The following is a 144,179-nucleotide window of genomic DNA, read 5'->3' as shown; positions in this document are numbered from 1 at the left end:
TTCATAAAAATGCTTTGATTACTGTATTATTTAATCCAGATTCTGTAACCTTTAGTCATCTTGAATCTATGATTCTATGAACTTACACGGTATCAATTCAATAAATAGGCTCATTATTCTCCTTCTGCCAACTTGCTTTCCATCTCCTTGGTTCTGGCTTTTCTTCTCTTATCACCCAAACCAGCTGCTTTGCCTCCTACACTCTGCCTGGCTGCCCATTTCTTAAGACATGGTGAGACAAGTTCCTGCTTTCAATATCAGGGCCAGGCTTTACAACATTGGTAAATGAGAGCATTTGTTAACATCTGCCTCACACGGTGAGTCAGGTTTTGCCCAAAATGCTTGGCTGGGGGATGCTCTGAGAGCTGCAGTGCTGCCACAGCAGTTCTGGGGACACTCTGTGCTCAGGTGCTCTGTGGGCAGGAGGCAGGGCACCACCCTGCCAAAAGGGGTTTGATTCTTCTTTAGAGGCCAAGTCACTAGGCATGGAAAAATGCACTTTTCAAAAGCATTTAGGATGGGCATATCTGGAAGATATTCCCATGATGATCATTGCTTCTTTGGTCCTCCCTGCACACACTTTTTCCTGGCTCTAACAAATTTCAGTTTCCTTCTCCAGACCAGGGAATGGGAGACCAAACCCAAAAAAATATTAAGATTTTTTAGCACATTCAAAACAATGCATATTCCCTACTCCTGGAATTTTACCTGATTTTTTTTTTCTTAAGGATTTACATGTTTTCCCAAAGAATCACTCTCATGTTGCTTGTCTCTAGCTTCCCATCTAATAAAGTTAGTTCCAACTAAAAATAAAAGAGAAGTCTTGGCCATAGTTAAGATTTTACTAGTTCTATTTAAAAAAAGTAAGGAGAGATAGTCTAAATTACTGTCTCCAACGAGGAAGGATAGACAGAAGGTAATTCTGCCACAGGCTGTGGGTCATTCAGCACAGCCACACTTCCCTGCATGGCTCTGAGAAAAGCTGGGCTGCCTCACATGCTTAGGCAATACACCAGGCTCCCCAGCTGCTGTGGATTTTTATCCAACCAGCTTGGGTGTTATCAAGAAAAAACCCAAGAACTTTTAATATCAATAAATAAGAAAGGAACAAAGTATTAATATCTAGTGTAAGGAATAGAAAATTAGTAGCAATTTTGAGGGGAAAAATGTCAAGTTGGAGAAGTAGGAACACTTTAGCTGTAGATATTTATTTTCTCTGTGTATATGCCCTTTTTCAAACAATTGTTTTTAAAAGACTGTTATTCTTGTTTTTAAGTATGCATGACTCTTGCCAATGTCTTTTAGCTGCCCTAAAATTTTCAATCTGTTCACAGCTACTAGAAACCAACAATGCCAAAACCTGGTCAGACATAGCAAGAGTAATAGATATATAGAGAGAAATAGAAGTAATAAAGACCTGAATTATAAAAAAATATGTATTTTCAATGGAGGTAACACTTTCCTGGGTGGATGATCATGAGGAAAAAATGTACAAAAATTATGCAGGAGAGTGCAGATTTATGAGGATAACATATATATAGGTGAACTTCAAATACAATTTTCCTGGAGACCATGTGATATCTAAATAACACAATGATCACTAATTGGGAAAAAGCTCATGAATAATTTAGATCAGACTATCACCACCAATCTGAGAGAATGTTGTTCTATTCAGGCCTATGTGTATGCCATGAGTCACCCCTGCTGTCACTGCCCATCACATGCATGGAGTGGATGTCCAGAAGGCTCCAAAAATTCACAATTTCTATACCTATTCCCTCAAACATGTTACATCCAGAAAATTCTTCCTAATTTTAACAGTGAATTGACCCTGAAAGGGCCACAGCCACAAAACCACAGTGTGGCATGGGAGGAGAGGCACAGACATCAAGGATGTCACCATTGCCCAGACAGCTGCAACAACAGGAAAATTGTTAGGTGGAGATGAGCAGAAAAACCTCAAGGAGAGAACCCTTTTCAAACTGCACAGCAAGGCAAAACCCCAATAACCTGCCTGACAGTCTGACCCACCTGGAAACTCCTGTTGCTGAAAGGTTAACTGGTTTGGAAAGGACCACTGAGCACGACTCCCTGCCCAGTCAATGAAGTATAAAATTTCCAGAACCAGTGTGAAAATCATTGTCAAGCAGTGTTTTGTCTATATTCTGACTACTCTGTTCCCTTTTTTTTTGTTTATTTCTTCTGTTTCTCTCAGATGTGGTTATCTACATTATTTCTGCAGGAAACACTGTCTTCTTGTGCCTTGTTTACAATTGCTGAAGCACACAGCTAAACTATTGACCCAATGTTTCCTCTACTATATGCTTTTATCTATAATGCTGAATTGAATGAGTACATTTTAGGAATTCTACCTGGAAAAGATATCAGAACAATGTGCTTTACTGAGGTATCTCAAGTCCACTGATTTCTTGTACAATTCAGTTTTATGTGTGCTAACTCTGTCAATGACTTCAGGAGTTTTGATGGTTTTAATCCCAACCTAGGGTCCATTGCTATGAGAAGCTAAACGCCAACATTTGAAAGTTTTACAAAAAAATTTGAGAGGTTCCTTTTAGTTAAAGAGATACGGTAGGAATGTGATCACAATGAGGACACAGCTTCAGAGCTGAAATACAAGGATTATTAAACAGTGTTGAGGAAAAAACCATGGTAAAAAGCAAAAAAAGGTAACTGTACTAAACACACATAAAATCCAGCAGAAATTAGCATATCAAACAGATACAGAAACTCCTGAAAATGGGAATCACACAGCCTCTGATTATAGGTCATGAATATAGATAACCAAAGAACAAACATTTCACAAGCATAAATTAATATTTCAACATCTGTTTCCATTTTTAGAGGTTTTAAAGTAAATGAATCTTGAAAGTAAATGTTATTATTTGTGATTTTATTTTTAATGAGAGGGTGGAGAGAAGAGAACTTCACCTGTAGTGTTGTTCAGGTCAGATCAATAAAATATGAGATTCAACACTAAATTAAATCAGGCAAAAGAGAAGTCTGAATATCTATCTCCCTTTTTATCTGAGACCTCAGTCCCAGCAGAGCAGGGAGAGGATGATCTTTCTACCTTGGGAAGCTAAAGATAGAAAACCTTGGGGACGTTCTTGTTTGAAAATCTTATCAAAACAGATACAATCCTGCCAACAATTTTGCTCTAGTGTATTGATACTTTCCACTGGTCACAGAGTCACAAACTCACAGAATGGCTGAGGTGGGAAGTGACCTCTGCTCAAACAGGGTCAGGTAGAGCCAGTTGCCCAGGACCATGTCCAGATGGCATTTGATGCTCTCCAAAGCTGAGAACTCCACAACCTCCCTGGGAAACCTATGCCAGTGTTGGCAATGCCACAATTAAACACATATTCATGATATTCAGAGGGACTCTCCTGTGTTTAGTTTGTGCATATTACCTCTTTTCTTGGTGTCACTGAGCACCACTTGAAAGGTCCTGGATCAATTTTCCTTGCACCCTCCCTTCAGGTATTTATGTGCATTGAGAAGGTTCCCTAAGCCACCTTCTCCTCAGGCTGAACAGTCCCAGGTCTCTCAGACTTTCCCCACAGGAAAGGTGCTGCAGTAACATCTCTGTGTCACTTTGTTGGACTCTCTCTGGACTGTGCATGTCTCTCCTGCAGTGGGAGCCCAAACTGGACACAGCATTTCAGGTGTGCCCTCACCAGGGCTGACTACAGGGCAGGGAATTTTGTTGCATGAAGCTCAGGATAAAATGTTCCCCCTTTGCAGCAAGAGCAGGTTTTTGGCTTATGATCAACACTGGTTTCATTAGGACCCACACATCTGCACCTGAATCTTTAAGAACCTTTATCTTCTCTCCTCACCAAGACACTGTGAAGCAGAGTGTTGGTTAGCATTCCTGCCAAAACCTCTTTCTACTGCTCTGGGAGGTTAAAGAGATAAAAAGTGATTACTTGTGCCTTCATTTCAAGACCAACCTATTCATGCTGCCCGTGTGGTGCAAAGGGAACTTGGTGAAATTGTAAGTGAAGTCCATTACTTTAATTGCATGCTGATAATGAACCACTGCATGGAGGTCGTTATAGTAATCTTAAGAGCCAGAGTGGTTTAAAAGTTGCTCTTGCTAAACTATCTTCCTTTTAATCTCCTCCTGCATGAACAGGAGTGGTACACAGCCAAACAGCTGTGCCCTGCCAGAGCTCTGACCTTAAATGCACTCAGGTATCAGGGGATTATTTCATTGCTTTTACCCCATTTTAACCCATGCTGTTCAAAATTACCTGGGAAGCATATTCCCTACTGACATAGTACTCCTGTGGGATTGCTTCATCTTCCCTGCAGGGACCACTGAAGTCACAACAGTCTTTTCTAGTACTATTAATGAGAGATAAAAGCACCTTTGGTGGGATTTTTTTCCCAAAACACGGACCCTAGGGGTTATTACCTGTTTGCACAAAAGAAGGGAAAAAAAATCCACCAGGAATAGTTACCTTTCTCCCTGTGAGGATATGAAACATTATTACAGGTTGAAATCATTCCAGGATCCACTGGATAGTCCATTTTCTTCTTCTAGCATAGCTGGGAAGGAACTGAGTAGGGAAAGACTAGGAAGGATAACTTGCTCTGAAAATGTAGTTTCTTTTTAATGCAGGATTATTTTTTTCCCAAGTCACAACAGGACACAAATGGAAACTGAGTCCCTAATGCCTTTGTAAATCAAAGTGAAACTGTGAGTGAAAGTTAATGGGTTCCATGCTCAAATATGCATGTCTCTGAAAATTTCCCTCACCAGCCATTCTAATATAAATGTGTGAAGGGAAAACTGAGGATGTGGCATATTTAGAGTTCAGTAAAACATTTGGCAGTGTGTTTCATGAAATCTTACTGCTGAATTAATTCAGATTGGCTTGGATAGCAGCATTCTCATGTGGGCTGGAAACTGCCTGGCAAATTGTAAACATGTGGCAGTGATAAAGAGTCTTCCTTCCACAGCATTGAAGATATGAGTCTGGTGGCACATACTGTAGGAACTGCAACTAACCCCATCTCATTATATTGTAAGTATAAACATCTTCAATATAACTGGAAAGAGAGACCCATATCTGGAAAAACTGAAGTATATATATGGCTCTTCAGAGGCTGATTAATAGTTTTGAAGTGTAGAGATCTGAAGTCCCAAACCCATTATAAATATAGGGCTAAGAGATTAGAAACAAGATTAATTTGGACAGGAAAAAAACTAAACAAAGGAAAACAAAATAACAAAAACCCACCCAAGGAACCTAAAAATAATTTAAAAAATGCAGTGAGGGAAAAAGACTAGAAAGGTGTAAAGATTTATTGACAATAATCAAGAAGTGCATTATACAAAAAGTTGCAATATGATACAATAAAAAATAAACCAGTGGCTTCAGAATGTGTATACAAAGTCATGATGTAATGGACTATTTTTTTTCTGATATTAGCTACTAACTGTGCTGATCAGAATTATTTCACTACTACTGCTTGAAATCCCCTTCTTTCTACTGTGGAACAATGGAAAAATCAAATGGCTCTTCTGTTGTGTGGTGATGGAAGAGCAGTTTGGACAGTGAAGCTCTGAGCCAGCTCTTGCCCTTGCAGAGATACAGAGAGTAACAGAGATGCCTTTTCTTTGTAGCTCCTTGTGACTACATCCTTCCTAAGCACTGCAGTGCTCAAATTACGCGAAACACATCCAAAGAAATTCAGAGAAGTAAAACAAACAAACTGAACTATGCTTGACTGATGAAACAGTCAAACCTGCAGAATTTTCTAAAAAATAAGAAGTACTAGACAATATTGAAAATATTTAGGGCCATTTGATTCCATTACAGGCTCACTGAATTACAATGAAAAACCTAAGAGTAAAAAGAAACTTTTTTTATAACCTTTATATTTTATAAATAAATATATTTTAACGTTTCCTTAGAATTCAAAATATGTATTTTGCAAACAAAAGCACAATCCCTGGACTAAGGAGCATCTTAATTCAGAGTCATTCTACTATCATTTCACTGTAGTTTTATTCTGACACAGCCTTATGATATGTTAATTTTTCATAAGAGATTCCCAAATGTTAAATCTTCAGCTTGTGGTAAATCTGATTTTCTCTTCAATGAAAGGGGAGTTACAAAATATTGCATAAATAGTTGGGTTCTACTGATAACTGGTAACTGTGTAGCATGACATAAGAAAAGACATTCTATGTATTTGCACTCTCATTAATCTTATTTCACCATGAATAAAAACTTGTTACATCTGCATCTTAGGAGTTCTATAGTAACTACAAAGGTTGCAGACTTTTACCATCAAAAATTGTGCTAAATCTGGGGAATGTTGCAAGGTAAACTTTTACTGGTAGGTGTTGGAGTTGCTTCTGCTTCCCATTTAAGAGAGAAGAAATGGAGGTGCAATCTGAGGGGAGCATTTCTGCAAATGCTCTGTTCCTATCGTGGTGAAAAGAAGGGACCAAGTGGGCTCTAAACTAAATTAATGAGAAATGCTATAGCCAGCTAGGTGTCTTGATCAGTTATGGCCTTATTTGTTAAATTCTGACTGTTTGTTGCCCCATCCTCCACCCAAATCTCCACTATCTGGTGACAGAGTGCAGCCTTTGTCAGTTGGTATGTGGAAATTCATGTACAGTTTTATAACAAATGAACCTCTAATGTACTCAGCTTGACCAAATGGTTGGGAAGCAGTTTTGGAACTGAAATTTAATCTGAAAAAAAAGCAAGAAACAGAGTGCCTAGGTTGGTCTACTAATTAATGCAACACACATTTATATAGCAACGCCAGTAATGCTACTTGTTTTTTCAGATATGTGGACAACAAACACACGCATTGGCCAAATTATCAATTTGCTTTTAGCCTGGACTGGCAAGGCATAGAGGTTTTTTTTTTTTGTTAATCATCATCCATTAATGCTTAGCCAGCTGAAAAGGACTCTGAGCAGGACACCCCTTGCTTTGCAGCACTAATGCTATAAATTGAGTGTAATTAAAGGCAATCAATGGTGAAAGAACTATATGCTGGGATGCTGCAGTTTATTCACAGTGTGCCCCAATATGTACATTCTCAGGGGAAAAAAATACTTTAAATCCAGATTTTTTTTTTTTTTTTGTTATTTATTTTTCTATACTTGTACCATCCAAGGACATAGGAAAGTGTTAGCAAAAAAAAAAAAAAAAGGATAAATAAAATTGCAGAAAGATAAAAAAGAGTGCAAATAAGCAAATAAACCAGCAAAACCCTCAAACTGGACCTCTTAGACATTATTTTTCCCAGTTAACATAGATTCTTCTTCCACATTTAACGTTTTGGGTTTAAACATCTTTTCATCACTTTGTTTTCATGCGGTTGTTTTTGGTTTTGCCTTTAAAACAAAGGTACACACTATCTGTTTAACCAGAAATGATGGTTTGCTCTTTTCTGAGGAGAACTGCTTGGAAAAGTGAGGTGCCTGCTTAGTCACTCCAGTTTAATCTTCCTGAGTGCCTTTGGGAAGCAGGAATCCGAGGCTTCAGCAGAGCTGCTGGGCTGAGCTCTGCCAGGACTGCACAGCCAGCGGAGCCGGGAGGGAGGACAGGGAATGGCCACAGAAAGGGAATGATCACCGGGCTGGGAGAGAGGGAAACACTGCCCTCGGCTCTGCACAGGGCTCTGCTGCTGCCTGCAATCCTCAGGAGTTCAGTCAGATCCCAACAAACAAAACTGGGCTTACCCCAAGCTCAAGAAGGGATGGGAATGGATCCTCAGATTCCTGGTGCCTCCATCCTCCCCTAAGAGTACACTGGTCTTATATAAAACAGGGCACACTGGGTTTTTGAGCTGCAGCTCTTGTTTGTGGCACAGGATTGCTCCTCGTACCCTGCAGAAACATTCTACTCGTCACTTATATTCAAAAATACAATTTAGGGAATCTGAATGTAGAAATGGCCAGATTTCAATCATTACTGTAATAAAAGTTTTGTTTGTTGTTTGGAGGTTTTTTCCAACAGCATAATCAGATTGTCAGTTTTTATTTGTGAGCTAGTTATTATAGAAGTCCATTTACATAAAAGGCAATTTTAAATTGAGAAATACCATCAAATTATTATGTTTCTTAGAGAATACCATGGAAAATTTGGTTTGGTCTGTAATATTTAATACTTTGATCAGAGACTTGGGAGATAACATAAGATCACTGACAAAAGCTTCATCTCAAAAAGAAAATAGAGACAAGTAACAATGAAGAGGAGTGGGCTATGGCTTACAGTGGTGCAGATCAGTCAGCTAAACGAAAAGAACTGTGGAGTGCACGCTTTAAAACAGCCAGTGTAAAATCATACCTGTAGAATCATTTCATTTACCTTATGTTGTAAAGAAGGACCCCTCTGAACTCAGGGAGAAAGAGCTGCAACATGAATTTCCAGGTAACTTTGAAATCAGCTGTATCAGATGCCACAGAGGCAAACAAATGCTGTTTAATATAAAGCTTCAGTTTATGGCAGATTATTTTGCTGTATAATCAGTGTGGTGGATATTTACCTGTGAGTGCATCTGGAAGACTGTGCTTGATTGTGATTTCCCCTGTTAAAGACATACTGAACTGGAGAGGGTTCAAATTAAGTGCTGGAAATTGGTGGACTTAATCTGTCTGCTTACAGTAACAGAATTGTGATTACTGGCTCTTTAATCTAGTGGAGAAATGTATAAGCAATCCCCTAGCTGAAGTTAATTCTGAACACATGCAGCCCAAATATAAGTTATATCTTTGTTAGCAGTGAGAGAAATTAGCCAGGACAAATGTGATAGGTTCTCTGCAACAGATTCCCTGCATAATTCCCTTTTATTGTCATGCAGTTTGAATTTTTACTCATGCTGTAGTACAAACAAGATAATTGCATACCTATTCCTGAAAAAATGTCAAAAGAAATTATCACAGCTCTTCCCTTTATTTGGTTTGATGATCTATAAATTCTCTTAATATACCTTGATTATTGATTTTTAACATCTTCTAATTAAAAACAAAACCACACAACTTTCAAGGCTATGTATAAGCCCATTTAAAGTTAGCAGACATCTTGCTTTTGAATACAATTATACAATATAATTGGAAAGGAATAGCACATACATAATTTCAAAGAACATATAGAATTTTTTACAAAATTAACATAATGGCTGCTCTTGGGACCTTTTTACTAGATACATCCCTTCATAAATATTGAGAAATGCTGGCTTTAATGAGCATATTTGAGGAACTCTACCTTAAATGATATCAGAACAATCTGTTTTACTGAGAGTCCACTGACTTCTCATGAAATTCAGTTTCATATATACTAACTCTGTTGATGACTTTGGGGGTTCTGTTGGTTTTAATCCAAACCTTGTGTCTATTCCTGTAAGAAGCTAAAGCCCAGCACTTGAAAGTTTCTCAAAAAAAAATTGTGGAGTGCTTTTTAGCTTGAGGAATACAGTAAGAAATGTGATAAAAATGAGGACACAGTTCCAGAGAGAAAAAATATAGTGCTGAAATACAAGGATTATTAAATAGAGTGGAAAAAAAAATCCATGGAAATGTGCAGTGAAACACTGCTCTACTGAACAAATATGAACTCTAGCAGCAATTAACATATCAAACACATAAGGATCAGATACATTAAAACAAGGCAGAATTTTTTACCCTGAATTAGTACGACAGATTTAGGAATTAAACCCAAAATTTTCCTATCTTAAACTTGCAACCTAATTAGCTCTAATAGCAAGGGAGCTTTTCCAACTCCTGGAACATTTTTTTGGAAATAACAGGTATTTTTCAGATTATTTTTTACCTTTTTCTGAAACTGCTGTGTCAAAAATACCAGGAGCTGAGTGTGCATTGGAGTGGCAGCTCTGCACACCAGCTCCCCAGGCAGCTCTGTGTATAACACAGATGAGAACAGCATATTTTTTTACTTTCTTAACTCATTGCATGAAGCTGGATGATGGGTACAAAGCTCTGCTTAGCTGTTTCCAAGACTACTGCTATCTTAATGAAAACAATTATCCATGAAAGAGACAAAAATTCTAAATGACCTTAAGAGGTACAAAAACAAATCGAATTTAAAAAAAAAATTCAGAATTTAGAATAAGTTATTAATTTGTAACACATCTCCAAAGAAACTGCAGAGGTTACAAAACTCGAGGGACCTCATCAGCAGAAGGAGGAAAAAATGTTGTTTTGAGAGTAATTGATCTGCACTGGGTAAGAGCTGGGGTACTTGTGAGGTACAACAGAGAGCTTCAAGTGGTAATCTCCCAGAGCCCTGGTGTGGGAAGGATCTCATGGCATTTCTTCTCCCCCAGTGTGTGAAAGACCTTCATTCCCATCTTCCTCCATGGGACCAGGGTGTGAGGAAGCAGAATGCCAAACCCCTGCATGGCAAACAAGCACAGGTCCAGCCCGAGGGTCACTCAGTCTCTGCCACCACGGACACAGGTCAGGGCAAGGTTACTCCATCACCTTGTCTGGGGAAGGAGACCCTTCCTGCAGTCTGCCCCACAGGCGGGCAAAGGTGCTCGTAGGAGGTGCAGGAGCAGTGGATTTGGAGAGCCATTATTTGCACTTGTGCTTTGGTTCCCCATTCCTGTGAATTTGTGAAGATCCTACTGACTTTGACAGCATTTGTTTGTGGAGGGGTTCTCTGCAGGACTGGGGAATAACTTGTCCTGTGTTCTCCAGATAAAGCTCACCCCAGGTAAGGATGAGAGTGAGACTCAAGGAAGGGTGTAAATATTTCCCTTCTATGTTTCTGGAGGGGGACTAGGCCTCTCGTGCATATTTGGAGGGGATGACTGGGGACTACATGTTATTATTGTTCCTAAGCAACTCACTTGCTGTGGGAACCCCTGCTATGCCAGTGCACAGAGTTTGCATTATACAGTGTCAATTTTGTCCTGGCAGTTTCTTGATTTTCTTTCTTTACCCTACTGAAAGAGGGGCTTTTTGGTGGTTTTTTTTTATTTTTTTATTTTTAAAATACACTCAGTGAAACACACAGTAAAAGGTGCGTGATAATAGAGGCTCCAAGATAGCTGTGCACTCATAATAACCTGTGTTCACATTTAAAAGCCTTAGCCCCTGAGTGTTTCTATGAAAGCAGCATAGTGCAGGCCTATTTATTACCTGCCAATTCCATTTCTTAGAGTGGAGTTGCCTCTGAGCCAGAGTATTTTCTGCACAAACATGTTCCTGTGGATGGATGTGGGGGTGGCTGGATGAGTGGGCAGGCAGAGTAAAAGGATGGGTGTGAAGGGAGGACAGTGCCTACTAGATATTGCTGCAGAAAATATCTTGGCTATTTATTCCTCAAGGCAGATGGTGCCTGTGCATTACCTTCACCAACAGAAGCTGTACCTGTTAGTGAGGGTGGCAAGAAAAGTCTCTTCAGGGAAGGGCTGAGGAAAGGCAAACTAAGGTATTTGAGCAAGGTCCTGATGCGGAAAGATTAATGTGTGAAGGTTAAAGGGCTGGGGCAGGGTGAACAACACAGAGCTGTTACCCTGAATTATGGGCACTGCTCTGCTGCATGCCCACAAGAAGATAAGGTATGCTATCCTGTAGGAGAGGATTTTCTGAGCTCAGAGGCACAGTGCCATAACGCCAGAGAATATTGTCCTGCTCCAGCCACTCTGGCCATGTGTGAGATCAAACCAAGGTGAATTGTCCAACCCAGTGTTTTTTGTTCTTTTGGGGTTTTTTTTGCCTCTGTCCCTGAGCAGCTCAGCACAGATCCCTGGCAGATCAGCCCTTCCACTGCACAAGGTGGGGTTAATTTCTTCTTGATGTGCTTGCTTAGAGTGCTCTTCATAATAAATAACTATAATCAAAATGGCCTCATCCTAAAAGCTTCATACTGTTTTACAGTCTTATGTTTGATTGCTTTCATTTTCACTGCATTGGTTTCCCAGTGGCTTTAAGAGACTTACCTTGGATTTGCACTGACTCAGAGAAAACAGAATCAAACCATCTTTGTAAGATGTGGGGGAGATTTTGAACAAGGCAGGAAAAGGAGAATTCAATAGTACAGCAAAAGAACACATGCTGGTTTTTTCATGTGTTGGCTCCTGGAACTTCACTGCAACACTAAATAAATTGCCTCAGCAGTTTCTGAAAATGCCATTTAATGTTTGCTGGCCCCTGGAAGTGCTAAACATTGTCACATTTGTTGAAAATGCCAGTAAAAGGCTCCCAGGAATTTCATCCCCATGCCTGCAGCTTTGATAAGTTTTATAAAAATCTGATGTAGTACAGCATTTTTAGTAAGAGCTACTGTGTTTGTGAGGCTCTGAAAAATAGCAAAAAAAAGTGCACTTTAATCTTTATTCCCATCAGGTTAAAAATATATTGATATACCAAATCCTTAAAAAGAGAGAAAACAGATGAAAATGAAAAGACACCATATGTACTCTTACATTGAGTTAGATTGCACTCACCATTTCATTTTTTCTGGACACTGCGGAAGAATTGTACCTTCACAAAATATAAAGTTCTGGTTATAGCCCAAGTCCTGAACATTGAATTAAATAAGGAGTAACCCTGTTGTAGAACCAGTCTGGGGAAAGAGCAGACATAGTTTGGATGTCTTGAAGAACTTGTCCCTGAGTTGTGAAAGGCAGAGATTCAAGTACCTCTGCCACTTGCTTGAGGCAACAGTACTCATCCATTAATATTTCAGACTTGCATTATAGTTGTAAAGCTTCTGGGTGTAAAAGCTGGTTAGAGTTTGTTTACCTCCCGACACAAATTTCACTGAAATCAATATATATTGCTGCTCAGTAGAATAGCACATTTTTACCTTCACACTTTTGCATTGCACTCTAGGAAAAAAACCCCAAACAAATAAACAAACCAGTCAGCTTTATTCCAAAGCCAAATTTTGCAATCCAGAATTCTGGTTCTACCTACTGCCTCATGTTGTGGAAGAGGAAAAAGGCAAAATGAACTGGTGGGAGAAAGAGGAAGCATTGACACAGATCCATACATAGCTATTTTTAGAATGGTATGTCAGCTGAACCTGGCTGAGTTTCTGTGAATGTTTTTGTTTTCCTGTCTTCTTCCAGTATTTATTCATTTCCATTTCCATTAAGAATATTAAGAATAGAATCATAAAATCAGTCAGGTTGGAAACGACCCTAAAGATCATCGAGTACAGCTGTTAACCCAGGACTGCCAAGTCCCCACTAAACCACATCCCTCAGTGTCACACCTACATTTAAAAGATATTTAGAGGTCTTTTAAATACCACCAGGGATGATGTGTCAACCCCTTCCCTGGGCAGCCCATTTCAATGCTTGACAACCTTTTTTGTGAGGAAATTATTCCTACTGTCCAATCTAAACCTCACCCGACATGACTTGAGGCCATTTCCTTTCTTCCTGTCACTTGTTACCTGGGAGAAGTGATTGACCCCCACCTGCCTACAATTTCTTTCCAGGTAGTTGTAGAGAGTGACAAAGTTCTCCATGTGTCTCATTTTCCCAGGCTAAACAACTCCAGCTTCCTCAGCCACCCATAAGATTTGTGCTCCAGGCCCTTCACCAGCTCTGTTGCCCTCCATCTTTCAAAATAAAATATTGTCTTCTGGAATAATTTTGAGATCAATTTTTGCAGGCTGCAGGAATATGTCTAGTTTGCATAAACAGAAATATGACTCCAAGGATTTTTACAAGTGTAGACTTTCGATAAAATTGCAAGATTATCCACTGAACTTTGAGATCCTTCATTATAGTACTTAGGCAATTTTGAAGCAATTTCAGTCTGCAGAACTGTGGCATGGTTGAGCTTCATATTTCTGCTTCAAATTTTTCATACTGAAAAAGTAGAGGCCTAGTGAAGGAATGTGTGGGCTTTGCACATGTGGAGTTTTTCTTTGTTCCATTTTAGGAAGAGCTTTAAGATAAAGTTATTCCACGGGTGGTAAATGTGCCTACTGCAATTCTGCCACAGGAACAGCCAGAATTGTATTAGACTGATGAGTCAAGCTTCACATCTTTAGAGACTAACAGGATGTCACTTGTCACAATACTACTATCTGCTCACTTATTTGTCTTATTGTTCCAGAAAGAATAAAATCTATATTTGTGTAGTAGCCCTGCTTGCTCAAAGACTCTATAGTTCAAATGCTAATAAAATAGGCCTCTGAAAAGAAAGAGGGAAAAAAAGAACAAAAGACTAATAATAAAAAAACCCAGTTGCTGAGATTTGAAGGACATCGACTTCACTAAAGCTTCATTACCTAAATGTAATGTGAAAACAACAAGACACCTGCAGTCACTGTGGAAGCGAGAAGATATTTCTCTGTGCTTGTCAGGATCTATCAGTAACAGATCTATTTACAGGACATATTGAAAAATCTCATGAGTATTAACCAGTCTTAGTCACTTTTGAAATGGTCACTTTTTAGCAAGTGCCCTAGAAGCGAAAAGCTTTTTTCGTAACATCAGTTCTGTGAGTCATTCCATTTCCTCCATATTGGTTAATATAATTTAATTTCCCTCTCTTCACCTGTCATAAGAGAATCAGGGAAAAGGGTTGCTTTTCTCTGTACTTGCAAATTAATTGATATAATTTGTTTGAGGTTTCCTTCTTTCACTGTGCTTTCTCAAAATTAGAACCAAATTAAATGTGTTCCTAGCCATTGCACAATACATTGATTAGAGTTGAATTATGTGCAGTTGTGATCTACAGTGAAATTTGCATGGCATATCTTTCCTGGAGTGAAACTAAAAGAGGAATTTGAGTCTTACCCTATTCTTTTCCAACAAATACACCATTAAACCAAATAAACTGTGGTCAATATTTAGAACAGATAAATGTATAGATTTAATGAATGATGCAGACATTAGAATAAAAGTCTCAAGTACTGACCTAATCTCTGTTAACTAAACAGTCTATGTTTATTAAGGGATAATTATTGGCAAGAACACCTTTATTTTTCCTTTTCTTAATCATATTGCAGCTGTCTCTACAGCCCTCAGTTTCCACCAAGACAGCATCCTTGATAAATACAGTAAGATCTTGATTGGGAAAATATGTGTTTAATATGACTGCTGTGAGCATTTGAAATTATATAAGCATATGTCTGCTTATATGTGAAAAGGTAGCAGGAGTACGTGTGTTTCCAGGGGCTAAGGAGGCACTGCCCACATTTGCAAGCCCACCACAGCAGGTCTGAGCCCTCTGGTCTCAAGCAGGTGACTGTTTCCAGCCTCACAAGCTGCAAGTAAGGCTGGAAGGTGTCTGGTGTGGAGTGTTACAGGGTTGCTGCCTGTCCTTCCTGCACAGGAAGTTATGTGCATGATTAACTTGTCACGTTAACCAAGTTCCACTGAAAGCAAAAGGAAAAATCCAACAAAGTCATCTCTCCTGGGTTCTTTGAGCCTGGAATATTGTTGCAGGGTACTATAGAACTCACTGAGCATGTGAAAAAAATCAGAACAATTTTTCTCCCATATTTTTGCCATGTCTCTTATTTCTTGTCATATTTCAATGCATTCTTTCTGCATCAGTTTTGAGAAGCAATTCATTCTTTACTTGAAAAGGCCTTATGAGAGAAATTATGTATGTATGTGTGTGTAGAAGAGAGAGATAGAAAGAGAGACAGAAGTCCTCTGTCTGGATCCAAGAGGAAACAGCTTCTCAGGTAGCTATCCCAGTAAGGGAACAGCACAGCTAGGTTGTCTCTGTGATGATATAAAATAAAATCTCCTCCACCTGACACCACTACACAGACAGCCTCTATTCCCAGATGGCTAACAGAAAAGCCCCGTAGCCTTGTGACACTATTAAATAAAAGGTAGGTCATCTATGGGTTCTGAGTAGTAGGAACTGTAAGGATTGCTGCTGTGAGAGAGGGAGTAATGGCAGAACCTTTGCTCTGTAAGGATACAGCCAGCTTCTCCCACGATGGTTCATTTCTTCCCAACCCTTCCCACACAGTGCTGGCTCTCTGATGATAGAAATGCAATAATTGAACGCTGAGAAGACTGGTATTGTCATGCTTTTATAGATTTCTTTTTCCTCAAATGCTTACACAGATATATATTGGATTTTTGTTCGTCAAGCATAAGCCCTGTCAAACGTATCTGCACTTCTTTAACTTCCGAAATGACAGCTTTCTGATCAAAGAAAACATTCATTTCCTTTCCATCCTGAGGAGTAGTACTGTACTGGTTCACTTCCAAATAACACATCTCATGTCTTGTTGCTTTGCTCTTTCTTTAAGACATATAATTTACCATGGCAAGCTTTTCAATTAGGGCCTGATCCAAAACTTTAACTACTCTTGGGGGAAAAAAGCCCAACAAAACCTTCATTGCCTTCAGGCTCTTTCAAGCAGTTTTATGTGCAGTTATTGACACAGTGGTCACACTTGCGTGACAAGGTTACACTGTAGGGACAATGCATACAATACAGCATTTCCTTAGGATATTAAACAGTAATTTTGGATAGCAGCAAAGCTACCTTTTCTTCTCTTTTTTCTTCGTGTCAGTTCTGGCGATCAACTGTAAAATGTGACAGTGATTAGATGTGACAGCTTTTTTCTGTACCAGTATTTTGATGCACCCAAACTTACTCTCTTGTCACTTTTTTTTTTTTTTTTTTTTTTTTTTTTTTTTTTTTTTTTTTTTTTTTTTTTTTTTCCCCTAAAACAAAGATTCAGGGCATCCTTGGGAATTAGTCACATGATCCACATTTCTGTCAGCTGCAGAGGGGGAATTTCTCTTCTCTTTTGTGTCTGTCTTTTCAGCTTTTGCCAGGATGTGATAACAGAAGAAACCTTTCTGACCACTACACTGTCGTGTTGTCGGTGTGTCTCGAAAATGGTAAAGAGAGAGACTTTAGTTTTCCACAGAGTGTGCCAGCATCCCCCTAATGTGGGTACTTGCTCAGCCAGCTGGTGAGTCCAAGCACTCAAAGTGGAGTCTCTAACCGAGAAACATCCCTCACTGCTGGCCAGCGGGGTGCTGGTGTGAGTACCCAGAGGGCAATCACAGCAAGCATTGTAGGGAGACCCTCTAATGGGAGGGGGAAAGCCTGCCAAGAGGCACAGACACCAGATTTTGAACGGGTTTCAGGAGCCCCAGGTACAGCTGGTGCGCTCAGGGTGTGCCTGAGCACAGCGCAGGGATCAAACCAGCAGCAGCTCATCTCCCGGTCCGATCCTTCCTGAGCTGCACACTGGCGGAAAGTTGGGCTCCCTGCTGCTCTCGCCCGCAGGATCAGCAGTGATCAGCCCGACGCCGCGATCCCCGGCTGAGCCTGTGCCTCGCAGCCGCCCGTCTGCGCATGAGTGGCTGCGGGAGGCTCCGCGGCTGGAGTATTTGAGGGGCTGGGCTCCGCGGAGATGCTCAGAGCCTGCGGAGGCCGTGCGCCCGGCGGAGCGCGGCCGCGGCGGGGCGCGGCGGGGGCCGGCCCGGGGCGCTGCGGGGGCCGCGCTTGAGGGCAGCGCGGGGCGGCCGTCGGGGCTCGCCCGCTTCAGCACCGCGGCCAGCGCCGGCCGGCTCCGCGCCTCGGCCCCGCTGCCCCGGCTCCCCCGGCTCCCCCGGCTCCCCCGGCTCCCCCGGCTCCCCCGGCTCCCCCGGCTCCCCCGGCTCCCCCGGCTCCCCCGGCTCCGGTCTCCGGGCGCCTCGGGCCGCCTTCCAGCTCCGATTCTCGGCTAGCCCCATCTCCCTCCTACTGCCGATCCGATCGCTGCGTGCCCCGGAGCCCCTACCCCCGGCTCTGGCCACGCTCCTCCCTCTGCCTGACTCTGCTGTCAGAGAGCCCCGGCCGCGCTGTCGCTGTCCTCCCTCTGCCCCGTCCAGCCGCCCATTCCCGCTCCCCTCTCCCCTTTCTCAGCACCTCCGACCCCGCTCCCCGCCCTGCCCTTCCGCTGCCCCGGCGCTGCCCCGGCCCCTGCCCGCCGCCGGCACCATGCGCAGGCGGCCGCGCCGGGCGGCAGGCGAGGCTGCGGTGCCGGCGCGGGTGCCCCCTTCCTCCTGCCCTCGCCCGCTCCGGGCGACCCGCTGAGAGATGGACTTGGCAGGCGTGCTGCTGGCGCTGCTCCTCGTGCTGGTGCTGGTTGTCTCTCTGCTCTCCAACCTCCTGGTGCTGCTATGCTTCGTCTACAGTACGGAGATCCGCAAGCAGGTCGCCGGGGTTTTCCTGGTGAACTTATCCTTCTGCAACCTGCTTCTCACCGTTCTGAACATGCCTTTTACCCTGCTGGGCATCCTGAGGAACCAGCAACCCCTCGGGGGCTGCGTCTGCAAGGCGGTGGGTTTCCTGGAAACTTTCCTGACTTCCAACACGATGCTGAGCATGGCAGCGCTCAGCATCGACAAATGGATTGCCGTGGTGTTCCCCCTGAGCTACACCAGCAAGATGCGGTATAAGGACGCCGTGATACTGATGGGCTACTCGTGGCTCCACTCCCTCACGTTCCCCTTGGTATCCTTGTTTTACTCGTGGGTAGATTACAACAGCGTTTATGCCTCTTGCACCTTGCACCTGAAGGAGGAGACAGAGCGGAGAAGGTTTACAGTGTTCACCATTGTCTTTCACTCCACCAGTTTCATGCTGTCTCTGGTGATCTTGTGTTTCACCTATTTAAAGGTGTTGAAAGTTGCCCGGTTCCACTGCAAGCGGATAGACATTATTACCATGCAGACTCTGGTTTTGCTGGTGGATATCCATCCCAGGTAATGCGTGCGCGTTCGGATGCTCAGCCCCGGTCACTCGCGCTAGTTACCCCGGGCCGAAACGATATCCCGCCTCTCCAGCACCCTTTCCTGCCTGCCCCGGCCGCATGGGGCGGTTTCAGGCTCTGTTTACAGTGCCAGGAACGGTGGCTTGTGCATTTGTAGCCTTCTCTGTTTAAATGCTGATCGGGCTCTCCGCGTTATCCCTCTTGCCTGAGCTCCCTTCAAGCGGGAGTCGCTGCTTTGTGGAGTGCGATCGTCCCGAGGCTCGGCGGGGCTGGGGCTATCCTCCTTCCCTCCGGGCTGCCCTCCTCTTCCCGAGGGGATTGCCTTCCTCTCCCGGGAGGCTGCCCTCCTCACCCAGGGCTGCCCTTCCCCCGGCCCGGGCTGCCGTCCTCCCCCGGGGCTGCCTTCCTCTCCCCTTCCCTTCCCGGGCGCAGGGGCTGCGGGGCGTGGAGAGGGGCTCACGTCTCACCTCCTCCCTTCTTGCCTTATCACCCTTACTGCTCTTTTCCCTCCGTAGTGTGAAGCAGCGCTGTCTGAACGAGCAGAAAAGGAGGAGGCAGAGGGCTACCAAGAAAATCAGTATTTTTATAGGGTCGTTCGTGATCTGTTTTGGTCCTTACATTATCACCAGGTTAGTATCCCCTGTCGGGGTGGGGACCTTGCGGGATCAGGATGTCCTGTGATGTGCAGGTGCCCGGGGGCCCTACAGCTAATTTTGTGGGGCCAGAGCCAAACGGACCCCCGGGACCAGTCTTAAGGGGCAGAGCACACAATCACACACAGACACACCCTGACACGCCGCTCCTATCCACACACCCAGTCCCAGGGGGCAGCCCCGGCAGGACCTGGCTCTCCTTCTCTCATTGCAGCCAGGTCTGGACACCTCTGCCAAAAGTGAGTGGCTTTTAGGACAAATACCGGGAATTAATTGCATGCCAGCAGGAGATAAAAGCAGTTTAAAAGACTTGCCACCCTTCCTTATTAGCACAACCCTAGCAGTAGAGAGGAAAACAGACAGACTTTCCTCATTAGCTTAGGTTTTTTGTTTTTTGGGGTTTTTTTTAGGCATAAGGCCAAGCTTGCTGCTCTTGGAAGCTGAGTTGATACAATTTAAATTTGTCCAGGCTGATAATTTGTCAGATAAGATTTCAGTCTGGAAACGTTAATGCCTGGAAATTATTATTAATGGTGCTAATGATAAGGTGTAAAAGTTATCTCCCAGGAAAAGCAGTAGTTATGCTTCTTAAATGTATAGGAAGCACCATGTTCCTCAACTGAACAGAATTACAGGCATCCATCCTTGTGGTTTGCACCTTTTGAAGTGTCCATGCATCACCGTTATTATCTACTTTTGTAATCTTCACACAATAGATGATTATTATTATTTTTAAATCCTGTATAAACCAGTGAGCTGGAAGTCAGTGTAACTACACTGAATTACAGCATCCCAGCATTTAGCCTTTCATCTCTAAACTGAAATGGGCTACGTCTTTCACAAGGGATTTTTAAAAATATTTCCCACTTTCACACAGTGTTCAAGACAGCCTTGAAGAGTGCTGACTTGTGTTGAGGGAGGTGCACTAGTGTGCAAAACCCCCTGGTGAGGACTTCAAGGTTGTTACCAAGCTGCCAGTGTCTGCAGCCACAGCAGCTCACAGGAACTGGCCAGCTTTAGTGCTCTGATCTCACACACTCACACACATACAGGCCATTTATGGCCAGTGCCACTGCCCTTTTCTGAGAGGAGTAAGAGACAGGTTAAGGCCAGTGCACTAAAGAGACAATATTTTCAAAAATTTTAAGGTGACTATTATTTCAGTTCCCATTTACATGTTGAAGGGGATTCCTTCCTGATTGCCTGGATACCTACTCTTTTTTTTTTTTTGCAGTTGAAAGGATTATTACAAATATTAACATTAAATCACATAGTTAAAAGGTTAATTTATCATTGTTCAGTACATTTTGAGTCATGTTCTATTCACTTTTGCCATAATCAGGATGTAATTATGTTGAGCAAAGTGGATTTTGCCATCTTCTTTCCATCTGAACATTACCAAGCTCAGCAAATTCCAAACATGGCCACATTTTTCAGAGTAGGGGTATTTCTCATAAACTTCTAAAATAGAAGTTACTTCCTTCTTTAGACCTTGCATTTGGCAAATGTGAGCTGGTGCCTTTTCTACGTGTGACAAACTGGTACCCACTGAATCACTAGAGAGGAGGCTGAGGGCTGGTTTATGGAAATGTGTGTCAAGGTAAAGCTTCTGTCTGTCACAGAGGCTGAGCTGGCTCAGGGTCAGCAGAATGGGAAGTGTTTGGGGAGGACATCAAAAGGCTCCTTGTCTCAAAGACAAGACAGTGCCAAGACAGCACCTCATGAAAGGTGGTGATGGAGGTGAGATTGGAGGACCTGCTGCTGTGCCTGTTCCCTGTTCTTCCCTCATTCTGGTTTTTAGGGGGAGGCACTGAAGCAGTCTCTGGGGAGGCAGTGTAAAAGCCATCCTCCCTGTTGTCTTGCTCTTGGCCTGCTGAATCAGGTTGCATTGTGAGCTCAGTATTTGCTCCTCACTTCAGAAATTTGAACGAGATTAGGCTCATTAGCAATGTATTCGTCTGTTCACTAAGAGACGACAGATGAATTTAATCTCTTTTGTAACAGCACTGAAAACAAGAAAATCATACTAAGATGCATTCAGATGGGTATTTCTATGTCTGACTTGTTTTGGTCAAACCCTTTATCTTATTAAAATCTCTGTAATTTTTCTTCTGTTGGCTTCAGTGCAATTAAGTTTGGAACCATAATGCATTAATGGGAACATAGCAATACATCTATTTTCAAGACTGAAAGATATTTTACTCTTCTTATTTAGTGTCTTTATAAAAACATCCATTATATATTTATTGTATTAGGATGATATGGAGGATGGGATAAACCTAAGCCATCACATAGCAAATGTCATTTATTGTACATTTATTTCTCATATTTTGTATTTTCCTGTTTTACCTATTTTGAATTCACTGGAAATTTTTCTGAGAAGCTTCAAACAGAAGTCATTTTTTTTTGAATGCACTTGTCAAAGGAATGATTTAACTTTTAGCCATATAAATAAGAAAATTTCCTGTCACTTGTAGAAGTGTGCAGTCCAAATGATGTTAAGACAGCTTTTCTATGAGGAGGGACTAGAACTAGCTTCAAAAGTCAACACCCTGTAAGTCAGGAGCCCTGCATTTTGGAAAGAGGACAGAAGGTTCTTCAAGACTTGAGAAAGCTTCTGATCTGACATCTTCAAACAGTGATGTCTTAGAGTATAGAAAAGGGCCATTTTATCTCCCAGAACATTTTCTCTACTTCTGGGATGAATAGAGCAAAGTAGCATACTCTTTCCCCTGCAAAAGGTTTTACAGAAGATATACACAAAATAAAAATTCCTCACCCTGTTTTTTCCACCTTCCTGGAGGATTTGCCCACTGCAGATGAGCTGGGTGAGCCATTTGCCAGAACAGTCTAAAGGATTGCCCTCACTTCTGTGGAAAAATTGTTTAACTTAGTTGTGGTTTCTGCCCCCATGATTAATACATCCCTCTCAGCTGAGGTGTTGAGGCCACTAATCATCCCTGAAGCACAGACCAGGAGACACTGGCCTGGATGTAGCTGACTGGTGATATAATGATGATAAAAGTGTTCTCTCCTTGTTTTCTTTGGCCAGTCTAGGAGTCAGCTAAATGCACACAAAAACTTCCATGGCTAAGTTGTTGTAGGTGTGCTGCTAAGCATACTGTGGGATTGCAGATGTCAGTCAGAGCTCCCTGAGATACTGCCAGGCTGTTCTTCATACTACAATGGCCTACATGGATCTGCTTTGCACCTCTGTTAATTCACCACAGCGGTGTAATGAAGGTTTGCTGTGTCTGAGGGGATGGATTCAGTGACCTAGACCCCGTTTCTGGTGTCATTTGAGCTGCTGCATGGTATCCAAGTCCTTTACCTAGGCTGGCAGATATGCACAGGACCTAAAGCAGATCCTCCAGGAGCAGCAGCCTGATGCCAATGAGCTTGTGTCCAAATGTCTCAAGTGTCACTAGACAGCTCTACTCAGGAAACTGAGGTCCGTGAGTCTGGGTGCCCTGAGCCACACGTATCTGTCTCAAGCTTGCTGTGGGAGAGAGGTAGTCAATTGTGTCATCACAATTTTGACCACTTAGCAGCACAGCTCAGTAAATTCAGAAAGTGAGCAGTAAACTGCAGCACTCTTATCTCCTCTGCACAGAAGCATTACCACTGGAAACAGTTTTTCCCTCTTTCCGTAGTAGGAATTGATTTTGTCTCCCAGTGGCCTTGCTAGGAAGGTTCTCTTTGCCCTTATTGAATGTGAGCAGTAAATACACTGCCCTTCTCCTGCAGGGACTGTGTACTGTAAGGAAATAAATGTTACTTGAATGTTTCATGAAGCATGAGTTGAGCACCGGGCTCAGTGTGAGTATAACACTCAAGTGTTTCCGTTTCTCTTTAATGTTTAACAGGTTGATAGAGCTCATTCCTTTTGTTACCATAAATTACTACTGGGGAATTATAAGCAAGTGCCTCACCTACAGTAAGGCTGCATCAGATCCGTTTGTTTACTCACTTTTACGTCAACAGTACAAAAAAGTTCTGATCAACATCGTCAACAGGATACTTAAGAGGGACCTGTACCCGTCATCGGGGTACAACAGCTCTCTCGACACCGAAAACGATTACTGCCTGCACAGAACAAACTGACAACATGAAAGCAGCCCCATTCCAGGGAGACAAGTGCTTGCTGCTGCTGGAAAACTGCCTCTCTCCTCTCATGCTGACAGCGGTGACAGCGTCTCCAGGGTGTGAAGGCTGCATTAACGAGACACATTTCATCGTGGACTTTGGAAAAAGGCTCCTCCCTGGTCTGCAGCCAAGCACAGCTCCTGGCAAAGCCTTGTCCCCCAGAGAGCAGAGTTGGCTGGAGGGGTTTTAAGAGAGCCTTTCGAGGCTTTAGAGGAGCTTAGATAGCTCTCAATGTTTCATGTGTGAAGACTTGGGATGTCTCGGAGCGTTCCATATCACACATGATATTCCAGTGTCTTCTGGGAGCACAGGAATTCCCACACTGGAGGGACAGAAGGGTCAGAGTCCTCCGTGCTGCCCGTGTAACATGGCAGCCCAGGATCTGCTGTTTGTTTTGAACACTAAAAAATAGATCTTTTAATTGATTGATTTATTGTATTGGTGCCTCAAGTGAGTCAGCACTTTGAATCTGAGATTGTTATTATTATTATTATTATTAATTTATTTATTACTAGGCATCATGATTGTAACATAGCCTTTAGGAAGTGGTACATATATTTGATATGCCAGTATTCTATCAAGCATAACCAAAGTCCACATATCTGAGTTACTAATATTTAGCACTTCAGTGGTATGTGATTACAATAACTGCAGCAACGGTAATGAAGACATGTAGGGAATTTAGTTAAATAGCACTAAATGTAGTTCCATCACTGAGCTAGCAGTCCTATTCAAGCAAGCTTTTTATTCAGGAAAAAAAATCAGTAGAAGTGACAGATACCATTGTGTTTAAGATATATTACTTCAGAAGCTATCTCTTTTCAAAGGAAAGGCTAAAATATATTAATTCTTTTTAAGAGATATATAATGTGTAAAATATTTGATGCATTGGCTATATATGGTGGATTGTCATAATACTGTACAATCTTTTCTTTAATAATGATCAATTAATCTGGTGGTTTTAACTGATTATAACAGACCTGCTGCCAAATGTCCAGAAATAAAGAGCTGCTTTGTTATTATATGTATTTTTCTCTTTTATTTCTTTTTAAATTTAAACAGGTTTTAGAAAATGTGGGAATTATTTTTGAACAATAGTCCTTTGATTATATAAGACATTTATTAAAATTGAAGAATTCTATGGCATTCAATATACCACTATTTTCTAATTGAGTACATAAGAGGAAAAGTAAGCAATTCTAAAGTATATTTTAAGAAAAATAAAAAGAAAGATGACAGTAAAGTACTCTTATTTTTTATGTAACAATGCACTTGACCCTATAAAGCATTAAGAAGGCTATTTCTGGTCAAACTAAGCATATAAGCATGTGATTAGGCACAAATATAATTTTCTTTGAAGCTAACGGTTCTATTTCCATGCTGAAAATTAAGTACACACTCAACTGTTTTACAAAATCAGTGTGGAGCTGTCAGCACATTGAGAGGGTTTTTCCCACCATCCACAGTGAGGAATGAGAGTGTCTTGTTCAGTCCCACTGAAGTCAAGGAAAGATGATGCTGCCTAACAAATAAAGTGTTCTCTTACCTCCTGCTTTTAATCTCTGGGGCCTTTATGATGCTTTTTTTTTTCTCTTTTCCCCCATGCAAGTACCTTAGGCCTCTGTGCTTTGCATCTATAGCTCTGCCTGTGTTTAAATTGAATGTACTATAATGGTTTTGTCTTCTTAGTAAAGTATTTGTACTCTCTTCAATTTTGTGTAAATACAGTATTTCAGAAAAAAAAAAAAAAAAATGTTGTCTATGGAATCTTTTCAGTTTAACTGTCTTCCTGTCTCCCCATGCCTCCCCCTCTTCCATGCTGCTAGAAAAACCTGATGTTCCAGTCTCTCATTTCAGCTGCAACATAAGGACCCGATAACTCTGTGGGGAGTGGGAGGGATGCTAAATTTTCAGTAATTTTTTAGTCAGTTTTGTGCCAGAAAGTTTTAATAGCCTACAGTAGCTGTCCATGAATAAACATGAGCTTAATGATACCTACAGTTGTTAGCTTACCCTTGGTTTCCTAAACAAAATGGTCCTCACTTTGGGAAAGGAATATGTTACATACAGTTAAGTGTATTAAATTGTCACCTTCAAGACATACAAATGAAATAAAGTGTTATTATTAGAGAAAATGGTAGAGGAGAAAAAAAAATAATAAACTTCAAAGCTATTACAGTAATAAACTTCTAAAGCTAAGAAGCTATAAGATACATTTTAAAGGTATAAAACAGAATCTAGTTAAAGTGGGACCTCTGCTATTAGGTTAATTAACAACACATATGCCAGTTGAGGGTGTGCACTTTACACTGCCACTCAACCTCTCTAAGCATTGAATATTTCTGGAGGTGCTCAGGGCTAGATAGAAAAAAAGAAATATTTGATCCTGCACCAGGTGTTGCAGAACATCTTTTAGATTTCATTTCCACGTGGAAATAGGAAACCAATTTTACAGTGCTACAGACCAGAAACTAAGGAAGGGCAAGGAGAGCTGAAGTGCTCTCAGTCCTGATTTGCAATGAAGTTTGACAGCCTTGTTTAGCATTGCCAAAAGGCATCTCCCCTTGCTCAGCACACAGGTAAATTTTTCCTTTCTCTCCTTCTCACCACCCACTCCTCACCAGAGAAGGTCTTGCTCCACTTTTTTAACAAAGCAGGAAGCATTCAGTGAGAAGTCTCGCTGTCATTCCCTTGCCTTCCTGACATAGGCAGAACTCATTAGGTTTGTGCTCCATTCACCGTGCTGTGGATTATTCAGAGACAGGAGGAGCTGGGGGAAACCACACCCTGCCCCATTGTTGTGGAATGCCCCAAAAAGTACCCAGGGAGTTAGTGCTACGTGTATCTGTAATGATGGGAACATTCACCAGAGGTTGTGGATTCCCTCTTACTGGCACATTAACATTTCAGATAAAACAGGGCGTGCACAGTCCTGACAGCAGGGTTTAGTTTGGATCAGATTTCAGGAAAGTTGAAGTTGATATCCAAGGATATTCAAAATGCGCTCTTGTCCTTGATACACTCTTGCCAACTCAAAGGTAGTGCTCTAGGAAACTTCATCTAGATTTCCTGCCCAGGGGCCTTGGGTGTCTTTTCTAAGAGAGAAAAGACTGGCGAATCCTCAGCAGGTGTGTTGTGGAGGTGGCAATGCCTCAGGGGTCGGCAGGGACTGCCTGGAACTGTGATTTCCTTAGCAGGAGGGGCTGGCACCCACCTGTGGCTGCTGAGGGGAGAGCGTGGCAAGTGTGCACGAGAAATTTTCTCAGAGCAGTAGGGACCCCAAAAAGTTCCTAGGCTGTGGCTTTTCAGCTCCTGGTTGCAATTCAAATTCACAAAGTCCTTTCCTCTTCTGCAAACTTGTATTTTTTCTGCAGAGCCTGATGTTGAGAACTGCACCTCCCCGAAATGACATCCTCCACCTAATTGCAGTCAGGGTACAAACTCTGCAGCACAACAAACCTTTCATTAGTCCATGCAACTGAGGAGACATTAAGCACTAATTCTTAGCACACATTCACCAAAATATTTCCAAACCTGACAATTTGGATATTTTAAGATGAGATCCAGGATGATATTTTGAATCTGCTTTTTCAGAGGAAGAAATTAATTGAGTCTGTGTGCCTCATTTTATAGGTGAGTGCTCTGATATTCATTTATGAAAAAGAAGGTCACCTCTTCAAAAAGAAAAGAAAGTTTTTTGGTTTTTTTTTCAAGTAAGCTCTGAGAATGACAGACTGATTTTCTGAGGCAATAAAGTCAAAGCATTGCTTAGACTTCAGATTCCCAAAAGGTTTAGCTATGAGCGTGTTCCTAGCCTGCTAAATCCTGACAAGAAGGATGTGCTTCACTACAAAACTTGTTTTCTTGGATGAGAACTTTGGTGTCTCTGAGCTTAGATGGCAGCTGAGCATTGAGGACCTCGAATTCTGTGAATTTTTTCTCCACAAATTCCCCAGCCTCACTGAAAAGCAGACATGTTATTCATCTGGGTAAATCAGCATCTAATAAACTCTGCAAATAATCTGTGCAGCTCAGTGATTACTGAACACATATTTACCTTGTCTTAGTGTGAGTAATGCTGGTATTCAACTTAAATTTCAGAACTAATTGCAATGTTAGGCCTGTTACATGGTTAAATATGATTACAGCTGGAGTCTATGACCTCAAAAGTAATTTCCAAGTTAAATGGTTCAATGATTTTAAGTAACAATCCAAGTTTCTTAATGCAAGTGCTTGGATATGGCCAGAGACTGATCATGCTCTTTACAACTGGGGGTAAAAATTTGAGCTCTTTGATAAATTTAGCAGCATTAAGCCTTATTGGAAAAAAAATACCTATACAAGATATTCAAGCTCCTCTATGTGAAATGCTAAAAAAAATCAAATACAAAATACAAACTGAAGCGAATTATCTAGAATGGGAAGGTTTGACTACATCACCTAGAGGGCGTATTTTCTGTTGTATTTGAGGTGCTTTTTTCCCCCCAAATAATTATGTACACATGGAATGAACAAGCAACTGTGTGTCTGTCTCAGAAGCACACAGCATATTTCAGTATTGTGAAGAGCAAGTGGCTTGTTCAGTCTGGTTCAGGAGGACACCTGGTTTGTGGGAGGTGTTAATTACACAAGTAAATTAGAGGTTCTGCTCTTTATTTTTGGAAAGTAGTCCAATTAATATTTAATGTCTCAGCTGGAGACACAGCAGAGATGACCTTAAGAAAGGTTGTAAATATATGAATATCTTTCAGTACCAGAAGCCCAGGGGAGCAAAATGTCACCTGGCACAATATATGCAGTCACCTCCTTCTCTGAGCTGGAGCTGCTTTCCCCTGTGGCTCATGAATGGGAAACAGGCCAAAACTGGTCCCATTTCTGCATATCCCTGATTCTTCTCCCTTTCATGTCAGATTTTCCTTGCCAGGACAGGAGGGTGCATGATGCAAACTTGGTTCTTCTGCTCTTTTCTGTAAGTGAGCAATGCATGAACCATGAGCTGCTCCCAGCCAGGCTTCTCATACATTCTCTATGCAAATGAAACATATTGCAAAGCAGGTATGCTGGATGCCATAGGGTCCATATGGTTTTAAAGGTAGTTTTGAGAGTGTTGAGTGTTGAGAACTATAGATCATTCCAGTCACTTTTTGACCAGATGCCCTAAAGTTTTATAAACCGTACATGAAGCACCTTCATTTCAGTATCCAATCCATTATCACCAGAGTGGAAATTGAGTTGAGCAGTTCACTGTGGACTGTAAAGATGCCAAAAAAACCCCTGGGACATAACCTAAGTTTTGCATGATTCATCAATCTCACTGCATCCTGCTGTGTCATGTACAGGTTTGTATCCAGCAAATTTGGAGCAAACTATCCAGCTATTTGGAGCAACATATCTTTAAATTTCCAAGTTTCTTTTACCAAATGGATTGAAATCTTCAAACACTTTCCAAGAAAAATCCTCATGCCTAGCACTAGAGTAGTTTTACTTAACCCACTTTCCCAATTTGATTTCTTTTTCCCACCAAGGTGTAGCACTCAAATTGTACTTCAATGAAGCCTGACTGTAAGTGGCAGTCTCATTACCACCTTCTTTTCACTTTTGTAATTCCTGTCCTTACATATCCAACCACTCTGTCCTCTTTGCTTGCAGCTGTCAACCCTGATGCACACTTTCAGAATGCTTTCTGAAACCAAATAAATTGCTCAGTGCCCTTGTTCCATGGCGTGGGACTGGAGATTGGGTCTGTGTGGTTTGTGTGTGTGCCTGCATGGAAATATTTAAACGTGTTTTAGGCCTTATGTTTCATATTTGTCTTTTATCATGGGAAAACAAAATGTTGATTGGTGACCTCTGTGTTACAAAAGGCTGCTGATCACTCCTTGCAGTTCTTAGCTCAGACTGGCTTTCAATTTGGCTTTTCAGCTAATCAGACCCTTATTGTTACCATTGTTCATGAAGCCTGCTTTAGGCATTTAAAATATCTCTTGAGCTTCTCACACAGTAGTCTGAATACTTCATTATCCTTTTATTCTTAATACCTTGCTGGAAGCCAGATAAGTACTAGGACTGCTATTCTCAGGACACCTGAGGCACAGACAGATGAAAGACCACACAGCCAGGAAAGGATCAAATTGCATGAAATGTGGTTCAGAAGATACCTAGCAATGGAAGACAAATAAGGTCATCCTGAATCTGTCTATTGATCTTTTGCTCAAAGACTCTCAGGCATTTAAAAATGTGCTTCTCTTGATGGTTAAGCACACCTCAGAGTTGACAGCAGACCTGAATTTTTTGGAGAAAGTATTTAGGATACAAGAATAGGATGCTCCTCCTTCTCTCATCCTGAGGAGCTTGCTGTGCCAGCACCATGAAAAAAAAAGGAGTGGCAGACGGCCCTTACTCATAAAACACAACTGCATGTGGAAGTTACAGCTCTCTTTTGAGCTCTTCTAGACCGAGCTTCAGTGTTCTTCTCTGTGTGACAGCTCAGGCTGGGATCTCTCTTCTTGGAGAACACCACCTTGGCCAGGTTGGAATTTTGGTAAGAATTTGAGATGCTGTGTATGAGAGAGAGCAGACTCCATGTACAGGATGGTGAAGTTCATTGGGTCCTTTTATCACAAAGGAGGGATAATGCCTCTGCCTCTCTTCTGAGGGCTGCTTATATCCCATCTGTGTCTTACATCTCACTCATTTTGTTAGTGGGCAGAAAATAAGTCTCCTGAATCAGAAAATAAATTCAGGGAAAGATCCTGACTTTACTGACTTCCAGTGGAGGTAAGCCAAGATTTTACTTGAAGGTTTTCATCAGTATACTCCAAGTCTAAATTTGCAGAAATCTTTTGAGAAGGTCGTGTAAGACCACCTCAGTTATGAAGTCTGCTCACTGAATGAATCACATTAAAGAAAAAAAATTTTGATCCTTGTATACCCTAGGAAACCACCTTAACAACACTGAATGGAAATGTAATATATGGTGTATGTTTTTCTAAAAGTGGCAAAACAGATGTCAATCAGACTGAAAACTCAGATGGTGTGGCTACTGAGGAGCCTGCTCTCCAGTGCTCTGACAGTCATCCACACCTCTGAGCCCTTTTCTCCCTGACTTTCTCAGGCTGCTGTGACACTTCCTGCTGCCTCTCTCTGCTGGGTACCTGGGGCTTGCTGAGCATCTGCAATCACTCCAGCCAACCAAATGTGGCATTGTAGGCTCCTTTCTTCCAGGCCCAGAGGAAGACAGTGACAGTGGTTCTGAAAAGCCATTCAAACCCGCGGTATGTCCCTTCCTCCTAAAATCATCTGTTTATTCTTCTTATTCATAAATTACCTGCCACTCAATTATTTTAATCTCTGGCCTTAGAGCTGAGCAGAGACATGAACAGCCTTTGCTCTTTGCATCTCTGCCAACCTGTCTTCCCTTATCTACTGCTGGAAGCTCAGTCAATTCCCATGCTTCCTCCACCTTTGTCAGCATGTAAAGCTTCTACCTGCCCTCTGCTTTCTCATGTCAGCTGAAAGGCATGTTATTCAGACCCTTCTTTCCTTGATGCATTCCCTTGGGCTATTGTGATGGTACTCTCACTTTTCTTTCTTTTTTTTTTTTTTTTCCCTTGTGGTTTTGGTTTCCTGTGAGGTTTCTTTGTTGTCTTTAATCAGTTTTCCACTGACAGCCTTTTCAGTTTTTAATTTTGTGCAGCTGAGCAGGATTGCAAAATGCAAATTAAACAAACTAGGAAGAAAGCTGTGCCCCTCACTTTTTTGTGCTCAAGAAAGCAAGCTGATACAGGAATAAACCCAAGAATCTTACTGAAACTACTTTTTCCCTTGGGATTACAGACTACCAATTGCTGCAGTCAGTGGTACATAGAGAGTAATAATATGACTACTGTCACATTCTCACTTTCAGATAAAATTACCCTTTATGGCTGAATCAAGGTGCTCAGCATGAATTCTTCATAAACATAAAATTCATAGTGTTAGAGCTTCCATAAATCTCCCCACCTACTGTCCTAATAAGCATAATGAAGGGAAGATTGGATGGAAATGCATGGAAATGCAACCTACCCCATGTGGATGCATTGTGGGTTTCTCCAGGTTGTTCTTGCAATGTCTGTAATGGCCCTGGCACTTCAGAGTCTCCATGTCACAAGCTGATGCTCTCAGGTTCAGCCCTTGAGTGTCAGCCACCTTTTGATCTTCAGCTGATTTTCATATCATGGTATGAACAGGCAAAAAAACAGATAAATGGATCCCAGGACCTTCAGCTTTGTAATTTCCCCCATTGCCATGACATTGATTTGATGAGGCCTGAGGGTGGCTCTTGTTTGGCAACTGGAGGCAGAAGAGGATCAACATAAGGTGTAGTATGTAAATAGTTTACTCTCACGCCCTGGTGAGAGTAAACCTCCTCACAGAGGTTGGACTTGCCTTCTGGTACCGTGCAGTTTACTCCAGGGGGAAAGAAGGTGTGATTTGAGCTCAGTCTAGCACAATAATCTGCAAGGATATGGAAAAACTCAGGAATTTCTCTGGATATCTGCTACCCAAATTTGTCTTGCTTAGCAATGCTTTAAAGGAAGGTCCTGACTAATAAAAATTTTGACCAGTAAATTTAATCTTTTTTTTATGAGACAGTAGTTCTTTTTTGTTCCCTAGTGATAGTAAAAGATAACTCAGTGACATGAACAGTTGAGGGAAATTAGAAAAATGCAAATTCTGAGTTTTCATAGGGACCTCAGTGTCGCAGTAACTCAAGTTGTAAATGGTATGACTAAAATGACCAACAGCCCTGGAGCTGCTAAAGGTCTTGTCCTGAAGCCTTGTAGGCTGAAGAAATCTCTTCCGTAGAGTTCAGTTTGATATGTGGATGAAAAGGCATTTCTCACACCTTTTCCAAATGCAGCCGTTCTGGATCAGCTCTTTAACCAGTGAAACATGATGATATCAGTAGCACTAGATTATGTCACCCTGGTTTTGAAGACTTTTCTAAGCCTTCTGAATTGTTCTTCATATTGGAGTCAGAATTTTTACTTTATCACACTTTGTACTATAAACAATAGCCGTGTTTTGTTGTCTTTCATTGTTTACATATTTTAGGTAGGAGGAGAAACTTGATTGACAGTTGGCTTGACCAATGTGGTTTGAGAGGTGGAATTTCATCCTCCAATCCACAGGCACCATAGGAAATGTATAAAATTGAGTTTTGTAAATAAACTCACCCTTTTTCCTGCTTTGCTCACCATCGTGTCCTTGTGCAGTTCCTTTCATGTTGTCTGTGACAAGATTACTTTACACTGGCAGAGGTTTTATTCCAGAGTGCTGGGTTTTTAGAAAAGCAGAGAGGAGTATTTGGCGAACTGATGGAGCTGTTCCCAGAGTTTAGCCCATGACTGGTATTGTTCTCAAGGTTTAGTCTGTGGCTAGAGATTAAGGCCTTACAGCTGTTCTTTTGCTCTCCCTACTGCCCTGTGCTGATTCTCTTGACCCCTCAGAACTCTGTCTTCGCCTGCTCTATTCAAGTTGTTTTTTCAGACCCTTGACTATCAAATTAGTCATTATTTGGCCAAGAAAAAAACCAAATTCAACAGCTCAAATTATTTCTCATGATGAGTCAATGCTTAAGCCCCCATCCAATTTGTTACCTCTCTGCAAATCCTTTCCAATTTGTTAATGCTTTTCCTGAAATGGAAACACTCATGCTTCTCCTGTCATTAAATGCACAATAGCCTGGCTGAAGGATGGCACATAGCAGAGCTTACAGGACTCTGCAGCTCTCTAGTGGACCCTGGGACAAGCCAAGAGGCAGCTCTGAAAGCAGCACCACCCTGCCCTCCCCACACAGGACTCTGCAACCTACATTTGCAATAGAAATGTAGAAACTGATGAGTTTCTTACAAATAATATGGGGAGCCAGGATGAGGCGTGTGGGTCTGGCATGAGTTATGCCCATGGAGATGCTGATGAAGCTGGGAGAACAACACTGGGGTCAGCAGGCTGTTTGTGGTGGCTCTGTGGGGCTGGGAATCCCAGCAGCAGGGATCCTGCATGACCTCAAGGACAGCCCCCAACCTGGTCCCTGCCCCTTTGCTGTCTCTATCCAGGAGCTTTGGTGCCTGTGGGCAATTCAGCACATCTTTAATCTGAACATGATGAGTGGAGCATGCCTGAACATTACAGGCTAGAAATATTGTCTTCCAAGGATTGTCTGTGGAAAAAAAAAAAAAAAAAAAAAAAAAAAAAAAAAAAAAAAAAAAAAAAAAAAAAAGGTTTTATATTTAGTCTGAAGTTTCCACTGGTAGATGTTTTGATACACTGATAAATGTAAATTCTTTTAATAAATGCAGAAAATAAAATTTGAACTAAAACCCCTTATCTTTTAAGATTCTCTGCTTATTTTTTTATAGGCTGTGTCACTCCAAAGAGTTGGAACTTTGATATAAAAAATAATATTAAGACACTTACATATTATCATAGCACAGATATTTAGTGATATATAGATAGTGTGGTATAGCTTCTCAGTACACTGATATGTAATTTTAAAGTGTTTAAATATGTTTTTAACATTTTATTTTGACTAATTTGACACCATTTTTTCTCCTGATGTTAAGTCACACTTGTGTCTCAGAAGAGTATTTCTGAAAGTGAAGTTGAAATCCTCAGAGCTGTCGTGCCAGTATCAGCTGAAATGGCTATTGGTTCATCTGTCTGAGATGAGCTCCCAGTTTTCTGGGGAGTGCCAGCCTTGGAGGGCCTCATTTTTCTTTGGAAAGTGCCAAGGATCTGCTGTAAAAGCATCAGGGTCTCTTAAGTATTTCTCCCATCAGGTATCTACAGCACTCCAAATCGCTTTTTCAAAAATGCTTCCCAGCACCTCTGTGAATGTGAAAAGCAAGCCCCAGAGATCTTCTTTTGAATGTTTTGGCATTAATGTTCTGTGAGACAGGGAGAAGAGATGAAGTGAAATGAGTCTCAAAATAGGACTGTCAAGTTCTTTTCTGGTAGAACTTACATTAATTTTTAATACTCCATCTGTGATCAGAAGAAAAGAAAGATCTTTAGTTCTCAGCACAGATCTTTTTTGAGCACACATTTTTCCTTGTAGCTGTTATATATTCAGTACTATGATTCACTAACATATTTGTATTATTTTTCTGGCTTTATGGGAGTCAGGCAGAGTCACCTTTGGGCCTCATCTTGAACAAAAACAGCCAAATGCATCACCAGTAACCCCTCAGCAGTAATCCTGATTTGCTACTTTACATGTGGGAGTAATAAGAGGCAGCCTTTGAGAGGATAACAAGGTCCTTATGTCAGCTCTATCTTTTTAATGATTAAATTTAAATAATATTGTGTGCTTATAGCAGGATTTGGTGATCAGTGCATGTTATTATGCACATGTTCTCCTGGATATAGAATCATATTTATTACTGTTGTCCCTTTGTGGTCTCATTCTACCATCTGGTGCCAGGTTCCCTTCCAGTCTTTTGTATCATTTGTGCCTTTGATCAAGCCTGAATTTTAACTAGATATCATTTTCCCCTGTCATCAAAAGAAACTCTCTGAGTGGCTTCGTTTCTTACTGATTGACTCAAACAAGCACAGAGACCACATGAAGGGCAGGCTAAAAGAAAGGCATGTATCCAGTTGAATCTTTTGGGGATGGTAGGGCCTTCTCCAGTTTTAATTGTGTTCTTCTGCATTATGATAGGATCGGTTCAGTGAATCACCTGGAAGTGCTGTAAGTAACTAATTTTATGGGTCAGTGACTTAGTTAATCTCTGACAAGTCAGAAGATTAAAACAGAATTTAATTATTACTGACAGTACTTGTATTGAATTTAAATAATTTAAATATTTTTCAAGAGCTGCGCTTTTTTTTTTTTTTAACACGTATTATATTTAATCAGGAAGGAAAGATGTATCTATGACTGCAATATTAAGTGAGAGAACTAAACCTACCCACTCATTGCTTGCTTTTTTTTCCTGCTTGTGAGAAAGTCTTGGGGAAATAAATTGGCAAAACATGTCAAAATTAAAAAAAATAAAAATAAAATGAAAACAAATTTTGAAGCCATTACAGGAAATTTAATTTTTTGAGTCTGTGAAACTGGTTCACGCTGAGGAGGTTTACTGGAGCATTATTCTTTCTCCCTTAGGGAGCAGGTACAAATATGCACTTGATCAATAATGATGAAAAATAACTGGTAGAGGCTACAGGGAATTTTGAAGTATTTGAGACATGTAGGCAGTTGTAGTCCATGATATATTCTAGGTTAAAATTTTAGAGTGCAGTGTGTAGGAAAACAGGAAAGCTTGTTCTTGTGGTCTTTTTCTTTACTGTCTCTCAATCAAATTTCCAGCACTCAGTGTTTATGAGTGGCAGTTTCTAAAGTGAGCTTAATCCTGTGGGTCATAAGGGGAACAAATTGAAAGTTGAGATAAAAGACACCACTGAAAAAACACTCAGTGAGAAAGTTAAAAGCTCCTCAAGTGTAATGTAGATGGTCCCAGAAGGCACAGAGAAATATCCCAAAATATCTGTTTAAGTGCAGAGCTCAGAATAGCCTGTGTATCTTTAGAGCAAATTAGCCGTCTCTCTTATCTACATGCATGTTAATTTGAATTAGAAACATTTGTTTGGGGAACAAATCTGTTTTCCTTTTTTGACTTAGCAGCTAGAAGCTGAAAGAGAGGCCCTTGTGGGCCTTTTTTAGTTCTCTGTTGTTCTGTGAAGCTCAATCCCTTCGTAGAGAGATAAGGTCTTGCAAAGACAGGTAGAATATGGTTGGATTTTTTAAAATATTGCTATTGTTTTGTAGGAAGTTGCTGATTTACTCACTGTCTGTCCTGAGAGCAGTCCCTCTTCTCTGCCCTGTTTTGCAGAAACTGAAAGAGGGAGGAAAAAACTAAAAATAAACAAAACGAACAGAATGTAATTGGTTGCTTCCATGCAAATGAAAATATCTCCTGGATTATTTTAAACTACTGTAAAGTCCTAAAACCACAGCTGCTGACTTTGTGCTGGGGCAGATGTGATGTGCTGCCAAACACTTTGTGCCAGCTTCACTAGCACCCAGTAGGGGAGAGAAGAGCAAGCCATGAAACAACATTTTCATCTGGTCTCTGTCTGTTTGTCCTTCAGAAAAGTTATCTAGACAGCACTGCTTCTGTTTAATGTTCAACCTCCCCTCCCCAGAGTCAAAATAAAAAAGAACCAGGTAATTAAACCCTGTATAAATCTAAGCTGTTCATCTGCTAAATTTCTCTTATGATAGTAAGAATCATGAGAATGCAAGTAAGTTCAATGTACTGTGTTTAATCCCACTTTGAGTACCTGCCAAGGACATAAACCATTTTTGGTATTTAGTCCAGTCTGAGGATTTCTGGATTGCTGCTGTACTGTGGACTGTAGACTAAGAGAAAGGTCAGATCAGGGAAAACATGCACAGTAATAGCAGCTAGTGAAATTATCTACCTTTATTGCAGTGATTCAAATGCAAATGATGGAGCCCAGGTGATTAACCACTGGTTCATTTTTAAGATTCTTTTAGAATTGGGGTGAAAATACTATATTTTACCCTAAGGCAGAACTTGTTGTCAACTTCCTGAGAAGAGTAGAAGATTATTAAACCCCAGAAAGGAAAATAAAGAGATTGAGAAATCCCTCTATTCCCAACTATCCCTTCCCTAGCTGCTTTTAATGATTTTAGGTTTGGTCATGCAGTTGTGCAATTCCTGCTAGTCCCATTTGGTATAGTTAGTGTTAACACACAACAAAAATATTAGAGGGGTAACTGATCTACACAAATTGCTTATAATGGGCTGAAAACAACCAGTAAAGTTAGAGATGCTGGCTGGCTGGAAATATTGTATAAGTGGTAAGAGCAGTATTTGAACTGCTGTTCCCCTCAGAAAGGTGCAGGCCTACAGGGGAACCCAGGGGTGACAAACGTGCCAGAGCTTCACAGACAAACACACTTCAAAGCCTGGGATCAAATCCCTTGGAAAGGAAGAAAAGAACAGGCAATCTAAGCTAAAAGTGAAGTAGCCCTTCCAGACCTTCTGTTTCCTGTACCTTAGGGCGTGCAAGCATGGAAATATTTATAGATGGTGGTGACAAACTGATAAACTTATCTTTGTTTTTAATTACCCAAATGTCATTCTTAGGCCCCCATCTATCCTACTTCTGCTGTAAAGTTTTTATCCTGGTGTCAAATAGACATCCTGATTGAATGTATAAAGTCTGTGAAAGCTGAGGAACAAAGAAGCTTGGTGCCTGTCAGCTACTGGCAGCTTTATTTAGATGATGCAGTGGAGCTTGTGAAGGATGGGATGTCTGTGGTGTCATCCAGGCAATGAGGACATGGGCAAGTTTGGACAGAAATGAAGGTGAGCCCCACTGTGGCAAGCACACACACATGATTCCAGACAAGCTGCTTTGCCACCAGCACTCACACAAGTGCACAGAGCCCAGTCCTGCTGTCCCTCTGTGTTCAGGCTGGAGGCTCACTGGTGAAAACACACATGCTCCCACTCTGGGTTCACAGGTATTCTCACACTCACAGACTCCTCAAACATCAGCACAAGCTCTCAGGTCATGTCTGCATCCTGGGCCCTTCACCCAGCCACTGATCCACACCTCGAGTCTTTTCAGATAAGTCCTCTCCTACTTGTCTGCTAATCCAGACTGAATTTTGCTAGCAAACTACCCCTGCACACACATGGACACAGGATTGTGTTCACCTGGGAAATACAAACACACCCAGGTCTCTCCAGAGGCTGCCACCTAGACTCTGCAGCTTACACCTCTGTCTCTCAGGCCTCTGGCATTTTGACTGTTCATCTCACACACCTAGAGAGGGAGATTGCATAGTAGGAGAAAAAAAAAAAAAAGAATTGAATGTGAAAATAGGCTGGATTTCAGTAATCAGGCACAGGACATGGTCAGATGAGTGTACAGCCTGGCAGCCTACCTGCATGAAGCCATTCCTTTTAATCTCCTCCTCTGATTTTCCTGCTCTTGGCCTCCCTGATCTGCACTGGTTCTTCACTTTACTCCTTCCCCTTAGCAGTCATCATGAGTTTTACATGGTCTGAATTCACTTCTAATATCCAATAATAATGATCTTAACCACACTTTATGTTTATAACCACTGACAAAGTTCAGCCTGACCCTCCACAATACTGTGCCCAAATTGTTGCTTTAATGGTTCATCAGCCACTGACCAACAATGTTCTAGTTCCTGTCAGTGCTTCCTTCATCACTTGCTTGTTAATTCCTGTGGGTCCATGGGTTTAATTTATCACTTGTTCATTCTGCTGTTCTGGACAGTCCTTCCTCTGCCTCCATTTGAGTCTGTTGAAGTTGATACACAGGCCAGAAGGCTGATGGAACTGGGCTGGGTGGGGGTGTGGGGGTCTGGAAATTGATGCATGGACAAGCCACAAAAAAATAATATTAGGTGGATACAAAATCTTGAGAACAAGAAATTACATAATGTGTGCCACAACATTTTAATTCAGGAAAACAGAAAATGAACATTCCCAAATGACTCCAAATCCGTATTCCCATTGGGATGGGACTTAGTCTCATTAGTATTTGAAACTGTGAGGCACAGTATGAATGTGGAGTATCACAGTGCTAAAAGCACTGGTGGAAGCAGGTGACAGTGGTTTGCAAAATGTTTGGGGAGATCTTGGTAAATGAGGCTTACTGGTGGTTTAAAATACATGGTCCCAAAGTATGTGGCATCTACACTGGCAGTGGTGGCTGAAGTGCAATGGGAGGCCAGCAGGACTCATAAGGACACAGTGCCTAGGGTGGAGGGTAGGGAAAAGAGAAAATACAGGCAGAAAAATCTGCTAAAAAAAAAAAAAAAAAAGAGGTGAGAAGCTGACTGGACTATAGATAGTACAGGATTAGTTCTGCAGCAGAGTTCACCACCACAAGCATTGGGATATATGTGACAGAATCTCCCCCCACACTCTCAAAGGCTGCAGAAAACTGCAGTAAAGACAGGAGCATTTCCAGGGGTTGAGGGTTGGCTTCTGTTTGCATGTATAACCTCTGCTGTCTTTTGTTGTTTTAAAAATTGAGCCACATCACTTTGTTTAGTTCTGTGTAGCTTCTTTCTTTCTCTTTAACACAAAATGCACAGCCTCGGGCTTGGACACACCCTCAGCTGTACCTGAGCACATCAGGTACAAGTGTGGCAGATTGAGAGCAGCCAGTTTTTGGGAAGTTTGGCAGAAGGTGAATTATTCCTTCCCTTGGAGCCCATTACTTCCAGTGCTGGGTTGTCACCTTTTATTTTTTTCTTGAGGGCCAGCCATACTGCCAAAATAAGGCAGGTAAATAGTATTCTTGTCCTTAGAAGTTTTCTCTTTGAACCCTTTGGTACTGTTTAGTCAGTGTAGACAGGGCAGACTCCACAATCTCCAGATCCAGAAGGAAGTCCTGGAGACAAAAATCCAACCTGCCTTGCAGAGCCTGCAAGCAGAGGACATACTTCACTGCTGAGCTTCTCAATGCATCTCTTTCAAATGAGATGAGACATCAATCACTTTTTGCAACACACACAGCTTTCTCCTGCCCTGTCAGCTCCTTTAGTGGTTTCCCTATGAGGGGTTCATTTGATTACATTAGCATACAGCAACATAACTCCCCACTGATCTCCAAAACGGATCAGCAGGAGCCAGCATGCTCCACCTGCAAGGACAGATTGTCTGCTCTCATGTGTAGGCAGGTATGTGTTCTCAAAGGAACATATACTGCCTGAAAAGATAAGAGGCTTTGGTCTAGATTTTTGAGGAAAAAATTCCTTTTTTGTGCGATATGGGATGTTTTCTGATGTTTAGGTAAGAAATGAGGAATTTGCATCCTCATTAAGGTATGCTTGTCCATCATAGCTATTGCACAGAAATAAAAATATACAATACATATTTCTCTAAAATACACTGAAAAAACTCCACCAAAACCAACCAAACAAGAAAATTAAAAGACCAATTTAACATAGACTTAATATAGATTTACCATCCTGTTCAAACCTTATAATGCTGTCCTGGTGTCTTATCTAAACATTTGTGAAGTTGTTTTTCTATTAAGAATAGACAGAAAATACTGGAATCCCTCCAGATAACTCATGTTATCTTAAGTGAAATGCCCAGGAGGAGCAGAGGGGGGGTCCTGGTGGCTGTTCTGTGCGTTCCCATTCTCTGTGTGCTGCAGGGGATGCAGCTCGGAGTCGCTTCGCTGCTGTGTTTTAAACTGCAGTTAAGTATGTGATGAAATACCGCTGTTTGAGAGGAAAGTTGCTTTCAGCTGTTTGCTTTCCTGTGTCTCTTCCCTCTGCTCTCTCCAGACCGTTCTCTTGGCTTCAGGGAGACAGGCTTTCAGGAATGTCTCTCATCCCTTAGGAAAAGCGCTGGATGAAGACCAAAGAGACCCGCAGAGGGGGGCACAACCCCGGGGGACCCCCCTTTGCTCAAAGTGTTTGTGGAGCTGTGAACCAGGCTGCAAGAGGGAGACGGGCTGGAGGCAGAGGGGAGGGGGAGCTCATTCCTCCTCCCTCTCTGTCTCACAGCCTTTTGCTCTCCAAGCCCAAATGCAGCTGAAACCTGACGCCTGGACTGCACACACTGTGAGACGTGGGCATGCCCTTGCAGTGCACTGATTTCCTCTGCAGCTTGGAGAGCCAGAGCCACGCTGAGGCTCGGCAGAGGAGTCGCTCCATCAGGCAGTGAGTGCCACATCACGGCTCCAGCATGGTCCTGAGGTTCCTGCTCCTTCTCGGTGCCCTGCTTAGGGCCACCGAGCCAGCACCCCACTGTGAAACCGGCCAGGAGACCCTAGGTAAGGCTAACCACCCTGAAAGTCCTCCTTCTTCTCTTCTTCCTTCTCCTGGAAATAAGTAAAGAGTTCCAGCTCCAAGGAGAGGGAGACAGGAGATGTCACTCTCTCCTAGAGAGGAGGGAGGTCAACTCTCTGGAAATGTGCTGGTGGTGAAACTGGGGTTGTGCTTGGGAAGTATGGATGGAAGGTGGGAGGTGGGTGGCTGTGCTACAGAAAAACAAGGCTGTGATGTAAGGGAACTTAATGATTTCTCATCACCCTCTTTAAGGTTGTCTTTCTGTCAATCTATGAAATTCCCAGCTCTTAGGACCCCCTCACTCTTATGGGGAATGTAGAAAGTTCGCCTCATCTCTGGCCTTGCCTTCTAGGAATGTGGTAGTCAGATTGCAAGAAGGTGAACTTTTGACCTTCTGTATGCTTTTCTGCTTGAGGAAAAAAAAGCTTTTCCTTACATTTAGCTTTAGGTCATTTATTTCAAGTCCAAAGTATGAGATTTATTAGGATCTGACAGCTGTAGGGTGTGTTTTAGCTTGCTATAAGCAATATGGAATTTGCTTGAGTTGATTGGCTGGAAAAGCAGATTTACCCTTTAGAATAAAGGTTGAATAGGAACATGCTGCTAAATTAATTGAAAGCTTTGATTCAGTGACCAGTTGACTAAGAAAATATATTAACAGTGCCTTTTAAAAATACATGTTTTTTATCAAGTGTGCTTAATTATGTGGGGACAGTGGAGACATGAATTTCAGCGTAGTGACAAGGTCTATTCCAGGAAAACTATTTTCAGATAGTTTAAACTTAAAATGAGTCAGAAAAATATTTATTTTATAGGATTACAGGAAGAGATAAGTTAACCTGAAACTGACCTTAATGCTACCCAAGGAAATTCAATTATATTTCAGTGCTTAAATATAAGCCATAGACTGTCACTGGCATTGAACTGCTACACAGTACAGTCCATGTACCATGCATTGCATATAATTTGAGAGTGCTGTTCCCACGAACATCAAAGTGAGGTCTACCACAGCCTAAAGGGATTTTATTTTTGGATAAAGCTGCACAAAGAGAAGAGTTTTAGACTATTTGCAGCCAATTACAGGAAGAGGCTGTGTGGTTTGCAGCATGACCTTTCTCTGTGAGGTACGATTCTGCTCCAGTTCCAGCTGATCAGAGTCTTGCCATGGGATATTAATCCCAGCAACCACAAGTGTGGGGATCATTGAGGGGTGACTCTGAGAGTGTTTTGTGTGTGCTGGAGGCTGTGGTGTCTTTAGGGCAGGGCTTGCAGAAAGGCAGCTGAAAATGCTGCCAGAGGGATGGCTGGAGGTAGGGAAAGGGAGCTGTCAGTGGCAGCACACTGTGCCATGTAGGGACACACTCCACACTGGAGGGCTGTTGGATCCGACTGTAAAGCAGCAGCTTGGACATTGAGAGACCTGACTGGTTTGTCAAGGGTCTCTCTTTTCTCAAGAGGGATAAGATCCTGTCAGGCCACATGAAAAGAAAGGGGCCTGCAGTGATGCACGTGTTCACAAATGAACCTTGCAGGAGTCTCCTCTCACCATTCTGGGCACAGGCTGTATCTTCAGCTGTAGCAGTGGGATTTTCCTTCCTGTTTTGGGATCCTTTCTGTAGGTCTTGCTGTCTCCCAGTGGTCAGACCTGTAGACACCAGCCTGGAGCTGCTCTTGCAGGAGAGAACAGCAGGAACCAGTACAACTGTCTGGCTCCCAGCAAGGCTGGAGCTGCTTTCTGCAGGCTTCCTGGTGGTATTTGTTCTGCTGTGACTCACTTTTTTTTTTTTTTTTTTTTTTTTTTTTTTTTTTTTTTTTTTTTTTAATAAGAAGCCAAAATGAAAGATCCTTTGAAAATGCTTTGTGCTTTTCTGTTAAGAAAAATAAGGAAATGATTACTGTGATCCATTTCCACAATATGACACAGGCTCCATACACTGTGTGGTGAGCTTTCTGGGCAGAAGCTGGGGGCTGTGGCACTGAGAGAGGGCAGATCCCTTCTCCCTGCCTGTGTCCTGCATCCCTGGGGAGTCAGTAAGCTACTGTCTTTCTCAGTGATGTTACAAGGTCCCATTGTCAGACACTTATGAGTTTAACTGGCCTCTTAGCCTATAGTTTGGGTGAGAAAAGTACAGTTTAGCATGTTTCCTCTGAGAGACTGACAAACTTTTTCAGAGGGAGCTAGTTAAACAGATTCCTCTTTATCCAAGTTGTACATCTCTGCCGTTGACTGATGTAGTCCAGTGGTAATCAGTTAGATGAAGTGCTTTATAAACATAGACAACAAAACTAAAAACCTACAGAAGCAGACTGAAGTGACATGACTTCAAATAGGTGACTTTCCTTACAATTGTGATGCTGCTGGGGTGAGGCTAAGGCTGCATAACAGAATCATGGAATGGTTTGGGTTGGATGGGACCCTAAAGGTCATCTCGTTCCTGCTGTGGACAGGCACCTTCCGCTAGATCAGCTTGCTGCAGCCCCCATGGGGCACAGCAGCAAAAAAACCTTTATCAACAGTGATGCTAAAAACAATAAAGCCTTTCATTTCCTGTCATTCAGGGAGCGCTTCACTGGGCCATTCCAGGGCAGGGCTACACGGGTGTTCTCCCGTGGTTCCGAATCCGCAGTGCTCCCGGGTGTGCGGGGTTTGCAGCCCCGGGCTGGCCTGGCCTCGTCTGCGGTGCCACCGCGCAGCTCCGGCCTGTTCGCGGCTGCGGGCGGCACCGACCCGGCCCGCCCAAACCCCGCAGCGGTGCCGAGCCCTGTGTCACCCTCCCGATCCCTGCCCCAGTGTCCGGAGGGTGCTTCAGGCCTGTGGCACAGCCTGGCAGAACCACGGAATTGCTGCGGCTGGAAACCACAGCAATTGGTAACCTCTTTGAGATAACCATGAGCGTGGCACCGCCAGGTTCAGCACCAAACCAGGTCCCTGGGCAGCACATCTGCACATCTTTTAAATGCTTCCAGGGATGGTGACTCAACCAGTTCCCTGAGCAGCCTGTTCAAAAGATTGACAACCTTTCTGTGATGAAATCTTCCCTAAAATCCAACCTAAACCTCCTGCAGACCAACCTGAGGCCGTTTCCTCTCGTCCTTTTACTTGTTACCTGTGAGAAGAGACCACCCCCACCTCACTACAACCCCTCTTCAGGCAATTGGAGAGAAGGAGAAGGTCCCCCAGAGCCTCCTCTTCTCCAGACAGGATCCCAGGGGAGTGGAAATGTTTAACCTGAAGCTGTGGGGGTAGAAGAGCAGCCAGAGTGCAGATTGGCACACCTGTCACTTGTGGCTGTCCTCCTCTTCCAAGCACCTCGTTGTTTTCATCATTTTGGCTTTCTCCTGAGACAGGCATTGTCCCATCCTGAGGATCTCTGACGTTAGCCACTGGAGATGAGAGGGAGTAGGGAGGTACAGGGAAGAGAGATGAGGAGTGAGAAACCAGCAGGGCAGGAGGCAGGGGACAATTGCAGTATTTATTCTGGGGCCCAGGACACATTTTGTGGCACTGGCTCTTCTCTGAGCTATAGCATTGAGTAAGGCTGATTGTCAGACTGACAGAAAAAACGTGTTCACAGAGATGTTATACCTTTCCTCTCCTCTCTGCAATTCCAAACTCCACAGTGTGCCACAGTTTTTGCTAAGCAAAAGGCAAAAAAATTACTTCCTCCCATGGCAGAATCACAGAATCATTAGGTTGTAAGAGACCTCCAGGATCATCAATTCCAACCCAACCCTAACCTCAAATAAACCCCGGCACCAAGTGCCACATCTAGTTGTTTCTTGTTTCTAAACACATCCAGAGATGGTGAATCCACCACCTCCCCAGGCAGACCATTCCAGTACTTTATCACCCTTTCTGTAAAAACTTTTTCCTAATATCCAGCCTATATTTCCCTTGGTGCAGCTTAGGACTGTATCCTCTTGTTCTGTCGGTTGCTGCCTGGAGAAAGAGACCAACCCCACCACACCACAGCCACCTTCCAGGAGGTTGTAGAGAGTGATAAGGTCACCTCTGAGTCTCCTTTACTCCAGGCTAAACAACCCCAGATCCCTTCACACTGGCCCTGGCTCCATGGGACATAAGCAAGTTTGTTCACCTGCTGTGGATGTTTCTCCTGCTGGTTTTCTGGTGAAACCTGTGCACTCACAGAGGCAGAGCCTCTCCAGCTGCTGCTGCTCCTGTGCTCCTGTGTTTGCTCTGAGTGACCTGGCAGTGGGCTGGGGTCTTCTCCCTGCCCCAGTGAGGTGGTCTCTTGTCCTGCTGTGGCTGGCACTGGCAGGTGCTGACATGGAGCGTGACCACAGGACTGTGCTCCACATGTGGGGAAGCCCAAGCTGCAGGAATCTCACTGGCTGGACACGAGATGGATGTGTCCAAGTTGTGTCAAAACAAAAAAATGCAGAAATAGGGTCTACATCATGCTCACTCACGAGATGAGAAATTCCTGCTCTTTGTGAAGCCAGTTGTCATCACTGAATCATGTGAGCTCTGCTGAATTCCTGCCAATGGCTCTAGGTTTCCACACAATTATTATTTTAGCAGCACTGGCCTTCAGCTCCTTTTAACATGGGAAATGGGATCAGAAACAGACACTTATGTGGGGAAAGTGAGTTTATATTAAAAATAAAATACACAGGTATCTCCTTATACTGCTGAAATGATTTATGCATGATTTTAATCTGAAGGCAAAGCTTTCTTCAGAATACTTGTACAGACATCCTTAAGGTGTGGAGGTGTGAATACATAGAAGTCAAAACTTGAACAAAACCCCGCTGCTCTTAGTCACAGCTAGGCTTTTAGCAAGACTTAATAACACTAATGGTTGATCCTCTATAACACTTCTAGACACCACCTCTCCCTTCACACAGCCACAGTGTTTGAGGGTGCTGGCTGACAGCTACCACGGTCCCCTTTGGCTGCTGATGCCATGTGAGAGCCAATCCCTTCTGAAGCCTGGGCCAAATGCTCATAAATGTCATGTGTTAGTGCCTGATGCAGGGCTGAGCATGGAGGCACCACGCAGAGGTCACCTATCGTATTGTGGCATGGTATTTGAGGCTGGTGGGCCATGTCCTGGCCTCTTTGCTGGGCTTTTATGACCCAGGGTTTTTATCACTGCTGAATCTTGCTGGGACAGAATCACCCTCCAGTTGGATGCAGCTATCACAGATCAGTGCAGTTTAGGGACTTGGGGTTACTTTGTCCACTTCAGAAATAAAACTGAAATTTCAATCCCTTCATTTATACCATTGTAACTCCACTGATACCACTGACACACAATTTTTAGGGTTATAATAGGATACATTTATCTAGGAGACAATATGAGATTAAGGAACAGATTTAAGTCAAGTTTGTTAAATTAGCTGTCAATCTTTCTTAACATAAAAGTACCACATTTGTGATTAAAACTCTACTTACAGAAGCATCAGATGTGATTTTAATTATAATAGTTCTCATACATCTAAACTGAAAAAAAGATAGAGTTGATCTAGGGGGATGGATACACTGTTTAAAGAGGATGTTTTGGCAAATGTTTTGGAAAGATTGTTGGGGAAAAGACAAAACCTTCAGTTTTTCAGACATGATCCTCTGTCCCATGGCATTCAACAGAGTTGGGCTTGCTTAGTGGAAAGCTTCTGACTGTGGTAGCTTGTTGGCCAAAGCCCTTGGACTGTAGATCCTTAAACTACGGGAACATACGAGTGTATGGTCACAAAGTAAAGCTATGGGGGCATCACAGATCCAGATTACCTGGTTAATAAGTGTTTTAATCCTTTGCCAGGCAACTTGGCAAAAACTTTGATCCTTTAGATGATAGTGGAAGAGATTTCCTGACCTATTCCACCTTTTTACCCCAGCTGTTGTTTAATGCCATCATCCCCCAGATTTGAGCTTATTTCTTCTTCCTTCACTGATCAGACCCTGGGAGCTGATCTCCATACTTCTCCAGTTCATTCTGGTGCACAGGAAATGTTTGTTCAGCAGCAGCCCTGTCACACATGCAGCTCATTAAGCCTTCAGCCAATTTGGCAACTGCTGTCCCCGTTTTTTGTCATCATCTTTGCTGCATTTTGTTTTCCCAATGGGTAATTTTCCCCTTGCAACTTGGAAAAGATCTCAACTGAAGCCAGAAAAAGGCATTTAGTAGGTTTTGTTGAGGGAATTATGTTTATATTCAGGATTTTCAACTCTTGATGGACTACTTGGAGCAGCACTGACCAGCCAGAGATACAGCTGGGGTGACACCAGAGTCACTAGAGGCATGAAGGCAGTGGTAGGGACAGACAGACAGACAGGCAGACAGACAGAAATACTCTTCATCAGTTCTTTTAGGCACCACCTACCACTGTAGACATGTTTAAGTTGCATCTGACCAACTAGAAACAAGGGAGGATTACTGGTGCCCCCTGAGGCTGTCTCTGTGCCCTTGCCATGGGACAGGTCTTGGTGTGCATCTGCACAAATTCGGACCTGTGGTCTGCAGGTTGTGACCTTCCATCACCCATGGAAAAGCTTCAGCACCCTCTCACTGGCTCCAGAGCAGTCCTGAGAGAGAAACAACCCCAAAAGAGCTGATTGCAGTGTCATTGCTGTGGGAACACCTTCAGGAACTCAATAAAAATGGGTGTTTAACCGAATGCCAGGCAGCAGGTGGGTTAGAAAGAAGGGTGACTGGCAATGAACACTGCCTTGCTGCTTCCTGCTGTGATCTTGCTCTGCAAAATAAAGGCAGACAAGGCATTAATCTCTTTCAGGTGCTTTCAGGCTTTCTCAAGTGAGGGAGCAGGGTTAAAGGAGGGCTGCACAGAGCTCTTGGGCACTGCTTCTGCCTGCTGCAAACACATCCCTCCCCCGGGCAGCTACTGCAATTGGTGGAGGCTTAATAACATCTATTCAGTCCTCTACTTACAAAATCTTTGATGTATCCAGAAAATGGAGTTAACCACATGGCTGCTTTTTGCAGGCACTCCTCTGTCCTCCAGTTTTTCTGGAATTTCTTCTCTGTGGCAGGGAATCTTCTCCACTTCTGCCCCTGCGTGTATGCCTTGGGTGTGTAGCTGCCTTCTCCTCTGGGCTTTCAGCTCAACCATTCTCCCCCTGCCCAAGCTGCTCAGCTCTCTCATTACTCTGCCACTAGTCCCCTTACATCTCCACTCCTCCCACACCCTCCTCCTGATGATTCTGATCCATTTTAGTGTTGTGTAATGGATCTTGCCCTGCCCTTGTCCTTTTTCTGTAGTTGGGAGCTGGCTCTGGAAGCAGGCTGTGCTTTGCCATTTGAAGATGCTGTTCCAGTGTTTTGCAGAATGGTTCAGCTCAGCAGTGTTTGTATCTTGCTGCTAAGTTTTGTCCATTTAGTGACAAAGGCAGAATATCACAGAAAGACCAACTTGGTGAACCATGTAAAACAGCCAGGAGAGCAATAGGAACATGATAAGGAACTGAAATGCTTTGTTTGGCAAAGTGGAGGCTTTGACTATAAACAGATTTAAATGAATACATGTGTTCTTCTGGTTTAAAAAAGTATTGTATGAAGCCCAGAAGGCTGGGAAGGGGTATGCTGATCTTTACAATATAAATTATCTCATCTATTTTGATCTGTTCTGACCAGCACTCCCCCTACCAATCTCCCTCACTGAATGACTGAGATATTTCAGATTTAAGGCTTGCCCTCAGACTTATTCCAGATCATCAATCACATGAGTCTCCTGTTGGCTTTGCTCTTGAAAAGGCAACTGGCCAGTCCATGGTACTAGAAGTAGCTGTTGAGTTCTGTTGTCTGGGTTAGGGTTAATCACAGCAGCTTGCTTCCTTCGGTGCTGAATCATCAAGGGGAAAAAATGTAAGCTTGGCAATAAAATATGTATGTGCTGCATTGTAGATTTTCAAGCTTGCCTTTGCAAATTAAAAGCAGAAGCGTATTTTATAGAGAGAGCTCAGAAAGCTTGAAATGGCTTTACTCCTCTTCAATGAGTTATTTTATCCATAATCTTAAATAGAAGCTGTGCTACTGAAAGGACTTTTGTAGCTCTGGTGGAATAGTTAGAGTACAAAAATAAACATAAAAAATTGAAAAGGCTGTTCTGGGTCAGAAAGAAAAAGGTCTCTCTGTACCAACCTGTCGATAGATGGGACTTTGAGAGGAGGTGACACTGTCTTCCTTTGAGCCCACGGAACTCTTTGCAAAAAAAAAAAAAAAAAAAAAAAAATTAGACCCTTTCAAGCACAGAAGAAGCAGCGATTGAAGTCTGCCAAGTGAATTGGGAGACCTGAGAAACCCTTTCTATATCAGCTCCTGTCATTTATCTTATGAGAATGAGGAAGGGAGTGGCTGAACTCTTCTGGCATTGCCAGAGCTTAGAGAAAACGAGCTATCATGGGCAGGGATGGGGATTTTCTGGTGATTTCTAGGTGCAGAGACCCAGGCCAGTGGGTGCAAGGTTGCAGGGACAGACTGTACAGCTGCAGCCTGGGAGCTGGCCTTGGAGAGCTTCCTGCTGCTGGCTCTCCAGGCAGGCAGGCAGGCTCTGGCCCAGCTACGTGTATCCACACTTATTTATATAAGCACACATCCTGCAGAATTATCCTTGGCCCTTGCAGAGCTGCACCCTCCAAAACATATGTAAGCTTTGGCGTTAGGAAACATGGGGAAAGTCAAAACACCACGTCAGCACACATACACGTTTAAGGCTGGCTATAAAGCAAGGTTTGGTATAAACCAGACCTTTTCTCTCTTGATTGTATGTGTATTCACTTGATAACCTGGAATCTCAAGCTGTTTCACTCCTGGGTGTTTACAAGGCAGAGCTGTGGCTGATATATGGGTCATGTGGCAGCTTGCAGGATGGGGAGAGGTGGCCTGAAGAAGTTGCATGAATATCTCTAGTAAGGAGAGACAGAGAGAAAATGCCACGGTATGCTGCAAAAGTGTCTTAATAGAGGCTTAAATCTAATTTTAGCTTAGATCTAGATTTAGGCTTAGAGCCAGGTTTAGGACCCAGCAGCAAGGAGCAACTTTTTCTAATCGGTGAATGAGTCTTGGTAGCTTTGAGTTTGTAAGGGGCATCCTGGATAACAAGCAGTGCAAAAGCTTTATCCACCAAGCAGGGATGTTGCAGAATCACCCCTGTTTATCACATACTGAGATGAATAGCTTCAGTTGCCATGGAAAAGATTTCTATGGATTTGGTTTCTCATCTACAAAACAGATTTATCTTCTTCAGTCAGCATCTTTGTTAACGAACAATAGCCATGTTGCTTAATAGATTTCCTCTCCTTGCATAAATATAGTAAAAATATCAAAGTGTAGATGACGTAGCACAGTCTGAAACCAGAGCTGTCTTTGCCTCTCCTATGCTAACACCTCCTCCTGCTCACAAAAGGAGGCAGTCCTCAGGTGAACCCAGGGAGAGCATATCAGTGGAGTTTCACATCTCTTCCATCAGCTGTCCATTGCTTCCCACTGCCTGCCCTTCTGGCCAGCTGGGCAGAAAGAGGCATCTGCTAAAGACAGCAAATCTGCTGCTGCTCAGAGAGCTGGAGCAGGGAGAAGCAGCACCACGTCCAGACCTGCCTGCTGCATTTTCCCTTCCTTTCCTCTGCTTGTTCCAGCGTGTTGCCAGAACACCTTTTTGCTCCAGCTGAGTAAGCAGAATTCTGAGATGCCATTGAGAACAGGCCTGTGCCACATCTCAGACTGACCAATGGCTAATAGCTCTCCTGCACAGCAAAAGTGGTTGAGGAGACTGTGTGTGCCTCAGATTGATTATCTGATCATTGCATGTCAGAGAAATAAACTAAAAGGACATTTGTAGCTTGGTCCCGGAGCCAGCAGAGGGGGAAATGCCTCTCACTTTTTAAAAAATGTGAGCAATTGTAGAAAGACCATTCAGTCTTCCCAAATGCCCCACAAAGGCTGTATGTGCCCAGCTCATACAACCCTCTGGTCTAAAATAATAGCTACAATACATTAATTTTCTGCTCAGGAGAGGGAAAAAAAAAAAAGGTGTCAAATAATTCTCTTCCACCCCTCAAAGTAACAAAGGGGATTCATTGCTCATGACCCTGGTGATAAACAGAGATGGTGTCACTCTCCTCACTGGGATGTGGCTAAACTCAAGCCTTCTCCACACTACATTTTCCCCTCTGTAAGGAACATTTGGCTGTCTCCAGACTTATGTCCAAGGTCTCTCAAATGTAGGTGTGATGATGTTAGTTTATAAGACTATCCAGATTCAGGGGGTAGTGACATCCAATTTTATCAGCAGGATTAATTGCTGGAGCTCTTGCTAACAAGAGATCATTTCTTTCTCTCTCCCAGCTAGCATTGTACAAAATGCTATTCCTTGATTATCCCCAGATGTAGCACTGCATGCAGTATCTGGCTGAGATGAAGCTTTTTTAGCAATGCCTTGACCTTAATAACTAACTCACAGAGGGGATTGTGCCTAGCTAGAGGAAACACTGAAATCCTATAATGAAAGACACTGTTGATGAACCAGGTATTATTTAATGCAATTATCATAATGTACTGAGTCAGGAAAGGGGATTGTATGGGTACTATTTTTTCTAGCTTGCTGCTTAACAGAACTTTTTGTTGTTGGGGATGGGCTGTTACTGCCAGTTCTGATGCCTTATTTATTTTATGAGGTAATGTGGCTCAACTACAATCCATAATATAGAACTAGACTAATTTCCAATTAAATGTCCCAGTCCAGGATAGAATCCCAGGGTTAACTTGGTTCTCATTACAATGACTTTATTTTGGCTAAAGAATGATCAACTCATTAGCAACCCATATGCAGATGATTACATTTAAACAAATATGCCAGGAGTAGAAGTTTGAACTCTTTTTAGCAGGGAAAAAAGACAACATAATGAATTTGGTCTTGGGAGGACAAATGCTCAATTTATTGAGCAAGAAGCTGGATGCCTGTCTTCCCAGAGAGAACAAGAAGAAATAGCAGCAGAGCAGATCCCCACTACATCACAAGAAAGGTGAACCTGGTGGTGTTCAAGCTTGCAGAGTGATTTAACTCCTATGAAGCACTGGTGAAACCAACTCCAGTACCTCAGCAGGAATATATTTCTTTGGTTGCCAGCATTGGAGAAGGACAATAGAGAATCACTGGCTACAGGAGCAAAAGAAGCATTTCCTGGGTCATCAAACCATGTTCCTTCAGAATCAGGAGAGCATCATTTATTTGACCTAGTAAAGAGAAAGCAGAGGAGATCTGTTTGCTTTTGGCAAGCACAGTGTGAAGGAATGCACCAGAGAATGCAGAGAGCTACTTAAGATAAAGGACAGTGCTGGCACAACAACAATGGACATAAACTGGCCACAAATACTTTTAAACAGGAAATTAAAAGGCAATTTCTAGCCATTAGAAGAGTGATCTTTTGGAAAAGCTTTCCTGTGAGAGTAGTTGGGGAGGAAAATTATTAGTTTTAAGATATTATTAAAAGTGTGATAAAACGCAAGTGCTAGAGATACGATGAAGTAGGATGAGGAAGAAATAAAGTCCCCTCTTATCTAGCAAAGGCTGAATTGCTTTTCAGGAGAGGTATCCTCAGCATTATGTGGGACCAAAAGGTCTTTTAGGGGAGATAAGTGAAGCACCTTGATATGTACAGAAGGACTCATATGGATTTTAAGACTAAACAATTTAAAAATACCTAGGTTTAGATTAGTGAAATTTCCTTGGCACCTAACTATGGTGCCACTATGGTGTGGCTGAGGGGGAGTGGGGTTTCTCTACTCAGCCTATTCTGTGATTCTGTAATATTTGCCTGCTGGGAATATGTTCTTGTTCCTGGTGTGGATGGACCTCAGGACACACAGCTGCAGCAGATACTAGATCAGACAATTCCTAATACAAAGGAGGAACCATGTATACTCACTCTGCAATGACTTTTCTTTTCCTCTTCATTTACAGGTCAATGCCAAACTGTACAGAAAGGTATGAAGTGTCTTTCCTTGATGTTCTTGGAGAACCTCAAAACCATAAGTATTTCTTCATGATTTCCTGACAAGTATACTCATGTTGGTACTACAGTGGTTTTTCTTACAAAAGAAATGTGCTCCTTCACACACTGTAGTATTTTTCTGCAGTGGCAACAGTATTTGTTACCAGCCAGAATCATTACCAAGAGAAGGACACTCAAATGTAGACCCATTGCTATAACAACCAGTAATTTTATGAAGAGATGTCTTTCTATTACTCTTTTTCACTTCTGAGTGAGTGTGTTGAAGATGTTACCAACACTTATCCTTTCTGAGACCTCCTAATGTGATTTCTTAAAATGTACTGGGTTTGTGAGAACATCCATGTAATCATATTATGGGTATGCTCACCTGTGAGTTAAGCACCAGAATGACTTTTCATTTCCTTGGGCAATATCAGTCAAGCTTCATGGAGGGTCTGTAGTTTCGGAGTTATTAAACTCTACAAATTTTGTGGGGCCAAGTAGAGGAAAGAGATAACTTAGCGGTACGTTCCCCACTAAATAAAAAACCTATAGGCTCTCACACCTACTCAGGGAATCCATATGACAATTCAAGGACAGGGGAGACAGTGATATCACAAATACACTTTTATTCAGGAATCTGAGTTTTTCTCACCAGCAAATTCCCACTTTTCTCTTAGGAATTCTCTGGTTAAATTCCTAAGCTCAAATTGTACCTCCAGAACCGAGCATGCTTCTCATCACCTTTCTATAAGTGGTTTTAAACATGCAATTCAGTTTGCAAACTGTTTCCAGCCTAGCTGAGAACTAAAGAAATAAGTTCATAAGACCTGGTATTTGTTATATTCTCTTTGTCTGTTCAGAATATCAGTGGTTATTTTTCCTGTGCTCATCTCCTTTTCATAGCCAAATGCGTGGATATCGCCCTGAGTTCCTGTACTGATGTTGCCTATACTCAGATGGTGTATCCTAACTTTCTGGACCAGAAGTCTCGAGAAGTGACTGAGTACAGCTCTGAGTACCTGCTCATCAGCGTGCTGCACAACTTGCTCCAGGGGGAATGCAACCCCGACCTGAGGCTCCTTGGCTGCTCCGTGCTGGCCCCGCGGTGTGAAAAGGACAAAGCCATAAAGCCCTGCAGGCACGTCTGTGAAAACCTCAAAAAGAGCTGCCTCCCTGCCTTTGATGCCATAGACATGGCCTGGCCCTACTTCTTGGACTGTGACCGCTTCTTTGCTGGGGAGGAGGAGGGGTGCTTCGACCCGCTGGCAAAGCTGCGAGGTGAGCAAGGGAGTTCTGCAAGGGCAGCGTCTCCTCTCACTCCCCTGTGGCACAAAACCTCCTCACTTGTCATCTCAGCCTGTTGTAGAGACCTGCAATGTGTCATTAACTTTGTTCAACCCATTTTAAATACTTATTTAAACTCAAGAAGTATCTATTTCTCTCCCTCATTTAAAAAGAGCATCAAGATAGGCTGCTCAGGGCAAGATATTTGGATGTATTTAGATAAGCCCTGTCCTGTACGATAGCTGTTTATAGATTTGAAATATTTTGTTTGAAAACTGAAGCTTTAGTGTGCTTATAAACCTGTGGCTGCCTGTCAAGCTTAATAGCTCGTTAAAATATTCTCATTAATGATTGTCACAGATTTTTGTTTGGATAAAGAAAATCCAGATAGCTAAAGACAGATGAATCTCTTAAAAAAATGATTCACCAAATTTAAAGGGAAAAATCTGTACATTTTGTTACTGAAATGAGCTAGCATGCCAAAGGTCAAATTTAACTGGAGATTGCACAAATATTTGTTAGTGTGTATATGCATTAGTAGGATTTTGCAAACAAAACACGCCACAATAAAGTATAGGATGTACTACAAACATTTAAGGTTTTGATTGCAGCTTCATTTTCCATAATTCTTCTACTTCTAAAGATAATTTGAAAATAGTACAGGTTTTCATGCAGTCCTCTAAGCACTATGGTTTTAAACACTGTATTATGATTTTTCATTGCAGGAGAAGTAGATGCTGAGGAAGATTTGCCTTCAGACTTGCCAGCGACTTTCATTCAGTTCAAACACCATTCATATTCCCAAATGGTGAGCACCCTGAAGAAGACTGCTTCTAAGTGCTCCCACATTGCAACAACTTACAGCATAGGTCGCAGTTTCGAAGGGAAGGATCTGTTTGTGATTGAGTTTTCGACCAAGCCTGGACACCATGAACTGCGTGAGTTACAGCAGTGCTGATCAGGTTGCTTTAGGGGAGACCAGATTATCCAAGTGAAAACAGGCCTGCCCTTTTACTGGGACATCCCTTAAACTGTCAAAAGCAGAACATCTCTCCTCCCTTGTGTTCCTGAGTTACAGTGAAGGTTGATGATTCCTTCTGGCAATTACAACCCAGCAGCAATTTCTTACTGTTACGAGCTCTGTGCGTGACCATGCTGGGTAATGCTGTTCCTTGCATCACTGTGTATTTGGTTGCAGTGATATCACTGGTATTCATTTGTGCCCAATGTACAAATTTGGGATACTTTCCTGTTACTGACTTGCCCTCCCTATCATCTGCCACTTCCTCGCTGCCCTTCACATCCTAAAATACACAAGTCTTCTGAGTGGGCCTCAGATAGAGAAGGACATTGACACTAAAATGGATGATTCAGCACAGAAAACAATCCTCCTGAACAGAGATACCTGTCAGTGCTGTACCTGTCAGAGTAACAGGTGGATGATACCAGGAATTTATGTAGTAACAGCCCCAGAATAGATGCTATTATACTGTACATAGGTGCTAATATATACATTAGAATATGAGTCCTCACAAATTTTCTGCAAAGGGGAGCAGTACAAATCTCTATTTTGTAGTTTCATCTCTAAGACAGCAAGGGACAGATTTTCAGGTGTTTTCAATTCTTCTCAAAGCAGATAATGTTCCAGGGCAGTATTAGGTATTGTTTTCCAGTTACCAGCTCCCAGGTCAAAAATTATACTTGCCTAAATATGGTGGATTGCTATAGCCATTGCTGGGAGCCTCAGATTGCTTCTCATCAGAACAGCTCCAGCATCAGCACAGCCTCAGCAGCGTGGCAGGACCGAACTACATCTGACCTAGTATTTTATTGAGATTATGATCTCAGGTCAGGCTGCTGTGTCCTCTGTGTGCTGTGCTGCAGGGGACTCAGGGAGGACAGCAAAGACTGGTAGCTTTGTTTATTCTCAGCTGTGCTGCCTTGCATGGTCTAGAGGTATTTTGAGGTGCCTTTAAACTTAATCAGGTCCCAGTAGATGTCATTAACAGAGCAAAGATCTATGTTACATTTTCCTGGCCTATCACCCTTTGTCTCTTTTTCAAAGAAAACAAGTTGCAGGTGTCTTTTTAAGCTTGTACTCCATTTGCCAGGAAAACACAAAGCCTATGAATCAAGCTTTTAAATGAAAACTGTGATATGGCATGATAAAAGGTGGTAGTTTAACACATTTCCTAGCATTTTTCTCTAAATCTGTTGAATCATGCTGCTCAGGACAGCATAAAAGGAGATAGAAATAGCTCCAGAGCTGGAGATTTTGCCAGCCTGAGCAAGTGGCATAATAGCTCTGTACCAGGCCACTCCAGTGTCTAGTGCTCAAGGCTGGCCTAGGATCAAAGGCAAAGACCAAGGGCTAGACAGGAAAGGGTGTCTTCAAAGTGCACTTATTTTCTACTTTCCATTAGTCTCTAAGGAATGATGGAAATTGAGAGAATAATTACAGTGAATTGCAAAGTTATGTGTTTCTAATAGGCTTTTTCCAAGGCTATTTAGCCTGAGAGCCCCTTTTTATCCATAACACAACTTCTTTCCCAAATAAAGGGGTAATTTATTACACATCTGCAGGTCATTTCGAGGATCTGTGACAAAAAAAGGCATTGGAGCCTCCCAAGGTAGGTCAGAGTGCCAGGCTTGTATTTTGTTCCTTCTCAGCCATGGCTTGATGTTTTTGTTTTCAGCATCCTTTTCTCATAATTAATGATGACTCTAGCAAAAGCTCAGAGCAATGATCCTCTCTTATGGTTTGGAATCCTAATAGTTTGGACTTAACATTATTTCACACAATTTAAACTGTTGCTGACCTGGTGTTTAATGGAGAGAAGTTCACCTAGAACTGCTGTGCTGTTTGCAGGAATGTGTGCTTGAAATTAGAGTAAATAAAACTTTGACTCAGCAGTTAGCAACTTGGGTTAGTCTGATTTTGATCAGGTATAATCAAATTAAACCATCTCATTATTTCACATTCCACAGTCAAGCCAGAATTTAAGTACATTGGCAACATGCATGGCAATGAAGTCGTGGGGAAGGAACTGCTGATATACCTTGCACAGTATCTGTGTTCAGAATATCTTCTCGGGAACCCTCGCATCCAGACCTTGATTAACAACACCAGAATTCATCTCCTGCCTTCACTCAATCCTGATGGGTATGAACTGGCTGCAGAAGAGGTAAAAGTTTAATTATAAGATTTTCAGGCCTTTGTGTTTCTGCATGGGAAAGAACTAACCTGAAAGGGAGATCCATGTAGAGGAGGGAACATTAATGATTGACTGCCAGGATCCCAGAGAGGTTTGGTGGTGCATTGCTTTCCAACGATGATGTGAGCAGAACTAAGGGGAAATCAGAGCCATATTTGTCATTTCTGCTGCCTGCCTGTGATGATGTGGGAATGACTGTTACTTTTTCACACACTTAGCACTCTGCTATCAGTTCTAGAACAAAATGCTACTGACTCACTATAATGACTTACATTGATTTGTAAGGAAAGTTTAACACCATGCTGATATTCCCCCTCTTTTTAAACTGTAGGTATAATGAAATATAAATATTTTCTATACTGTCAAAGTTTTGTAATGGATGGCAATTTTCAGAGATCAGCTCATGCCTGATGGAGATCTGTGAAAACCAAGAGTTTATTATTTCCTACCTGACATTCTTATTTCCCCCTCTCTGTTTTCTCAACCACCACTAGCATGAAACTAAATCTTTCTTTCTCTGTTTTTGCTCATGTGGTGAGCTATGCCCATTGTATGGGGTTATTGGACACTGCCTTATCCTGTCTTGGGGCATCAGCTGTATTTTCTTTTTCTCCTCTAACTCACTCTGCATGCTGCTCTGAGCAAGAGGCCCCTGTGTTCCTCTCATGAGTCACATCACTGGTGAGTGAAACACTTCCTGAATGCTAGTTAGTGCATTAATATTCATGGGGACAAAATGTGATTAATTAATAAGCGTGGGTTTTTAACAGTACAGGCATTATCAGTTTACTTCTTTTAAAACTTCCTTTTGGTTAAAGAATTTCCACGAAGTGCTGTTTTGAGACAGGGAGCTATTCTGAAGTTGGCTTCTGTGTTGCAAAACAGGGGGCTGGTTACAATGGATGGGTCATTGGACGACAGACAGCTCAGAACTTGGACCTGAACAGAAATTTCCCAGATCTGACATCGGAGGCTTACAGAAGAGCTGGGATTCGTGGGGCCCGTCTGGACCACATTCCCATTCCACAGTCCTACTGGTGGGGTAAGGTATGAATTACACATTTTATAAATCATACATACTACAGAGCAGCTTGGGAATTAAGTGACTGAGATTGCTTGTTCTGAAGTTCTTTGCTTGTAATTAGATTTTATAAGTAGGACTGAAGTGGACAGGCTCAGAATTGGCAAGAAAATCATGGTGTAGGTCTGGCCAAAGAGGAAGGTGTCACAAATCATTTGGAAAATCTGTGGATAATTTGAATTTTGCTGATATAGATTAATAATAATAAATGTTACAAGGGGGTCACAAGTGTGTAATGATTCATCATTAGTGTTTTAAACTGTGATGCCTGTTAAAGGCTTTATGGATTTGGTTGTCATTGCACCAAGCCCTGCATAGGTTTGAGGCAATAGGAGTTTCTGCTGTGGAAATTGTACAAAGGCTGCATGTGAAGCAGTGTGGTGTCATCTTCCATTAAGAGAGGATGTTTATAAATGACTGTAACCATACAGAGCAGTGGGAATAACCTGTCCAGCTGCAGAGGTGCTGGAAGGGAAAGCTGCTGCTGCAGGGTGGGAGCAGGATGGAGGCAGCACTGCAGGGTCTCACACTCATCATCACTGAGCTCTGTGTAGTGTTATGTCAGGAATGCAAAGCTCAGCCCTACCTGTGTTGCTGGCAGCCCAGCAGCCCCCAGCCAACTCTCAATGGACCTTAGCTGCCCTTCAAAGAGCAATCGCAGAAAACTAAACCAATAGTTCAGATATTGGGGGCCCTTCTTTTCTTCTACTTTTAAACTAATTATATTTGGATTCAGTATTTATCTGGCACAAAACCTCAGACAGGTGGGGAACAGGATTGTTTCAGCATCTGGTGTTTGCAGAAGATCTGAGAGATCATATTTCAGGTATGATACTTTACACTTCGTACTCTGCTGCAGGTGGTCTTATGTAAAGCCAGGCCTAAATCCCAAAGGCATCCCTGACACTCCCCCAGTGTTCTGGTCCCCATTTCACAGCAGTAAAGTTTAAGTAAAAGCACCTCTCTTCCTCAGGATAAATGTGCATATGAGGATGCAAGGCTGTAAGAGGCTGAGTAATGCACAGTGTATCAGAGCACTGATTTCTGCCATAACTCAGCTGGGGCCTTGGTGGCACCACAAAATCTCCTGGCTGACTGTAGTTTCCTGTGGTTCACAAACCTGGCAGTAGGTGGTCTCACAGCCTGGTGTCTCCTCTTCTGGTGGTACCATGGGACTGCCAAATCAGCTGTCCCTTAAGGAGCCTCAGTTTTGTCAGGCAGATGAAGCCATGGCTCTTAGAGGGGTGCTCTGTGCATGCAGGAGCATTAAGTTGAATGCTTCAACACCAACCACTCCCCTTTCATTTACTTAACAGTGATTGTTACCTGCCTTATTAAAGTAATTACCTGAGTGTTTTAGGACATTGTATAAAGATTAGGAAACAGAAAGTGATCTCTCAGCCAGAGCTCTTGCTCCCTGAAAGCCTGGCTTCATACTGTGTTTTGTTCCCCACTTTTATGAATTATTGTCAAAAGAGGTCTGAGGGTTCAGACAGACAGACTTCATCTGAAATATAGTCAGTTCAATTGTCTTGGTTCAAACAGAATTCGGAAGTCTATGCCAGTGGAGGCTGGCACACTCTTTAAGAAAATTAGTCTGGCTGCTTTTAAAAAGGAAAAAAGAAATCTTTGAAAGCCATGGAGACAGTGACTAATTGCAGTATAATCGACAGAAATGAGATTCAGGTTTAAGAAGGGTAGTGGCCCCTCTCTGTACTCATGCAGAAATAGTTTCTCTTTTCTAGTTGTACTCTGAATTGTTCTTGTGAGATGGGTACTTTAAAATTGATCTCATCTAACTTAAAAGCAAAAGCCCTGGTGGAAAAAAAAATAATAATAAGCTCTACAAAACCCACATTAAAGGAAAAGTCGAAGGCCAGTGGCATAGATAACATCTGCTATCATCTGGTGGATCTGAAACAAAATATGCTCATTTCAAAGCTTTAATCACTGATGTCACTGAAATGTTATTAGGATAAAAATAGTGGCATTGAAGCTCCTGGTTTTTCACACCATTCACGTCAGTAAGACACTGGCTCTGTGAGACACAACTGTCTTGAAGCTTATGCCCCAAGTAGTCTGCTTAGCCTGTTGGCTGGTCAGGATGAAGGACTGAAATCAGGAGCTCTCAAATGAAACTGTGCATTTTACTCTTGCCCACTGAATTGCAGAAGCAACTCAAAAATCTTGTCAATGCCCAGGGTTGCTGTTTGAAAGCAGGGCTGATGTCAGGCATGGCCTCTTTGGCTGGGCAGCAGGAGCTGGGGCAGCTGCAGCAAGGCAGGGACCTGATGGGATTTTGGGTTGCTGGGTTGGGCCAGCAACCTCCTCAGAAGTGCTGGTGCTGTGGACTTGGAAGGTGTAAGCTTGTTCCAGGTGCTCAGTCACCCTGAGAAACTCCCAAACTGCCCAGTCCATGGGGCAGGCAGTGACCCCTTACAAGCCATCTGGGGTCGTCTTCTCTTCAGAAGAGATGGGCTCAAAGGATGAACTTCCAGGGTGCAGGTGGAAGTGGCTGGTTCAATCCTGAACACTACTGGGATAAAGATCATGATCAGATCATCCCAGGACACTGCACAGAGGCCAGAAAAACAAATATTTTGGTGCAAATAGCATTCTTTGGACACTGCCATGTTTCTTGTTAGGAAGCCTGGGGACTGCTTTCTTCTCCCACTTCTGCATTGTGTGAGTGGGTGTGTGAAACTGCAAAAAGTGCTTTCCTTTTGGAATACCCTTTATCTGTCTTTTAAATTTTTTTATCATGTCATGTCCTTCCTGGAAACTCTGTTTAATCTTCCTTATTATGTAAACCCCCCCCTTGATTAGGTTTCTGGTGTGCAAAGTGCATTCTGTGTGTTCCTTAGTTGCTCAGACTTTATCTGTTACATCCCATTTTTTAAAGTTTTCTCTTTAAAATGCCAAAGCTGAAAGGGTTGTCACACAGAGATTCAGAGACTGCCACTGGGCTGATAAAAAAAATGAACCTGACCTGTTTTTCCTGGGGATCCATGACACAAACTGGTTTGTGTTCATATACTAATCACAAGGCACTGATTTAATGATTCACCTTGCAGCAGTGGGAGACTCAGGGTCCCATTTCTTCCCCAGTATGAGGTACAGCCTTTCACACTGGCTAAAGGCCCTAGTTCAGATCAATAGCTACAGAAGAACATTTTAGGGAAACCCAAACCCTAGAAGGACTAAGTTAAAAACTACAGCATCTATAGGGAGGTAGTCTCCTGTTAGGTCAGGAGCAGACAGGGTAATATCTTCTTCAATCATTCCAGGTAAAACTATGTTTAGATATGGCTTTTTCTTTGGCTTTCTGCCTCATTTTGAGCTATAATACATCCATGTTGCACCTTCACACCATTTTTCTCTGCTCCACACCTGGGTTTGTGGATCCCCAAAGGTTTTTTTAACAATAGCAGATTTGGGAGTGATCCAAAGAAAACAGGAATTACTATTGTTGAATCAAAAATATATATGTCTTTAGGGGCTTTATTAAGTTGGTTTGGTAGTTTTTTCTTGTTTGTTCTGGATGTTTTTCCCTGCACACTGTCACTAGGCTCTCTGGAGCCCTGGCTGCCTGGTTTTCTGACAGCTGATGGAGTCAAAGCAAAGGGTGCTGAGCAATCCCTAAGGCAGCCCTAAATAGATGCTGGATTAAGTTCATCCTAACAGGTATTTCTCATTTTTATAAAACCTGCATCTCTGCAGTTGTGCAGGGTCCGGATGAGCAGCTCTGCCCTCCTCAGGTTTTCCCCAGGTAACTTCCCCCAGCTGCAAGGAAAAGAACCCCAGCTCTCCAGGGGCACTGGTGTGAGTCTGGGCTTGCAGGGAGCGGCCACCAGATGCCACTGTTATCCCTAAGAACGAGCCAACACCGCAGCAAGTCCCGCAATTGCTCCTCAGAAAGCGGGTGGTGAAGGAGCCTCCTGCATTCGGGTGCCAGAACATCTCTTGAAGTCTGCTGCCCTCTCCCTTGGCCGCTGTTACTGAGGAGGGACTGTCAAAACCCCCTAAATTTGGTGACTTATCTGCAGGTAAACCACAGGCATTGCTGTGCTTTACACACATTAGTTTTCAGTTATTTACAGATTAACCCGGACCTAAGGATAGAAAATGCATTTTCAACAAGTAATGAGAACTGCAGATTTATCCCCACATTCCAGTTTATCCATTCAAAGCCAATCCTGCTTATTCAGAAATGAAATTATATAGGGAGTTTGGTAAGTAGTGATAAAATGCCACAAGTTTTCCAGCCTAAAGTACTGCCATCATCATGTGAAAATGTCACTAATGAAAAGTTTCTTCTCCTGTCAAATTTTCCCTTTCTTCTTTTGTTCCAGTTTTCCACATGTATATCATCCATTCCCTGGAGAAAACTGATTTTCTGCCCCAAGAAACTTTTGGGCTGGAAGAGCCAAAGAGCTTCTTCTCCTTTTGATGCAGTCTCTTCTCCACGGGGTTTCATCCAGGATCAAATTCCTTTGGAGTTACATTGCTAGTCACACCTTTTTTGTTTTGTTTTTTTTTTTTCTCCCGGATTTCAGGTGGCCCCTGAGACAAAAGCAGTCATGAAGTGGTTGAGGTCTATCCCATTTGTGCTCTCTGCCAGCCTCCATGGGGGTGAACTGGTTGTGACCTACCCTTATGACTATTCAAGGCATCCTATGGAAGAAAAAATGTTCTCTCCTACACCTGATGAAAAGGTAATATTGTTTTTTCAGGGTTAGGATGTTGGTTCCATTTGTAGAACTATGGAAACATTTACTTTTAATAAATAACAAACTTTGATTAATTTACATCATGTACATTTGTGTATATGTATGCAGGTATGTACTAAATATATAATAAATAACATATTTATATACATAACACAAGTCTATATACATACATATGATATGATATTATATTATCTCATTTGGGTAGAACTGATGCTAATAATGCCAAGGTCAAGTGTTCAATCCCCAGAGGGGATTGAGTTAAGAGGTGGACTTGATCCTTGTGGATTCCTTCCAACTCAGAATATTATGTGATTCTGATTTATACACTTATTTAATGTAATTTAACATATAGGATTGTTTACACACTATCAGCTTGGTCCGGAGAGATTTACCCATCTTTTGTGAGGCCAAATATGATTTCATAAAGCACAGATTGGGAAAATCCAGGTTTTAATTTTTTAAAGGGAGTAGGCTGTGGTATTTTTACCAGTGGTTTCCAGAATAAAAGGAGCGAACCTGACCAGCAGTGTTATTTTCCTGTGAAATCCATAAGGAATGGCGGGGGGAAAAGACTCTTTGCCATATGGTGGCAGCCTTGTAACATTTATTTCAGGTCAGATGAATGGGATTGGTTTCCCCCTCTTGTCCCTGGAAAGTTCCTCATTTGGGACTCACTGTAAATCTTCTGTGAAATTTTTTGCCATCTTCCCTATTTCCCTTTGGTTTCCTCAATCTAGTATTCATTGCTGACATGCCCACCAGGAGAACATGTAGCTTTTCAGCCTTCTAGCGTGTGCTAAAAATGTCTGTGGCCTCTTAAGAAAAGTGGTTCTTTATATAAACAAAGAGCAGTTGAAAATAGTCAGAAGTTGATCTTTGACTTGAAGCATCCTTTATCTTTGAGCACATCTCTAGGCTGACTTCTGAAATGACAGTTCTCACTAACACGTATTTAAAGATGTATGACTGTTAAACATTTTTCTGTAACTATCCATTTTTTCTGATCTGTACAATGCCTGCTGACTGTGTGTGTATTAAAATGATTTAGCAGTAAAATTAACCAGGCACTGCACAGTAAAAAGCCTGTGTAAGAAACATCAGGTGGGTGCTAATGCAAGCTGCAGAACCTCTTGCTGAGGACTGGTGGAAATCATAAAGCTGTGCTTTTACATCCCACTGCCTGGGCTAGGGCTATCCAGTGCATAGGTGGTGAAGGAGTATTGTCATGTGTGCTTTATCAAGCAGTTCACCCTGGAATGGAAGTACAGCAGTATTTCCATCAGCTCCACTCAGGGACAGGGTGTGTATTTTGAGTGAAAGGATGCAGCCACACAGACAAAGGGCTCCATCCCAGTGTAGGGCACAGCTGGACAAACCCTAATGGCACTCCTGGCTTGCAGCACAGTAAGACAGGGAACCCTATGCAGGGGACTGATGCATAGTCAGTGACTGCAAAATCTGGGAATTTGGCTACAAATCTGGAAGTTTAGAACATACAGGGGAGGGCTGGGGATGTCCTCAACGAAAACCTGATTTTTCAAATGACTCAGCACAGGAACCTCAACAGCACTGTCAGTATCACTTTAAATTTTGCACAGAAAGATATAAAATGTGTGCCTGTGAAGTGACCTGCATTTAAGTAATGTGAACTACAGCTGCTGCTGTCAGGGAAGCTGCATCCCATAATACAGCAGTTTGATTATCTGTCATACATTGGCCATAATCATTGTTCTGAATGCTGACCTGCTACATTTGCTGTGCAGGAAAAAACTTGCAGACCAGGGTGAAATGCTGCAGAGCAGATGATAGCCGAATATTAAAAAATCAAATTTTGAGAAATATATTCCAACTATATTTCCCCATTTGAAAATGCATCTGTGCTTCCATCTCCTTGTGTCCATCATGGTGCCTGCATGGAAGCACAAGGATCCTCTTTTTCCTCTGCTCCAAGACACTGAAAATTTCAAGTCTGTTTTTGGCCTGCACCACCTGGGCCAGTACCGGCTGAGAGCAAGGAGTCTCAAAGCTGGGTCCTTACACCCACATTCCTGCTTCTGGTTCAGCCCACCTAAATAAAAACTTTCCCATATTTTGGGGTTTAAGGAGATCGATATTTTAACAGTTTGTGTTACACAAGAAACTGAATTGATGCCTCTGCTCACCGGAGCAGAAATATCCACACCAAGTCAAGTTCACTCCCTTTGGTGAGTTGAAACGCTTCCTTCCCTCCCCCTGGAAAACCCAGCCTGTGACAGTCAGTGGGGTAAAAGTGCTGGCTGAGGTACCTGACCTCACTTTACAGAGTGAAACCTCACACTACCAAAGTCACAAGGATTCCTCTATTTTATCCCTTTTTCTTCCTGTAATTTATACCTAAAAATCTGAGTTTCCTTGTGGTCTATGACTGGTCATCCATTAGCTTCTAAGTGATAACAAACGTATTGTTATCCAGGAACTTTTAAATTTTATGGGGGTTTTTTTGGGGTTTTTTGGGTTTTTTTGGTTTTTTTAAACATAACTCTTTTTTTTAAAGCATAACTTTTTTTTTTTTTTTTTAATAGATTTCATTTGCTTTTGGAATTCTCACTTTCTCTTCTCACTACCACTTATCTTCTTTCACTTTAACTAGTGGCCAGGCAAAAGCCTTATGCCTCATGGTGTAAAACAAGTGGAGGCTTGGTCACTGGAAACACAACATCTGCAGATGTCTTTGTAAAAGTTGAGGATCTTCCACCTAATTTACATAGGCACCTTCTAAACTTTGTATCAAATACCTTCCATGGAAGGTTCAGAACTGGGACCCAGACTACTGCAGAAATTAAAGATATTAAGCCTGGCACTGGACTATTGGCAGTTCTTCTTAACATATTCAAAAGTTATCTAAAAGTTCATCATAATATATTCAATTAACATCTATTTTTTTTTCAGCAAAACTATAAAGAACACTTAATTTTCTGGTCTGAGCGTTATTTAGACACATAGAAATTTAAGGGAGGTACAAAAGCATTTTATATTGAGCCTGGATTTTTAGTTTCTGGTCATCACAAGTATTTCAGTAAAGTGCCTTTACACTTATATTAAACTCTCTTTCCACCTTTCCTTGGTCACCTACCTGATCCCATAATTGGCTCAGCCATGTGATTACTAGAAGCAATCACAAATATCAATCAATGCTGTGTGCTTGGTCATTTTGATCTTTACCCTTGATGAGAATACTAGAATAAAGTTTTAGGATCATTTCTAAAACCAGGATTTTAGCCACCAAACTTCTTGCACACATCATCTTAAGCAATATAGAATGAAACTCATGATGATGAATAGTAGGATCCAGTAGCATCTGATAAACTTGTAATTTCAACGTTGAAATCTGAGAGTCTAGCCTTAGCAGACGAGATGCAAATAAACAAAAAGGAGAGGAAGGATTTTTGTACAAAGTTGGAATAACCATTGGAGAAGAAGGGCAGGAACATGATTCAAATAAACGATTTCTTCAGATAACTGCTCTTTCTTCTGTCTTCACTGCATGTTCTGCCACTGTTCCTTTCTATGTGGTGACTGCTCTGCTCTTCATCAGTGTCAACTCTCTTTGGAAATCAGTGGTGACATCCTACATCACCACATTCTATCCTTCACTTTTTGGGAATGGTTTCTGCCCCACACAGAAGCAACTGTCTCTGAGATCAAACTGGCAGGTTTTCCTGTGTGAGTGATAAGTGTAAGGCAAATTGACACTGACTATTTTAAACAGCAGCACTCAGTGTGGAGATTTAGTTGGGCTCAAGGTAATATAGATATATTTTAAAGGGGTAAAGATATCAAAAGCTCAAGCAAATCGTAAAGGAGGACTAAATTTCAACTTTAAAACTTTAAAACCTGGGACTTGAAGTACAACCAAAAATGTCCTCTACTCCTGCCCCTGGTGGTAGACTGAAGCACAGTATCAAAAAATCCTCTGGTAATTTATAAATTGCCCCTGGATAAATACATCAGATTGCAGAGAAGAATCCTAGAGCAGAAGACAAATCAAAATTTCTTAGCGACAAACGAAACTTCCTTGCAGAGCAGTTCATCACCTCCTGCAGTCTCGAGGAACAGGGTGTCTCACTGTCTGGACTCACTGCAGCAATAGTTACAGCAATGGCAAAGTTTGCAGCTGGTAAAAGCAAACCTATTTCAATCCTCTCTGTTACAGGTGTTCAAAATGCTGGCTAAAGCCTATGCAGATGCACACCCCGTCATCTCAGACCGCTCTGAGCTTCGCTGTGGGGGGAATTTTGTACAACGTGGAGGTATTATAAATGGTGCTGAGTGGTACAGCTTCACTGGAGGTAAAACCACTTTACCATCATATCGAGTGAGGTAAAACCTCTATGTGACCTTTACAAGACACCAGGGTTTGAACAAAATGATTTCATTCGTTTCAGTTTGGTTAAGGTCCTACCTGTGCTAAAGATAATTTGTAGGAGATTTAAGTAGTAAAATCTACATTAGTAATGTTTTTATGAAGATAATATGGGATGCATTCAACCCCAATGGGACTTGAGAAAAATTAACAAGTTATGCAAGGTTCAAATTTGTTATATCACATATTTTTATTTTAAATTCTGACATGTATAAATAAATGCTTAATGCTATCCTTTCATTCCTTAGCAGCATGAGTCTGAATCCATCTTGTGGACTATGCATGTGCTGCTTTCTCATCTGTTTAAATAAATTCCTTTTTCTGGGAAAACTACAACAGAGACAAATCTCCAATGTGCTTCTATTGTTAATTTGATTTCCCCAATAATAGTATTTTGTTTTCTTTAGAATTCCCTGAATACTTGTATGGCTAAAATAGTGTCCATAAATTTTCAGCTGTGCTTCAGTTGTGTTTTCCAATAAGACTCAGCTGGATCCCCAAATAATGATGTTGAAACTAAACATTTGGAATGCTTTGGGGCACACGTGAGAATGAGGTTTAGACCTTTTTGGCTTACATTCCTCCCAAAATTATGCCCAATGTCTTTTGTACTGAAACAGTTTTGAACATAATAATAGCAAAAGGTCATTTCTCTTCTGGTGACCCTTGGCCATCACTTCTAATACAGCTGATTATACAATTAGTGTGATTAACCAATTTTTATTGCTCTATTGCTACCTTTTGGCCAGGTGAATAATAATGTCAAATTATGCTTTTTTTACTGAAAGAAATTTTATTGTATTTAGTTAATTTATAACTGAAACAAGTTGTAGAATTCTGAATTTGTTGAACACTTTTTATATATTAGCACGCACTTTTTACAGTATAGTAACCCACACCCACAGGGATGGCATTCAGCTGACTGAGCACTAAAGCTCCAGTTAAAATCTGCACGGCTGTTCATGAATCCTCCTCTTTCTTTTTAAACCTATAGGTATGGCAGATTTTAATTACCTTCACACAAACTGCTTTGAAGTTACCGTGGAGGTCGGATGTGAAAAGTTTCCTTTGGAGGAAGAACTGTTCACAATCTGGCATGAAAACAAAGGTGCCCTTCTGAATTACATGGAAATGGTACTGCTCTGCTTTTGCAGGCCTTTTTGCTTTCTGTTTTTCTCTTTCATTCTTTGTCAAAATTAATTTCTTTGCTGTTTTCCTGGTTAGCTCTCGAGATGATGCTGAATCAATCACACTCTCCTCCAGGGGCCCCAGTGCCTCAGTTTCTCTAGCAGGACACAGGTGGTATTTTGTCAATGCTGCAGAAAGGACTGAGACTGAGGACTGCAAAGGCCTTGAAAATAGTGAGAAAGAGAATTATCTGTGAATGCTTTGGACAGCATTATTCATCAGCTGTCCAAAATTTAACACTAGAGAAAATCTTAATATTCAGAAAAGTATGAATCAACCTTCCTCTTGAAGACTAAAGCAACAAGATCTGCTCTCCAGAGAGCTTCCTGAAATTTTCCTTTCCACATTCCATGTTTGTGTCCCAAACCCTACTGTCCTCCACAGTAAATTTAGATTTAACTAAAATCTTGCTAGAAATGTCATTTACACACTTTCCATCTTCATTTCTTTATTAAAGTAGGTATTAAATATCAGAAGCCAAATCTTCTAAAGGAAGAACTGTGTGTCTCTGAGCATTAGAACACACCACTTAAATGTCACTTTTAATAATAAGTTTAAGCTTAGCAAAAACAAATACCTCACTGACAATAAGTAAGTGAGCACAGAAACAGAAGTTGCTCATCTTTCTCTCAGCCATTAGTAGATTAGCTTTCTGTCATGCCTTATTTTGATAGACTATGCAGTAATTTAAAATTGTTAGGAGTGTTTTTATGGCCTTTCTAAGCAACCTCTTGCTACTTGTGGTAAGTATTATCATTCAATAAAGTCTACAGTACAGACCACCAAGCTCATTTCGTTTTACAGCTGTCTGATGAAAATGAGTTTTAGTGAATCCAAATGGAGCTGGGTTAAATCCATATATATTACAGTTGAAGTCTTCAAGATGTAAAGATTTTATAGTGTGAGATACTGTAGAAGTCTGTGCCTGAAAAGCTTTCTGAGTAAATGCAGGACAGTAAGCAAAACAACTTTGCAGATAAGGATGACTGAATTACCCCTGATAAAGATTAAGTCTGCCATAACCAATTCAAACTTTTCTGATTCTGATATATACCAGGCTGTTTGGTGTGTATACAAATCTACTTGGCTTAACACACAGAAGTAGAATTCATTTTCTTAAATGCTGATCTCTTCTCCCCATCAGAAACAATATCAAAACACCCTGCCAAACTCACGTGACACAGATTTGGGGAAAAATGAAAAACAGTACATTTACTAAGGCAAACCAAAGCAAGATTATTAAGGAAATTTCAGTTTTGTCATTTTTATCCTGTCATGTTATAATTGCAAAATTATTATTGAAGCTGGATGAGATCACACCACTTTAAGTATGTCCATACTGTAAATTAAATTTGAGTCTGAGATGACTCTTCTGACCATATTTACTCCCCATCCATATGACAAATCCCCAAGTTTGTGCTGCAAAGCAAATTGCAGTGCTTCATTATAAGGGGTAGTTCTCTAGTTTTCAAATCCTTATATTGAGTTGTTCCCAAACCTTCCAGTGAATAGCTTCACTCAGTATGGAACAGCTGCTTAAGAAGAGCAGTGACAACACAGTCTCACCTTAAATTAAAAACTGCTCTCAATAGACTAGACTTTTTTTCCCCAAACTTTGTGCTATCAATTACTGTAAATTTGGATACTTTAATGGGTATTTTTAAACATCTTTATATTCCAACAGAAAACAAAATATGTTTTTCCTGTTGATTTGATGCTTTGTGTTTTTTTCTATTCTTTTGTGACAAGGGTACTGGGGAAGGGAAAGTGAGAGGAAGAGACAAGAAGAGGTGAGGAAGTGAAGTAAAAAACGACTCAAGTTCGTCATAGCTATTCAGAGAAAAAATAAAAATGGAATTATTTTTCACTTAAAAAGGTCATATAGATTTCCCCATATAAAATATTTTAAATTTGGAACACTGTAAAAAGAGAACCTTAAGAGGCTTAATGTTTAAATACTTTGAACTTTTTTTCTGTTTTGTTTTATTTTGCTGAACTTCCAATATAGCTGTTTGAGCACCTCCTTGCATGACAGAATTCACATTGCTCTTTAGTTTGTCACCAAGCACATTTCTCAACAGCTCGAGCAGCTCAGCTCTGTGCTTGTAGAGAAGGGGAAATGGCTGTCATGCACACTGCTGTCATGACATTCTGACAGGCAGTGAAGTGTAGGCAGCAGAGTGATGATGAGTCACAAGTACCTGAAGTGATGCCTTCCCTTTGTGCTCAGAGCAGCAGATTGGTTTTGAAAGCCTTAACTTTTCATTTCTTTGTGGTTCTGTGTCTAGGGCAGGCATTCAGAAACAGTCCTTAAATACTGTGGTCAGACCATGAGGTGCCAGTGATCTGTGCAGAGAAGGATCTCTCAGTGCAGAGCCACATACCTATCCCAAAAAAAGCTCTGGTTCCATTACCCCTTTCCCTCAGTCCCCTTGGACCTCCCGAAATAGGGAATTTTATCTGAAGGGGCATTATCTCCTGAGAGCCTCCAAATGGGTTGGGCTTTTTGACAATTGTTTCCTCTCTACAAATGTTTCCTTGTGATGAGGAGGTGGTATTGCAGTCAGTGACTCCCATCTAACTTTGCTTTGCCAGGTTCATCGTGGGATAAAAGGAATTGTGTCCGATAAGTTTGGCAACCCGATAAAAAACGCTCGAATTTCAGTCAGGGGCATTCAGCATGATGTCACCACAGGTAATATTTTTAGTTTAAGATTTTTGCTGAAGCAGAGTAGAAGTACTGAGAGCTTAACCTGCAAAAGTATTGTCATGTAGAAATGGCACCCTTAATGGAAAACTGAAGGCTCAGGTGGGAGTTCTCTTGTAGAATAACAAGAGAGAAGACATCAAGCTGGCTGCTAAGTCTGTCCTGTCTCTGGGATGATGGAGTTGTTGATGAGAAAAATTTCACCTGGAACAGTCTGCTGTCCACCAAAGCCAGTGTTTTGGGGAATATGGCAACAGCTGTGCTCAGAGGCTGTAATTCAGCACGTGGAGATGTGGAGCCTTGATGGAATAAGTTATTAGAGATGCTGTGAACATGTTATAGTTAGTACAGTAAGATTCCCTCTAATTTTTACAGCTAGAATAATTACAGAAATTAAAGGGTCTACAACCTTTCCTGTTCATGCAGAAACAGATAAATATGTGCAATTTTTGCACAATTATTATTAGAACATTGAATTATGTCCACTTCATACCTGTCACCAACTGGTAAACACATATTGGGGCACATACAGCTGTTACTTTTCACAGTCATAAAGTTCTCAACTCTTAGGCTGTCAATAAAATCAATGTTTTCTTTTTATTATTGATTTCAGAGAGAACAGGGTAGGCCATAGAAGTGCAAGATAGAAGATATGAATGGTTACATTTTGCTCTAATGATAGTTGTTGAATCAATTTGGAAAGCCAGAGAGGCTTATAATGTAGTGGATGTTTTTCCAGCTTTCAAAAAAACCAGCAGTAGAGGGGATACAATAGTGGAGATGATGCACATTCTTGAGGCTGGTGGGAGGCTCTGGCACGAATTAGGGTCTTTTTCAAACTTCTTCCCAGAAGAAGTTTGGAACTGGCTTCCCATTGGCAGTGGACTTTTAAGGGATTAAGAATTAAATAAAAATATGTTTACACTGTAGGGAAGAGAGTATTTGTTCTGAGTTAGGTGGGGTTAAAAATATCATATGGTTAAAAAGTTTTTTGATTTTAGTGTTAAAAAGAACTAAGAGATTCCACGAGAAAATAGTGTTCATGCAACACTAACTGAGCTAAGAGACTTGCCATTCAAAATAAAGGAAATATAAAATGAGGAATAAATTTTTCAGTTTTAAAGCTCCTTGCTTTTGCCTGAAGGGTCTAACCTTCAGCTGGAGGAAATTTACACCCATTTTACACTAATGGCAATTTATACCAGCTGCAGCTCCAACTCCACAGTCTTACATGCGAGAATGTCTGCAAAGTAATTGAATGTAATTTAATAAAAAGAGGGATTTCTTAACTCCTTAGACATTCTAAATATATATATATATGTATATATATTGCAGCCTGGATTCTGATTTCACTTTCTTGAGTTTCACACAGTTTTAAATTAGTTTCTTTGGGAGTTATTCCTTGTACCGTTGGGAAAAGCAGAATGGAGGGAAGCATCTCTTTCCCGTGACGCAGGAACAGCTATTACTGACATTTTGTATGCGAATTTTACTCCATTAGCTCCCAAGGGCCAGGTTTTCACAGGTGAAGTCCCTTTTTGTCATCTAGAGTTTGCCTCCAAACATTTTTCATAATCTGAGCTGCTTCCCTTAGCTGCTTGTGCCATCTGTGCGCCCACGGGCGCGTGTGCAGCGCAGAGTCCGCGCGGCTGAAAGCTGAGCCGGGTTTTGTTGTGCCTGTCCCTTTCCCAAGCTGCCGATGGAGACTACTGGCGGCTCCTGCCCCCAGGGACGTACCTGATCAGTGCCCAGGCGCCGGGCTACAGCCGGGTGATGAAGAGGGTCACCATCCCTGCCAGGATGAAGCAGGCCGGCCGAGTGGACTTCGTGTTGCGGCCGGCGGAGGCCTGGCCCAGCAAGCTGCTCCGCCGCTCCATGGAGGACGCGTACGACCCTAATGACCCGCTGGAACTGTTCGACCCTCACGCCCGGCCCCAGGCTCGAGGAGGGTCGTCCCCAGGCAGGGAGAAGCCCTGGTGGTGGTCGTACTTCAGCTCTCTGGACCTGCACAAGCCTCTGTGGCTGCTCAAGCAGCGCTGAGGGCACCGCTGCGCTCCGCTCGCCACGGTGCCCTTCCACTCCCTTCCAGACACCCTCACGGCTCTTGGCGATATTTAAATGTCTCCTTTGAAAATATAATATTAATTCAAGCACGCTTGCTTCTTTTGTTTTCTCTTTGCACATGACTGAGTATATTCAAGTGGGTTTTTAAGTATTAAAAACAATGGTGCACATCCATTCAAAGGCCAGATTTTATGCAGGTTTTTTTTTTTTTCTTGGTAATGCTCTGTACTTCTGCCCATGTAGTTAATCATCACATTCATTATTTATTAGATCCTAAGTACCTGCAGGAAAATATTCCTGATCCTTTAATGCATTTTTGTGCATGTTTTAATACATTAATGATAACATGCTAAAAACAACATTCAGAAACACTCAGAAAACTCTTTTTATTTTGCCTTTTTACATTAGCATATTAAGTTCATTACCTCTTCTAATAACAGCTCAAAATGTAGGGCTTTTTTTTGATTTTAAATGTTTTTATAAATTTAAAAATAGGCTTTTAATGTATTTAGCAAAATACTGGAAAATGCCTTTACTGCTGGAAATACACACATCCTATAAATGTGTGTAGACATAGAAAAATATATGAGATAATTCATGAGGAATTTAGCTAAAGCGTGACATATTGCACTGAAGTTTTAACATTGTGCACTGTTCTGAGCCTACGTACACATTAATGAAACTTGTAGGCATCAAAGAAATCAAACTTCTTTTCAAGATACTTGAGTAAAGCTTAGTGAATTGTGTTCTTGCAAGGTGCTGTCCTTTCTCAAATATCAGATGCAAAGTAATTTTCAAGGTGATATATAAAAAAAGTCCTTGATTTTGATGAAACACTTAGGCCTACACTTCCTTTTGGCCTGAACTGTTAATGAATTCCCTATACAGACAGTATTTCCCCCTCTCAATGCCACGGGGCGTGAATAGTGTGATTGTTGGAGCTGATATACTTTCTGCAGAGGCTGCTGGATTAGATGTGTGGATTGCCCTAGGAATTCTAGAAACTTTTTTGCTCATCTTAGGTAAAGCAGCCCCATTGCATGAACCCCATGGTCCACAGGCACATATCTCAGACTGTAGCTTCCTAGGAAGACCCAAGAGATGAATGATCTTAATTCTGCAACCAGATGCTGCACATGGCTAAGTACTTTATTCCCAGTTGTAATCTGATTGAAGTTAGGAGTCTGTTATTCAAGTGCTTGGATGTCTGCAGGACTGGAGACTATGTTAAAATGAAAGAAAATTATTTCAGAGCATTAGCAAAAAGTAATTATATGGGAGTGAAGGTAGTGCACGCACATGGATAAGTGTTCCTTGCCCAGGCTTGCCAAGTTAAAGGAACTCTGAACCCTAAATATGCCAAAGAAAATCGAGCAGGAGATACACCTCCAGACTTTATTTCCAGCAATAGGTATTACTACTGTTTTCTGTGGTCATTTTTTTCAAAGCCAGCTTCCTGTGAAAACACTGGTAAAGCTAACAAAATCAGAATAATATGCCAAGTATTAGCTGCACTTATTAAGCACATAATGTGTTGCATGCTTAGAAGGATGTTTTCTCAAAGTATTTTGTAGATTCTCACAAAGCTGTTTAGAAATTTTTTCAATTGATCACAGTAAACCCAAGACCACTGAAATGCAAAACAGAATGACTGTGCAGAAAATCCACTTCTTCCCTGCAGTCCTGAGTCAAAATAGCAGATGAGAGTCAAGACTTGGGAAATACGATTTCTGAGCAGGTTGTAAAGTCATCTTATGTTTGAGACTTTTGAAAAAGTAGTTTGCTGTGCTACTATATCACTTATGTGAAAATGGTATGAGAGAGAAAGAATAGCCTCTCTGCCCACCTCAGTCATAAAAAGAGGTGTCTAGCAGAGAAAAAGTTAATATCAGAACCTTCTGCAGGTTCACACTCAACAGCCTGTATGGAAGGGATGTATCAAACTACATTGAAATAACTGTGAGGCTCTTGGGAAAAGGTGTGCTTCAGTCTTCTGGAGCTATTTAATCTTTTTCACAAGAGGAATTCTTCAGTTTTCAGTTCCCTTGGATGTGAAAAAGACTAGTAGAATGACTAAGTAACTCCCAAAAATCGACTTTACTTTAGATGAGATTTTGGGCATATTTATTGTTGCTTTTGCAAAGAAAAGGAAAGAAGGAAAGAAAAGGAAGGATAGAGGGAGAAAGAAAGAAAGAAAGAAAGAAAGAAAGAAAGAAAGAAAGAAAGAAAGAAAGAAAGAAAGAAAGAAAGAAAGAAAGAAAGAAAGAAAGAAAGAAAGAAAGAAAGAAAGAAAGAAAGAAAGAAAGAAAGAAAGAAAGAAAGAAAGAAAGAAAGAAAGAAAGAAAGAAAGAAAGAAAGAAAAGGAAAAAAGGAAAAAAGAAAAGGAAAAAAGAAAAAGAAAGGAAAGAAAGAATTGGTCAAAGCCAGCCAAGTAACAATGTAACCAAAATTAGTATCACCATTCTATTTTTATTTGAGATTAATATAAACATAGTTCTATATATATATATATACATGTGAGAGAAAGTATTGGATGTGTATCCTGAACTGGATTACATAAATTTTCTCCAATGTTTATTTAAATCGAGCAATGTATGTTTAATATCAGACAGTTTTGTTAAAAAAAAAAGCATAACCCAAAATAACCCACCCCGTGACTGTAATATGGTTCAAAGGATTTTTAAGTGTGGTGAAATTTAAGCAGCTGTAGGCAGCTCTGTAACTAATACATGGAAATGAACACAGTGATCAGCTCTCACATGCACCTCTGTAAGATGCTCATATACAGAGTTTAATGGAACATAAATTTAGGAGAATATTAAATAGTTTTTAAATAGAAAGAGGGATTAAAAGGCTTCAATGAAACATGCCCTCCTACAAGTGAAGTGAAATTAACCTAGGAAAGAAGTGAGAAATAACCAAAATTTTCTGGCAGTCTCTGTTATGCTTGAACCCTGCCTTGAAGACTTGGCTTGGCCTTTTTCCAGTTCTACTTTGGATCGTGACAGGTTCAGCAGCCAGACGGTGCTGTCAGAAATTATAGTGTGTGTTCATCAGACTCCCTCTCCTTTTAAGTCAGAGTCTACATAATTTTTTTCAATTACCTTCCAACCACATATTGAACAGTATTGATGTATGTTTTTGCAACATCCTCCTTAATAATTAATTTCCCAGTCTCCATATTTATTTCAGAGGGATCTTCTCTACCATGGAGCCAAACTTTTCTGCACAATCACACTGGTAAGTGTTTTGACCTTCCAACTGTCCAGACCTCATTGCTCTGCCAGCAATGAATCTTCCCAAGTCAAAGCATGCAAATCTACCTAACAGCATTACAAGCATAAAGCTATGCTTATGTCATGTGCAATTTCTCTTTCGCTCACATGTCAGAAAAAAGCCAAGAACACATAAAAAAGTATCAGCAGTTAAATCCCAAGCTGTGTGCATGAATTATTCAAAAGAAGATTTGTGTCTTTGTTCCATTCATAAAACTTTTGAGATCAAAACCAGCAATAACAAACAAAGGCATAGAAGTTTGTAGCTGTTTACATTTTTGTCTCCTGAAACAAAATTGTCTTCCAGTCTTGCACCTCCCACATATAGGAAGGAGCATCTTTTTTTTTCCTTACGACAGGAAAGAAGAGAAAGGTGTCCTAAGCTAATTGCTGAAAACAGAGCTTGAAGTGTAAAAATCACTGAGTAATAGAAGCTCCTCCTGCTATCATGTTTCACAGTGTTTAAGTTTTTCTCCCTTTCATGCCTTGGTTTAGCAGCTAAAGGGAAGCACTCCAAAACAATATTGCAGTCTGTTCTGAAGTACTGGGAACCAGCTGTCGATCAGAGTTTGCCCAGCCAGTGCCATTTCTTTGTGTCCATCACTCTAGTATTGCACTGCAATTGAAAAGCAAGCCAGAGATGTCCTTAGTGGTTACAAAAGCAGCCATCAAAACGAGACAAGTCTGTGTGTCTCAGAGGTGATGATGCCTCAGACAGACTGGGAGATCTGTCATGGGTGGGCATTCACCCTACAGCAGTGAGGCACTGGGGATTCAACCTTTAGGAGAGGAGGAACAACAGGGATCAGAGCTGTTCGAGTGTCTTGGATGGAAATGTGAGCTGAAGCTGATACACCTCTTTACAAAGCTCCTGTCAGAGGTACTCGCATGCTGTTTTCATTCACTGTAAGATGTGCCTTTTGAAGCTTCCACAGAGTAAAAGGAGCGGATGGGGAGGTTGCACTATACTTCCCCTGCTGTCTTCGTCTTCACAGCATCTTGGAGGAGAGATCCCCTTTGACATTTGTCTTTTCTGACATCTTGCAGTCTCAAGTCGTGCAGGCAAAGGGCTTCTCATTGACCTCCTTGGTGGGGCAGCCAGACCTCTGTGTGACACCAGAAGGTGTCTCTGTAGTGGCTCTTTGATGACCTTTTTGATCCTGGCTCCAGGTCTGCTTACATCGGAGTGTGAGAGCCTGGAAAAAGGGGTGGGGATGGTCTTTTTAGTTTGGTTTTATTTCTTACTACGTTACTCCGTTTTTGATTAACAATAAAATCTTCACCAAGTCACATCTGTTCTGCCTCCAACAATAAGTGGGATTTGAATTTCCATAAGCATCAGGGTCTTCAATAAAAAGATATTGTAATGATGAGGACAGATTTTTTTGCCTATTTCATAAGTAGGTGTGAGATATCTCCTAAGGAGATGCTGGCAGTCTTATCAGCAAAAGATGCTGAAAAAGATAAGAAAATGTTTTGCAGGGAGGTGATGATATAACTTTATGAAGTAAATCCATTTAATGAAGGTTATCAGACGAGAATAGTTGTATTATGGTTTTTACTATCCCTTCTCATCAGCTTTCCTTACAAGAACCAAGTTGGCACAGAGTTGTTACCCAGGCTGCCTCCTGTTGACCATAAGAAGTCTGGGCAGGTCATCAGGAGATCAGGGACGTGGTGGCCTTGAGGGCAGGACGGTGCTGAGGACTTTTGCAGGCACAGCTGCCACCCAAGGGAAGTGAACAAACTAGCCAAGTATTAACATAACACTTTCCCTGGGGGAAGGAGAAAAAATGCACTTCTGAGATGGTATGACTGTGTAAATTCTTGCTGGACTGACTGCAAATTGTACCTGTGGCTGAAACAGGAATGCAGGAAACTCTGGTCTGGGTCAGACCAGTGGTCACCTCTGTGCAGCGCTCCCTGAGGCTGGCAGCTAATCCTCCCCAGAGAGGGGGCACAAGGCATGGCCAGGGAGCCTCTGCCTTTAAAGGAGGGTGTTTTCTTGTGCACATTAGAGACTTTAGGCAGACAAAGATTCTGTGATGTAGCTGCATTTGGTTCACATTTCAGTGCTGCAAAGTGCTTCTGAGCAAAGCCTCGACCATTTTCCCCAGGCAAAGATGTTTAAATTGAGCTGGTATATCACAAACTCTTTTTGGGAAGTAGAATAAAGCCAGTGGTTGTGTCTGTGTCAGCTGAATAAATATAACAATCTCTGGCCAGGGTTTAGTTCTGGGATGTCACTGTGTCCTGTAGCAGGGCTGGGGCAGCACTGAGGGAGGTCCCCACGTGTCTCTGCATCCCTGTGCCCATGATGTGAGCTCTTCTGAGTCTTGAAGAAATGCCATGAGCCTTTATTAAACCACAACACAGTTTACTCTTTTTCTCACTCATGCAGGAAATCCTCTAAAAGAACTCTAAATTGGAAAAGAATTTTTATGTTTATTAAATTTGAAATGTCACCAGCCAGGACTCCAAAAATTAGAATGTTCACTTGGAACATGTCTTAATTCACACACGCACACTGGTGCATTCATACATACACACACACACATGCATGTGCACGTACATAAAGGCATATTTTTATAGAATGGACATAAAAACAATAATGGATTATAAGTTACATCATATACTACTTATTATTTTTCATTGCAGAAATCAGAAAGATATTCAAGACATTAGGAATAAAAAGCAATATTGTCTTTATTATTTAATTCAGTTATTATTTCTGAAGACTTGATAAATTGTTTCAAATCAAATAATATCTTGAAAATCCATTTTCAAAAGCAGATGAGTCACAAAACCTAAGGTATTTTTCTTCATTAATTTTTTATCAGCTAAACTGAATGAAACCTTGATGTTGCCAAAATATGAATATGTAAGTTTTCTGCCAAAAATTAGCACTAGCACATTAATGCAAGTGATTTAGTTAGTTCTTCTGTTTTTATTAATGTGAAATACCAGACTTAGGCAGGTCACGAGGTGCAAGAATTCAGTAACAGAATTACTAATGAAACAAAAGGCAAGATCTGAGCAAGTTAAAGCAGCAGTAAGGCTTAGTGGTGAGGGCTACCAGGAAGCGAACAAAAGGAGAGACATGGCAGCTAAAACAACATTGTTTTGTGACTAATGCAGTGCTCAAGGCAATTCTTCTCCCCTACAGTAGGTAACCAGGAAATGAGAAGTTAGTTTTAACCAAATTTTCATTTTTTCACTAATGTTAAGAGATGAATGGAGAACAGAGAAACTTACTTTAAAAACTCAATGCAGGCCCATCTGTTTCTAGGAAATAAATCACTGCAGTCAGTTGAAATCACTAACAAAACATTTGTCCCATTTGTGCAGAGGACACATAAAACCCATTTCTCACCAGAAGGCCATTTCATTTTAGGCAAAAGAATTGGACAAGTCCAGATTTTAAAATCTCAGAGCCCTTGCTCAGCTACTCCGATTTGTGCACCAAAAGAATGCAGGATACCTTTCTTCTGATGTTAATAACACTCAAACATCTACTTGTCGGCTTGCTCAAAACCATCAGTCATGGCATGCTTGGGGGTACAGCTCCTATTTCATTCTCTGCCAGGATTCACAAATTGGATTTTCCTCTGACTACCTTCCCTGAAAGGCTTGGTCCAGTCAGCACTCATGTTGCTCATCTGAAAGACTGCAGTAGCTGTGTCAGCTTGCATTTAAAACCCAGCTGGAGAAGGCAGAGCCTTCAATATCCCTCTGTTTAAAGTACAGCTGATACATCCTCAGTTCTTCCCTCCATAAAAAAGTGCTTTGGAACCACATATTCCCTCCTACTGGGCTATTTTCTAGCAATTAGGCTCTTCTGGGTAAGCTACTTGATATTTCTTAGGTTGATTATTTTTAATTTTGCCTCCTGTCATGGGCAAAGACACCTTCCACTAGAACAGGTTCCTCAAAGCCCCATCCAACCTGGCCTTGAACACTTCCATTTCTAGTTAAAATAAAAAATATATATAAAAAACATAATCAATCTCCCTGTTTTCAAGGACTTCACATCACTATTAAAGTGTATTAAATACATTTATCACATTGGACATGTGAAGAGACCTGTGGAAGACATCAATTCACTAGACTTTAATGTAAATATACATGACCAAGATACTAGCTCTAAGATCAGTTTGTAATTAATGCAGATAATGATGCACTACCTCAGATGCAAACATTTTCATACCAGCTCTAGCAAGGCCCCAAGTTTCCAGCATAGTGGCAATTTTTGGCTCAATTCTTGGCACACACACAGACATGAGTGTAGCTAATTGGAGAAATTCACTGACAAAGTGGATAAATCTCTAGCCTTTATACACACCGAGGTGATTTCATCCTTTAAATGTACTAGCAAATTCTACCAAAGACCATTTCAAGTCCTTTTCATATCACTTTATCTTGTAGAAATATATGTTTATTTATAAAATTTCTGCCAAAACCCTATTGCCTGTATGAAGCTTGCATGCACGTGTCAGAAAGCACAGCTCCATCTGGTTTGTGTTTAGTCAAAAAGAGAATAAGAGACTAGACCTAAGTCTCTGTGACTTACAATGATATTTTTTGACTGGCACTTAGTCTGAATCCCAAAAGTTTTACAAATCAGGAACTATATCTTCAAATGTCTCATGAAGACCCTAAAGAACTGTTTGGAAAAGTGTTTGACAGGTAGAAATGTTCCAAAGACACAGGGAAAGAGCCATAAAAAACAACCTTTCCATTGCATTGCTAATGTTTCTAAAACCAAATTTTGTTTTAGCAGAGGTACAGTGGTTGCTGTTTTTGCAGCTATTCTTTGACAGAATCATGAAGATGTTTGGCTTTTGTCACACAAATATGATCATTGTAGACTGAAAAATCAGATAAGTGAATCTGTTAAATACAGGCACAATAATCTGACCTAAGATATCTGCTCTGCAGATTGTGGGCCCAATCACAAACACCAATGTAACTTTCTACATAATCCAGCAGTCCAATTTCCAGTGTATCTTACTCCTGCTTGAATATGGCTGAAGAAAGAGGAGAGACTTCCTTAAAGGTTGCTGTCCAGTATTGTCATCCCCAAACTCTCCCAGGCAGGTCCACACTGCTTTTTATCCCTCCACCCTCCTTTTATTCAGATTCTGCCCACTTCATTGGTAGGAAACAAGAGCAGCATGACACCACACATTCATTCCCTGAAAGACCTCTGCTCAGGGCTTTCTCATAAATTCTCCATTATGCAAAGAAATGCAGTTCAAGGATACTGGTGGAAATCTCAACTTGTGATTTTATGTAAAGACATATGGTTCTGATGCACAAAAACCGATGTCTCTTTTAAAATAACCCCTCAAAGATATTATATGGCAGTGGATATCTTCATGAGTTATTTGATGTCAATTTTCATGTTAAACTCTAATACTTTGCTCCAATTCTACCCTGAGGGAGTGATTTTCATAGTTTTCAGATATTTTAATGTTCTTAGCTTTCTTAAGATGATGTTTTAATTTACTACTTAAAGAAAGCTAAGCCCCACTGCTGAGTCAAGGGACAGCTTTCAGAAACTGTGATGCAGAAATCTGGTGGGAACTGATCATTTGTTCCTCACTGACTGTCAGTTTGAATGCATTCTTGAGTGGGGATGGGCTCTTGGATTTTGGCAAAAGGTGGACACAGAGCAGATATGGCATCTTGGCCCTGAGACTGTGAGAAAGCTTTCAGGCTACACTAGACTCTCTGATAATTTTAAGTCTTACATTTCTTTAAAGACACATCTTGAGTAAAGGTCAGGGACTCCTCTGCTTTCCTCCTGCTGTGGCAAAATTGAGAAACTTGTGTCATGTCAAAAAGTAAAGGGGAACAAACTTCGAAGAACACAGTGCAGCTTTGCACTTTTCCAGTGTCCACACGTACTTGGGCTTAAAGGCAATTCAGGTAACTCATCACCACTTGGCATAGTGGTGTGCAGTAGAGCTGTGCCATGAAATACATCCTCCACCCTTAAACCTGACTGATAATCTATTTGAATAGGGATGTGAATGCAGAGATTTGAAGCTGGCATAGCACAAGACAGTTTTCTTCTATTTAATCCATGCTAAAAATGCAAAAGGGTGGTGCAAGCATGCTCTTGACAGTTTGGTTTATAAAAATGAATGTTGTGGTTAAGTGGGTGGGAAATACAATGAGGAGCAGAGGACCAAATGGGAAATGTCTCCTTGTTGAGGAATGCTTTTGCAATCTTGATTTTCTATGTGTAAAGCTAACCTTGCAATGTGCAGACTGAGAGGAGAGACCACACAACCCTTAGGAGCATATGGGAGTACTAATTATGTAGACTCAGGAGTATTTGCTAAGATGTCCTAATAATCAAATCAAGTAGCTAAGCTGCCTTGTCTTGCTGGAGAATAGACTGGTTTCTTATGCCATTTACAGAAACAATACTGAACAGATTTTTTATTGTAATCATTTGAATTCAAATTCCTCCATCCTTCATCACTTTATGCATTTCATTTCTCTGTAGACAATTCCACATAGATAAACTCTGGAATATTAAAAAGATGTTGTACATATGTTCCTGGAGCTTTTCAGGTATCTGACTGTCTACATCAAAATTGTGGTGATGGGCCAAGATATTGGCTCAGTTCCTATTTCCTTAGGCAGTGGTGATAAAACTGGGATGTCTACCCTGGCTCAGTGTTGTTGGAGATGTTACACCAGGAAAGGCATCCAAATGTAAATGCTCTTGGCTTAACTAGCAACACCAGCAGGAATAAGCCAGGAGAGAGTCTGCTCAATAGATTTGTGGTGAAAAAACCACCTTCCAGAAGGAACTATACCCCACCATAACTACACAGATACCCCTAATCTGTCCTGTATTTAAAAGTGACATAGCTCTAAATATGAAGTCTAGTTCATATGAAGTTTCCTTTGAAATTGCTGTCTTCTTTAAGTAAGTGTAACTGAAAAATGCAAAAGGACTCCCAGATCAGCATGAGCAAAGCAAATATCCTGGTGGCAGCAGAAAGTTGTAACAGCACAGAGGAGCAGTGGTGAGTGCAGATAAATCCGTGAGCAGAGGAACCCAGGGTGCCTGGTGTCCTCGGTCATGACTCAAGGTAGAAATCCCAAGAAGGTCCCCCATGTCCAAGCAGGGATAAACTTGCTGTGAAGTTACCTTCTCAGTAGGAGGCTTAGCAGGATTTCTTTTGAGATCTTTCTCCATCTCTCAAATTTTGACTGCAATTGACCAAAAGTCAAGTGACAGGTAGAGATTATTCCAGGAGCACGTACGCATACACAAACTCCCACAAATCCATATTACCAAGGACTTTTACTGCAGAAACCAGCCTCATACTCTTGGAAATGTAAACACATCTTCCCCAGAATGCTGGGATGGACTGCTGCTCCTTTCTGGGCACAAGGGTGCTCCGTTGCTGGGAATCTAAAATCCATCCAGAAGTGATGAATCATGTGTTTTAAACTGCATTGCCAGTGTTACAAATAAAAAGTCAGAATGAGCTCCTTCACTTTACAAGCAGTGATAAATGCAGTAGAAGCCACTTAATTAGTCTATGATAAATTGCATGCCCAATTAATTGTGATGATTGCCTGGGGGACAAAACCCAACTCGAGGCAGTCTGATGACTCCACAGTAATGGCACATTTAGTGAACACTGGAGAGTCTCTTTCCATGCCCTTTCTGCAGCTGTCGGAAGCTGAATCACAACAGTTGACTGCCAGGGATGCATTTCCTTGCACTAGCTTTGCCCCAATTTGACCTTTTCTTCATTTTATTCTGGTTAACTGAATCAATATTATCTTAATACAGTGTTTCCTTTTGTCCTTCCAGTAGCAATGAATGGCTATACTAAACTGCAATCAATGAAATATTAAATGAGTGCAATGGGATTCTTTATCCCTCAGAGCAGTAGGCGGGAACTGGGAGGAAACACATTAAAGGTGAAGAAGTCACCTGGATGTTCAATCAGTGCAGATCTGAAAGTCGTGTTTTGTAAATTTATGTGCAGAGCCTGGGAAGCATTACCATGGCAAACAGACTTGTACCTGTTTGAGTGAAAAGGCAATTTTAAAATGTTTGTGCTAAAGTGGTGACAAAGACCATGCAGACATTGCTCTTTCAGTTTTCAAAACAGCAAACGATTTCACAGGGCAGCGTCAGGTCCCAAATGTGCCATCTGCCTGCCTGTGGTTTGTTTATTTTATACATGATTGAGTGTAGTGCTCATCTTGGTTCCTTTTACATAATTGTATTATGATAACCACATAATTAATGTTTTTAGCATTTAGCAGATAAATGAGATGAAAAGAGAGAGAGAAATATCTGATGCTTAGAAATTCTTCTCAAGTGCTCAGTAGAAGCCCAGATTTATTTTATTATATTTAATCTATAATTTGTCATTTATAATATTTAGAATTAGCTTTTAGTTATCGTAAAGTTTGTTTATGAAACTTTTCTAGGTTGTTAATGCATGGGTGAAACACACATTTTTGGCTTTTTTTTTCTCCCTCCCACATACTTTTTTCCTCCCAGATGTTAATTTCCAAGACTTCCCAAAATTTCTTCAGGAAGTAGAATAAAGTGTCACATTTCAATATAGGCAGAAATATTTCACTTTATTTCAGGAGCTGAAGAATCTCCTGGAAATCTCATTAAATCGGTGTTCTAGATAATATATCTATTTTTTTTCAGAGCTTCTACTCTTGCAAGCATCTGAATGCTTATACTCTTGCCCATTATTTCTTATACAAATGTGGAGCTTATACTCTTGCCCCTTCCTACTTGGAAAGTTAACCTCTCCACAAATGGAACTAGAGTTTGAGCAGAAACATATGGAGAAAATACTTGTTCTGGTTCCATGAAAAGTTATGAAGTAGAGGTGAAGAATGTGATCTCAGTGGGGGAAGAGAAGGTCAATGAGAAATTTGTCCCTGTTTCAAATATTTTCTCATCACAGACTGGATTGGACAATGTTCTTCCTAGGTCAGGATGATGGAAATGTGTCTCCAGTGATTTGACTTTAACCTCTTGGGATGGATTTCTGGAGGGAATTCTCATATTTCCTAGTGATATTTTAAACAGCAAATATTCAGATAAAGAACTCCATACATTCAAAAAAACTGAGTTCTGCAGACTTCTGTAGCAATGAATAAAGCTGATGTCTGCTATTAAGAAAGTTCTTTACAAGAATAATTTTGAAGTGCCGTTATACATTATTAATGGAGACAGATCTGATGGTGAAGAAAACTACACTTGGCAGAAAGAACATTTGCTAAAAATGTCATTAAAGAATTTAGGCTGTATGCTACCAAGTATTTTGTAACTCCTTTCACTGACTTCTTGGCCCCTTTATTTCTTTCATGTCTGGTAAGTAGCTTGAGGTGGTTGATGAACATTGGAACTGAGGAAGTCTGGCTTCTCACTGCTGTTTGTCTAAAGGTTTTTTGGCTTTGACACATAAGAAGAAGGAAGCTCTAACCCAGTCCATGCCTCATTCTGTACATTTAGAGTTTTCCTAAGGCTTGTCTTTCATATAGGTTTTATGGAGTCAAAAAGAAGCAAGGGTTTTACCATAACTGATTCCTCTGTAGAGGTAAATTTACACTTTTTTTTTATAATAATGATGACTTATTTCCAAAGTTTAGAAAATTTGAGATCTCTTCCAACCTTGCCCTGACAAATTTACATCAATACAAGTGGATACATTTTGCTAAAATCCTCCAATAAATGATAAAAAAAAATAGAAACTACAACAGATTGTAATATTCACTTAGAATGACACGACCCATTTCTTAGAAACACCACCTTTAAAAAGAAAAGCTTTATGAGATATATTTCATCAAATACTGAATTCAATGTTATCTTTGGGAAAAAGTGTAACTTTGCTGCTGCATCTCTTCTTTCTGAAATGCTTAGGCAGTGAAATGAAATAGTTACCTTTGCAGCCTCAAAGGCTGGTTTACTAGGACAAAAAGTTACTGCCCAGGTGATCCTTGGACAGACTGGAATAATCAGAAATATAAGTCTTGCTTATACAGAGCTCATTTTTATTTAAAAGCAGGCAAGGTGATCCTATTGTCCCTTCAGAATTTACTGATGTTACAACACAATAGCCTCGCAGAGAGGGAACAGACAATGAGGAAGTATTTTAAATTAGGGAAATATTTACCATCAGCAGTTGAAATCAAAGAGGTGGAAGTAAAGAAAAAAAAAAAAAGAAAAAAAAAAAAAGTAAGAAAGTGTGAATATATATATATATATGGATGTTTTTTCCACTACATTTTTTAATCCAGTGGATATCTGATGGCTCTGCAAGGCCTGGCACTGAGTTCTCTACTCACTGAATTTAGGGCAAGAACCTGTAAAGGCTGTATTATCTGAAGCTGGACATGAACTATGACCTGGCATTCATGATCTGTATGCTGATTCTACTACCTCAATTGCCAAAAGTAAACAAGTTTTAGTCATGGGCTCTTCCAAATCCTTAGGGAGTGATGAAGGCACAAGATATTTCTTCCAGCAGCTCCATGACATTCCCAGGTGGATGAAGTGCCTCCCTTTCCTTATGGCTTGCAAGCAAACCTTTCCTTACAGGTCAGTCCCTTTTTTTTTCAGTTTTACTGGGATTTGGGTTGGCCTGACCTAAACCCTCCCTGGAGCTGAGTGAAGCTGCTGCACAGGACTACCCTGTCCCCAGGGAAGCTTCATAGGGTGAAACTTAGGTGTGAGAGTCTTCCTGAGGCTGGCTTCAGTTTGATCTGCTTTTCATGGAAATATCCAAATACCTGTTACACCAGAGGGAGAAATAAGGAACATGGCATTGCTCACGCAAGGACAAGCTGGGACCTGCCCCAAGGGCTGTCCAGCTTTACTGGGGAAGTCCAGCTGCTGGTAGGTGTTTGCTGGGAAATGACACCTGTAGAAGCCAGGCTGATGTTCTCCATCCTCCCAGCAGGGCTGCCAGACCCTCACCCTGAGGAGAGGGGCTTTGGGGGGCTGGCAGGAGCAGAACTCATGGGGCATTAGAGATGTTGACAGAATATAAATGTTTCCAGTGGCAGATGAAAAGAGGGTGGTGGTTTTGAAGAGTGAAATTTGAGCAAATGCACTCCAAGCCTTCATTCTATTCAGGGATTTAAATCCCTCTGTGGATATTGGCCTATATAGAGAGCCGCTGGACTGTGCTTTTACATAAGATCCTAAGTGACTTTGTAAGCCTTCAAGCACTTCCAAATCCCCCACTTTCAACAAGAGTGCTCTTTGTACTGAAAATTTAGTATATAAAGCCATATCATATACCGGGGTTTAAATATACTCAGAAAAGTTCCACATAATGGCATCCTAATGCCTAGACAAATGCAAAATTAATATACTGGAAACCTCTGGCAGCAGTAAGAGTAAAAGCAGTGCAATTTTTAATGTTTTGTTGGAGTTTTTTTAATAGCAAGCTCTACTTCTGAGACAGGCGGAGGAAAATCTTCTCAAGCTGTAAGCTCAGCGTCCCCAGAGTGAATAGGGTTCAATGTAGCATGGATAATTTGTTTGCTTTGCAATTATTTTCCGTCAGTGGAGACAAATTGATTTGTACAATAAAATTGACGGTCACTGCAAGGCAGCTGGCTTTCTAAACTGTAAAAGAATTTGACTAGGTTAAGTGAGTACCAAATTTTTGGAGTACTGGGATGTCCTTTCGTACTGGCAAAACTTGCAACAATTTTAGGGCTTGCCAGTGATTGCTAGGTGAAATTCAATATCAGAGAATGCCAGAATAGTTATTCTTAATACCACTGTGAGCAGGCCCTTTGCCAGTTTATTAGTGGCCTGTTTTGAAAATTATTTCCACCAAAACAGAAATCAAAATGCAGTAAAAGAAACTGATGGTAGAGCAGATGAATAGGTAGAAAGGAAACAGCAATAATTGCCTCCAAGCCACCATCTTATTTATTAAGGGCAAATGAGATATTTAACGTGAGGCAGAGTCAGGAATGTTAGGCAACAACATTAGCAGAGAAAAACAAATAGCAAAGGCTTATCTGAAAATAGTGAGGTGTATTTCCAGAAAATGCTGGTAGTGTAAACATAGAAAAAATAACCAATATGTTCTGCAGCTAGAGTATTTGCATATTTGTCCACATAAAATTATTTAAATCTCATAAAAAATAAATGGCTATTGACATTTATTCTTTCACTTTTGTTTTTAAAAAACAAAGTCTTGGTTTGGCATCTCAAAAGACCTGGCAAGATTTTAGTGCATGCATGATCAAATGCTGTGTGTGATTAGGAATGCTGTAGTACCTGGTAGCAGCCTGAAATGAGGCTTTGATTCCACTTTTCATAACACTGGGCTAATCAGGACATTCTGTCATATTCAATTTAAAAGCTGGATATGCCCCAGAAAAATGTTGGACCTAAAAGCTCAGCAAATAGCTCCAGTTAAACTTCACTTGGATGTTTCAAGTGTTAAACCTCATTGCGGACATCAGGATTAGATTAGTGATACTGTCAGTTTTGCAAAAGTCCAAGATCAGCACTAAGTAAAGTAGAAGTTTGCTAAGACGGACTAGTTTCTCTTTGCCCAAATTAAAAGGACCTGGGAAAAGCTGATACTGTACAGTTCAAGGACATTTGATTGGGCTCAATACACAAGGTAAACAAAGCTCTCTGAGCCCCGATCAAAGTGCAGTTTTGGAGGCCAGTGGCATGATCTTGAGGTGTGAGAAAGAAAGTTCTGAGGAAGAAGGTCACATGTTTGAAGGTCCAGACAATCAGGCTTTGGCGTGACCTCTGTGCCTATCTGGGAGCAGCTCCCCCCGGCTGCTCATGTGAGCGGGGTTCAGAGGTTACCAATTACTTAGGGAGGCTGAGAAAGTTGTGTGGAGCTGCTCTCAGCTGCCATTTCACATTAGCTTCAGGCCACTTGCAGGTAGGCTGTGGCTCTTAGTGCCTGGCTGCAGCCCAGGGGTGTTTTTCAGCCCTTGGTGGCTGTGGCAGTGACAAAGCATCTCCCTGTCCCAGGCAGGCTTGGACAACCCCCCTTCCCACACCTTTGTGCATCACAAAGCTGCAACCCCACCACATGGGGGTTGTTTCAATTGCTTAACTGCTGACCAGGTAACTTTTTTTCTGCTCTTTTAATTTTTTTTCTCTTTTTTTCCTCTCTGAATATTTCAGAACCATCAATAAAAATGAGTGAAATGCTTTAACTGGTTGCAGATATTGAGATAATTGGAGTAATTTGTGGCAACTTTTTCTTACAAAACTTAAAATAATGTATGTGTCTTCACATACTTCACTATAACAAATTTAACAACAGTGACTTACAACCTTATGGTAACAGAATTATGAAAAAATATCTTCAGTATAAGTCTTGCAAATATTGTAAAAATTCTGAATTTTACACAAAAGCTCTTAATTTAAGAGCTTGTTTTCAAGTTTCAACTTTAAAAGTTAGAATTACCCTTAGAAATTAACTGAGGGTGGATAGATTGTGTGAAACGTGCTCCCTGGGGGAGTTCTCCTGCTTTTTTTGAGGCTGCTCTCTTGGCTATTGACAAACAGGATATTGAACTACCCAGGATTCTGGTTTGATCCAGTATGGAAAGTCCCATTCTTTCCATTTCGCAAATGGGATTTGGGAGTTTGGAGTTTTTGCTTTGTGGAAGTCACAAACTTGAGAGCAATCACACTTGCCTAATGCAAGGCATATTTTCAGTCTATAAACAGGCCAGTTTCCTTTCAGAAATCCGTCTGGGTTTCATTACACATCCTTTGACTTTCCCTGGAAAATGAGTACATTCATGTTTGGAAATATTCACATAAGTGAAGAAATTTTCTAGGAAATTAAGTGAGCCACTTTGAGTTTACAGTGAAAGACAAGAGCAGCCCTGCCTTAGTTTGTGAATATCTTATTTCATGTACACTGCTAGGATATATATTTATATTTTTTGTGGGTTTTTTTTTTTTTTTGTTTTGTTTTGGTTTTGGTTTTTTTTTTTTTTTTTTTTTTGGTTGGTTGGTTTTTGGTGGCTTTTGTTTTTGTTTATTTATCTGTTGGTTTTGTGGTTTTTTGTTGTTGTTGTTGTTGTTTTTCTTTTTTTTTTTTTTTTTTTTTTTTTAATTAAAACGTAACAGATTATCCTACTCTTGATTTACACTCACTTTCTTCTTCTCTTGCTCTTATCAGTTAATTTACCTTTAGGGTGAAAGGTGGTGTCTGTTAAATGTTTTGCAAAATAAGTTTGTGGTGCTCATAACTTCCTGTGGGACAAGTACTGCTAAGTGCTCACTGAAAGTTTGTTTTCCATGGGGCAAACAGGCAAGAGCAAGGACTGGGACTTTGAAACCTGGACAATAGGATTGGAATATCCTGGTCACATGGCAAGTCATGCTGCACAGCACAGACATTGGCATATCTGGAGAAATATTTGCTACATTAGTTTTTTTCAAAAGCATCTTGACTCTGACTCATTTCACTATAAAGACTCTTATTTAATATACAGATGCATTGCAAATGTTCCAATTTTTTTCCTTTTTGGCATTTTTGTTGCCACTTACCATGTGAAGTTGAATGGGGCAGCAATTACTTTTCATTTCATTCCATTGCATTTTCTACCCCCCCAAAATTTCACTATTCAGAAAACCTTAACTGGGTAATCTTTTTGAGAATTTAATGCTGTCACTGTGAGTTTAAAAAGAGAAATGAATTTATAACTTGAAATAAATGAAATTGTCACCTCTTACCTAATCTGTGGCTAGGAAAATTCAATCATTTTCACAGAAGAAAAAAAAAATCAGAGACAATACTCAGAAAAGTAAGGGTATGATATTCAACAGAGTATTTAGGGAGGCTGGGTTTATAGTTGTCCAAATTGCAAGTCTATAGCCATTGTGTAGTATAACATAATAGATGTCTTGAACAGGATTATTGATAAGAGAGGAAGGAAATGTAAGGATGATGTTTGCAGTGTTTTGACCCCATTTTGTGCAGATTTATCCCTCTTCAGAAACATTTTCGTGTTTGAATCCCCTCCATCAAAAGGCACTTCAAAGCCTGGCATAGATTCCAGGAAGATTGCATGGAACGACAAGGAGCAGAATGTCTGGGAAAAGATTCCTGGAAAAACAGGGCTTGCAGAGGAGATTTTACAGCTCATTGCTCACTTGGGTTAAAGTCAGAGCAGGCAGGTTTCTGCAAAGAAGGAGAATGGGTGAGAATTGGCTGAAGATGAGGAGAAAAAGACTGGAGGATCAGAGAGAGGAGGAAGAAATCTATAGGAAGAGGAGGAAGGAAAGAGAAAGTACATTAATCTTGAGATGTGTTTTCGAGGATCACAGAGCCTAAAATATAAAAACAAGTAGACATGCAAATTAAATGTTTGACAGTAGGCAGAAGACAATTTCAAACTGTTTTCCATTAACCTATGTTAAACAAAATATTTATGATATTATATATCCTCTCATGCATGAACTAAACATTGAATGTAATACTACTGTAAAATATATTTAATGTAGGAACATTTTTAGTCCTTTATTTGATGTTATTTTCTACAAAAGAGATAAACTGCAATCCAGGTTTTTGTGAGTAATATTTGGAAAACCAAAACAAAACACGGAAACAAAACAACATGACATTCCAAATGCTTTAATGTATAAGTTTAACACCACCACCATTAACATAATGGAAAAACCCCTTATGTTGTGTGTGAAATTCAGTGTGTTTTTAAGAATATACTTCAAAAGAAACATGTATTACAGAGAAAAGTATTTCTAGGAGAAATGTCAGGAGTACCAGTTAGAGGAAGATTTGAAACTTAATATAAGTGAAAGGGATTTCATGAATGTAACCACTTAGCAATGAAAAGGGCCTGAATACACAAGGAGTTTTTAAACTGACAGATGTAAATGTAAATATTAGACCTATTTTGGAGGTCTTATAGAGATTCTGGGGTGATGTTCTAGATGGCTGAAGAAAAGCCATAGAGTCCAGGCAGAATAGAAAAGTACATTTTTGCAATGTATATTTAAAAATTTACTTTTTATCAGGGAAAATTAAATGTATGAGCAATGCCAAAAATTATATCTTTTTAAAAATTATTACTTATTTGTACTATTTTTGAAATATACATATTGACGTGTCTACTGTACCCTTCTTTTCATCAGCATCCTCACCATGTCATCTGACTCTGCTTAAGCTAATTCAAGGAAAAAAGATAATCACAGTGGGCAAAGCACAGCCAAAGAGGTCAAAGGCTGTTACTGTGGCACAGACTCCTGTCTTGGATGGGTACCTGAATGGGAGAGTCAAATAAAGTTTTGTTTGATTTATCTGGCATCAAGCTTGAGATCAAATGAAGTCTTTGAAATATTAGCTCTAGCAAATTTGTTGCACTTCAGTGAGACATGCTGATAGCAGCCAGCCCATACAGGATTGCATTTCAGTACAGAGTGGCTCATTTTAAAATCAGTGAGCCACAAGGAGAGAGTAGCAGGAAAAGTGGAGAAAAGTTGAACAGACTGAAACTCTCATCTAAGTTTATGTCATGTAGAGATGGGGTGAGAAATGGTGTCATGCACACTCTGGGCTTTTCAGTCACCCTGGTACACAGAAAACATGACAGACTACAATATCTACCACGAATCTGAAGGTCAATGAAGGTCAAAAAAATTTCATAGATACTTCCAGCTCTTGGACAACATCACATAGATGTGATTTCTGGTACTTCTCAGGAGCATTGTGGTGATAGAAAAACTTACTAAAAACGATAAAGAGATGTAAAACAAAGCACATGGTTCCATCACGAGATCTGAAATCAAGATGAAATCAAGACTTCTGGGTTCAGTTCCCAAGTCTGCTGTAATACTGAATGAACTACAAATATTTCAGATCCTCATCCATCCAAATGGCTGGTGCTCCCTCACTTGCTGCCTTTTTTGTCAATTGCTTTTTAGCTAAAATGTTTTTGTCCACTGTCAGGCCTCTAAAAGCAGGATTCTATTTAAATGCAATACTATAAGACATAGAATAAATTTTAAAAGATCAATAACTTAATTTTCCTTTTCTGTATTTTGAACATATGTAAAGATAAAGCTCTACCCTGATAAGTAACTTGACCAAAGATAACATCAAGTGCATGCACCACTAGATGCACCACCCTAAAGAAAGGTTAAGAATCATTCAGGTGAATGGTATTCCTCTTCATGATGAAATATATAAACTTGCTTATTTAAAGCAGTCATAGTAATTTTTTTTCTTGGCTATGTTTATATTTCACCAAAGTACTCACTATTTTGATAAAAGGGCATTTTGAAAGAGTTGAGGGTTGATTTCAGCAAGAATCTTGCTTCCTTTTGCCATGTGCAGTCTGTATCTAGTGCTTCAGGCAGTTTTGATTGCTGTTTTTGTTGGTTTTCTCTGGCAGAAACCAGCTAAGCAGAAACACACCTGTGATGACAGTAATATGTTACAGTGGGTACAGCCAAAGGTGGGAAAGAGCCGTAAAGAAGGGAAGGAGAAGTGGGCAGATATGGGCAGACTGCTCTTTTCTGGAGTATTCCCACGTTCAGAACAGTGTAATGGGATCCATTCCAGGATATTTTAACCCCTTCCTTGGCAGGAAGAAAATAATTTACATATAATCTTGTGGTTCCTACATGCACAAGATGTGTAAACAGCTTCAGCAGCCTCAGCATGGACCTGTGGATGTCAGTAGTAACACACAGGGCTTAAGAGCAATTTTTTTTTTTTTTCCTGAGTGTTTGCTCTCCTCTGGTGTAGCTTTTCATGCCTGTGCAACCATTTCACTTTTCCTCTATTTGGTCTACCTTGACCACCGTTTTCTACCCTCTTCTGCTCTGTGTTATCATCCCCTGTTCCTGATTCATGTCTTCTGCCAGCTGTGATCTGGACTGAATTCAGAGGATCAGATGGATTGGGATGGTCAGATTAATTTGGAGAGGCAAAGATGAAGGTGCATACTGGAAAATCTAACAATGCTCAGTTTTAATAGTAGTGATTGCTCCAGCCCTGCCATTTGGAGAGGCTGCTGTCTGCAGCTGTGTGTCACAGACATCCTTCTGAACGTCACCATCCTCCAGTGCCAACTGAGCATCTGATGTGCACTGCATCTCCTTCCAGAGGTAAGGAGCCAGGCCTACAAAACTGGCCAGGGAACCCTTTTTCAGCATAAAGCAGCCACAGCTTTCTCTGCCTCTGTAGCTCTCCAGCATGTTCCTCCTGCAGCTCAGTCTGCTCTTGGCTTCCCCAGCACTCCCCGACCATCACCCCCTGCCTCGCTCTCCTCCTGATGGCAGTGGTTATGCCCTGTAGCACAGATTTTTAAGGATTATCCTCTACCCCTGCTGGCTAGGCCAGACAGGAGGGCAATTGCTGGGAGTAGCTGTCTCCTTCCCAGCTGATGCATTGTACTTGCTCCCTCTTTTATGTGTGCTGGCATGACTTGCAATGTGTTACTTCACTTGCAGCCGTAACTAAGGCTAATAAAATGCTATTATGGTTAATTATGTTCACCGGTGAGGCACTTAAACTTTACATGAAATGGCATCGCAGTAGGCTTCAGTTTTCATAACACATGGCAGTTGGAATGGCAAGGTTTTCAAAAACATGTTATTTCATTAGAGTAACAAGACAAGCACTAGAGTAATTTTTTTATGACGTACCTACTGGTGTTGCCATATGGGTGGCTTGTAAATAAACAAACAAACAAAACCCTGATGGAAGGCTAGAGGATGTAAGGGACACATACATCTGGCAGAGGATATCCCAGCGTGCTTCAAGCACTTGCAGTTTTAATAAGCACTTCTCAGCACCTCGTGCTTATGAAAAAGTTCAGTGATGTGGTGTTCATTCATGTCCATTTCCAGAACTGACTGTTATTTATTTATTTACTTTTTAAAGAGGTATGTGAGGCTACTGTAAATTTTCTTCAGGCCATTGGAATATCCTGCTGTATACCAGGAGCTTTTCTCTCTCTCTGTTGACTAGAAGATGTTTATTCCATACTGGCCTGAATGCTACTAACTTTTAAGCTAACTCCACAGTTTTGTGGAGATGACCTTTCTCACCTTTTGGATACATTAGAAAATTATTTTGGGACACCATGTTACCAATGAAATGCCCTAATGTTAACCTTCTCTTGTTAGTTTGAGCCCAGTTAAGACTATTTATTTATGAAATCCAAAAAAATATTGCAAAGTTTTACAGAGGTGCAGATGACAGAAAATAAAATCATGTTTACCTAGAAGATCAAGTCAGGGAGATCTATTTTATTTCCATCTCCATACCCAGCTGCAGAGGTGTGAGTGCTCCCAGAGTACCAGGCAGTTTGGTTGTGCACAACTCAGAGGGCATTTACAGGAAAGACTCTTCAGTTTATGATGTGTACAAACTTTTCCTTGTCTTTACCTGGGGTTTGTCAGAGGGTTCATGCTCATATTTTATCTCTTTTCAGTTTTTATTCCTTAGGTTATTTGACTTCAGTTTGGAAGACAGTTCTGGATTTCTGGGTTAATAACTTTTCTCAGTGTTCTGGAAATAACTACTGTGTCTTTGGACAACTAGATGTTTGATAGTAATTCTGGCATATATTTACCTGTAGGAAAGTGAGAAACTTCTCTGGGTCTCATAATGTAATTTGCAACTATCAGACAAAATGCCTCTGTTCTCCAGAATGTACAGCTCATAGTAATATGCAGTTAAAAATACATTTTACAGAAGGCAGCCTGCTACTGAATCCTGGCTGAAACTACATGAGATGATAAATAACCAAGACAAAGTGTTAATCTCCAACATGGCATGACTCCATCAGACAGTCTTGATTCTTTGGATTTACTGTAATAAAACACTGTTCTGGTGGAATTTATATCAGTTGTCCAATACAACCTGTTAAACACTTTTTTTGCCATCAGAGTTTTGAATGGTTCCAACTAAGTCTGGGAACCAGGATGCTAGACAGATATGTACAGCATATAAAACAAGGAGAGGAATTAAAAGGATGATTAAATCCTGTGGATAGAATAGCATTTGTAGGGAGTATAGAAGCAAAGGATTAAGCAAATACATATGTGAAGTGGAGGAAAGAGGTAGGTGTTCTCCCTAGGGTGGGGAGTAGATAAAAATAGGCAGACAGCAGGTTACTGGGGTGAAATTTGCAGAAAAACAGGAAAAACAGATGTAAAGGGGAAAGGGGAAAGGAGAAATGGGAGGGAAAGGAAGGAAAGGAAAGGAAAGGAAAGGAAAGGAAAGGAAAGGAAGGAAGAAAGGAAAGGAAGGAAAGGAAAAGGAAAGGAAAGGAAAGGAAAGGAACAAGGAAATGGAAAGGCGAAAAAGGAAAGGAAAGGAAAGGAAAGGAAAGGAAGAAGGAAAGGAAGGAAAAGGAAAGGAAAGGAAAGGAAAGGAAAGGAAAGGAAAGGAAAGGAAAGGAAAGGAAAGGAAAGGAAAGGAAAAGGAAAGGAAAGGAAAGGAAAGGAAAGGAAAGGAAAGGAAAGGAAAGGAAAGGAAAGGAAAGGAAAGGAAAGGAAGGAAAGGAAAGGGAAAGGAAAGGAAAAGGAAAGAAGAAAGGAAAGGAAAAGGAAAGGAAAGGAAAGGAAAGGAAAGGAAAGGAAAGGAAAGGAACGGAAAGGAAAGGAAAGTCGAAAGGAAAGGAAAGGAAGGAAAGGAAAGGAAAGGAAAGGAAAGGAAAGGAAAGGAAAAGGCCCTTCCCTTGCCAACACAGTGGAAGAGATGAGAGTGGGAAGGACCTAGTGCAGCAGAAACCTTATGGACAGCTTGGAGAGCTTTAAAGCACTGAGATGGTCATGAGAAGATGAATTTGTGGTGAATCATTGCGAAGTAGGAAATCATGTTCATTGTAAAATAAAGGAAAGCCATCTTGCATTTAGTTTCCCTGAGCTATATACTTTTTCCTATTAGTGGGTGAATTCAGAGCTCACTAAAGAGCAAAACCAGTAAAACCAACTTGAGGAACACAAAATGTGAGCAAATGTTATGTAGTCTCTTGTGTGCCCTTCTGTCCCAGTATCTGCCATATCTGACGTGACCTATAATAACAACAACTCTGAACTTTCACTTCTCTGCTCCTTTTAAATATGGACTACAGTAGTTTGGGACTGTGTGATGACTTTGTCATTTTGACAACTGAATACCAAGAATAAGGTGCTAAATGCTTTTTAATAACAACCCAACATAAGAGGCAAAGCGTTTAGAGGCCACATAAACTGCCAACTCTGCTTTTAAAAATAAAATTTGTGAAAAAGTGTTCCACAATTTATATATCTATTTTCTTTTAAGAAACTTATTTAAAACAAGAAAGTACTAAATCTTGGCAGAGGCTTTTGGCTAAAATGCAGGAAATATATTATGAACAGATTTTTACACAATTTTTCCATGTTATTTTTGCTATATACTCCAGACCTATGCAGTATATAAAATAATGTATTTCCCCTTTATGTATGGAAAATACTCATCAACTTCATGGTTTCACTGAAGCCAGAGAAGGAAGAAATTTCCAATGTAGTTCATGATAATAGTTCCAAGTGAATAAACAGTTATGTCTTGATACTGTGAAGGTGGCATTGCAAAAGACTGACATTCAGACTACAAATAAGATAAAGAATTAATAATTCAGATAATTCTTCATATTTTCAAAATATTTTCTACTTACTTTGTTTCCAAAGACCATTTTAACAGCTCCAAAGCAAGTCTCTTCAAACAAAAGTGGGTTCTTCTTACATTCTTTCCTTATGTTCCACTGCAATATAACAGCAGTTTTTAAAGTGAGTTTAGAAATCAGTGAGTATAGGTTTCTGAAGAAAAACAATGAGCAAGGATGAAGCTCATTGAACATTTTTGGACCTTTTGAGTGTGCTTTTATCTTAGAAGCATTCCAGTTTGTGGATGCTTTCTTTTTCTCTCCTAGTGCATTCTGTACTGCCACAGTTCAGGTGCATAGGGATCATGACATGCATGTTGACAGCAAGGTCTCCATTTTAGAAATAAACAATAAAAGGAAGGAAAAAGAGTAAAGTTTCTCTCCTAACCCACATAGAGGGCAAACTATAGAGGCCAGACAAGGATAATAAAAGTGCATGACTGACAGTTGACAGTATGCCAGTGAAAATTCCCCTTTCCCTTAGGATATTGTTTTGATAATATTTGCCGATTTAATACTTTGTGGAACTAGAGATATTTCTTTTGTCTGAGTGGATATTTTTTGAGGGGTGGGGGTTGCACTTGTCAATTGCACATCAAAATAAGGTGGATAGACAGAGAAGTGAAATGTAAACAACAGCTCCAGGTTTGTTTTTCTCTTTAGGCTGTTGGGGGATGTTTTTGTACATGAAGGTTAACGGAGCACAGTAATGGACTCCATCACTTCTTAAGGACATAAGGCCAATGCTCCAATACAACTGACTGCAGTGTCATTAACTGCTTTTGTATCCTATAGTCAAAAAATCTTTTCTGAAGTTTAGCTGTAAGACAGCATAATTTGCTTAATTTTTGATGACATTTAAAGACTACATTTTTGCTTAGAAATTGTTGTATCATTTTCCATTCACAAGTCCATCATTTTGCCACATTTCTATCCACTTGGTCACTGTCTGTTTTATACACTCACAAAGCTTTTGTGGGCATGTCCTCATGTCCATGCCACCTGAGACAGTGCACCCACACTGTCAGTGTCCTGATCATGCTGGGATGACCAGTCCGTGGGGCTTTATACGAGTTTGGTGTCCCCAGGCTCCCCCATCATGAGTTCCTATCCCTCACCAATGGCACAACTTTCTTGGAGCAGCAGAAGATGCTCAGACTCAGTGTCCTTGTCTCCATTTGTCTTCTGGCCACCCTTTTAGCTTATCACAAGGTTTATGACTTGCAAGGTGGGTGAAATTGTCAACTTTCCTCTCTTGCCACTAACCTGAGCCTGCAATGTATCAAAGAATAAAGCATAAACAAAATAAACTTCTCCTGCAGAATTTTGAGGATATGAGTCCAAGTGCACTGAAGAGGGAGATCTGTTCAATTAGTCAATGCCTTTTGTAGAAACATAATCAGTTTTCCTTCTGGAATTTTAATGTCTTTTTTTTTTCATTTTGGCTTCAATGACTACATATAAAATGTTCTTGTTTTGCAAGCACAATGTAATGTTCACCTTGCAAAGAAAGAGAGCTCTGAAGATAAAATACATTTTTTTTCTACCATATTAATATCAGAAAGGTGCCTGTACAGGCAAAAGAGTTTAACCTGTTTAACTCTACTGATTTCAGGTCATACCTTCTGTGGCACAGATGTCCATTGTGTTTGGTAGGATAAAGGTGTTAACCTTTGCTATTGATTGGAATTCATTAAGTTCTGTAGATGATGATTTGTAAAGTATTTTCCTTTTTTCAATTCAAGAAGCTTTAGAGTAAGAAAGGGTGGATGCAGATATTGCTGCCTATGGATCTAGCAGGGACTACCCTGAGCAGTCTTGGTCTTGAGCCCACCTTTGGTCTATCCACACCAGAGCTCTAGTGGGGCTAAAGAGGGTGGGGTCAGCATAATTCTGAATTGAATCACTTTGGTCTCAGTATTTTGATACCAAAGGGGGACACTGATAAAAAAGAAAATTAAATAAACTGCCTTTTAATGTCTATAGGTATAAGGAATCTCAGTGGATGAATGCCTTTTGAGTTAGTTTCTTCATGGAAAAAATGTGCTATTCAAAGAATGATAAAAAAATTACACTCCACAGTTTCACATCAGGTTAATTTATCACTGGGGGTTTTTGGCTTGGTTGGATGAGATGGGTGTAGGTGCTTGAATACATTGCAGACATGTAGCCTTGGAGACTAATTCTTTAAAAATATGTCCAAATAGCCTTTCATACAGGCATGTTCCCTCTGAATGCAGTGAGGTTGCACTGACACATCTGTGACCTGGTGGTTACTTTCACATAAAATATGATCTGGGTAGACTCTAATTCACTGGGCTCTCAAGAAGGGTGCATGAAGTTTTCTTCTGTCTAAGGTATACCACAAAAAAATTTGCTGTTGATGTGCTATTGGACATCTAATATCATTGTAAATAAAATGTCTCCTTTTGTGCTCTTAGCCCTTTCTCTCTGCCCTATGCCCATATCTTTGTGCCTGGGGATGACCCTGTGTCATTTTTCTTTATTTCCTTTATGTAAAAGCAAATAATAATAATACTTGTCAATTTATTTGTGGTTTTCTCAGCTGCATAGCTAATGCTCTTCTGCTTGATAGGATGTCTTTGCTTTCTGTAATTATAGTTCTGCTTATGCCCTTGAGGAAGAACATCTGCTGCTTCCCACTCATGAGTTACATTTCATCCTCTCATTGCCTCAGTGTTATTCTGCTCCTCAGTGGTATGGTGGTCTCTGATGCCCTTTGCAGAAATTTTCCTTGGTGTTCTGTATAAGGTCCTCAGTCTTCCTCCTCACTTCCCCTTTCCTTCATCAGCCTGTTGTGCTGTTTCCTCAGTGTTAGGGATGCATTTGCTTCTCTGATTCAGCTGTGAGGGAAAGGGCAGAGGTGTGCAGGGAGCTCCTACATCAGCCTGTCTCAGCTGGGGATGAACGTGCAGCAGAAGCCCAAGGACAGCCCTCTGCAATGCCCTCACCAAAACCAGCAGTGTCTGCTCTCGGGGTCAGGAAACCTGACCACCCAGTTAGAACAGAAGACAGGAGCAGGAAAAACCCCACCTTCTCTTTTTGGACACTTAGCAGTGAAATTCTGCCAACTTGGCATGTTTTTCCCACCATATTTGTTGCCTTTGTTGTTCGCTGTTGCATGTAAATCGGCTGAATGACCTTTTTTAATTCTTTTGTTCTCACATGTCTATAATTTCCTCTCAAAGTAATTTCTTGATATAAACATGAAAACATGTTGTGTAGTAGGCAAATTTGAAGGGTTAAAATATGTATTTTTTTGAACAGTCAAAATGAACTGTCTGGAATTTTTAACATTTTTGTAATGTTCACTCTTGCATAATATCTATTTTTATACATAATGCAACGTGCTCTTGGGCATCTGGTATGACTCCTGGGTATGGTTCTGTGCAGGACCAGGAGTTGGACTCAGTGATTCTTGTGGGCCTCTTCCACTCAGCATTGTCTGTAATTCTGTGGTTTTGCTGAATAATTAATACATATTTTTACATGGCCAGAATTGGGTGTGGTGTACCCCAACCAAGGAGACTGCATCAAAGAATTTGAAGCATTTATGTTTCAACAAAAGCTGGGAAGCAGAGGTCATTACTCATAGCCAAAGGAGAACCAAGAAGTAGATAAAAAGTGATAGAGCCTCATACATGGATTCTTGACTCTGTCAGAAAAAGCTCCTGCAGCACAGACCTGGCTGAAGGCTGGCCTGCAGGAAAAGCTGCTGCCATCCCTCAGCAGCCCTGCCAGTGCTAAAATCAGTGGAGTGACCTGAGAAAGGCCAATCCCAGTTTGTGGAAGAGGTCAGAATCCTGAACTCCCAGGGATTTCTTTCTTCCCTGGCTCATCAGTTCAGCACAGTGATTTTTGAAATAATACTGTAGCAGTATTGCAATAAAACTGGTGGTTTTTTGCATTGAGATCAGTTGGCATAAATGTGAAATTGGTATGAATACAAGTGAATAGCTTTCAGTGTCAAGGGTAACTTTTATTTCAAATATTTGTACAGAACTGGAAGAATAAGGAAGTGTTCTATATTGAATATATAAATAGAATGGTAAAGTGGCCAACTGCCTGTGTGTTGCAAGATTAGAAGGACTGTGTGGTACTGGGTATTTTCTTATTTTTTAGAAGAGGACTTACATAGAGCTTTATAAAGAGATCCTTTTGGGAAAAAACAACAAGAACAACAACAACCATTACACTTCATACTTAATAATAAACCTTAATGAGGGTGACTTGAGCAAGGCAATAGGGAAAATTTGTATTTTATCTGTTGAGCATTTGATGCTAACCTAGATGTTAATGGCAAGACAGTTAACTATAAATGATCCCACTGGATATGAGACTGGTCAAGGACACAGAAGAACTATGTCAGAAAATGCAGAAAATCAGGAACAGTGATTAAAATTACAGGTTTAACAAAGTACAATACAAGAAATAGATGAGAAGCCCATGTAGGAGATTCACAGTACAGGGGAAGACAGATCTGTGAGCAACATGTACAGTGCTTCACAGCCATGAAAATGCAGTCCTTTGCATGGGGAGACCCTTGGAAAAAAGACCAAGAAAACTGTCCATGAAAGGCAATCCTGAGAGTGCCTTCACTCCTCATCCTTTACATTGCTAAAAGAATAGTCCAGCAAAATTAAATCTCTTTATAGAGACAAAGGAGAAAACAAAGTGAGTCTTTTGAGTGCAGAGAAACATCTCTTTTTCATCTCACACAAGAGGTGACAAATATATCATTGAGATTCATATTTCAAGGGGAAAATAAGTTAAAAGGTAGGAAATGTTGCATGAACCAAAGAGTAACTGCTGGGACTAATTGCTATAATTACAGAAGTGTCACCAAAACCACCAAATAAATAAACAAATATTAGGGGTGAAGAAAAACAAACTGGGAAGAAAAAATATGGTTAAATAATGAAAGTAGTTAAGTAAAGGAAAACAGGACAAGAACAGGAACTGAGGGGTTAGGAGTGGAAAAATCAAAGGGTGGATGATGAAGAAGTGTAAAGGAAACAGAAAGGAATGAGCATCCCAAATTAAATGGACGGGGAGAAGAGAAAAAAAATAGAGCAGAACAGTGCATAATCAGATCTATAAACATGGTTTAAAATTGTCAGTGGCTTGCTACAGAGTGGTTACAACATTGTCTGGAAGGTTTTCTCTCATTGAAATGAAAAATGGTGAAGGTGGAGTTAATTATCTGGGAGGACAGCAGCACTTGGTCATGTGGGCACTAATGGGATCACCAGAATCTGATGGCATCCAAGGACTCTGTTACATTCAAGGCAGGACAAGGTCTCTCCTTGCTTCTCTCCCTCCCTGCTCTCTCCTTTTGGCAGGGGATGGTGGGGACACTTACTGAGAAAAAGATCATTTTTCATGCGCATGCAGATGCACACACACACGTGCTCAGTTTCTTGGACAAGCTTTTACTGCTTTCTGAGGGGAGACATGGGAAAAGATGCAAGCTTAAACAGATTTGAGGGTTTTTTGGAGGAGGGGGAAAGAGAGACAAGGGACAGGTGAGTGCTGACATCTGGAGAGTGGTAACAGCTGTGAGGGCCTCAGGGCTGAGACTTTTGTTTCTGACCTCAGGGGGAAACCGGAGAGTACTGACCACATGGAGTGGTTGCAGGGAAGAGTGAGGGCAGAGGGGAGACTGAACAAAATAAGGGGTGGCAGCCTCTTATTTTTGTATCCTGGAGCCTTGGTAATATATCTCTGTAAGGAGGCCAGTGCATGTTCATATGAGAAGTTACTCCATTCTGTCTGAAGTCATGTTAAAAATAACTCTCTTTGGGCCTCGGGGCATTCACTATAATGAAGTTAAAAGGATAAATGCTATTAAATGTCTGAATAATGTTGCTAACATAGCTTGTCTTCCTGATCATTTTGTTAAACTGCAGTAACATACAATCATGTCACCATTAATACTTCCTGCATGTGCAGGAAAGAAGAATACAAAGAGTATGAAATATCAGTTGATTTTAGGATAGTGTGTTTCATATTGAAACCAGATGAAAAACTTATTTTCTCATATGGTTGGTGGCGGGTACTGGAAACATCACACATTTTTATTGTTGAAACAGAGTGCAAACTATTCAGAGCGATACACCTACATCTGTATCGTATTATACTCCGTGCCTGGCTGCCATCATTTTATGGACTCAATATCTGTCCAACCATTATTTTCATTGGGTCTCATAACTCCATACTTGGTCCACCTGTAGAGCCTGTGAGTTATCAAGTTAGAGTCTTTGGCCATTGTCATGTGTCCAGTTTTCAAATAAGAGTGGTTCCCAACAGGACTAAAAAGAACCAGAACTGCTATTCTTAGAGTGATTTTTATTTTAACTACACCCATTCCTATTTATCATTGCAGTCTGCTGGAAAAAAGTCTAATTTCCAACAAAGAGGGTTATTTTTTTGGATGGAAAAAGGGAACATGTACATTCTTCATCTCCTTTTTATTATTATATAATTGTTCCCACACTTGATACTTGTTTATTGCTATCACATTAAAAAGCAGGAATTGCTGTCCAATTCCTGAGTTGTAAAATCTCTGGCATGCTCATGAGGCTCACTTAGACAGTGTAGGATTATTCAGACATCAAGAGCAGCTAGAATCCAAATTCCCCTTTGAAGATAAATAGCCATCACACAGTACATTGTGGACAAGACCCAATTGCCTTTGTTGATTCTGATTAGCACTGACCTGAACAAAACCATTTTTTCTTGGTCTTCTCTATCATGTACGTCCTTCTCCACTTTTTTTTTTTTTTTGGACATCTGTCTACACCCTTTTTCCAAATTTCTACCTTCCCCTGACATATCCATTTTTATTTCAAAATAAGTACATCTTCATATAGCATTTCTGTCTACCAGTCCCTTTCTGATGTAACCCCTAGCTGATATCTCTGTCTTGTGCCTGCTTTCTTTTCTTCCTCTGTCCAGTGTCCTACTCTCAAACATCTCTTCCCCTGAGATATTGAGATATGAGAGTCCTTGCCTCTCCAAAACTTCAGTTCCAGACATGTCTGAGTTCTCAGCTGGCTCCAGGCTGCAGCCCTCCCAGGTTCCTCCCACTGCTCTCTGGGACAGAGGATGGACAGATGCCTCCACGGCAGGTCCACGACCCTCAGGAGTGCTGCTGGTGCCACAAAACACACTGGCTGTGTGACAGTGGACAGTCTGAGCATCTACAAGGTGTCCCAACACCAGGATAGCTGGGGATCCTCAGTTCTCCCTGTGAGCACCAGGAGCTGGTAGGAAAAAGGCCACTCCTCACGGATCTGCTCCTTCCTGGCACCGTGTGTGTCACGGCTCAGCGCCCCAAGCTCTGCCAAAGCAGCTGGCCCTGAGCAGCTGCCTCAGCACCAAGTCACTTCCTACTTGGAAAAGTGTGAGCTGACCTTTAGATGCTGCAGAAATCTCACAGGTTGCAACATGCCTTGTATTTTCAGCCACCAAAATGACAGTCTGACTCAATTCAAATTAATTACTGTGTTCTAGTTTCTGCATCCGACTGATTTCACAAGCATTTACAAACCAGCTTCTAAAGTTCCAAAATATTTTAGTAATTTTATGGACTAGAAGTACTAGTCTTAGTTTTTCAGGGAAGCCTATGAGACTAGAGCTTTTACTAGGACTTTATGAGATCTAAAATGGGCAAGTTCTGTGGACCACCACTGTGTTCTTAGGCTTATTAAGTTGTCTCTAATGTACCCTGAAGCCTTTGCAATCTAGGAAGGAAACATCTGGTCCATGAAGGTTTCCGTTTGTATCTATTTTGTTAACTACTTTAAGCAACTAAACAGAAAAATACATGCATATATATATATATAATGCAATGGAAACTGAAGTATGTAACACTAAAATAATTTGAGGCCAAATTAGTCACAAAACTGTATAAAATATCACAATTATTACAAGCAGCAAACCCTCTAAGATTTTACCCAGAACTAGGTAAGAGAATAAACCTTTTTCATCTACCACTCACCTATAATAGACCAGTATCCATACAGTAAAAATATCTATGTTTGTCTCTAAACAGACATGGGTTTATTTTGCCCATGAGCTCATTCTTATCAAAGATGATTAATTACATCCCTAAAGGACTAGGTGCCATTAATTGTAGCCTGCCTCTTACTTATTTTGATATTTTTTTTAAAGATTTGGGCTTTGTGTTTTTCCAAGAGAACAAAACAGCTTCAGGTGTGGTGCTCACTGGTTAGCCAGGAGGAGCATTCACATCTGCTCATCATACTTGTGGAAAGTGCCCATCACCACTGCAGACACGCTCCAGACAAATGCCTGTAAGGGCAGAGCATTGAGTCATATCAATATTAAAATTCAAATGGATAGTCTCACATAGTGTAAGGCAGACTAAGCAGTTGTCTTAGTTGCCATTTTTTTTCTCTCATTAGCAAGGAATTCTATAAAATGGCAGTGGGAGTGGTGACTTACATTTTGAAGCTAGATGGAATTTAATACAGATGGATAAAGCAGGTGAAAAAGGTCCTTGAAATGTCCATTTCACCAAACTGACTGTAATGGAAACTTACAGTGAAAGGTTAAATTTAGGCACATTGAATACACTCCATGGAGTCCAGACTGCTGAAACACTCAGTATCTCATATTTTACATGACAAATTATTTCCTTCCGCTTTATTTTTGTTGGTAGGCAAAAATTATTTGTCCAAATTTTCTCAATATCCATCTAAAGAGTTTCCAGAGGATAATTTAGCCACTGTCTTAGCCATCTGGATTCAGCTGGGTGAAACAGACCTCTAAAACTCCCATGTCTTTCTGCTGAGTATTGTGCAGGCCTGGACAACTAGCTTTATTACTCAGATAATTCAGAGGAAAACATGATGTCTAGGGTATGTTTTATCACTCCAAGCTTTTTCCACAGATTTAGGTAAGGCTCAGAAAGGGCAGGATTCAGTGTATGGGTGAGAGGCTGCCTTACCCTGTAGATGAGGAGCTGGGTTCTGTTGTTCATTATTTAAAGTGAAATTTTCAAACTCCTTTTTAGCATCAAGGTCTCAATATGGCCCTCAAACATGACATACAGAAAAATTGGGCTGTTTTCTGCCTGTATTGCTCTGTCACGTTTTTCACAAGAACAACCTTGTGATCTTGAAATCGTAAATACCACTGGAGTTAACAGGCATAAATTTTTATTTAAGAAGAAACCAGAGAGGACAGTAATTGGACAGATGTCCTGGACAAAGATGAGTTTTTCTGGGCCAAAGATAGAGGCAATGTACATTTCCCTCTGCAAAAGGAATTACAGTGTGAAGTCAAAGCCATCAAGTTTGCGCAAGGATTACATAAAACTGAAGTAGTCACCAGAACTCCTGGAAGGGATATATTTCCCTGAAAATCCAGTATTTATTTGAAAAAGTCAAGCCTTCTGTCTGGAGTACAGCTACGTAAAAATGTCCAGCTAACTTGGCTGTCAGACTACACAGAATATTTGAGTGAAGGAAAGTAACAACTGAATGGTCCTTGAGCCCTGAAATGTTACAGTTACTGTGAAATTAAATTCTCAGTGGCCATGAAAGTTATTGGGGTAGTCATTTTACATCACTATGGTGAAAACTGGAGTTTGATCTATGAGAATTACAGTTCTACATGTATTACAGATTTCAGCACATTGATAGAGAAGGAGACACAAATAGAGGAGACTCTGGCCGTAGTCCATGGGTTTAAAAGGTTTGATTTGCTTATTTAGGCTGGCTTTTCCTAGAACAGACTGTAAGACAATATATTATCATTATGAAATGAAATAAATACCCATGAGATTTTCTTTTCACTTACAAACACATAATTTACAAATTTAATACCTGTTCACTAAGATTGATAGTGTCATGGGGTGAGGAATAGTTAAGGCATACTGGCAACTCCTTAAATAAATACAAAAATGACCTGGTGCTTATATTTTCCTACTGAGAAAAACATGGGTTTTGCAGTGCTTAGCAGTCTTCTGAGTGTAAATACTTGGCTGAGCAGCACTCACTACTTTTGAACTAATGTTCACTCCATTTCTTGAGTGTGATATTTGGCAGCTCCCGTTTAGGCCATTGCAGATAGGGGTTTCATGGGGCCATTTTCCTCCTGACCATTGGGCTATGAGAGAGCTGCCCTGAGCCCAGGGATGTGAAGTGTCCTAAATCACTGCTGCAAGGACCCCAGCCACTGGCCAGTATTTTATTTTGCTTGGGCATAAAAGCTCTACTGAACAAGAAGAATTAGAATCTTGGAGAGAGCTGTCTTCCAGGTAGTAGAATGTAGGAATGTAGAAAAAGGCAGATTATAAGTGATTTTCTTCACTTTCAGGAAATTACAGGAAAGTACTACCTTACATGTTCTCAGCTTATGTATTTACTATTGGTGTATTTTTTTGCTGACTAGTTCAGGATATATTTGCTTATACCAGAAATGCCCTTTTTGAAATGGCTCGTATTTAATTATTGGCAGGACAGCAGAGCCATGACACCTTGGAGACCTGTGCAAATGAGGACATATCAGGAGTTTCAGCTGTAACAGCAGAGAGACCATCCCAACACACTTCCACTGCCCCAATTATCAGCAGGGTGTGGAAGCAAGGGGATGAGAACAGAGGAACAGAAGCCCCTGTGGAAGAGGCAGAGAACAAAAGGCATGAAAAAGTCTAACTCAGTTGTTTCCAGGTGAAATCTCTTTCCTCTGCTCACAAAAGATGACTTCCATATCCTTACACTATCAAAGGCTTGAAATTAAAGCTGAGGCAAGCACCTGGGCAGTTTAAAGGTCAATACTGTCATCTGCTTGGCTTTGAAGATTTTGGCATACAAAATTGGTACAATATTTGATGTGAGTGAGTATAATAAAGCTATATTGGTGTTAAAATGTTGATAGTTGCCTTTCCTTTTAACAGCCTATGTATCTCATGATTCAGAACTTCCTGTTTCATGGTGAAGGGTTTTGTTTTTGAAAATTGGTGACTTCCTCATTTTCTGACTAAAATTCTTTGTCTTAGTTGTACATTAGGTAACTCTATTTAAACTGAAACTAGAAAAATGGGATTCTTTCCAGTATTTTGATCTGAAACGGGCAAACAACAAAATGCATTGGGATGGGGGGATGAGGTTAAAAGTCAACCTAAAGCTCATCTCATTTAACAGATAGCAGTAAACATCTTAAAAGTGATTGGTTTATTGTACACTTTAAGCATCCACAGAAAGCAGCTTTCCATACCCACAGTAAGGTCATTAGTGAGGGAGAAGGGAGGGAGAGTATTAGCTGATAGCACAACCATCTTTCCTGAGCAGACATTGACCTAGAAGCTTTGCTGTCTGACATATTTTCCTCAAAGTAAAGATTCTCAGCAATGTAAAGAAGAAATGGTAGGTGGAGCAGGTAAATAACGAAAGAAGAATACTTGCTTTGAGGAACCAACTAAATTTAGACCTACATATGCATAGATTTTGCTCCTAACACAAGAAGTTCAAAGAAATATATTGCTACTAGGTATGACAGCAAAAGTAATATTACCACTATACTCCATTATCATTCTTTCCAAAATCAATATCAAAACAACCCAAGTCTAGACACATAAATGTCAAACTATTTAACAAGAAGCAGTTAGTGCAGAAAAAAACACTTAAATGGCAATTGAGGTAGTCTGATGGATCTTAAAGTAGCTTACCAGGATTTATGTAAGATAAAAACAGTTTAACTAAGCATGTAGAACAAAGCCTGGGGGCTTATGGCAAGAACAATATTAGAAGAACATCTAAGTCCTTTATCGTACCTGTCAGGTCCTAGCACTGGGCTGTTCTGTCAGAGATGGAGGGCCTTCTAAATCTCCTCATTTTCATCTTGATTTTAGGTTTTAGGTTACTTAATAAAATTACCCCTCACGTATTACTCAAAAGTAGAGTGCCCAGTTCACAAAACCACGTTTGAGCTAACCCTGCCACTCACATGAAATCTAGCATTTTCAGAGTGCTTTCTCCACTTTTTAAATGTCATTCCCTATTGAGAGCTGTCAAGGAGGTTGTTAGCAAGTAATATCCTACCAGAAATGGAATTTTGGAGTGAGACAGGCAGCAGAAATTAACACTTAATTAATATATTGAAAAATGGCTCATTGAAACTCATTTCAGTGAAGTAAAAAAGGTATGTAAGAACTCAAAAATACAGAGGCATTAACTTCAACATGACCAAATATTTAGTTCCTAGATTCTGAAAGTTACTTTATAATTCAAGTTGTTTTCTTTTGGCTTTCAAATAGACTTATAAAAAAAGAAAATTAAAACCAATGATGGCTTAGGTGCAATCAAAAGCCATTTTGATTCTGACATGAATCAGTCTTTTTTCTGATATAACCATAGAAATTAACCCATCTGAAATGAAACACAGTATTGCACTGCTGAAACACCCCCCCTCCCCCCCATATCTTCAATATAAATAGAGCTAAAGGAGATTTTATTGTCAAAGACATCTTTCATTTCACAACCTTCAGCAAAAGTCATTAACAGTCCCTCAGGACATGAAGTGAAAGGCCTCAAGGTGTGGCACCAGTCACTCTGCTCCTCTGTGCATGCTGTCTCCAAAAGCAGATAGTTCTCATCTGTTCTTGATATGCAATGGTTACTTGAGGCTTCAGGCTGGCTTAGGGTTTCCAAGTGAGTAAAAACTTTTGCTCTATTTTGGGTTTTCTTCAAACCCTACCACACAGCAAGAGCAAGACATTTGCAGGACGTTTTTTAAGGGAAGTAACAACTGTCTTATGTCTATTGATCTGCCAGTCTACTGGCAACAGGACGAAAGGACACAGCCTTGAGCTTCACCAAGGTAGGCTTAGGTTGGACATTAGCACGAAATTCACCACAGAAACGGTGATTAGACATTGGAATGGGCTGCCCATGGAGGTGGTGGGGTCACCATCCCTGGAGGTGTTTAAGGAAAGACTGAATGTCACTCAGGGCCGTGGTCTGGTTGGCAAGGTGGTGATGGGTCCATAGGTTGGATCGGATCTCAGAGTTCTTTTCCAACCTAATTGATTCTGCAGCTCTGAGTGATGTTCATATAGAAAAATAAGCCATGTCTGATATCAATTATGACAGCAGTCCCATTAAGTTTGTGGGATAATTGCAATCTTAATGTTAGGAAAGGCTTTAAGGATTTTGCAATCATTGTATTGTCTCAAATACTGTGTTCTGCTTAGGACATCCTGGCATGTTAAGCTGCAACTCACTATTTATGACCCACTGTCTTCCTCAGCTGGTATGTGACTTCATGGAGAAAACAGCTTGATTAAAATGGGATATACCAACTTGTAACACAGGATTTGAGTGTTATGGCCTGTGTGTTTATACTGTGTGAACGTCATGTTATACTTGGACAAAGACTTCAGACTTTCCCCAAGTTCCTCAAAACTGAACTCTCTGGCTCTAAAGGCAACTGCAAAGTCTCTGTGTGGTTATTGTGTTAATCTGAGGAGGAGGATGCATCACACTGGAAAAGTAAGTTTGCAGTTTGTAATTTAGGTCTTCCATTTCTAATTATATCCTTTTATGGAAAAAATCCCAGAGGACAGGGAATAAGGGACCCTCCAATCCTCTTCTGCCTGTTTGGCCAAAGTGCCTTCATTAAGGCTCAATCCATCTTCTTACCAAGAGATAGAAGCAACATTAATGGGAACAATCACTCATCCTTTCTTCTTATCTCTGAGAAAATGCCTGTAGGTAACCATGCAGGCTGTGTGCTGCTTCATCCTCCACTCCCATACCCTCAGTTATTTCTGTAGCAGCATCTCAGATGAGCACAAAGGCATTACAGCAAGGAGCTGGGCTCCCATCTGCCTCAGCAGGTAAAGAAACACTCCTGAAAAACCAATGTGAGGTCTCACAGGGCTGGAGAGGGTTAAGGGATGGAGAACAGCCATTATCACTCTGCTAAAGAAGCTCTGATATAATGAGTTGCTAAATGATCCCAATCTCCACCACACTGTATTTGGGCTATGATTTTCAGTTCTGCCAAGAATTTGGATCACAAATCTTGAATCCCGTCATTTGTAAGAAAACCTGTAAGTTTTAATCCACATATACTATTTCCTGGCTAATCACATGCATTTATTATCAGACCAAAGCTGTAATTTGCTTTATGCCCTGGTCTTCACCCTCCTTGAAAAGCTTGCCAGCTCAAGGCGGCACCACATTTTGGGCCATGGCTTTGCACAGCCACAGTGCTTTGACCACAAGGGCTTTGGGAAATCACAGGGTATATAACTGACTGTAAAAAGTCACAGACACACAGCATGGGTACACTTAGTGTCATCTAGAGACACAGTTTGCTGGAGACAGAAGTTTGGAATTAGTGCTGCAAGTTAAATGTACTGGCTATTTCTAAGTGAAACCAATCCTTTAAACACTTAAGAACTTGCTTAATTTTCAGCATATGCCACAGACTTCAAAGAAGGGTCAAAGTCCAAGAGTTTGAAGTAATGACAAGAAAGAAATGCACTGGAATATTGCCTAAAGAAGAAAATATTATTATGGCAAGTGTTCTTAAGTGCTACTTTTATATTTAGCTTTTCAAGCTCCTGGCACGTGTGTAAAATTTCCATTTGAGATGACACATAAAATTGCCTTTTTAGCATAAGAGTCTGAAAAAAGCTAGAGGACACTGATGTATGTCCTTTTGTCTCTGATTAAGTATTTATTATTAGGATAATTACTCTCTGACAACCAAACATGACTGTTAAGCAAATATTCCTTAAAAAAATAATTGCCTGGAACAAAGTATTGTTTTACCATTTCTACCACCAGGCCTGGCTTATATATGTAAACAAAACAATTTATACTTAGAATATACCCAGACGTGGTGTCACTGGTTTCTCCTTCCCTGCAAGGCTGACTTACAGGGCCTCAGGCTTAGGTTACTGCTCTGTGGACAGACACTTGTGTCAGTGTGGGGTATTCGTGTCAGAGGGAACAATGGCACATTATCATCACAGTAAATGTGAGCCAGAATAAAGGAATCTGAACGACTCAAACCAGTAATTAAAATGTCTTCCCTTCTTGTATGTGGCAGTCATGATTTAACATCTAGGACAGAAACAAGTATGACTGTAATAGCAAAGGAGAGGGCAGGGATTACACAAAATCATTTCCCGAGGTCACCAATTTTGTAACACACACACACATCACATTCACTCTATGCTTGCAGTCAGTGTCTGCCCCTTTATATTTTTTTTTAACCTTTTATCATTTATTTGGTATAAGATCTTGAGCAAGAGATTTGGACAGAAGAAGGAGGATGTGAAGAAAGCGAAGACTGGTGCAGATTAAGTGTTGAAATAGCTCAAGGAAGCAGCATAAGAAATGCTTGGGAAGTGCTTAAGAAAGCACTGCAACAGGAAGGAGGAGTGAAGAGTCTGGAGATGTCTTCCGTGTGAGGGATCCATGACTTTGAACATAGCTCTGGGTTACCTTCCTTTTCTATATTAAAAAAGTTTCTTTTAATCCCAAACACACAGGGTAAATGACCTTGACCTTGTTATGAACCCTAGTAAGAGAAAAATTTAGTCATATTGCTGTATTTTTTTTCCTGAGGTGACAATGTCTCAAATGACAATCACTTTCCTTTGCAATAATTTTTTTCTTGGGTAAATAGCCCACTCTGGTCTGTTCCTTTGCTCTTAAAAAGCTGTAAATAAATTACATATGAAAGCAGTAAAATTTCTATTTATCACGAAGAGTTTAGATGATAAATGCAACAAAACAACAGCATACAACTTTTTACCATAATCTTATATTTCCTGCCAAACCATGGTAGCCTATAACCCCTGAAATATTACTGACTTGTGCAGGGGTCATTGTTATAAAACACTGACATTCACTCCTCAATAAAGCTGAGGGAAAAAATAAAAAAAAATACACCCAAAAATGGGCCACAAAGATTATCTGGGACCTCTCATTCAGGAGTCTGTTCGTATCAATCTCAGTCTCACTGTCCCCTCAGCAAGAGAGCAAAACGATGGGACATTTCACCTTTCCAGATGACCAGACCACTTTGCTTTCAAGAATGTCTGAGTGAGAATACACTGCAGCTGGTAGCACTATTGAGAACAGTTGGATAATCCCTCAGCCTCAGCACTGACAGAGCAGCTTCAAAGCATTCCCTGTCCATCTCTCATCCCGGCGTGCTGGGCTGTGCCGTAGGCGATGTGACAGCTCAACACGTGCGGCGTAGGTGAGAGCGTATGTAGGTGCTCAGAGCTGGACTCTGTCTCAGGGAGCTGCTGTGTGGAATTGTGTGCACTCACATAGGTATTTCCAAGGTTTGGGGGAGCAAAAACACATGAAAGGTTAATTTTTTCTTCTTTTTTTCTTTTTTTTTTTTTACATCTCTAGGTATTATAAAGGAAAGAGATGGGGTTTAAACTCTTTTTGTTAAATCTCTGGTTGTGCATGGGCTATTTACTGGTTTCTAACAGTAATTTATGTAGCTGACATTCATAAGATTTCCAAATTTCCAAACAATGATTTCCTTGTTAAATTAGTTTCCTGCTTGGGCGGAGCAGTTGGACCAGACGACCTCCGGATATCCCATCCAACCTCTGAAATTCAGTGGTTCTGGGACCAATGTGGCAGTGAGCTGTAAGGTACATTCTGGCTGAAATCTTTAGGTTTATGTGAGTAGCCTTTGGAATTTGTGTGAATTCAACAGGCTGAGTCTCCTCCAGCTCTGAACACCCATTGTGAAGGAGGAAGTAAGGGCATGGCCAAATTCACCTCTCTAGTGGGCCTTTTCTCCTGATTTTCTCATGTTTAGAAATGCAAATAATATGATCACATCCCACCCGAGCAAAATGAAACTCCTTAGAGATTTTGTATAAGACAAGTTCTTAATAGGATCACTTTTGCAATGATGGCAATACATGGATGGTGACACATCTAGACCAGTAAGTAGTGTTTCCAAAAACAAAGACATGATATCTGTTACCACAGAAACCACTTCAAATTGTTCTCAGTGTATGCTATTTACAAGGCTGGCTTTGTGATCTACAGACAGAGCTCTTTTAGATCTCAGTGAATCAGATTAACTCTACTAAAACTCATGAACTTCTGACAGAAGCTTGTACACATGAAAACGAAACTAGGGTTTGGCATCTCACTTTGCATGTCAAAATCCTCTTTGTATAATTCTGATGATTTCAGGAATGATACCATTTCTGAGAGACAGGAGGAAGAACGTAATAAAAAAGTTAATTCTGACTTTCATATAAATGATAACATTATTTGCGTAAAACCCCCCAAAACAAGCAAAAAATAACCCAAACCCCAGTAATCCTTATACTTCCTGCTATTCTTCCTTTGCGAGGCACCAGGTGTGGTTTTTTCTATCAGCAGTTGGTAAAAATGAAGTGATCATGGTAACCTTAGTGCACATTAGGTCATTCCCAACACACCTGGAGTGCAAGAAAACAATGAAATTCATGGGTAGTTCAGGGACTCACTTATGATTCTGCTCAAACAAGTGACACAGACACCCCTTCACACCTTAGAATGAAGCATAGCCTAGAGGAGAGCAGGTGTGCTGTGCCAGGAGTATGGAGTACTATCAGCAAATTTTACAGTGTGCTGCTTTTAACTGTGAATCCCACTGAAGGAACAGCACCAGAAGTTTCCACTGACAATAAAAAAGAGGAACAGTACTGTCAATTATTTGTCCAATAGGATAAAATTCTTCAATCCTTTTGTTATTACTTCTAGATAAAGAGGAAAAGGGGCTATTTTTTTTGTTATTTTGTCACTGAGACCAAAATTTAAAGTGAGAATGGTTTTGCAATTTCTCGAGTTTCCTTTTCCTCTAATAAAAGGGGGGAAAAAGAACCTCAAACAAAAAAGAAAGTGATTCTCTCCATTCCTGTGTCTCCAGAGGAAAAATACCTAAAAGAAGTAGAAAAAAGTCCAAAGAATTTCAATTATACAATTGTTTGACATAACAAGCTTGTTTTCTGAATTATTCATGAATAAAATAATAAGTCAAATTTGTTGTTACAAATGATTCATGCACTCAATCTTTCATCTCACAGTATCATAACCAGCAAGACCTCTGGTAAAGCAGACAGTTATGCTCCTTTATAATGCTTATTAAGCTAGCTAATTTGTACAGTTAGACACTCGTTAGAAATGCTCACAAACATCAAGCTTGAAAAAACATGGAAGAGTTAAGACCAGATTAAGGGTTGTCTCATCAAATTAGATTGCTCAAACAGTGAAGGAAAAGGGTTGGAACAAAAATAAAAATCTCCATGCAGATTGAATGAAATTAGGGCTAACCAGACAAAACAGGAAGCAAGGCAGCCTTCCAAAGTATGCACTGGTGCTAACTCCTCCAGCCTGTGCCCAGCACTCGTGCCCTTACTCTTGTCATCTGCCTGGGAAACACCTCTGGCTGGGAAAGGTCCCTGGCTGCAAGTCCTTGGATGCTGATTGAGAGTTCAGGGCATCATCACTGTGCTTTGCTGTCTCCTTGCACTTCTCTAAGTGTCTGGTTTTGGTGTTTCCCCCACCTCACCACAAATAGATGTTGGTGCTCTGAATGCTGCACATGCTTCTTGGCAGCTACCAAGGAGGGAGAGGGCAGGAGAGCCTTGGCAGTGACCCCAGGAGACAAATCCTGCAGCCTGGGGCAGGCTCCCAGTGAGGATGAGATGGACAGAGGTGTGCCACGAGGGTGTGGGGAGCTCTGGGGTTGTCAGCTCAAGCCCCAGTAAAAAAAATTGACCATTAGTCCTGCAAAATAAATGACTCTGCAACTCTGGACAAGCACAGGGAAGATATCTTGACTCTAGAAACTATGATCAAATAAAATGGAGTCAGAACGATCCAAGAAATTGTCTGTTGGCTTCTGAAGTTATATGAAAGTTAACAAATGTGATTTTACCCTACTGCTTTTCTCTTTTCTGCCCCAAGCACAAAATACAAAACCTAAGTGTGTAGATGCCCAACTCATTGGAGTATTTATCCCTGCCACTTGATGAGTAGGGAAGTCTGTTGCCGTGCTGGAAATCTCTGCTCCAGTTCCTGATCCTCCAAACTTTTGTTTACACAACAGTTTGAAAAAGACTCTGGAACAAAGCACATCTCAGACAAGCCCCTGACAGCACAAGTGTTAGGTTTGCCTGTGCTTCTGATCAGTCTCAGGGGATGTGCTCTGGGTCCATCCCATCCCACCCAGACAGTGCGACCAGCAGGCCACTGACTCTTCCCCAGCCACATTCTGGGTGGGAACAGGAGTTTCCTCTGGGACCTGATTGCTGTTCCAGCTCTGTTGATTGAACAGTTTACTGTAGGTTATACCAGGATCTTGCAATTCTTGCCTACAGCAGAAAAACTCCAGGAGTCCCCCTTGGGAAAGTGTGTTTTACAAGACTCGGTCTATTTGTCTTTTTTATTGACTATATTGCCTTCCACCCATATGATCACTAATTTATTTCTCTCTCTCAACCAGTTATTTATCTTCCATCTTTTTTTGTCTCAATGAGCCACAAGTTGAAAGGGAGTTTTCTGTGCACAGCAGGACTACAGAGAAGCAGGCAGCCAGCTGTGGGTGGAGATCCATAGAAATGTTTCTTCCTAACATCGTCAGTTCATCGTGGAAGGTGTAGGTGTGTTTTTCCATTCTTTATTACAATAAATTTCCTTCTCTTATAATCCCTTTTCCACAGAACAAAATGTATGACATTGTTTTGCTATAGGATTCCAAATATTATAGACATTGACAAATAATCTCAAAAATGTTCTTTCACAGCTTAAATGGAATTGCTTTAACATTTTTTTAAAAGCCTATATTTAGATTTTAGATAAAGGAATAAAATAATAAAGATGACTGATTTTCATTCCACACATTCAGTAAATTGAGCTTATATGATAACTTTCATAGGATAAATGTTAGTTTAAATTATCTGCATTTGACCTTTAAGCTAGTATTAAAATGCTAAACCAATTTATGCTGTTAAAATGCATTGAACAAATTATATGACAATAACTCTTATACAATGTGAAGCAATTTTGATGATCTTTAAAGATAGTGGATGGTATTTATGATAACAGCTCTAAGCGCCTTTATATCACAGCTGTGGTGAGGCTTAATGTGGCAGGAACTGTCAGACTGGATCAATACATGCTTTTCAGGCTCCTTTCGGTGCCATAATCCAGCCCCTGCAAGAAGTGACCTCATGAGCTGCCTAAGCTCTTGTTGTTCTTGTTCTGTTTTGTTAATTGAAGAATATCGAGGCTTATGAAAATGACAAAGCTGAGCAAAAGCTAATTATGAAAGAAAAACAATAAACCAGGGGTGAGACTAGGTCAGCTTTCAGTGGGAGTCCAGTCTACTATATTTTTTCTGCCATCTGTCTGCTGGTGTTTGAGAGAAGAAACTAACATTTCTTGCATACTAAATTAGTGAGTAAAACCAAGCAAGTACTTCAGTTTTTCCAGAGAAATCTTTGTTGCTTTAAAAAGAAAGCCATGCATTCAGTAAGAGGAAGCTGTAGGTGAGTAGCAGCAAGCTGCAGACAGATAAAACACTTGTCTTTTCCATTTAGTTCCCTCTCATTTTACCTGTGCCCCCTCCAGCCCCCAGCCCTGCGAGTGCCTCTCGCAGCCGGGGCTGTGGGATCGGGCCCCGTAGCACACAAAGGCAGGAGCACCTTCACTTATTCCACCTAACAAGGGCTGCAAGGGTAAAAAAAAAAAATAAAAAAAAGCTTTTACCGTGAAGGAGGAAACATCCTTGGCAATGAAAGTGAACAGTGTTAGAAACCTCAAGGGAAAACATAACCTAACTGTTGAAATGAATTTTTGCTTTAATTTAAAAGCCTCTCGTACAGAAGCGCCGGGGCAGACAGCTTAGCACGTTCAGCTGCTCAGGACTCAGCTGACTGTAAGCAAAAATATGACAGATTCCTAAACTGGTGTGTAAGAGATTGTCTAATACCTGGAGAGAGTCACCAAGAAACAGCTGCAAATAATTGCCTGCACCTTTTCTTAAATATTGTAGTAATATACGATAGATTATTAACCATAAAAAAAAACCAAAAAACCAAACCCTCTCACTGGGATCCCAGTCTTTGAGCAAGACCTAATACTGCAGCAGGAATTCTGTCCTTCTCTGAGTCTCAAGTTTAATTATCAGAGAAATTGCTCTGTCTTTGAAAAAGTTCTGCTACACTGAAGCCAGATGTATTTCTTATTGGCTAATAGTTCCCTATGCCTTTCATAGAAAATGTTGTGCTGAGTCCAGCTGTACATTATACATTTGATATGCAGACACTAAATTAAAATATAAATGGACTATGTAAGTGACATGTGGTTGATATTGATGTTAGAAAAACCTAGAAAGTAGGTTAAAAATCTAACCTAAACATATAAAAACTGCCTTATATTTTCTAGAGGATGATTTCACACTGCAGAAGCTTAGGTGTATGTTTTTAAATGTAGAGTATTAATATTTTCAAGCAATCTATATGAGATCATACAAACATATTCCAGAGCCATCTTTTCTGCATCTGAAGTACTTGAATATACTGTCGCTATTGACACATGAGCACAGCTTTCCTTTTTTTATCCTTAAAGTTAAGTGGCCAAATTGAGTTTATTGTTTTCCTTAAACAACAAAAAATCACAGTAACCGTCCCAACAGTGCAGTCCCAACAGCCGAGCAAATTTAACTGAAGATCTCCCTGTATCATACATATAGACAGGGCAGTGTATTCCTACTTCATGTAATAAGCAAAATAATCTAGTAGTGACATATCATTACAATAAGCTGCTTAAATCATATTGATCTACAAAGACAATCAGAAAGATATCTTAGAAACAGATAGAACAAGGGATTGAGTCCTGTCTAAGAACTTAGACAGAAATCTTTGAGTCCCTTAAGGACCAAGCAAAGAAAACTAACCCACAAGGGATTTTTTTGTTCAGAAAGACTTAAAATGGGTATATGGGTACAATTAAAACTCAGAACTGAGGAGCAAAACTTGTGGTTTAAAAATTGTTTCTGTTTGGTTATGGGGTTTTTTTGGTTGTTTTTTTGTTTGTTTGTTTGTTTGTTGGTTGGGTTTTTTTTGTTTTTTGTTTGTTTGTTTGTTTTGTTGTTGTTGTTGTTGTTGTTTTTCCCCAAAGCACTCTTGGATTTTGCAGAGGATTTCTGCAAACTAAAGCAGCCATGGGAGCAGGCATTTGGGAATTTTTCCTGTGTGCAGTCCCTCTGGGTGCTGGGTACAGTCATCTGAACCAACTCTGGGCCTGATGGCTTCACAGCCCCATGAAACAGAAAGGTGAGGACAGAAATAGAGAAAATACAGAATAAAGAAAATACAATGGCAAACAACGGGGTAGAAGTTTAAAGCACAGACAGCAAAGCTACAAAACACACCCAGGAAGAGCTTCTGCTGTCCCAGTGCTGTCCTTTGTTTGGCAGTCCCAGCCCCTCCACTTGCAGGGTGTCGTGGGGGATATCCTCTGCATCCCCCAGCCCAGGTTTGCAGATGCATGCAGTCCCTGCAGGCATGCAGCCCATGCAGGAATGCAACACCTACAGGCATGAAATCCATGCAGGAATCCAGTCCATCTCTGCAGCTCTCTAGGGCCAGCTGCAGAGGAAAACCTGGCCTTGTTGTTGTCTCAGGTGTGTGCTACAACTCTGAACATCTGCAGGAGAGAGGAGCAGTGCCCATGACCCAGCTCTGCCTGAGCCCTCCCTGACTGTGACCTCGCAGCCCTCCCCTGGGGTGTACCTGCCAGCCCATCCCAGCCTGGACTGAAGCTGGGGCTCCCAAAATCTGCTTTCCCCCAGCCTTGCAGTGGCTCTGCATGTTCCAGGGCTGAATCCCTCCTCAAAGGCAGTTTTGTAGCTGCATCTTGTGATGAAGAATTCACTGGGGTTGGGTCGAGTCTGCTCCATCCCGCCTGTGCTGGAGCAGCCCACCCACAGCAGTGTGCCTGCTCAGGAGAACGGGGGTGGGCTTGTTTGGGTTTTGTGGGTTTTCTGTATTCCCTCATTTAATCCAGCTGAGGGAAATGAAAAGGGTGAGTTTGGAGCAGCACTGTCTTTGTTCCCCTGTCTCCTCTTCCCCATCCCCATGGGGCTCCTTGCTGGGGCTGGGGACACGTGCCTGTGGAGTCCCCACCAGGCACAGGCAGTCCTGTTGAGGAATTTTGGCCATGGGTAATTCACATTTTTGGGCGAACTCCCAGTGCTTGTCTGCATCTCAAGCTTGTAGGTTTAAGTTTCCAGTTTTCATCTGCTGCCCCTCCACTGCAATCTCTCTGGGGGAGCCATCCTCCAGATGCTTGAGGAAACCATTGCCTTTCTTTAAATGGATAAATATTTATTATGAATAATGTTGACTATTAATAGATTTGGAAAAGTCCAGTCATTAATTATTTTCTTTTCCTAGACTTTGCTCAAATTCAGAACTCTTCCAAATAGCTCACAGTACCAGTGGTGTTTGTTTCCCCATATTCATGGGTTAAAGAGAAATTACTTCCAATCTAAACACATCTTTAATCTAAAAGCAAATATTGCTGCATAAATCCAACACTGGTCACATCTTTTTACAACATGACAGGAACTGAAGTCAGACAGGATTTTTTTTTCCTGTGCTTATTAAAAAACCTTTGAAGCTGGTGGTGACTCCTGAGAAAGTTTAAGCAGAATACTCGTGCCTAAGGAAATCACATTAGTGTCTGAAAAAGAGACACATTTAAATTTCACTCCCTTTATCTTTGAGGAAAGAAAGCAGTGGACAAAAACTGACAACATGAGACAATGGAAGTGTTTTAATCTGCTAAGTCAAAGCTCTTTTCTTTAAATGCAACAAATAGCCAAATGCATCAATTAAGGAAGCTCCAGGAAGGAGCAGAAAAGAGCATTAAGCAAAGAACACCAGGAGGGAGAAAGCAACATGTTAAGGCATCCAAGGAACAGCAGAGAAAAAGAAGTGTCAAATGAAATATACTTAGTGATGTGAAACATACAGTCACCCGACATTGCTTTGCATTATAAAAACAAGAAGATGGCCAAAAAGGAATTTAAGATCATGTAAAATGGAATGGAATGTATAAAGAACAGGAATTCCTGAAGCATGAAAAGCAGCCTGCCAAAAGAAGCCCAGTACACACAGTTGTACAGAGTACACTGGGTTGGTGGGGTCTTTCTCCTGGGTGCTCACTCTCACACCAGAATTTAAAGCCTGTGCTCCACACCCGGACCCTGATTTTGTGCACAGCAATCAGCAGGCCCACCCCGACCTGCAGCCCTGAGAGCAGACCTCAGAGCTCCCTTCTGCACACCCGGGGGTGCCTGAGGGACCCAGCCCAACCAAACACTGCACATCTCTGATCCCACTGCCTGGACATAGGTGTGATCCCCTGCAGAGTGTCCAGCAGCCTCACATGGGGTGCACAGACCAGGACAAAGGACAAACATCTTGGTATTTTATAGCTCTGTGTTATTTCCTTAACACAGACCTGTTAAAAATGCTCCACGTGGTGATCTTCTGGAACCCATTTTCTCATGACAGGCGTACTGCTTGACCAATCAACTGTTTGCATAAGGATATGGATTTTTAGTTTCATATATATGTGTAATGATACACTGATTTATGAAGGTGTAGTGTATAATCAAAAAGCACTGGAAATTATGTGTAGTAGTAGAGGTGTACATTCTTAGCCTCACTCCAACATTCTGGATTTTGGACTATGTCCTATGATAAAATCACTACAATTTTTATTAAAATGAATTGTATTTTCTTATGGGTTGTTTTAAATAGCTTTTCATGATTTAAACTAGGACACTTTTTAGTCTGTAGACTTCAAAAATGAGATATAGTATGGTCAAATATTTTAATATAATCAGAGTAATTTTCACTTCTTTTTTGGAGCCACGCTCCATGCACAGAGAAGAGGTGCAGCTCCCCTGGCCTGTATGCACTGCATTATTTGTGTGTAAAAGCAGAGCAGCAGCCAGACCCTCTGAGCAGGACTCTGCTGTCTTTGACTGACTGCTGTGTACATTGCAGGTTATCCAAGCTCCCTCTGCAGTCAGGGAAATCACCTGCAGAGGACAATTCCTCCACCATCTTCCAGGCAATTACTTCTGGACCACTGGCTGCAAAGGGAGCCTAAAGTGTGACACCTCACTTTTCCAGACCAATGGCTAAGCAAGACAAGTCCCCCCTCTGTCAGGGTCTGTTTGAACACAGACAAGCAGAGGAGGGCTACTGGGAGTGAAAGTGAGAATGCACACACTGGACACATGCATATACACAGTAAAAAAATTTATAATGTTTTATGTGGGAAATATAACCATGAGAAACAGATGTTCCACTAAGATGTAGAGTTGAACATCCTCTTCAACTTCTCATGGCCTTATCTCATCAAGGATTTTTTTTCAGGGAAGTTACAAAGGTGGATAATAAATCATTTTTCTGTAACAAGCAAAGAAAATGAGGATTTGTACTGTTTTTCTGCCTGTGGAGTCCTGCTAATGTCAGTACCACTGGGCTTGGTTATAAACAAAGGATCTGGGTTTTAAAAACTGATGCCTAGCACATACACTTTCACATAAGAGTATTTTTCTTCATGATCCTGAAGGCTGTGTTTGTGCTTAAAACCTCTTCAGCAAATTTTAACAGCAGCCACCAACTGCAGAAAAAGAGGAGAAAGCTGGTTATTGTTTTCTGTCTTTTAACCTCTTCCTGATACACAAAAGCAGGAGGATGAAGCATTATTCAGAGCTGGTTATTGCAAGGTAAATGCTTACAAGTAGAGATGTACCAAGACAAAATAAGTGCATTTGTAAAGTGCTGGTGGCTATGCCACAAACAATGCACTTGCCTTTTACACAAGTAACCCTTCACAGTGCATTTGCTCGCCGTGTCTCACAAAAGCAATAACACTCTGAGCCATACCTTTTCCTGACTTAATTATCAGTAATCTTTGTTAACCTGTCTTTCTTCATCCTTGATGTCAAAGTTACAATGTTCACAAAGCTGCCAGGCTCCCAAGTCACACCTGGCCCTCAGAACATATCACACCTATGTGCTCATATCTAAACTGGCTTCTTGTCACATTTTTGCCTGGACTTTCAAAATGCTCTTTCCAATCCATGAAGCTTAGCACAGAGTCACCATTTTTGTGCAACAAACCATTTCTGCCTTTCTGCCCCGTTTGCTCTTTAACAGTCCCTGGCAAAGGTCGTCTGGGGTCAAATCTTCCCAAATTCCACTGTAAACTATAATCTCCTTTTTTTTTTTTTTCAAAATTCTAGAAATGGAGAAGAGAGCTAGACAACTGCAAAACCATATTGTAAGTCCAGGTGCAAATTCTGTAATAAGTTACCATTTTAATATCACAGACTCCAAGCTTCAAATTATATGCAATCAATTCATGGGACCTCAAACCTGCAGCTCTGGACCCAAACTTAAACTTAAAAAACTGCTTAAAATATTTTGTTTAGACACATTGGCAGAATTTAAAAGCCTGTATAAATCTAGTCAATACCTCTCTGGATAAATGTAGCCTTGTGAGGCTGTTTGGGGTTGAGGCTAGGTAAGAATCTTTTTAAATACAATACAATTGGCATATATCTTTCTCAACATGTAAAACAGGTTGGGGAAAAACAAAACAAAACAAAAAAACAAAACTAAAAAGTCATGGGGTTTTTCTCCTGCTGAACAGTCTTCAAAATAATTGTTAATATTTGTATCAGTATTTTCCAGTGCATTTGCTAAATACAGACTGAGTTTCAGTTGTATATATTTGAAGATTTTCTGTGCCTTGACATCAGGCACTTGGTCTTCATGTGGGGATGTTATATAGAAACAACTCCTTCTTCAAGGGAACCTGTGATTTCTTCAGGACCAGGAACTGAAATGTTATGCTGTGTTAATGTCTTTTCCCCTATGCATGAGAGGGCAAAAGTAGGAAACCAAGCGAGAAACAGCCATGGTCTGTATATTATTTATCTCCTTAAAGATCACCATGCATCAAGAGACAGCTTGTGGATGCTGAAATATTGTCCCTCCTCAGAATGCTTTGGGAGGGTTCCTGGGTTGGCTTGGTTTAATTTCTCTGAGTCAGAGCACAAGACTATCTGAAGCACCAAGAAACCACGGGCTGGAATTGATCTCCAAAATCTTCTTTTCTTGCAGTTTTTCATTTTGTCCATTCCCACCTGGGCAGAAGGACATTGCAGCAGACTGGCTTTGCCAGGTTGCATGCAGCTAGCCCCCAGATTCTGCAGAACAAGAAGAGGTGAACCACCAATAGTGGGCTGGTCCTTTATAACTGTGGCCTTGCTCCCTTTGAGAGCATCCTGCCCTGGTTCTGGAAACAGTCCACAGAACTGAGGGACTCAAAGAACCTTGCAACTGCCCAGAACTTCCTGGTGCTCCATAAGCAAAAGCTCTAGGTGGTTCCTAAGGAAAAAAACTCAACAGCACAGAGGTTTTATCAAAATCCACCGCACACATCAGCAGTGCCTGTTACACAAATGACTCCAAACACCTGGCTGAGTTCCTGGAGCCACAATCTGACCCCAAAACATGTGGGGCCATATTCCTTTGCTGCAGCAGTAGAATTTGCCAACTACTTTTGAGCAACTGGGGGGAAAAAAGGGAATAAAACCCTCCTACAAATCCAGATTCATTTGAACCAAAGTCAAAACCTTCAAATTTTAAAGGTGATAAGAACAGGGCATGAGTGGTCTGTCACTTATTGTGGTAGACAGAAACCACATGTTCCTCTGGGCTCCAAGATTGCTTCTCTGCTCATTCCTCTGGCTCTGCACTAATAGCAAAAGATCGAGGGAAGTCAAGTTCACAAATTTTCCTTTCTCATCAGATTTGAGTCCTTTTAGTAGAGAGTATAATGTTTTGCTAGCTCAGAGACCTTGACAATCACTGTAATCTTCAGAACTGGGATTTCAATCTTTGAGAAAAGTGTGTGCAAAAATAGTCAGGCACTTAATAATTTATGCACTTCATCTCCAAAAAACAAACATGATAATTCTTAAACTTAGTATTTACAGCTGCACTTCACATCTTTAACAAATGTCATGTAACATGAGCATATTTCTCTCGTTTTCCCTGGAAAAACAGGTTGTATCAATGCTGTGTGCACTCTTGTGAAAATGAACTATGAGGACAAAGTATAGAACTGATAAGATTTTGTTTTGTCTTTGCCTTACAGTTTTTTAGAGCTAGAGAATGACATGAAAACCAGCTCTCTGATAAGGTAAATTATTAACATTCTTCTGAAGTCAATAGAAATACATGAGCGGGACCCAGGAAGATTTGTTTGATTTTAAAACCACATATGTAAAGAGAAGTCGAATTATTAAATTGATAATGGACAGTACTCATGTTGGTGTTTAAATAAACAATTCAAATAAAATGGTGAGCACAGGATGGTAAATCAAATGATTACCCATCACTGAAAAGGTTGAAGTTCTACTGCCAGTAAATGCCAGGTACATACTTAAAAGGCCAACAAGATGACTCTGCTTTAAAAAAAAAAAAAAAAAAAAAAAAAAAAAAAAAAGGAGAAAAATACTTAGACTGTGCAAACAGAGCTTGTAGTAGCATTAATATCATCTGGTTTTGCAGTTTAAACATGTTCTGCTCAATTTCCTACACTAAAGATAGTTTATGGGCCTTAACCAATGATGTATGGTCAGCATCCAGTGCACTTCATGACAGCAGATACCTGGCAGACTCTGTGGCTGCCACTGGAGATGCCCAGCTGGTTTCTTTGATCTCCTCTTCTTGTGTTCAGGCCATGTCCTTGGGAGAGCAGGTCTGTGTTACTGTACACCTATATCTGTTTTCGATTTGAGTCAGGCAGCATTTGCTTTGCAAAAGGGCTTTTTTTTTCAGAGACTCGTAGGCCCCCAGGATATCTCAGTCCACAGAGTAAAGGAATATTCTACTTTTGCTGCTTTCCAAATCAGTTCCCATTCAAACCCCTTTTTTCCTCAGTTGTAATTCATTATCAGGGGACTCTGCACGCTGCATCCTCCCAACAGCTCTGCTTCACAAAAAACTCACCACTCCTAAAAGGCCCTCTCCTCTTTATATGGCATGAATTACTGCTGAGGTGTTCACAGGGGGTATAAAAAGAAGAGAAATATGAGGCGTTTTGCTACTCTGAAGAAGTAGCTTGTGAAGAAAATGTTTTTTCTCCACTGCTTGGGATGACTAGGGAGCCTGGTGGACCCTGGGTTTTTTTGATGCTCATGTGAACACGGTAATCCCCGAGGGCTGGCTGTGCTCAATTCATCCTGCGATAAATTTGCTACTGATGGTGCAGATTTCGCCCTCAACAAAGCAGGGAAAATCCCTCAATTAATTGCGTGGCGGTGGCGGGGGCTGCCTGGCAAGGGGGGCACTGCCCTTGTGTGCCAACCTGGGGCTGTAAAGGTTTCCCTGCGAGCAGAGCGTGTCACGGCCGAGTGCTGTGGGGCAGGGAGGCTCATGCATGCGTGTCACAGGCAGCTGATCCTTCCCACGGCAGCTGCGGGCAGCGGGGCGAGGTGCGCGCATCCCGCCGGGAGCCGCGGAGCCGAGCCCGGCCCGGGGCAGCGCTCAGCCCCGGCTGGCTCTCACAGGAGGGCTTCCTCCCCTGGATCCCTGCATTTATCCCTGCATTTATCCTTGCATTCAAGGCGAAGAGTCATGCGCTCGGTTAATCTGAGCACTGGGATTCACCGGGTCTGCCAGGGACGGCTGTTCAAAACACGGTGTGCTTCCAGCTCCGGAGCTATCATTGAGCTCTCAGCTCCTCAGCAGAAGGAAGCTGCACATGAGGATGAGCAGGTTAGATGTGACTGGGTAATTACACATTATTTTGCATGAATAGAAACGTCGCTGCTAATGACAGCTGTGGTGTGCTCCAAAATATTTGGGATAAAATGCATTCGGTGTTACACACCGGATGCACATAAATATTTGTATACACTTGTATGCTTTTAGTCCATCTGAGTGATTTATTCAGTACTACACGTGCAAAGCAGCAATTTTCAAGACTTCATGCTCATCCAGCCATCAACCTGGTCTGTATTAGAAGAAAAAGCTGTGAAACACAAAGGTGTCTACCACCAATTCCCCTCCCCACTCGTCCCACCTCCCTGTCCTGCTTTACTCAGAGAATAAAATAATTTGACCTCAAAATCAAATAGTGCAAAGAAGCTTTTAGCACTGACCTCAGCTTCTCAGGAACTTGAGCAGATATGTCCATGCCACTGGTTCAACAGCAAAACCCGGCAACTGCAAAAGATTCTGAACTCATTTTGCCAAGTACAAATGGAAAAATGGTCATATTTATCTTTACAGCTATTGTGTGGGAGCAGTTAAGTGTAGGAGTTCTGAACTTACATCTGAGTGTGAAACCATGTTGGCCCTCTCTGTTTTGCAGTGAATGTTTTCCATTCATTTTTGGGTGGATGAGCTTTCCCAGTACTGTCACTGTGATCATTTTCCTGAGCCATTTCTGTGGGGAATGTTGTCAAAAGGCTTTCTACAATTCCTCTGGACTAAAGCTGCAAAACAGGGCTGTACAAATTACTTGCCATACAATTCTACAATTAGTAGAAAATAAAGGATTTTTTTCATTATCCCGAGAACTCTTCTTGAAGGACAGATGGAAGAAGATTTCTGTGAGAAATAGTAGCTGACAGAAGCTCTTTAGATGTCTCAAATCAAGTTGAATTCATCTTAACAAATTCCATTCTTGAATCATTGTAGCTCTGAAAATAAGATCCTAGATACAGCAGAAACATACTAATTCCTAATTTTTTCCAACATAAAACATAGAGATACATGGTTTCATTGTTTACCAATACTTGCTAAAGAGCTACATACTAAAGAAAACAGTGTCCTATTTGGTGAGTTATACAGTCCCATATTCTTATTTCAAATAGTGGTTTTCCTTCACAATCTCTTTCTTGTGTTGCTACCACTGCAATTTCAAATTTGCTAGCAGCTGGATCCGAGTTGGTGAAAAGGGTCCCAAAATAGAAAGACATGGTCTCTGCTCATGATATGATCTGAAACAAGATGCAGCATGTAGGTTTTTAAATTCATTTGTACTCATTAAAGCATAAGCAGTTGCTCATTCACTGTATCTTGGCACACAAGATGGATGTTTAAGTTGTTCTGGGAGTAGGGAAATTAAGCAAATAATATCAGCCAGAAGTGAACACCCATTTTGGAAAGGAGACTTCTATATCTAAGAAATTCTTATTTTCACTTTAAGGTTGTGGAGTTCAAGTTGTGATGGCTCTGTTTCAAAAGGGAAAGGAAGAGATACAGGATTTGGAATTGTTGCAGTACAAAACCAATTCAGTCGATTCAACAGAGTTTATTTATATTTCATGAAGGTGTGCAAAAGCTCCCTGGAAAAAGCAACAAGAACACACCACAGGAGGAAGGCAAACTTGGCAGAGGTCATTGTTTTGCCTTATGGCCTTGATCCAAATTTCCTCCTTGCCTGGCTCCTCCTGCACTCTTTGGAGATGAGCAGACCTTCATTCCCTTTGCAGAATTTTCCAGTGGTTTTCAGTGTCCTTCTCCAGGTGTATTTCCATAGGATCCAGAGGAGACCCGTCTACATGGCTACTGGTCTAAGGCTTTCCAGTGGTTTCAGCAGGATCTGAGATGGGCTCTTGGAGCATGGTACTACTCATTTTTCAATCAGTAGCAATTCTGTCTTTCATTTCAGTGATTCAGAAAATAAAGCCTTTAAAGCAGAAATTGCCAGACTGTATTGAATGCAGAACCATCCTTTTAGTGCTCTTTCTTATTCACTACAATAAACAATGCCATTTAATATAACTTCCAAATCTCAATTTAGGAGGAAAAAAAAATCTCATTTAGCTGTTACTCTCCCTCACAATGGAAAGCTGCCTCAGAGCATATTACATTTCAGAGGAGCCTGTGAGATTTTGTTTTAATGGGAAGCTAAATTGAATGTTTAAATTTTAAATCAACAACAGAACATGTTCAAAGAGCGATATTTATAGGGTTTAAGTGAAAAATGCTCTGGCATCACTTTTAAATAATGCTGGCAAGCAAGGGAAGAAAGAACACCACTCACTGATTCTTTGCATGGCTTAGTCCACAGCCTTATCCAAGGCTCATGTATAATGTGAGTTGTTGGCTGTGATACTTTGGTTGTAGTGCTAGTGGAATTCACTGTAGGCAAAGGCTCGTGATGCTAAACAAAGTGGACAAAAGGCTTTTGCAGAATAATAAAAATAACAAGTCGCCTTCATGACTTAAAGTTAAATATTCTCAGTGAAGACATTACCCAGTAAATAACTCGGTGAGAAAACCCGTAAAATATAAATGCCCTGGCAAGATGGGGAAAGCACTAAGGGTAATAGAAATGCTTAAAGTGAAAAAGGTGAGAAAGGTTTTTGTGTCTTGCTTAAATCTCAGAGCTCTTTGCTGGATTGCTTTGCTTTCGGCTCTCAGTTCTAGCTCAGCTTATGAAGCCAGGGAAGCAGAGTCCCAGCTTCAAGTGTGCTGGGATTTTGTGGTCAACTAAAATAATATTGAGCTTGTGTTTCCACAGAGAACATGCAGGAAATGGCTCAGAAGTAGAAACAAATATAGACAGACTCTCGGCAAAGGAGAAGAAAGACTGCAAATGAGAAATTAATGACAGAAACTGCTCAATGCAGCCTAATTTTTTAGTAATGTTCCAGATTTAGTGAGAAACATTGCCAGAAGGCTTGGACTGAGGCAAAGCTCAGTGTGAATTGCCTGATCTCCAAATGAATCCTGAGAGGACAAGTACCTGCCATCAGCTGAAGAAGGCTGCACCAGGCTTTGTGTATCTGGCCAGAGGTATCAAGCAGTTGCCAAAAAGAATTTGTAGCTGTACTGTATTCCCTATAGCTATTTGTAGTCCTGTATCCCCATTTTCTACTGGAGTACAAAAAAAAAAAAAAAGGAGACATTACAAATCCATGTAATTTCACATTTAACATGAATTAAGTAATGTGTTGACACAAAGTTGAGTATCCTCACTAAGAGACCAAAGTATGCAAAATATTTTAGGAAAAGATTTGAAAACATTTATGTTTTGCAAAAAATTAAAGATAGTCTAGTTTCTTTTATGACATTTATTATTATTATTATTATCATCATCATTTTTTTTTCTATAATTTTTATCCAAAACTTTCACCAAAGAGCAATCAGGATCCTTTAATTATCACCAAAAAAAATGTACTTCTGTGGAAAAATGCTAGAAGCTAAAAGTTAATAAAACACCAGGGGACAATATGCAGCGGGAAAAAAAAAAGATGTTTTAATTATATTGTCAATTTTTAAGTAATAGGGATTTTGCTTTTCTAAGAAATGGAAACCAAAAATTACTTTGTCAAGATTAGTCTGTGGACACTTCTCAGTGCTTCATTCCTTTTCAACTGTGCTGACTAAAGATTTAACATCCTTATCTCACCTTTAGCCATGAGATCTTTAGGGTTCCAAGAGAAGTGAGTGCCACTGCAGCATCACTCTTTAAGCCATCAGTGCTTGGTTTGTTCATTGTCTGCTTTGGCTGGAAAGGAAATGTTTTGCCAGAAGAAAAGACTGGGCCTGAGTGCACACCCAGTTCTCAGCCTGCCAGCACCTTCTGAAGCCTTCTTATTGCAGATTCAATGCTGAAAAATTCCTGCATGTCCCACATCTGCCTCATTGAGCAGCTTCAATGTCACCTCCAGGAGAGAATCAGTATAAACCATCAAACCCACCACAGTGTTGAGATTTATGTGTGCCTCCTTAGAGGACAGCTTGGGAAGATAATTTTCCCTCGACAAACACATTTAAGAATGTAAAAAAATATTCTTTCTAAACTCTGTGTGTAGGTGTGAGTGATGGAGAGGATAAGGGAATAAAAACTATTTTCTATTATACTAATGATATTCTATAACACCATTTTTAAAAGGAATAAAAAATATTTCTCCCTGTAATAAATGTTTCACTCTAAACTAAAATTTGTTTAACAGGCATTAGACATTCCCTCAGAAATATAAGATCTAGAAAATTATATTTCTGGTTGCACTCCCCATGGACTATAGGATACACATCCTGATGTTCTCAATTGCCAGGCTTTGGAAATTTGGGATCTGGTCTCCCTAGCTCTATAACCAGCCTGTCAGGGAAAGAAGAGGATGGCTGATTTCAGAAAGGTGGCACAAAGTAATTAAGGCAAGTTTTGTTAGAATTATAATGCTCCCACAGATTTGGATGAACTGGAGAAATGTTCTGATGGGAAAGCATCCCTGAGGCCCCAGAGGTGAGTCTGGGTGGCTCAGGGGAGGCCAGCATGGACCCATCCTCTGCAGTCCCCTTCATCCCCCCACAGCCTGGGCTGGTGATGCTGGTGCCTAAGATGCAGCTGCACCAAGTCCAGCTCGTTCTGAGCACAGGCTCAGTAAGTCTGACTCTGATGGAGACATGCCCTTAAGGACCATTTTTCAGAGGTGCCACTGGGCACTGCCATTTCCCCTGTCAGCTGTTGAGGATTTTTTCAAGCTACATGCAGAGGTTCATAAGGGAAATGCATTTAATCTGTTAACGTGGAGATCATCTCTAATTAAGCATTCTAAGCAAGAGCAGCATAATTCTACATCTCTGTGGTTCTGTTCCATAAACTCTTCCTTGTTTCCTTTCTCAGTGTTATTTCTCCACATGCCCACCTCCAGCAGTAGCTCTGATACACCTGTGGTGTGTCACAGGTTCTACACCCCCAGCACAAGGGCAAGACCAGAGAATGCTGTAATTCAGGCTATCTGTGATGAATTTTATCATCCCAGATCTGAAGCCTGTGATGAAGATTTAGAGGTACTAGACTGAATTTCCAAAGTGAGTTACTGGCCATCAGTACTGGTGCATCAGTACAAGGCTCCATTGCTACATGCAATTTGGGTTTCTAAAGCAGGAAAAGTAAAACCAGAAGGCTCCAAATGGGCAAATATCCAGCGAGGAGACTTGAGCAGAGAGCTACAGAAATGACACAGGGAAAGTATAAGTACTCAGAAGCACGGCTGCTGAAAGAGGAGGCTCATGCAGGAGATGATGATGTCTGCTTCTGTCATCCACATTACAGCACTGCTACCCACAGGGATGGTGTTTAATTTGAAGATCACCTTCACTAAATCATTTCATACAGAATATGTCACAAGGTAAATTGAACAGCTAGACATATAATCAGACAGAATGGCACACTAAAATAATTAAATACAGGCAGCCCCAGGATGCTCTCTGGTTAATGTAGAATGCTAATTGGTATTCGAATACCACACAGTGTGTGTGGAAGAAAGACAGTGTAACTAATGTACCTGTGTGTTGTGGATAATAATATAACATGAGACCTTGAGGGTACATCTTCCCCTGAGGACAGCAGCTGATACCAATAACAACAAAGGAAAGAATTTCCCCTGATATTTTCCTGACATATTCTATCCCAGTTCCTGCTTCAGTGCAATCTGTGTGAAGCTCTAAGAGTGATACGGTGCACTGGAATTAAATGTAACTTATAGAGTACACATATCCTATTTTTAGTAGTAAAGACCCAGCAGATAGAATTGTGATACCAGACTATAAATCTCTGGCTGCTTGCTTTCATCCAGTTGATCTGAAAAACCAAAATAACCTTTTCTCTATGGAAAACATTTTTCCTATTATGATTTTATGATGCTTCCATTTTTACCAGCTCCAGTTTTCTGACTTCAAAGTACATGGAGGAAAACTTCTGTTGACTTAGACATACACTTGAAGTCTTCTTTTAAAAGAAAACGGTAAATACATTCATTTTCATATTTTTGTCTCAAAGTGGCTTAATGACAAGCCCTGTATTTTTTATTGTTGTTGTTGTGGGTATGCTTAACTGGTAACTAATAAAATATATCGAGGCAAAAGAAACTTTTTATATATTCAGTACTAGACAGGATTTTAAAAAGACTATGGAAAACATTTGCACCAAAAGTACAGGATGTGAAAATCACTCCTAAAGCAAACAACTTTTAAGCCTCAAAAAGCAAAACAAAAAAATGAAAAACAAGTTGCAGTACACATTTGCAAGGAAATATTGTGGTCTGAGCAGTGGTTATACATGTTGGATGGTGTTATCCCTGCTCTTGACAAACAGTATTTCACTGTTCTTTAGCTAGATAAAAGGAGCATTTATGAAGCAGATCTCCATGTGTGTGAATAGGTAAAAATATGTCCATATGTATAAATTTGAGATGGTGCTTTAAAAAAAAAAAAAAAAAAAAAAGTACCTTAGAATTGGTTATAGCCTGACATATCTAGATATAGTAAAATAATTATTGTCATGTACAGACTCATTACATCAGCAACAAGGTTCTGCAGAACAACATTTGCTCTGTCCTCCTCCTAGAAGATTTTCCATTAGTGACCAGAAATCCATTTTGATCCCTAAGAGTAATTTCATTTCACTCTAAGCACAGGTGTTTTGTTGCTTCCACTTACAGGAAGAAAGAAAAGTGAGAAAAAATAGTGGCATACATATAGAAAAAAAATTAACTATGGTTAATCGTAGGTTTGATTTCAAAAGCATTCCACAGCACACTGAGGCACAGAATGGCTGAGTTTGTCAGGGACCCCTGGAGATCATCCAGTCCAAGGCCCCTCCTCAAGACTGGGATAACAACAGCAGGTTGCCCTGCTGGTCAGGTTTTGAATGTGTCCAAGGAGAGGGACTCCACAACCTCTCTGGGCAACCTGTGACAGGTTTGGCCAATTTTTTACATTTAAATAGAATTTCATGTGTTTCTATTTGTGCCTCTTCCTACACTAGGTACCACTGAGAAAAGTTTGTTTCACACTTCTTTGTCCCCTCTTCTTCTTCAATTTTCAAATTGAGCATTATCAGAGAGTTAGAAAGCTGAACTTCAAGTGCAGTGAGTTCCAGCTACAGTGATTGGAAGGTTGGTTTCTTTAAACTGAAAATGAAACTGAGCTGACTTCCTCCAGTTTAACACCATGTGCAACTATTTTCATTTAATTCTGCTCAAATGGCTCACATTCATGAAAGAAAGAAAAAAGAAAGGAAAAGGAGGGAGAGGAGAGGAGAGGAGAGGAGAGGAGAGGAGGAGAGGAGAGGAGAGGAGAGGAGAGGAGAGGAGAGGAGAGGAGAGGAGAGGAGAGGAGAGGAGAGGAGAGGAGAGGAGAGGAGAGGAGAGGAGAGGAGAGGAGAGGAGAGGAGAGGAGAGGAGAGGGAGAGGAGAGGAGAGGAGAGGAGAGGAGGAGGAGAGGAGAGGAGAGGAGAGGAGAGGAGAGGAGAGGAGAGGAGAGGAGAGGAGAGGAGAGGATAGGAGAGAGAGGAGAGGAGAGGAGAGGAGAGGAGAGGAGAGGAGAGGAGAGGAGAGGAGAGGAGAGGAGAGGAGAGGAGAGGAGAGGAGAGGAGAGGAGAGGAGAGGAGAGGAGAGGAGAGGAGAGGAGAGGAGAGGAGAGGAGAGGAGAGGAGAGGAGAGGAGAGGAGAGGAGAGGAGAGGAGAGGAGAGGAGAGGAGAGGAGAGGAGAGGAGAGGAGAGGAGAGGAGAGGAGAGGAGAGGAGAGGAGAGGAGAGGAGAGGGAGAGAGGAGAGAAGAGAAGAGAAGAGAAGAGAAGAGAAGAGAAGAGAAGAGAGAAGAGAAGAGAAGAGAAGAGAAGAGAAGAGAAGAGAAGAGAAGAGAAGAGAAGAGAAGAGAAGAGAAGAGAAGAGAAGAGAAGAGAAGAGAAGAGAAGAGAAGAGAAGAGAAGAGAAGAGAAGAGAAGAGAAGAGAAGAGAAGAGAAGAGAAGAGAAGAGAAGAGAAGAGAAGAGAAGAGAAGAGAAGAGAAGAGAAGAGAAGAGAAGAGAAGAGAAGAGAAGAGAAGAGAAGAGAGAGAAGAGAAGAGAAGAGAAGAGAAGAGAAGAGAAGAGAAGAGAAGAGAAGAAGGTAGAAGCCCCCCTTGAGTGACTTCACAGAAGAAATGTTTTGCTGTCTTTAAAAACAAAAAGACTTCAAAGCTCTGGCAAGTCTCACTTCCTATGTGAGAAGCTTCCTTAGACCATGGCCAGAGCTATCCCCAGATGACTTTCTGGCTCAAGTGGAAAGTCCCTAAGAACCAAAATACTCAAAGATATTATGCTACCTAGTTCCCACCAATATCAAGGGTGCACATAGGACACAATCTAGAGTTAAACCAGCTGATGCCACCTACAAGATTGTCTTCAATAGTATCCATTACCAGCAACTCAGTATGCCTGAGCTGGAGAGCAGCCTGGCCTACTTTAAAGAGTCTGGCATTTAATTTCAGTACTGGTGGTTTTGGATGTTACAAATCCCATTGCCATTTGTTCCTTACAGATGGCAAAAAATAATAGTAGTTCGAAATAAACTACTTCTGGTGCTTTCAGCAACCTGGTCTAGGGGATGTTGTCCCCACCCATGGCAGGGGCTGGGACTAGATTACCTCTAAGGTCCCGACCAACTCAAACCATTCTATGGTTTTTAGATTCCTGTTAAATATCCTTTAATCACTGATTTATGACATCTCTCATTTTCATATCCTGACTGCTAAAGCGTTTTCAGCTGGCAAATGTTGGTAGTAGTTAGAAAATGCTGACTGAAAGGCCTTGCACTATAGGGACAAGAACTGATTCAAGTATGTTCATTCTAACAAATAACAATTTTTATTGTTTTTTAAACTCTTTATTTACTGAATAAAATAGCAATGCCCAATAGGCATTTTAGGAACTGGCAACAATAGTTATAATCTGCTTCCAAAAGCTCAGAACAACTTGTATTCTCATTGAAACAATAACAATTTTCATAATGGATAGGCCTGTCGAGTAGAAAGGAAAAGAATAATTCAAATAATGATTATTACAATATGTGCCAGTTACACACAGACAATGTCACATACATAAATTTTCTTCCAGTCTGTTCACAGCTATTCCCTTTGGTGCTATAATTCCATGATAAATTCTGTTTACATTCCCTTTCTTGAAATCCTTTTATTGAAAACTCCCAAAACACAAAACAATGCTTTTTTGGAGATGCTTAGTAAGAAAAGATTGTGGCAGATTCTTTGCACTATCATGTTTGCCAGGCCAAACACCAGAAAAACTCTAACAATTTTGAGAAGGGTGACCTCATTTCTCTCTGTAGCAGGGAAAAAGGAGAGGGAGGTACCAATCTCTTCTCCCTGGTATCCAGTGACAGGACATGTGGCAATGGCTCAAAGCTGCACCATGGCAGGTTTAGGCTGGGCAGCAGGAAGCCTTTCTGTACTAAGAGGCTGAACAAACACTGGAACACGCTTCTTAGAGGGCTGGTTGATGCCTCAGGCCTGTTTGTGCTTAAGAGACATTTGGACAAAGTCTTTAACAACATGCTTTACCCTCAGGTCAGCCTTCAATTGGTCAAGCAGTAGGACTAGATGGTCATTTTATGTCTCTTCCCAACTGAAATATTCTTTTTTGTTCTATACTACTGAACGTCTCGTGCAGTAGGCATACATAAGAAGAGAAAATCTTCTTTTCAGTGATTTTCTGTCAAGGATGGAATAAAAGGACCTTTTGTGTACAACTCTTGACCTGGCTAAGTCTCCACAGCAAGGGGTGGTGTGCAACTTCCCAGTCACCATCTGATTCCACTCTCTGTGTCTTAGTCCATGTCAGGACTGACTTAAAGAGGCTTAAGTGCAGGCTTTACCAAGCACACACACCTAGAACATTGCAGGATGCTTTGTGTTATCTAACACGTCCTACTGAAGGGCAGCCAGCCTACCCCACTGGAAATCCCCGTGCCTGAAATGACAGTAATTCCTTGTGTTCAAACACTCCAGATCTGCCCCAACAGACCAACAACAGAAAACTGTTTTCAGTTCACCTCCAAAAGTTTGACTGATCTTGCCTGCCTAGGATATATTCTGCATACTACTGAGCACAATTTATCAGTGATTTATTAATAATTTGCATTGTTTTGAGAAAGAGTGAGAGGATGAGCACTCATAGGCAACAGACACAACACTCTCCAAAGAGATTTAAAACTCAAAGCACATGAAGTAGATGCACATAGCTGTGCACATCAGTTATACTCCTCATCAATCAGACCCAAAGCCAACATTGCCATCTACACGACTTCACCTATACAAATTTCCTTTAGGAAAAGAAAATTCCATGGTCTTTACTGAAGACAATGAGTTTTCCTGTCTATAAATTGAACTTAATATAAGTGTCTCAGATATGTTTCAGTTATGAGGATAAAAAATGCATAGAAATAAAAGTGGCCATGGATGAGGTAAAAGACCTTATTTTCCCATCAAATACTTTACTGTGGTCACTTTTATTGAAAAGCCAAGATGTTAATTTCAAGCCAATATACATTTAGTTTAAAATTTACTTATATATAGAAGCTATGTACAAATTTCTGGAAGAGAGTCAATTTTGCTCTGAAATGAGAACAAATTACTTAAAATACTTGACCTTAGTGTGCTAGATATTTTTTAATTTACATGTAAGGGTTTTTTAACCTTGCCTTCAGCCACAAAGTCAGTGGCAGTTTTTTCAGGAAGCAGAAAATACATAGGTAAAGGTAAATTTGAAGTATATATGTAGTGAAATATTTAGCCAAACAAACACTATACTAGATTGCTTATGGGTAAAAATAATAAAAAAATACAAAATATCCCCTAAGAGAAAGAGAAATTTCAATGTGCTGCAAAAATATGTTGGCCTCATTCTTTTCCTTTCTCTTTCACCATTCTGATTTCTATTACACCCTTAAAATATTTAGAAGTTCTTCCCTGAAGGACTTTCTGGTTTCTCTAACTTTCATAAGTTCTAAAAATTTGGAACTTTCTCCTGCTATTTAACAGCATCATGTAATAAAGCATATGTGTTTCAGCTTTCACTGGTAGTTACATCAGGCTCTGTGTGACTCATGCATTATGTTCATGCTTTTTATTTATTCTAAAAGGACGTTCACAGAGTTGGAAGGAGGTTATTTCACTTATCTTTATTCCCTCTAGTTAGGAACTGGTAGGTAAAAAAAATCACTGTTCTGACAGAGATGAAGATCAGTTTGAAGATGAAATTTCCAGCATGTAAAACTGATGAAAGGCTACACAGAGAGAGGTTGCTCAGTGGCAATGTTGCAGGGCCCCATCACAATATCAGCTGGAGTCAACACTGCCAGTAGATCCAGTTTGAAAAGCAGATTTCGACACTGTTCTTTACCTCTGAACATTGTTGTTGCCATGTATCAACAAAAAGATGAAGTTCAACAGCACAACTTTGCAGAACAAAGCAGAGAAATGCACAGGATTTTTTTTTATGTGGGTTTTTAAGAATCCTATCATTTCCAGTATAATAGAACCACTAAAAAGAATAGCTCATAACAGTTTTAGAAATGTTGTGTTGTTTTTTGCTAAATAACACCACAATTCAGTTAATTTTCAGTGTAAAATTGTATACCCTGCTCAGCCTTTATTTGCTTGTTCTTAAAAGAAAATGTGAAGTTCCTGCTCTCCTTTATGTGTCATGTGTAACTCCCCTCAAATCAAAGGGAATTATCTGTGCTCTGCAGGAAGATAAATTGACCATGAGCCTTGCAAACCACAAAACTAGGGAAAGGAAAAGTAATAGCCCATGCTTAAGATAATATCTGAAGTTGTGCAAAATGCTCTGTGAATTCCATCTCATATTATAGTACTATCTTAATAAAGATGGAGATCTTGCAGAAAATTCCACTCAGACAATCAACTTGGCACTCGGAGATCAGAGGAACAATCTCCACTTAATCCCACTGGGGAAATGAACCCCAGTAACTCTCTCTGACTGCTGTTTAAATACTCAGAAGTCAGCTGGAATGGGAGTCCTCCTTCTCTGACTCAACTGTGTGCAAGGGTCCCACCCTGGCTGTAGTTATCTGCTTTATTCCCGTGAAAACCAGGGAGCAGGAGATGGCTCTGAGAATCTGTCAGAGTTTTGCATCTCACAAGTCAGGAGGGCACATAATAGAACACCCTGGAGAATACCACAGAACCATTTCTGTGCCATGCAGGTCCTCAGGGAGCAACCGAACTGATCAGCTTTAGCAGTTCTTAATCCCAGAAATGCTGAATTTTGCTTGATATTTCCTCGTTAGACCAGCAAGTACCTCAGCTGGCCAGGCCCTGGGATGAAACAAGTGTTTCATAAGTCTGCATAAGCAGGTGTTAGACCAGAGATGGGGAGGTGTGTGGCCTTTCATGGCACAGAACTCAGGCTGTTGGTCCTTGTTATATAAGGACCTGTGTCCTGGAAGGGATCTGAGGTTTGGCATGTCCTGAGCAAATTCACACACAGCCAGTCCTTTGGTACTGAGACCAGTACCAAAGGAAACAGCTGTGGGCATGTTCCCTTGGAAATCTCTCTACAAAAGGTTATCTTCACCAAACAGCTCTAGTCAATAGAGTGGCAAATTAAGGATCAAAAATCTTACCCTGAGGAAATCCAAGCCCATTTTTTGACATGAAAGAGGCAAACTCCCAGGTGGTTGCCTGGGCTGGTTGGCAGGATAGTCACTGTTAGCCCTCCTACTGAAGTTAAACCATTGTTTTCACTGGTGTGCAAAAGTCAAAGCATCAGCAGGAGGGCAAGCTGAAGGGAATTGGACTGCACAGACTCATGGCTTTGGTACTCAGCTGGAAAGATGGAACTGGGCTCTGCTCCCAGGACTATTCCCATTTACAGCTCTAAAATGTAGCCAGCATTGCAGAGCAGCTGGAAAACCACCAAAGGACCAAAGATCAAGGGCAAGAGGACAAATATCCTGTATTCCTCCTTCACGTTATGTCCCTGCCACTGTATTGTAGAAACAATTATTCCCACTCAGTCTTCTCTTGGTGTGGTAAGAGCTGCCCTCAATTTGGGGTACCTTAAAAACAGCATCAGTGAAGGAGGCAGAGGTCTTCAACCCTAATAGTTAAACAGCAGTGGGAGGATGAACATGGCTTCTTTGTGAATTCAACTTATCTCTGAAGAAATGTAAGAAATTGTACACATTTTCCATTCCACATAGTCAAATGTTTCCATTCAAGTAGCTGCATTCTTAAGTGAAAACAACATTTACCAATCTGAGTGGGTCTTAGAAAAGGTGGCTCTTGGTCATTAACATAGTTATAATCACAAGATGAGCTGATGTTTTGAGTGGATAAAACCTACAGGCCCTCTTGAATCAGAAGTCTGAACTCCCTCAAGAAAGAGACAAAAAACCACCCCAGCTTTTGCATTCTACTGACAGCCTTTAATCCTTTGGAGACATCTGACTATTAATCAATCATTCAGGAGAGAAAGGTACTCTAAATCCCCCTACTATATCTCTGCTCCTACTAAACTGTCACACCTGCTGGGTTAATGCAAAGAAAATTACTTTCTGCAATGTGGTGTCTGTCTACAGGTAAATCAGGGAGAAAATAACTTTGTTCACGTACACCAAACATGCCTTCACTTACCATCAGGAATGGTCAAAATACACTTGAGAAGCAGTTGATTTCCTGTAATCTGTACCCTATTTATTGTCACTTTCTCTAGATGAAATAAACTCCTCACTGGCCTGTCACAGATGACACAAAAAGAACTACATGAGGACACGCAGGTGTGCAGAGCAGGAAAAGGGCCAAGTTTATTTACAAAACTCAATTTTATACATTTCCTATGGGGCCTGTGGATTGGAGGATGGAATTCCACCTCTCAAACTACATTGGTCAAGCCAACTGTCAATCAACTTTCTCCGCCTACCTAAAATATGTAAACAGACACAGTAAAACATGGCCATTGTTTATAGTGCAAACTGTGAGAAAGTAAAAATTCTGACTCCAATAGGAAGAACATTACAGAAGGCTTAGAAAAGTCTTCAAAACCAGGGTGACAATGGTCTGAATTATGAATTTCTCTTGTGACACAGAATTGACATGAAAGGGAGCCATCTGTAGAGTCCTGCCATTGTCCATCATTCATGCTCCTGTACTTAAAAAGCAGATCTGCTGCAATTGCACCTCCTTTGTAGATCTAAATACACTGTATGTGCAAGGCAGAGGGTTGTGACTTTCTGCAAACTTCTCTAATTTCTGCTGTACTTTGGCAGCTATGGTCAATGGAACACCCTTTAGGCAGTGAACTCTGAATTCTGGTTTCAGGCCAGCCACTATGTTTGTGAAGAGATGATTTACTGCTCTTCACCTTTCAACATGAACTTTGCTGATTCCAATCAATGAACTTAGGGGATTTGATAGGCAGCAACTCACCTGTTAGTGAAGCTTGTTCTTTCAGACAAACACTATGCTAGAGATCACTGGATTATGTCAGGTATTTTCTTCATTTAAAAAAATACTACAGTAAACTACGGACATATGGATATAAACTGATCTGAAGTGAATAGATTGCAGACAAAATTCTTCTCTCATCTGGAGCAGATTCATTGGCATCAGTGGAACTATTCTGGATTTACAGTGATGTAATTTGGAACAACATCTGGCTTCAGATATGTAAGGGCTCATTGTAATGGTTTCTATCACTGACTACTTATTGCATACTTTTTCTACACTTTTCTTAGCTCTTACTAGCTACACATTACTCATGGTTTTACATCTTTCTCTTGTATTTCATGTAAAAACCTGTAAAAGCCTTGCAGAATGAACAAAGAATACATTTCCTGCAGGTCACCATTGTGTGGCATTTCTCATAATTTAGTTAAAAACACAGTCTACAATTATTTTGACTTTTTATTTTGTTATTGCATTATAGAAGGCAGATAAATGAGAAGTCCTGTTTGTGTTTGCTCTTCACAGAGTGAGTCGTTAGGCAAGCCAGTGGCATTTACCTGGAGAACACTTTGGAATTAGTGTGGGTTTTCTCACAGACTCTCCTCTGTTCTCTGGCCAATAATATGCTGGGTTGACAGGGATTCATTCAAGTCACCTTAGCACAGGTGTTTTATTACTCCATTATGCACAAATAAGTCCAGGGCAGAACCTGCCTCCTCTGTGGCCAAACTGCCTCTCTTTATCCAAGACAATGCACACCCAGTGTCACTGTGGGGTAAA

General features: G+C 40.9%; 2 protein-coding genes across 2 annotated transcripts; both read left to right on the top strand.

Annotated features, from left to right (window-relative positions):
• Nucleotides 1–18,058: 18,058 nt before the first annotated feature.
• On the top strand, nt 18,059–23,491 carry GPR78 (G protein-coupled receptor 78). The gene is made up of 3 exons (XM_063401206.1): nt 18,059–18,726; nt 19,250–19,363; nt 23,254–23,491. Exons 1-3 carry the CDS (start codon nt 18,059–18,061, stop codon nt 23,489–23,491), a joined length of 1,020 nt encoding a protein of 339 aa, XP_063257276.1.
• A 16,202-nt stretch (nt 23,492–39,693) lies between these two features.
• CPZ (carboxypeptidase Z) lies at nt 39,694–74,458 on the top strand. The gene is made up of 11 exons (XM_063401552.1): nt 39,694–41,383; nt 53,337–53,360; nt 54,274–54,648; nt 55,380–55,592; nt 57,643–57,839; nt 58,755–58,916; nt 63,507–63,665; nt 67,873–68,008; nt 69,077–69,216; nt 71,866–71,965; nt 73,671–74,458. The coding sequence occupies exons 1-11, from the start codon at nt 41,296–41,298 to the stop codon at nt 74,015–74,017; spliced, it is 1,941 nt and encodes a 646-aa protein (XP_063257622.1). The 5' UTR covers nt 39,694–41,295; the 3' UTR covers nt 74,018–74,458.
• Nucleotides 74,459–144,179: the final 69,721 nt, after the last annotated feature.

The sequence above is a fragment of the Prinia subflava genome, chromosome 7 (assembly GCF_021018805.1).
Source record: "Prinia subflava isolate CZ2003 ecotype Zambia chromosome 7, Cam_Psub_1.2, whole genome shotgun sequence".
Classification (NCBI taxonomy): domain Eukaryota; kingdom Metazoa; phylum Chordata; class Aves; order Passeriformes; family Cisticolidae; genus Prinia; species Prinia subflava.
The sequence above is the reverse complement of the archived record's forward strand: the minus strand, read 5'-3'. Positions and strand labels throughout refer to the sequence as shown.

Excerpts from the sequence above, each read along its gene's own strand:
- CPZ (XM_063401552.1), top strand. The coding sequence starts at position 41,296 with ATGGTCCTGAGGTTCCTGCTCCTTCTCGGTGCCCTGCTTAGGGCCACC. Across the intron at positions 55,593-57,642 it reads GCCTGGACACCATGAACTGC|TCAAGCCAGAATTTAAGTAC; the intron begins GTGAGTTACAGC and ends CACATTCCACAG. Across the intron at positions 69,217-71,865 it reads TTCTGAATTACATGGAAATG|GTTCATCGTGGGATAAAAGG; the intron begins GTACTGCTCTGC and ends TTGCTTTGCCAG.
- GPR78 (XM_063401206.1), top strand. The coding sequence starts at position 18,059 with ATGGACTTGGCAGGCGTGCTGCTGGCGCTGCTCCTCGTGCTGGTGCTG. Across the intron at positions 18,727-19,249 it reads CTGGTGGATATCCATCCCAG|TGTGAAGCAGCGCTGTCTGA; the intron begins GTAATGCGTGCG and ends TTCCCTCCGTAG. Across the intron at positions 19,364-23,253 it reads GGTCCTTACATTATCACCAG|GTTGATAGAGCTCATTCCTT; the intron begins GTTAGTATCCCC and ends AATGTTTAACAG.